Source organism: Symphodus melops (assembly GCF_947650265.1).
Source record: "Symphodus melops genome assembly, chromosome: 21".
NCBI classification, from domain to species: domain Eukaryota; kingdom Metazoa; phylum Chordata; class Actinopteri; order Labriformes; family Labridae; genus Symphodus; species Symphodus melops.
Genome location: NC_136711.1, coordinates 11,684,802 through 11,805,911, shown reverse-complemented (window position 1 = coordinate 11,805,911; position 121,110 = coordinate 11,684,802). Strand labels below are relative to the sequence as shown.

General features: G+C 41.3%; 7 protein-coding genes across 14 annotated transcripts in view; 2 read left to right on the top strand and 5 right to left on the bottom strand.

Moving 5' to 3' along the window:
- atrnl1b (attractin-like 1b) overlaps nt 1-14,714 on the bottom strand; it is a 64,735-nt gene extending 50,021 nt beyond the window's left edge. The window contains 17 exon segments of the mRNA XM_079333902.1: nt 590-781; nt 881-1,094; nt 2,942-3,129; nt 4,161-4,293; nt 4,473-4,591; nt 4,705-4,919; nt 5,039-5,123; nt 5,278-5,432; nt 5,530-5,713; nt 6,329-6,584; nt 6,878-6,965; nt 7,441-7,615; nt 8,319-8,527; nt 8,935-9,063; nt 9,260-9,373; nt 10,473-10,556; nt 13,566-14,714. Of these exon segments, the coding sequence (XP_079190028.1) occupies nt 590-781; nt 881-1,094; nt 2,942-3,129; nt 4,161-4,293; nt 4,473-4,591; nt 4,705-4,919; nt 5,039-5,123; nt 5,278-5,432; nt 5,530-5,713; nt 6,329-6,584; nt 6,878-6,965; nt 7,441-7,615; nt 8,319-8,527; nt 8,935-9,063; nt 9,260-9,373; nt 10,473-10,556; nt 13,566-13,816 (2,791 nt within the window). The 5' untranslated portion in view covers nt 13,817-14,714.
- A 4,824-nt stretch (nt 14,715-19,538) lies between these two features.
- On the top strand, nt 19,539-58,076 carry afap1l2 (actin filament associated protein 1-like 2). 2 transcript variants are annotated; one of them, XM_079333903.1, is made up of 20 exons: nt 19,539-19,740; nt 31,829-31,957; nt 35,660-35,725; nt 37,608-37,699; nt 45,654-45,762; nt 47,286-47,369; nt 47,757-47,968; nt 49,654-49,833; nt 49,930-50,016; nt 51,339-51,423; nt 51,515-51,619; nt 52,024-52,235; nt 53,758-53,903; nt 53,983-54,094; nt 55,232-55,477; nt 55,552-55,861; nt 56,445-56,618; nt 56,714-56,901; nt 57,006-57,215; nt 57,526-58,076. In XM_079333903.1, exons 1-20 carry the CDS (start codon nt 19,725-19,727, stop codon nt 57,550-57,552), a joined length of 2,790 nt encoding a protein of 929 aa, XP_079190029.1. In that variant the 5' UTR covers nt 19,539-19,724; the 3' UTR covers nt 57,553-58,076. The 2 variants fall into 2 exon arrangements, with proteins under 2 accessions (XP_079190029.1, XP_079190030.1); XM_079333904.1 differs by lacking the exon at nt 47,286-47,369 and having other exon boundaries at nt 19,540-19,740.
- On the bottom strand, nt 37,712-40,091 carry LOC306817212 (kelch repeat and BTB domain-containing protein 13). Its single transcript, XM_079333909.1, has one exon. The coding sequence runs from the start codon at nt 39,959-39,961 to the stop codon at nt 38,453-38,455; it is 1,509 nt and encodes a 502-aa protein (XP_079190035.1). The 5' UTR covers nt 39,962-40,091; the 3' UTR covers nt 37,712-38,452.
- Nucleotides 58,077-58,168: 92 nt separating the features above from the next.
- Nucleotides 58,169-70,735, bottom strand: vwa2 (von Willebrand factor A domain containing 2). Of its 5 annotated transcripts, none has more exons than XR_013777990.1 (15): nt 70,516-70,735; nt 67,639-67,700; nt 65,332-65,406; nt 64,630-64,763; nt 64,431-64,540; nt 63,996-64,193; nt 63,766-63,899; nt 62,956-63,085; nt 62,662-62,717; nt 62,449-62,556; nt 61,783-62,361; nt 60,970-61,521; nt 60,711-60,833; nt 59,687-59,889; nt 58,169-58,626 (listed from the first exon to the last, which is right to left on the bottom strand). XR_013777990.1 is itself a non-coding variant. In XM_079333905.1 (14 exons), exons 2-14 carry the CDS (start codon nt 67,688-67,690, stop codon nt 59,759-59,761), a joined length of 2,382 nt encoding a protein of 793 aa, XP_079190031.1. In that variant the 5' UTR covers nt 67,691-67,700; nt 70,516-70,735; the 3' UTR covers nt 59,528-59,758. The 5 variants fall into 5 exon arrangements, 2 of the variants coding, with proteins under 2 accessions (XP_079190031.1, XP_079190032.1); XR_013777991.1 differs by having other exon boundaries at nt 58,169-58,622; XR_013777992.1 differs by lacking the exon at nt 58,169-58,626 and adding an exon at nt 59,154-59,323.
- Nucleotides 70,736-71,022: 287 nt separating this feature from the next.
- On the bottom strand, nt 71,023-82,225 carry tdrd1 (tudor domain containing 1). Of its 2 annotated transcripts, none has more exons than XM_079372782.1 (26): nt 82,094-82,225; nt 81,601-81,805; nt 81,428-81,465; nt 81,274-81,331; nt 80,922-81,036; nt 80,433-80,499; nt 80,216-80,296; nt 79,948-80,127; nt 79,708-79,851; nt 78,784-78,949; nt 78,572-78,655; nt 78,092-78,268; nt 77,889-77,996; nt 77,500-77,670; nt 76,787-77,053; nt 76,571-76,702; nt 76,321-76,428; nt 75,296-75,463; nt 74,853-75,185; nt 74,656-74,772; nt 74,062-74,190; nt 72,666-72,833; nt 72,103-72,525; nt 71,832-71,897; nt 71,647-71,690; nt 71,023-71,511 (listed from the first exon to the last, which is right to left on the bottom strand). In XM_079372782.1, the coding sequence occupies exons 2-26, from the start codon at nt 81,755-81,757 to the stop codon at nt 71,434-71,436; spliced, it is 3,579 nt and encodes a 1,192-aa protein (XP_079228908.1). In that variant the 5' UTR covers nt 81,758-81,805; nt 82,094-82,225; the 3' UTR covers nt 71,023-71,433. The 2 variants fall into 2 exon arrangements, with proteins under 2 accessions (XP_079228908.1, XP_079228907.1); XM_079372781.1 differs by having other exon boundaries at nt 81,601-81,765.
- Nucleotides 82,226-82,653: 428 nt separating this feature from the next.
- On the top strand, nt 82,654-108,208 carry ccdc186 (coiled-coil domain-containing protein 186). 2 transcript variants are annotated; one of them, XM_079372711.1, is made up of 16 exons: nt 82,654-82,752; nt 84,116-85,105; nt 85,435-85,561; nt 86,996-87,124; nt 89,442-89,654; nt 89,881-90,000; nt 90,816-90,920; nt 92,514-92,612; nt 94,065-94,151; nt 94,245-94,387; nt 95,714-95,969; nt 96,471-96,660; nt 97,824-97,904; nt 98,121-98,349; nt 102,902-103,121; nt 105,265-108,208. In XM_079372711.1, exons 1-16 carry the CDS (start codon nt 82,715-82,717, stop codon nt 105,346-105,348), a joined length of 3,111 nt encoding a protein of 1,036 aa, XP_079228837.1. In that variant the 5' UTR covers nt 82,654-82,714; the 3' UTR covers nt 105,349-108,208. The 2 variants fall into 2 exon arrangements, with proteins under 2 accessions (XP_079228837.1, XP_079228836.1); XM_079372710.1 differs by lacking the exons at nt 82,654-82,752; nt 84,116-85,105; nt 85,435-85,561 and having other exon boundaries at nt 86,693-87,124; nt 97,824-97,922.
- Nucleotides 108,209-116,727: 8,519 nt separating this feature from the next.
- adrb1 (adrenoceptor beta 1) lies at nt 116,728-118,622 on the bottom strand. The gene has a single exon (XM_079334260.1). It carries the CDS (start codon nt 118,362-118,364, stop codon nt 117,171-117,173), a length of 1,194 nt encoding a protein of 397 aa, XP_079190386.1. The 5' UTR covers nt 118,365-118,622; the 3' UTR covers nt 116,728-117,170.
- Nucleotides 118,623-121,110: the final 2,488 nt, after the last annotated feature.

Sequence of the window (121,110 nt, the reverse complement as noted above, 5' to 3'; positions counted from 1 at the left end):
GTGTGTGTGTGTGTGTGTGTGTGTGTGTGTGTGTGTGTGTGTGTGTGTGTGTGTGTGTGCGCACGCATCATCACCCTCACTGCTCTGCTTATTCTCACTTATTATCTGCTCGGAGAGGACACGCCTGTGTGATCTTTGAGTGTTTCATGTCTGTTTTAGAGACTACCTTCGGCTTGTTTCGGAGTCATCTCATTAGTTCAACATTTCTTGATTCAAACATATGAAATAAATAAAAATGCTGCGAAAACACAGACACTTATCCCCGATGAGTTTTTTTGTCATTACGGCGTGTTTTGTAGTCTTGTTTGTAAAAGTTCCTTGATCTCCGAGAAGTTTTTGAACCCTCATCAGCAGCCCGGTCAGCAGGGAAATCTAACAGTCGAGTCAACGAGATGTAAGAGTAATTGACTGTTACAGACAACAACACCTTCGTAAGCCAATCGCAGGGAACTAATACTGTTTTGCCCACGACACAAAACAGCTTGCACTTTCTAAGCCTCCCTTACCCTCAGCGATTAGTATTGACTCAATCTGTGAGCACTCAGCTCCAGAATATAAACAAAGCAGCCTTCTTAAGATTAAGTCTTACCCAAACACTCTCCGGTCTGCCACTCCAAGCACTGGCCGTAAGGGAAAGAGATGACGTAGGCGGTGGAGTCGACGCAGCGCTGAGCACTGCCGCACCACATGCACTCCGTGGCCTGGCTGGTGCAGTTGGCACAGTTTGTGTGCAGCGAGCACGGCTTCTTACAGGAGGGACGGCTGCTCTGACTGGGGTTTCCTAAAACATGACGAAAGGAAAAGTTGAGAGCTTTTTTTTTCCCCCCAAAAAAACCAGATACGTTTATAAAGAATATGCACGGGCGTGTGCGTCTCTCACCAGTTGCTTTCTCGCAGATGAGGCCGTGGGCGGTGGCGGTGCATGGATTGGCTCTGAGGCCGGACACCTGAGGCTCCTCCAGGTACGCGCAGAAACCAGAGTCACTCGGCTCACCGGGGAGCCAGCGCAGGCTGCTGTTGGTGAAGGGCGACATGTCCTCCCAACCCCAGTATGACACATTGATTTTCCTCAGACCCACCCAGGGAGACAGCCGCTGCAGAGACAGAGCAAAATAGTTACAGAAGTCTGGAGTCTAAAAAAAAATGCAAATTCTGTTCTTCCTTTCCTGCTCCATGACAGTGTTTGAAATAAATGGCTCCTGTAATTACATCCAGGAACTAAGAACGCCATTAAAATTCTCCCAGAAATAATTTCACAGGTGTGATGAGTTAGTTGCCTTCAGGGACACGCTGCCAAACGGCCTGTCAGGAAACAAAACAAAGCTAGTTTCAGACAGACTGAATTCAAATGGTGCACTGATGAAAACAAGACGCAGAAACCTCTCAGTGCGGCCGTGGCCGGATGAGAAGGGGAGCGTTTTTGCGCAACATCTCATCATTAAAGATGAAGAGGCTTGAATTAGGATGTTGTGAAGAATTTTAGAAAAATTTGGATCGAAGAGTTGGACTTCAAAAAGACTATTTCCCATATTCTGATTGGACGTCTTCAGTTTCAGTTATATTTTGTAAAGTGTAAAATACAACAAACGTTGATTTCTGTTTATTTGTTGATGTCAGAGAGTGTGGGAAAAAAAACAACAACAAAAACTGGACAACACAAAACTTCTTGAAAGTGAAGCCAAAGCAATTAGAGCTCCCTTTACTGACTGGCTGCAGAATAAGAGATAAACCCCGCCTCCTCCATGTAAACTAACCAGACATGTGGTACATTTTTCTCAAACCCTGTTTTTGTTGACTTTTGTTCAAGTCCTCTTTTTTTTTTCTGGGAGTATCTTCTGATCAGTTATATGATGCTATTAAAAGGTGAATGATGCCATGATTGACAGCTCTCTTAACAAATGAAGCTCCTGCTGTCCTTTGAGCGCCTGATAAAGCAGAGCAAAGCCGAGCCAGTGGACCTCACTCACAATTATCTTCTTGAGAATATTCTCAAATTTGTACTGCTAGAAAGTTCCTTGTGAAAAACAAAACAAAAAAACTGAATCATCATCCGAATCATGATTTATGTGAGAACAGTTGGTGAACGAGGCGATGTTTTCCATGTCTGCTTCAAACAAACACGAGAATCTGTTCCTCTCTGTACTGTACCCTGAAGTGAAACGTACGTGTCGGTTAGCGGAAAGGGGTCTGATGTCAAAACGATGATGTTACCACAGCAGTGACTCTAACAGCCACCAGAGTGATACGCAACCTTTCCTCTTCTCGCTTGGGTGCTTTTGTTGCTTCAGCTCTGTACAACAGGAGATGGTAGAGAAGCGTCGTCCATCTTCATATACACTCCAGCAGTGAAGCTATACTTTCCCATTCTTGTTCTGGTTGGACATCTTCTGGTGTTTTCCAGCATGAATTAAGAGTAATTATGAAACTTGCAGCACATCAGAATCAGAGGGAGTCAGCATCTTTAGAATCCCTGAGTGCTTCCGATTGTTCCTCCAGACAGCAAGTCATCCGTTCTAAAACACTAGAATGATCTGTGACTGAGTGAAGGTCTAATAATTTACACAAGGTGAAAAAAATGAAAAATAGGATTATTGTGTGATTCATAAGGTGCAGCATCTCAGGCACTGACGCCTGGCTTTGTTTTTTTCAACTTGGAGCTGCATGGAAGTCGTAAACAACCCGTGGTGTTTGTGGGGCTGCCAGGAGGGAAACAATTAGATGGAAAACCAGTGGGAAGACACAAATTAGACGCGATATAAAGAGGGGCTGCAATCAGACAAAAAAGCGAGCGTAATGCCGTGAGGAAAATCAACTCGTAATTCTGCATCACTGAATTCCTTTTCCTTTCCTGACACCTGTCAATCATACCACCCTCGAATGTTCACACCTTTCTGCAACTTTGTTCAATTCCTTAAAAAAAAATATATATACACATCTCTACCTTGTCATGTTGCTGCAGCTTCTTCAGCTCCTCCAGTACAAAGTCCACTTGTTTGGAGGTGGTGAGTGAGGCGATGTTCCCGTTGAGGTTCTTGCAGTAGTGTTGGGCGTTGTCGTAACTCTCCCGGCTGGAGTTGATCCTCAGGCAGGCCTCTCCCACTTGGCTCCATCCCTCGCTGCACTGCTGGGCTGGAAGAGGTAAAAAAAAAAAAAGTGGGATCTTTAATATTAATATTAATATTCATCTGAAATCTGCCTCGCTGGTCCATGACAGAACGGTTTGCTACTTTGGACTCAAACTCATCAGCTGAGGGGAGTTGGCGGTCAGGGGGCGACAATTGTCTCACGGTTTCCTCCCTCCTTCTCCCTACTTCACACATTTCAAGTATAAACTAAAGCACGGTAAATAAGAGCATTAGTTAAACACAGCTGAAGAGAGGACGACATATTCCATTAAAGACAAGTCAGCCATGACAACAGATTAAAAGAAATCTGATTTTCTCCAAACCACAGGGGACTCTAGATTCAGGACTGTTTAGTGTGTCTTTAAGTGTGTGTGTGTTTGTGTGTGTGTGTGTGTGTGTGTTAGATGTCACACTCTTTTTGAAGACAAATAGCCCGTTATGAACCGCTTCTTCTAAAATACTATAGGTGCTCATTTGTGCATGCAGACACGTGTGTTTCATCATCACGTGTCGTGTGTGTGTGTGTGTGTGTGTGTGTGTGTGTGTGTGTGTGTGTGTGTGTGTGTGTGTGTGTGTGTGTGTGTGTGTGTGTGTGTGTGTGTGTGTGTGTGTGCATCAGGCTGAGGCTTCCTTTCAGGGCTGATAAACACACACAGACACACACACATGATTTGCAGCTCCAACTGCTGCTACTAGCCTTTAGGTGACGGGACTTCGTGAACTGAAAATGATGGATAAAGCGACAGTGCCAATTCTTCACATTCAGCCCAAAGTCAACATATATGAGAGAGCGAGAGAGAGAGAGAGAGAGAGAGAGTGTAAACATGCTGTCACATCTGATGAACAACATCAGGGTGACATCTTGAAAGAACATCTATGTAAATACCAGATGGTGTCTTTAAACTCCGACGTCCGGTACACCATGTGAGTGACTGAGTAGATCTTGAAATAAATCCATCAGGTTTGGTAATCTGACCCTAAAGCCCCAAATAAGACAGCGTGTGTTCATGTGAGGGGATCTGACACCTCTCTCACCAGGTAGAGCGTGACACTCCGACTGATTCTGGTCCCAGTGACAGTTGAGATTTAGCGAGCAGCTCTTGCAGTTTGCCAGCTTGCTGCACACCTGCTCGTTCCTCACCGGGCACTCTGTGAAGTTCTTCACGTTCTGCAAACGAGAGAAAAAAAAAAAAAAAAGAGGAGGAGAGTTGAAACGGGAACAAAAGATGATAAAGCACACGTTCAAGTTTAAATAAAGGAGGATGAATTGAAAAATGGTGAGAATCGCAGATTCAGAGCTCAACAAAAGAATAGAGGTGCTCTGACGCCCCCTGCTGGACGACTCACAGAGGTGCAGTTGCTGGAAGCCGAGATGCACTTTTTGTCGTCGCACCACTGGCACCCTTTGGTGTTGGCTGTACAGCTGGCGCAGTCTGAGAACCGATAGCACCGCTCGTCCACTGTGACTAAAAACAGATTGTGAGAGAGAATTTATTGTGAGCAGAGGGAAATTAGTTTGCAGTTCCGTAAAAAGAAGGAGGAAGTAGAAAGATATGAGAGGTTTAGATGTGTGTCTAACCAGCTTTCGGGGGGCAGAAAGAGGCAGGAGTGAGGCTTTCAGTGGCCATGCTGGGTTCCCAGGGGAGACAGCGGCCACCGCTCCAGATGCAGCGGACCCCTGGACCGGCCTGCACGCAACCCGCCTCTGCCAAGAAGGCCTGGCAGCTGGGAGGTCGGTAAACAAGCACATCGTTGAGCAGCATGCCAGAGAAGCCTCCAAACACGTACATGGACCTGGCAAAAAAAAAAAAAAAGGAGAAGAGAGAATTAAAAATAGAAGAAAATAGACAGAATAAAAAAAAAAAAAAAAAGGAAGATACTGAAGATTTCATTGTCTGTTAGAAAAGACTCACCCATTGCTGACCACAGCAGAGTGACCGAAGCGGTTGACATCCCGGTGCAGGTCTGGTTTAGACAGCAGCGTCCACTCATCACAAGCTGAGGAGACAACATGCGTGTAAAGGTGAGTTTTGTTTGTCTGTGAGTTCAGAAATACCAAAAAAAACAAAAAAAAACCTGTAGCGGTACATGTTGTGTTAACAGGTTGGACTGGAGAGGTCAGCTAACCATTCAAACTGATCATGAGGCCTACCGATGTCATATGCGAGAAAGTCCGCAGAGAAACACTTGGCCCCGTTGCTGAGGGAAGTGTCGTTGTGCGTGTTGCCGCCGAAGAAGAGGAGGGTACCGCTGAGGAGCACGGCCGAGTGAAGGTACCGAGGATAGCCGCTTTCTTTTAGAATGAACCTAAAACGAGTCATGAAGGGCACAAAACCTTTAACACCCAGAGTCATTACACATGGACTAAAGAGACAAAAAAAAAAGTGTGTATGTGTTGGTTTACCATGTCCGGGTGTTAACGTCATAGCGGTAGAGATCATCCACAAGGCCGTATTTGTTGGCGGGCAGCGCCTTGTAGCCTCCGTGAACGTACACGCTTCCACTGGCGACGTCGTAGGTGCTACTGTGACCGTAACCTCCCTGCGGGACGGCTCCTTTGGTCTCAGGCACCAACCACGTGTTGGACTCTGACGAGGACACACACACACACACACACACACACACACACACACACACACACACACACACACACACACACACACACACACACACACACACACACACACACACACACACACACACACACACACACACACACACACACACACACACACACACACACACACACACACACACACACACACACACACACACACACACACACACACACACACACACACACACACACACACACACACACACACACACACACAGGAAGCTTTTAATAGACAAGGAGGAGAAAATGTCCTCAAACTATAAAACAAGCTATTCTAAATTCTGACAAAAAGAATCAGATGACAGTATCTTTTTGTGTGTTGAGGAAGCTGGACATTTCACCCTAAAAATCCTGATCACTGTGTGCACATGACATCTTCAAGGTTGTTGTTTTTTTTTTTTATTACTGCTACATGTTGCGGCTAACAGAAAAAAAAAAAAAAAAAAGACAACTTCTTCCTCGCTTCTTGTCTCCAAACTAATTATGAAAAGGAAAGGCAGGCTCCGTTTAATCCCACACTCTAAAAAGGATCAAATCATCCGAGTGTGAAATGTCACGTCGCGGGCTCTTCAATTTGCCGACTCACTCAGGTTGTACTCCTGAACGTTGCTGACGTAGCTGTAGATGGACGAGTAGCCGAAGATGACCAGCATGACGGCCTCGCCCTCCTCCGGCAGGACGCAGTGAGCCGAGTGACCCTCCACGGCGTAAATCTGAGCCTGAGGGCCCACCACGGGGTTCCTCCGCTGCCACGTCCGACTCAGCATGTTGAACGCCCACAGCTCGTCCGTCACGTTCCCCCAGCCGGCCTCCAGTTTCCCTCCGAACATAAAGATATCATCCTGAGAGGGAGAGGAAGAGATCTGATTTAGAGCGCTGCAGCTGTGTTTAAAGTCGCACGCTGAGAGGCGGGGTGTGTGCCGTAATAACAGTGAAAGGAAAGATTTAAGGGGGTGGAATCTTCATAGTTTAGAGAGCATTAAAAAGAACATTCTTCTGGTCCTTGTTTTTAGCTCTGTGTTTAAAGATACGTTTCAACAGGCAGTGTTATTAAATGACTAAAAATCCTTCCTCTTCCTCCCGTCCTTCTTGTTCCAGTCATGTGACCTGTAACCCGCAGAGGTGGTGTGTTTACCTGGTAGGCAGCGAGTGAGTGGCCGTATCTTGGCACAGGGCCGCTGTTGATGGGAACCGTGTTCCAAATGCCGCTCTCCAGGTTGTAGCTGCAGGGCAGAGCGGTAACACGTCAACCAGTATGAAAATGCAGAAACAGAAAAACACACTTTATCTACCGCCATGAAAAAACTGTGAAGACTTTTCTTCGTTTATTTTTGACCTTACGCCATCAGTTTTTTTTATTTTTTATTACCACCTGATCACCTGATCCAAAAAAAAGGAGCGTTTTGGTCCACTCAGCGATATGCGGCTATTTGAGGGATGCGTTTGATTTCGACATTGACTTTGCTTTTGTTGACAGTTTTCTTGCATCTAAACATCCAATCTGTTTCCTTTTTTTCTGTTTTTACACTTCACCCCGTGTCTGTTATTTTCTTGGCTTTGTGTGTCCTGATTACTGCGTTCAATCAGTGATTACAGACGCTATAGAAGACAAGAGCTTTCACAGCTGTACACCCAGACGAGACAGAAACAGTATTGATAAATGATCACGTTAAAAACATGAACTGATCTGCGACCCACTTGAGAATCATCTGGAAGGAGCTGTAGTTGAAGGTGTATCCGCCCACCACCCACATGACCTTCTCCTGCACCACGGCCTTATGGGAAGCTCTGGCGAGTGATGTCCCGAAGGGTTTGACGCTCGGTAGGACCCAGAAGGACTCGGTCGAAGGAACGGTTAGAGCGCAGTCTGGGCCTAAGAGAGAGGAGGAGGGAAGAACACGTCGGAGGGTTTATAATACTGAAAAATACACCGACAAAAGATCGTTTACTCAAAGTTTTAAAAAAAAAAAACGTTTTGGATTGTCAGAGGAGGTTGGGGTTCGTCTCTTTGGATTTCATGAAAGCAACATCTTCTGAATGGAGCCAAATGTCCGACTCAGTAAAACATTAAAGAAGCTCTGAAGCCTCGACACTCAAAGAGACGTCCAAATGTGAGCCTGTGTTGTACCAGGGTCTCGGTCATGGAGGAGCATGAGCTCACTAATGATTCTGTCAAGACGGATCACGTGCGACGAGTTGGCCTCGCTCCAGCTGGATGCTCATAATTGCGCACTGTCACGGGGTCTCGTAGACGTGCGTCCAGTCAGCATTGTGACAGAACACAACACAGCTGTTCACACTTGTTTGCTAACAGAGTCCTGTTTATTGCTTCCTTCGTAGTGGCCACAGGAGGAGACAAGGAGGGAGTGGCGAAAATTTTACAGCGTGTTGTTAAAAGTTTGTCGTCAGCGTTTTCAATTTCAGGGAATTAACGTCGAACATTTCTTTCTCTGAGTTTCTAATCTATTTGAAGCGGGATCGATGGACGGTATTGGCTGTTTAAAAAAAAAAAAAAGCAGAAAGCAAAGCGTGTTATTCCAGAGAATCCACCTGTTGGGGTTTTGATTCACGCTCACCTTGCCAGCTGTCGTTACAGACGCACAGCTTCTCCCCGGTGAGGTCGCAGTATCCGTGGTCGGGGCTGCCGCAGTTGTTCCTGCAGTACGGGATGTCACAGGCCTCCCCCTTCCAGTACTTGTCACATTCACAGTACACTCTGCTGGCTGCCGAGTTACCGGGCGTGCACTTCCCGTGGCCGGAGCAGTTGTTGGGACATGAGTTGACCCTGGGTATGACATGTTTTTTTTTTTTTTATTAAACCACATTGCACGACCTTTCTTAGAGGGAGACAGGCGAGTGTCGTGTAGAATTTAGCGGAGCTGAGCAGGGGTTAAAAAAAAGATGAAAACACTACTGAGGGAGTCACTGCTAATTCACTTCTTTTAGTTTTTGACCAGCAGTAAAACACTTTGTCCCCGTTTTGTTTCTGTGCTGAGACGTGGGATAAATAAACAGTGAAATAAATTGATCTTTATAAAAAAAAAAAAAAATTATACCCAACAACTAAACCTGAAAACTGGATTTAAAACAGTCGAGGGCCCAAAGGACACAGATTGCATAAATTCTTCGTGCTGACGAGCTCCACATCTCTTAGTCAGGTTGTTAATGTGGATGTTAATGGAGGTGACTTACGAGTAAAATATTTCAAATCCCGTCAGGTTATAGGCAGCGTCGCTAAAAAAGTGTAGTAGTGCGTAGCCTGACGTCGTCTCGACCTCAGGAACCGTCTCGTTCCCTCGCACTTCCAGCACGATGAGACCGCTGCAGGAAAGAAGCAGGAAATGTGTTGGAATCACTTCCTTAAAACTGTTTTTTTTTTTAAAAACACGTCAAGTTTCTGGAACAAATCCACATACACACAAATCCACACGCGTACTTTTTCTGACCTCAGATTTCTGTCACCGCAAACTTTTTTCAATTGCACGTCAAAACATGAGTATATGTGGAGATTCCTCACCTGAAAACAGCAACCAGGGGGGCAAATATTGAATCCCCGTCGTACACGTACATATGGTCCCAACTGCACTCTGTGGCAAAGTGGTTAAATCTTAGCCGAAGAACCGCATTTGGACTGCAGGAGACAAGAACGGAGGTTTAAGATCCATGCGTGAACGGTTGAAGGACTCGCATAGTAATCAGTGCAGAGCTCAGACATGGGGACTTTCTTTATCTGTGCTAATAATCATAAGTACAGGCACTTAGAGAAAAAAAAAAGTATTCAGTGAAATATATTATATCCTCATAATGTTCCATTTGTGTAAGAAAAATCCATGTTCCAGGCTCTGATCCATTAAGAAAGCATCAGAGGAAAGGGAGTGCAACTGCTTTAAGATAGCACTTGTTAAACAGTGTGCGTTTACAATCAGTGTGTGATTTTTAACTGTGCTGTATATATTATTTTCCGAAGTGTTTTATCTTTTATTGTGTTGCATTTTTGGGAACTGGAGGGGGAGAGGTGCTAGATCACTGCCCAGGTGCTCTTGAGCTAGGCACCAAGAAACCTTTATCCCCCCCCACCACTGTGGACAAAGCCTTCCATCTTACCTCAGTGCTGCTTCTGTTCCTGTCCTGTACGTTTGTAACTTGCCTGCTCTGACGAAAACGGCACACCTTGCTTTGTTCAAAAGTTCTAAAGTCTCCCTCGCAGGGAATCTCTGCAGTGTTTCGTCAGCGTGCTGTTAAATCTCCCCGTCTGACACCTACCCTGCAGCGGCGTTTAAAGACGTTCAAAAAGTAACATGGCGTTTTCCCTGATGGTTTGCTCTTGTAGCTCTTGTAAAGAGACTGAAGTCTGTCCATGAGTACTCACAGGACCTTCTAACGTTCTGCTCACTATATTTTCAACGACACTAATCTGTGTTGCTTTCCCTTCATTTCTCTCTCCCTGTCACTCTCTCTTTCTTTCTCCATCCTTGCTTCCACCCAGTGTCTGTGGTTGCCATGACAATAAAAAGCATGATCAGGTAGTGATTCTTCCTCTCTCTGAAAGAAGGCTGGTTCAGATCGTAGACCTGGACCTTCACATGATTCCGTTTGTGCACCAACTAGGGTGCTGATCAGCTTCTTCTTCTTTTTTTTTTTTCTCTGTGCATTGTTTTCATCAGTGTGATTAAATGGAGCCGTGCGCGCTTCGGCTTCAGCAGCGCGTCGTCATTCACAGAAGCACTTACTAGCCCTCGATGAGCCAGGTGCACTTTGTTTTGTACTTGTAGTTGATTGGACCGTCTGTGAGGTATCCCGAGGGCTCCGTCAACCTGAAACAGAAGAGCAGGAAGTTACCATGTGACAAAAATATGCTTTGTCACAAAAGGAAAAGGATCTTTGTCCTTTTTTTAAGGATTAAACACACCAGCTTGATTTCTCTATTTCAACTTTCTTTAAAGCTTCGTCACATTCACTGATTTTTCAGCTTTTTTCTTTCCAGGTTTTCATCACAGCAGAAATGAGTGCTTCGAGGTAACTGATGATGAAATACGGAGAAAAATCATAAAGTTTTTCAAGGCTCTACACTTCTTTTTTTTTTTTTTTTACTTCAAAACCAGGAGAAAAGACATCAAAAGGGAAACACTTTTTTTTTTTTTTAGTACTTACAACAACTTGGTAAGAGTTGACAAATAAAAGGATGTCATTTAAAACATTTTGAAAGGAAGAAGAACATACTGTAGCTTCAAACTAGGATCATGGAAGATTCTTCTTTTCTTTTTCTTTTTTTATGTTTATTGGCAGCACAGAGTTGTGACTTTATTTTCGTTTCCTGGTTCAAAGTCGGCTCTAAATGTAGACCGACGTGTCCCACACAGTTTTCACTTCCCCAGGATGAAGAAAGAAAAAAAAAAAAAGCCAGAGGTCAGAACAAACGTTTCAACCAGCTGATCCTCTGCTGATTCGTCACTCTTTCGAGTCACATCCTGGAAACAATTTTCAACAAGTGTTCCACACAGAAAAAGAGCGTGCGTGTGTGTGTCTAACAATGTTGGTCTTCCATCACTTCTCCCACATCACAAGAAATAAAAGTGGAGCGTTTCCCACCCACCATGCCGTGTGATTACACTAAACAATCATGTCAACATGAGGAGAACAGACAGGAGACAGCGTGTGGACGCTGTGTTTTTGTTTGTTTCTTTAAGGAGGGGTCAGACGCTTCTTCAATGACAGTCTTGTGGGGATCAAAGTTAGGACAAATAATTCATAATGACAAACATCTGGTCAGTTGTTGCTGTCTCTCATATGTGGTTGAAGAGACACTGGAGTCCATTTGTTTCCTCTTTTAGGTCCTTCACATCCAAAAAGAACAGTTTGGATGGAGACCAAAAAAAAACAGAGATTTAATAAAATCTGATAAAGATCCAACGAGAAGCTTGTGAATCATCTCTCCGAGCATCTTTCGGTTCTTTGTTGTAAAAGCAGCTGGTGAAGTTGGGAGTCACGTGTGGCCGCTGGTTCCAAAGCAGCCAGAAGTGAGTTCGTGGATGATGAATTTTTCACGCTGCTCTGACAAAGATTACAACACAGTGGAACAAAAACAACAACAACAACAAAACTGATCCTTTATCTGCTTGGCTGGTTTAGGATTTCACACTCATCATAAGAGAAACCACGGCTTGTTGAATTTATCGCATCTCTTTTCAGGCAAGTTCAACTCTCACATTTTAGCAGTTTGTCCCGAAGTGACGGGAGGTTACTCCCTCCCAACGCGCCTGTTGACAGCAGATACAATAATTACTGCCATCAAAGAGCTGCTGAACCACAGAGAGCCACTCAGGTGAACTGAAAGGCCATTTAGTCGCTCCTGTCCGGATGAAAATTACAGTTATAAGGCAGTTTGACATTTCTCCTTCACTGCTGATTCTTTTTCCATGTCGTGGCGTGTACCTGTGCCCGTCATCACGGCTTATTCTTCCAATGAAGGCACAAAAGATTTTCGCTCTATACCGCTGTGTGAGCTGCAGCAGAAATGCAAAAAAAAGAAAAGAAAAATCAATCAGTTGAACAGGCGTCCTCGCAGCCACCGGAGGCTACTTTCTCTGGCGATATAAGGAAACCTATTTGTCTGACAGTCATTTCCTCGCCCCCTTCTGACACCCATGCAGCTGCAAACACTTTCATCTATTGTTGAGGAGAAACAGAACGAAATCATGTGGAGAGGATCAATACGTGTGATGTTGATTTCTACGTGCTAATATCTCCCGGTGAACACAGCAAAACGAAGCACAACAACAGAAGAGTAATGGGGAAGGTGTCACTCAATCTTATCTAATCTCCCACTTTTGATTGTTAACCTGAACAGCAGCAGGCTACTTGACAGCCATTCCTTCAGTTCATACTTTTAAACAATAAATGATTAAACAAGGAAACAACCGCTCGATTAAATCGATGATCAAATTAATTAGCCGGACAGAGCTGCAATGAGGACGATAGCCTCTGTGCTTTTGGAAGCTGCAGAACCTCTTCACAACATCGCCAACTGATTCTGAAACCACCTTCTGTGCAGCGGTGACTTTAGAAACATGACAAACACTTTTCACATTGTACACTCCAGTACACCACCACCCACTACAACTTCAAGAATAAATATTGAGTAGAAGAAGCTTCTAAAAACTATATATATCATGGTAGAAGTGCTGTATTGGGTTGCACAGGTGGACATGATGTGATAGGTTGATATCGGCCCTGTGTCATAATGAACTCGTACAACAGTCAGAAAACCAGTGTCAACTTTGGGTTTCCTTTAACCGCAGCTGTGTTTGACGCTGGTTTCCTTTACACTCGTTTCCATTCACATATTACGTTTCTAATGAAGCAACTCCTGGTCTCTAGAGATCAACAGGCCTGTTGGCTGCTTTACTTATTGAAAAAACAAAGTGCTCGTAACTGAACATCAACCAAAGCATTTAAAAGAAGGCTTTTTTCTTTCTTTCAAATGGTGTCATTGAATGCAAAGCAATCTCACAAGGATGCGATTGACGCCTGCCAATCATTTCTACAGGCACTATTACAAAGATGGCGACTTTTACTGTTTACTCTTGTATTTGCATTTGAAATACAAGGAAATCGAGTTTGACAGAAATCCACTCTGTAGCATTTTACAGTGTGTACACAGATCCATAAAGGGACACGAAGAGAGTCGTGTTAAGAAAAGGAGATGTGCTCATTTTCAATGTGATAAAAAAATAATCATCGGAGAAGCATTTCAAAACTGAAAAAAAAAAAAAAAAGACAGTGTTTTACAGCTTATAAATAAAAGATGTTTCTTGTCTACTTACTTGAACCTCCCCTGGCAGTGCTGACACTGGTCTCCCACCCATCCTCGGTCACAGATACAGGATCCATTGACACATTTTCCAGAGAGACAATTCTTCTCGCACGGTTTGGCCGGAGAGGCATGAGTGAACAGGACGAAGTGAAACAAAACGTAGACCACCAAATATTTGTTGAGACCCCGCATATTGCTTTGGGTGGCTGGTCTGGGTCCGAAAAGAAACTGTTTTGTCCGGCATATCCCCCCAGGATCCATTTTTTTTTTTTTTTTGCTCCAGGGTCGACCAAGCTGAGAGAAGCACCGGGGCCTTTTAGGTCTGCTTAGGGAGAAAACCTCGGCTACTCAGGCAGTTTATTTTTATTCTTATAACAAAGAAGTCCTGCATATTCGAGCCCACTGCATACTCAAATGAAGGCTTAGCTACTGCCTGCTTACAAAGCTTTGTACAAAATGGCTAAGAAAATACCCAGTTGGCTAGGTGGTGTTAAAAAAGCTGCTTGTTTAACCGCATGCATAGATTTGTAGTGGGAGTGAATTATCTGCCTCTTGTTGGATAAAGAAGCTCAACATTAAAGCTATTTATAGTTGACTCGTTTAATACTGTAACTGTTTACTAGCTCGTGTAGCTTATGTGCAGTTTGGCCCTCTGCTTGGTAATGTAACGTTACTGCATTGATTCAAGACTACTCTCCTCAAAATGCCACTTCAGCAGCCATTTTAACGCGTAAACAAACCTTTAAAACTGAAAAAGGAATGTATCATTGGATGTTGCAATTGTACTTCCACGCAGTGCTACAATGTCGCTGTATGTCGCGCGCGGAGGAACAAAGGCTTTGTGGTGTTTGCAGCCCCGGACCAGCGCGAGAGCTGCCGCAGTCAACATGGATGTGGGGTGATGTGGGAACTGGAAGGGCTATTCTCGCCAACTGGGGGGCTATCTAAGCAGACACTTTGGTTGGTCCTACTGGTTAATTCCCGCAGAAATTCAAACAGCTTCAAACGTAGACTCATCCGGCAGCAGTGTGTAGTGGCGTCTCCTCATATTCCAATGTGAAAGAAAGATCCTCTGTGACTCTCAAAACACAGCAAAATCCAGGGCGATGGATTTGAGAGCGCAGCGACACTCCACAGTTCCTCAGGTTGGACAAAACTAAACACACGCTGCGCATGCGTACTGGAGAAGGTTTCGATTTAAAGGTACAGTGTCACAATAAAAACCCATTAAACTATAATGCGGCACTCAAACTTGGATGTTTAATGAATTTTACCCTGCACATAAATAATTTACGATACGAAACATCATCTTATGTTTTATAGTTTATGTTTTAACTTCTGCGCAAATTAGGATCTTACATTAAATTAAAAGGTTGAATTTAAATATTTACTTAAAAAAACAAGCTATTGACTTCGTCAACTTTTCTCAGAAGTAAACTAAATATTATTAGCACTATGGACAACTTGGTTTTCTTAACACAAGTTTACAATCCTTTTTTATCTAAACATCAACTATTTCCCATATAGGCTACTCCTAGTTTACAGGTGTGAAAACATTTAGAAATGTTATAAAAACAAAAAAAAACAGGCTAAAGATTGGCAATTCTTCCCATCAACTATTAAATTGCACTTATGAGGCTTTTCAGTGTGGTCTTATAGCTGGCTTATGGCTCATGGAAGCTGTTGCTTGGTTGTAGAATTGGTATTCTCTCAAGTTTGGAGGTTTGATCCCCAGCGCGTGCAGTCATGTGTTGAAGTGTCCTTGGGCAAGACAGTGAACCCCAAATTGCTCCTGCAGCTGGATCAGCTGTGTGGGAGTGTGTATGAATGGGATAAGTGAATACTGATGGACACTTTACATAGCAGCCTCTGCCATTAGTGTGCGGATTTGGTGTGAATGGGTAAATGGGATGTGCAGTGGAAAACGCCCTTTAAGTAGTCAGAAGACAAGAAAACCTCTTTACAAGCTCAATTCTAATGAAGAGAAATCTGGACGTGTGTGTCTTTCCATGTAGAGTCATTTAATTGCAGGTGGAGTGCAGCATTTTTTTTTTTTTTTTTATTGTTCTAAAATAATTCGTAATACATTGTGCAAAACGTTTTTAATACAATTCTGGAACAAGGTAAATGCACAATTCTTAATCTGTGTTTTTATTTATCACTTACACTTATTTGTTTGATCCAAATTTAAAAAGCTTAATTTGTGTGGCGCTGTCCTCAGATTTGGATTTACACCAGCAGATGGCGATAACGCACAGCAACATCAAGGGATGGCTCTACAGATGTAGGGCAGTTGGAAGACAGAAAAACAGGAGATTCCGCTTAAAGTTCAGTGACCCAGTAAAATAAAGATGTGACCTTACATGCAAAATGTCAATGACCCTGAGAGTGAAACAGCGAGAATGTAACCATTATTATTGTATTACATTGTAAGTTAGTTTGTCAAACAGTGGCGTATTCCCAACAAAAGGGATGTGACGAGAGTTGCTGGTTCATCCTATAGGCTACAGGCAAAAATAATGAAGAACACAATTAAGATTCAAATGTTTTTATGAATAGCAGTGATATAGCAGTGTATATCAACAGGAAATTATTCTTTATTGAAGTTAATGAAATAGCTGTTATATTTTTCAATCAGCAAAACATATTTAAAGTAAAGTCTTGATACAAGGATTTTGATAAAATAACCAAAAGACAGTTCATGCAAGTCACATACTATTAAAGTAATGTGTATTTTTTATAGTGGTTTTTACTGTCTATATTCCAAATCTATAACTGAATTAGTTTTCATGTTATCTACTAAATTTAGCTTCAACTTTGTGTATATAAATCTATCTTTCTAAATACCTGTTCACTGCAACATAACCCCACACAATGTTCCCTGAAAACTAAACCTCCTTGAGAGATGACATTTAAACTGTCACAAAACGTCTGCCCTCCACATTTTCTGAACACAGCACATGAGTCATGCACTTACACTTTGAAGAACCACTGTTTATTTTCCAAAGAGGTTACCATGAACCTGATCACATATGAACTAAGAACAATATTATCGCACCATGACTTAACACTCGGATTAATCTGTGGGAGAGCCTCTCTGCGTTTAGTCAGGTGCACACACCTCAGGGAAACAAGCACCATCTTTACAAGGTGTAGGGTGTCTGAAGCCAGCGCCCTCTGAATTCTTGGTCTAAATGTTCTTATAACAACACAGAGGTGCAGTGGAGTCGCTGGATACAACTTTCTTTGGAAATTCCCGGACGTAAAAGTAAGAGGGGGCACATGGTTAAGGCTAGATTAGATAGAAATACCTCATACATTGGTGGGGGGGGAGGGGTCTCTTTTCAGAGCTACATTGTGTGTCTGTATGTATGTGTGCAAACATGGCAGAGGCCCCTGAATCATAAAGGGTCCAGTGCTAATTTGGAGCTAAGTTGGTGACCATTGACCGATGATTCACAGCTGAGGAATGCTTTTTGTGCTCCAATCAGAAGAAAAAAAGCAGAAAATCCCAGTCTAGCATTGCACCTTTGACCCAAAAAAATTATTATTGTAAAGTTGAAGTTTCTTTTTGACCCCCTTTGCAATAGGTTGTACACATACACAAACATGTTGAACCTAAATCACATGACTTTGATTCTTGAAGACCTGAAACCACTGTACAGTCAGGGGCTTCCAAAAGTCTGCTGCACAAAAGCAATTCCCCTGCTGGATTAACAGGACACTTTTTGGTTGCGAAAAAAGGAAGAGAGGAGAGAAAAGCCAGACCACCCTGGTTTTCAATTCATGCTGAGCCATCATGCCTGACTAACATTCACACTTTCCCTATTTGTACTTGGCTAAGTGTTGACGTTACCTGCTGTTTCTTAACAGACCTGTTGTGAGGTGAAGTCCAAGGGTGGGAATTGCAGGGTGACTCATAATATGATCTTGTATTGATTTGATTCTACAAGAAAAGACACAACATAATAAAATATAAATATGACATGATATGATATAATACAATAGCCCATGATCATGATAATATCCCGCAATAGCGAATCCAAAAATATAAAACTATCATTACATGATACATCCTAATGCGTATGTGTGGAATGCATAAACTTAAGAATATGCAATCCCCCCCCAATAAAAAGTCTAGGGTTCATGTATTTAATCACATTAACTTCCAATCCCATTACTGTTATTCTTTTTATCACCAAAATGATCATAAAGTAGTCCTGCAGTGAGTCAAATTGTCAAGGAACTCTGTTTACAGTACAGAATGGTACCTAAATGAAAACTTGATATTTGGCACTAGCAATTGGATAGTTGGATAATTGAATTGGATAGTATCGCCTGACCTGAGTCAGAATGGTGATACAGTATTGCAGTATCTACATTTTGTCTAGCCCTAGGCGAATCCTGCAACAAGAGTCAGAAAAAATGATGCAGGGTCAATACTGAATAATAATTGCACAATAAAGTTGTTCTAAAAAGAAGGGTTTTTTTTTTTTTTTCCAAAAACAGCAGAAAATGAAATAGAAAAATGTCTACAGAAGTTCATTATACTGTAGACTCTGAGACACTCACGTAAATCAAGGCTAATTTACAAGTTTATATAGCATGGACTTTCAGATTATGTCAACTGACACTAGTGATATCACATAATTATTCTTTTTGAAAATGAAACCTTCCATATTTGGTTGCTGAATAACCACTTCAGCGAACACACAGTCAGGTTGTGCAAATTTGTTCAAAATTTAAGTCAGGTCAACACAGGACCACATTTTTTTGGTCAAAATTTGAGTCAGATGGCTGTTTATTAAAAAAAAATCAAAAATTTGAGACAAGTACACACTTTTCAAAATTTGATGTGGTTGATTTGCTGAAAATGAAAGTCAGATGGGGAATCACCACTTTTTTTGCTCAAACTTAGAATCAGGTCAATGGTCAACATTTTTCTGCTTTTAATTTGAGGTAGTTAATTATTTTAAAGGTAGCTCATGGTATCAGGAAAGTCTAAAGCCTCTACATATTATATCCCTTTTTTCACCTTTTCAATCAGTCCCCAGTGATCTAAATTAAACATCTCTGCTGTGCTTTGGTCAAAATATAACACAAACCAAGCACCAGAGGACGTTTGTGACCCTGTAGAAACCTGCTTTCTCTGAATGCTCCGTTTTCATGTCCCCTTTAACCAGCATCAATGACGTCACAGGACTGCCACCGTAACCAAACCAACCAAATCAGTTGTCGTGTTTCTCCTTTTAAATCATAGACCCATCACTTAGGCCTTATTATAATAAACACAGTAAGATTAAACTACAACTTTAGCCGTGTAGAGGTTACAAATAAAGCAGACGGTGGGTGGCACATCATATTGTTACTCTCTGGAGTAGCTACTTTAAGTTACTTTGTGTGACATTCCTCTCATTCCTTCCCCCGGTCACGGTTCTCCCACGGTTGTTCAGCCGGAAACTTCACATCACGTCGCGACTGAAAATGCTGTGATAGCTCTGAAAGTTGACCACATCGATATTGATGTCCGAGTGAAGTCCTCTCTGTCGCCATTTCCTGTTTATATCTACTATTCGTGCAGATGTAACTATTTTACGCAGGCTTTTGAACCCACTTTTCGGTAATTGTTCACTAAGTAAGGGACGCCCCAACTATGCCACAACAAATCCCTTTCAGCCTGCACCTTTTCTTCTGGAACATCAGTGTTCCTTTTTGTTTTTCACGGCTGTAGACACAATGAAAAGCATGAACAAAGTAAGAAGCCCCAAATGCACCATTTTTTTGAATAGTGTGTGACGTCCTATTATAAACCATAGTTTCGCTTTTTATTTGGGTTGCTATTAAATGACACCTAGGTCCTTAATTTGAAGGTGTTGCAGAGCTGAAATGTGGATGCTCCGTTCGCAGGAGGAGGAGGAGGAGGAGGCGATGCGGTAAAAGCAGATTTAGATAGAGGAGGAAGAAGAGAGCGCTGTTGTTCCGTCACAAAGTCAGCAACCAGTCGAGCCCAGACAGTCAGTCAGTCAGTGTGTTGTTGGACACCGGAGAGCCGGGCTGCATTCCGCAGAAGTTGGCTTTCCCATCACCATCATTCAGAAACTTGTCTGCAAACTTTTGTGGAGTGTTTGCTTTATATGAGAGGAGGAGGATAAGGAGGTGAAGCTCCAGCATGGAGAAGCACACCGGTAAGAATAGAATATTTAGTTGTTTTCTCGGGGGGGAGTTGAGACCAGCTGATTTGTAAACTGTCTGCATGTCAACATTACTGACAATAGCTCTGGACATTTCTTACAACAGTATTTTACAAGTAGCACTATTTAAAAGTCTAAAAATAACATCTAATGTGATCGTTTATTCTGTAAGCTTCAATCATATGAATCAGGATATAATGTTTTTTTTTTTGTTCATTCAAGTCATTTGTAAGGTTGCCAGATGCTGGAACATGCAAAAACAATGCATTGCTCTTTTTAGTTAAAGGTTTATGATGCTAACATGAATTTCCAATGGCTTCTGTTTTGCCCAATGATTACAGTCATGTTCTTGCTGGTAGTCTGTGTTTACATTTTGACAAAGCTATGAGTAACCTGCATGCAGATCAAACTGATGATTAAAATCCCTCTGGTTAGGTTACAGAGCTAAACAAGATAGTCTCTCTTGTCAAACAATGTAGGAACTACTTTGGTTGTTTATACCTTGAAGGATAAGATTATGTTTGTTTGGCTCATTTCGAAATGCCTCCCCCTCGAAGTGGTCTGAATAAAATAGTTTACTCTGTGGCTACTGATGGATTCCAATAGCAGCAACATTGTTCCCATAGCATTCCTCAAATTCCTGTGGTTATTTGTCCATGAGGGATGAGCAAGGCCATTTAATACTTCCTGATTGACATAAACACAGAGTTTGAGTCCAAAGTGCAGAGATACAGGTAAAGTGATTATCAATGAATGCATCACACTTACTACATTAAGCTTCTGAGGGAGGAAAAGAAGACAGCTGTGGACTTTCACTGACTTAGATCCCCTTATCTAAGTCACTGAACCTGATGGAGAAACTTACTGGACTGAAAACAATTGCAACTAATCCAAAGGGGTGGCCAAAATCTCGCTTCAACATTCCTGTTCTCCAGCTGATCAGACAGCCTATGTACTCCCACACTCTCTCATGGTAAAATCCAGTGTGGCAAAAAGCCAAATGCAGTGCAGAGAGGGTCTCTGTAACTCCTGTGGAGGGGATTATGTTATTGCCTGTGGTGGCTTTGGACAAGTATTTCATTTATCTGTTAATTCATCTGTCCATCACATGAAGAACACTTGAATGTTGATCAGAAAATTTGAGTCTTTTCATGCAGTCAGTCCAGTTTAAGTTGTCAGAAGTAACGTTTGCAGTTCTACCCTCATCTATGATTGTATAATTACAGCATAACTTTGCATTCTGGTTTGTTAGCTTGACCCCATACGCTGTTTAAAAAGATTAGCTAATGGGCCTTGAGAATTGTTTTTACTGACTTCTGTTTGACTAAATTATTTGGTCAACTGAAAAAACAAGACGAGCTCAATCAGAAAAGTTGCAGTGCTGATCAGTTGCATGTCTCAGCACTGTGGATTTTCACCAGATGTAGGGTGGGGATTTATCTAAATTAAATTATTTATGATATTGCACTGTATGTCCACTAGGGGAGCTACATTGCTAGATTGACTCAATCTGGCCAAAAAAACCTGTCAAAATCTAAAGTGAGATAGGTAATAAAGAGAGAGCTGAGGACATGGTAAGCCATTCAGGACAACAAAGTTATACCAGAGTGCAAAGACTGAGATGGCGTGTGAGGCTAAAAAGTGTACTCTGCAGCACCAGGGCACTAGATTAGATACGAACATCCACAAGGCATCCAGTGGAGGAAGTAAAGGGGAGGGAAACATGGGAAAATCCAAGGAGGCCTATGACAAGGCAAGGCTTTGTTTAGTATTCTGGATGTGCTCTTCTGTGTTTCTAAAACCTGACTCATGCAGTTTTCATTACGTGCTCTGGTCTCACACCTTCTGCCAGAAACGGAGATCAAATTAGTGAAAGCAAAGCAGACGGTGATGTGTTCAGGGACGTGCTTGAGAAAAAGTGTTTTGCCTTTATGCATGTTTACATTATAACAGCAAATAAATAAATGAAACGTTCTGATGCAAATAATTATGAATAAGTTTGCTAAATATTTCCATGAAAGGAAATGGACGTTTGTTGATTTTTTTTGTGGGTTCCTCTTGCCAGTATTTATTATCTTCCCTCCCTTGTCAATCAGTGCCCTCCAACTCATGCCTTTGCTTATTTTGCTTTCCATGTTAGTATGGAGCCATCAGTTTCTGAGTAAAGCTCACTGAGCTGCTGATGCCTTACAGTCTTGATATCCATAGGTTTTTCTAGCCTCCAGCATCTCCTGTCTATAACAAAACTCATCTGTTATGATGATGTAGGCAACAAAATGTGCATAGATAGGCTTAATAAGGGATGTGGCTTATTTGACAGGTTTAACATGTTAATTTGCGTCGTGTTCCTCTTCTAAAATATGTTAGCTCAAGAACGAGCTCAACAAGGTAGACGGGCGTGATGCTACAACCAAGATATTTGTTTTTCCGACCTCAACTCTACCGCTTTGCCTGCTTCTAGCCAGAAGTGTGTTGGAGTAAACCTTTTCGATATGGTGACCATCATCGTTGGACTCCATAATGCTTCGTCAGAATCCAATGGGTGATGTAAAATCACTAAGACATCGGCCATGGTGCGAAATTGATGGCGTTGTTATGCTAAATGCTGAAGCCTGTGTGCTTACATCCACACATTGATAATGCTTACATGCTAATGTTAAGAAGCAAAATATTTCATTTAATTTAGCGAGTTTTGGGGTCCATTATCCAGTTCTCAAAATACATTACTGTGTTTACAGTGGTCAGCGTGTAATGTAAGCGTGCAAGCATGCCAGATTGATGATTAGCACAATCATATGATTAGCACAACACAATAAGTTAGAGTGAAAATAAAACATTAACATCCATTTTACATTAAAATGTATTGATAGTGTGTCAATATTGTTTTTTTTCTGCCACGTTACAGCCAACCTCTCCTGCTCCCTGTGACCAGCGGAATATTTTATTTTGACAGAGAGTCAGGAAGTTTTGTTGGTTTGACCTCCCATAAACTCAGAGGAGACAGGCCAACATGTAGGTCGTCATGTCCAGCATGGGGTCTGTCGTTTCACGTTTGTCAGGGGCTTTGCCAACAGGAAGTTAGTGCAGTGATTGGTAAATCAGGAAGCTGGTCTTGGCTATAAAAATGATGAAAAGAAAGACACTCTTCCTGATCTGTTGCAGTTCAGAGCTCCATGTGAGTGTGGCCCATTTTGGCCCTCGGGTTTTGCTCTTGTTCGTTTACATCAAAGTTGGCTTTGTTTATTGGATACAGGAGCTCTGAATTAGCCTGTATTGTGTTTTTTCACTCACCAGGTAATCTTTTCAAGGAAATAGTACTTAAAGAGGCTCTTACCTTCTAGTAATCACACACACATGCAAACTCACTGGCCTTACTCTCCCTGCAGCCCTCCTGGCCATTTATCTGTGGTATAATAACTAAGCAGAGAGGCTTTTATGTGGCTGTCTCTGAGGCGGCATTGCTAGTTAGTTTTTATTTGTCAGCAGCTGCTTATAGTCTGTCGCTTTCTTTATCATCAAGTCGAGACTGTGAAGCCTTGTAAAGCTGTGTAAAACATGGCCTCTAAATTAGGAATAGGATTATCTTACACGTTATTTTTAATTGAAAAATGACTGATGGTTAATGCCCACACATAGTGTATACATCCCACAAACCTTTGAATATGCAGGGGGTTATGTCTTTGATATAACTTGGGTCCTGCAGAGTGAGGCGTAAAGGGAGGGGAAGTTTGAAGGGGATGTGGACAGGGTGCGACATTAAAAGGAAGATTTGGACCCACACTGAGCCCCATGGCCCAGGGCTGAAAGATTTTTTTTCATGTCTGTGTGGGTTTTTGAGAAAACCTATAGAGGAGACAGTGTTAGTATGGGTGTAATTTCAAACCAATTGTGAGTAACACATGATGGCCTAAAAAAAGTAGATAGTTTAATTGTTAGCGAGCATAAATTGAGTTTTTATAGTATTTAATTGCTCTGAATGGAACGCTTATGGATATAAACTTTTGTGAAATTGTATCTTTACACTTTTTTTTTTGACCACAACACAGACATAAATAGCATAAACTACCGCAAAAAGTGAGCTAACATATGATCAGTAGGAGAAGCTTCCAACAGACACAGAACAACATTAGAATTTATTTTGCCATGTTTCTAACTGAAGTAATTTTATTTCAATATTTGCTCTCTATGTATCCCTGCCTAAAATATAGTACTTTATCTTTTTAACTAGCATAAGCTATGTGTGCTGGCTAGTTGCTAGTAGATATTTACCATACTTTCTTTGACTTTTAAAATCTACTTAAGTTACGCTATGTATGTCATTATTTTATCATTTAAAAAAAACTAAAGACTTTAGACTGTCAGTGTTTCCGACTTTTTTCAATATTATATTCAAACTGCACAAACTGTCCCAAGATTTTTATAATTTGCTGCCAACATTGCTAACATAATTGCTAACTACAAAATTGTTAACATTTCCTTTGTCAATAAACAGTGATGGGCCACAGAAGGCCATTGAAAAAAGCAAACATGCAAAACACTAATCAAAGAAAAATGGCAGAGGATGTTTTTATGAAATTTCTGAAATTAACCACAAACACTTTTTTTTATCTGTGTTTTATCATTTTTTCCCCCTCATCTTAATCTTTGCTCCGCGCACACTCCCTCTCACATATACCGAATTCATGTCATCAGTAACCAGAATGAGAACATTTCAGCTCCAGGCTTTATCTGCAGGGATCACTAGAACAGGAACTGCATCCTAATCAAGATAAAGTTGCTCAAGTACAGCAGGGCCCTTTTCTATAAAAATAAAAGTCAAAGATGTGCTTGGATTTTTAGAGTATGTAGTAGCTATAAAAACTGCCTGATTTCTCTGAGGGCCGAGCTGTAAACCTCAATATCACTGATACAGCAAAGATCTAAAGACAAAGGAAAAAAGAACTTTGTGTTAGGAAAAGACAAAACATGAGATGAATACAGAAGACATTCAATGGTTCTGGCAGAAGCAAGATGAAAGAGGAAAAACTAAAACTTGAAAACTAAACTTTTGTGGAGACTTCTTTACAATAGCAGTCTTTATTATTTGTATATCGTTGTCAAGTCAACACCTCAAGTTTAATAGTACAAGAGGATGAACTGCCCTGGTCTATAGGGATATAGGCTAATGCTATGCTAAAGGATAATTTTACAACATTTGCCGTAACTTTTTTGTCTTCATTACTTGCAGTGTCTTTGCCATTCAAAACACCCCTTTGTTTTTTCCCTTATATAACAGTAAGAGCTTTTTATGTGTTCTAATCACTATTATGAAGTTTTTATTTAATATGAGGTCGTTACAAAATATATATCACCAAGGAAATGCTTATTTGTATGTGCAAGAAAGAAAAAAAGAGAGAAAATATGCAGTTGTACAAAGAAACTGTAGATTATTTTGATTGTTTGAATACTGTGTGTAAACAAGAGGACAACCTCCAGCTCCTCCATATATCAATGATTTTTCCACAGTATAAAAACACTTCCTGTTCCGACTATGAGATCCGAGCCATGACCTCCTTTCTGACCACAAAACAAAACTTTATTTTTGAACCACTTTGACAGTTTTAAAATGCTACAGTTATGTTTATATGGACAAAGAAAATGGGCTTTTATTGATTCTTTAATTGCAACTTTTGAGTCTGTTTCGCCTTACCACTGTCTGTGAAGTGTATAGACTTAAGTATGCTTCTGGTTTAAATCCTTCTAGCGTGTCACTTTCTTAAGAAAATAAAACAAAACCTGCAGGATTCTATGCACAAGCACAGAGTCAAGGGACTAGTAAGGTTTAGCTCAGTGTTTTGTGGCAAGAAATCAAATGTGACACTTTCAATGTGTCATGCAATGAGAACATAATTTGACTGTTTCTTCTAGACTAACATTCAGAGAGCATGTATTTATGGACTGTGAATACGACATATATTAAAAAATAATGTTTAGTGCATGTCTTGCTTCTAACTGGGCATGATCTTTTCACTTCTTTTGTGCCTCTATGTCCTCTTTTTTCTAATGTTCTTTCAGTTCTTCTACAGTATAATGAACACAGGCGACCCCATTTCTGAAGTCATCAAGTTGACACCCCCTTTTTCATTCAGGTTTCTATGGAAACAACACCAAAACACAGCTTGGATTAATCCAGCCATGTCCATTCAGTCCCTGCCCCACAGCTGAGCCCATGCAGAAGGAAAATATGCCTTTCTTCCTTTCACCATCAAATACCATTCAACACCAGTTGTTGATGCTTATTAATCCAGTCCTGTTATCAACCAATTATCTCCAACGTTCACAACAACAAGCCTGGGTTGAAATAACCAATCATATGTGGAATTTTCTTTCAATATGTTGAAAGTGGCCCAAAGGTCAGCATTATAGTTGAGTTTCCCTCCAGGCACTTGGTGTGAACAAGTCATGAGATAAGAATGATAAGGAAATAAATCTCTGCTTCTGTGTTTATCCATGTCTGCTGAAGCAGAAGTGACCTGAATCTGTGACAGTGTGTAAATCATGCTATCATCCAGAGATTTAACTCTTGGGTTTAGTCACTGGTTCCAATTCTCTTTCCTCCACTACTTCCCCTTTTAAGTATTGCTGTGGCTCTGTCATGGTTAGTCACAAAATGAAACATGCCAGTGCTGTGTTAGGTACAATTTTGGTCAAACATCAACAAATATTTTAAAGCAAATTATTTAATGCTGAATGTCTTCATTCAATATTGAATATGATTAACTGAAATTAGGTTGATATATGCAAAGCTTAATAACACCCCAGTTTAGATCAATCAAGAAACAAAGCCATCCTTGTTAATGTATTTCCTGTGGATCAAAATCTATGAATGAAAATCTTTGATAACATGTTGCTTAGCTGCAACAGTTGACAGCCTGAAATAACAGAGCATTTCGAAAACCTACATCACAACCTGCAGCCCTCTTGTTCCTAAGGTGGTTGTGAATGGCCTGTCCTAATTCACATCAGATAGTAATTTGTATCTGACAATGCTCTAACCCAGAACTTCCACTAGATATGTGTGCATTATGTACTTCTCTGGTGTTCTAGAACTGGGAGTTTATCTTATAAACTTTATGGCAAAACTGTCCATGGATCAAACCAACCTATTTGACAACACAAGTCCAGTATTGTGTTAAAGCTAACTAAATACATTTTGACTGATTGTTCTGTTGCAGGATGATAAAATACCTCATATGTTGGGATGATTCTTTTTTAAAGTTTGTGAGTATGTGTGACGGCAGACTGACATGTTGTCTCCTCGATAGAGGACTCTGTAGCAGCTGTTCATTAAGCTGCCAAACGATGAAATCATGAAATCATGTCAAGTAAACAGCGAGTTAACCTCTGTCATGAGTGATGGTGATAGCTGTGTTGTAAACAAGTTTTATGAGCATTCAAAATACTTGCTAAGATGAAGACAGAGTTTTGCACATAGTTAAGACTGATTTAGTGTCCCTTTTTTATCAAATCATGTTAACTCCGTTTTTACAGAGGAGTAGAATGTCAGCATTGTTTTTGTTTTGCTAATTTAACCGTTTTCAATTCACTAAGAAATCTGTTTAATACAATATGATTTATCAGATTAAACATAGTTTTTGTACCGTCAGCAAGAATCTTATGTCGTTCACTTTGCCAAGCCTGATTGATTGCTTGATATGCTTTAAGTAATTTTTTTGAATTGATACAGCACATTAAAGTACTTGAGAGAAGCAAAAATATTGCATCAGTGAAAAATTGGACATGTCCGAATTAATATGCTGGGATTGCAGAAGTTGTTTTGAAAGTATGACGAATGGAATGAAATTTAAAGTAAAGGTAGGATGCAACTGAGCCCAGTTTGATTTAAATGTGAATATCTACAGGTAGAATTACACACATACACATAGGTATTAAAGTAAGGGGAAGTAAAATAAAGAGGGTCTGAGTTCATGCTCAACTAAACACTAAGAAGTGGTTTACATTCAGTTTTATAAAACGTACCCATTATTATCATAGTTTAGGTATTCCTTATTAGATGCTTTTACACATGTGTGCATGTGTTTGCACAGATTCAACCAATTAGCAGAAGTATACCATCAACCTTGTTTAACCTGGAAGACACTTCAATTGAATCGAGAGGACATGCCTTTATACTTTTTTTTTTTTTTGGCTTGCGTCAGTTGGTGCTAAGATGTGGTGAGCCGGTCTTAATACAGAACCTCAAGCTAGTTATAATGAAAAAATAATGCATCATCATCAAGATCCTCAATGTCATCAAAGCATTGTTTGAGTCTATCAAATAGAATGGTGGACTAAAGATCCAAAAGAAATTCCATCTTTTCTTTGAACGACTTTAACATTGGCTTTTACAAAGCTGTCCTATTTTGCCTCCCAGCTGACATGATTTATTATCACCCTCAAGGTTTTAATTATGATTTACGCTTCAGTTACATCCAATATATTAAAATCACATCTATTTTTAAAGATGTTAATCCAAAATTTTTCCTTCAGCTGGACCGTGTTCATTTTCCTCCTCAAGGATACACATGAGGGTAACAGCTGTGCTTGAAGCCTGTTAGAAACTGAAAAGAAATCCTCATTTGTTGTCCAGATGCAAAAATGGGCTTATATACGCAGACATTCACAGATTCTGTTGGTTATTTTTGGAGGCTAATAAAACAAATTTGAGGTGAAATTGAAAGAATAAGCCTTTTCTACTGACAAGTGCCGGTTCAGTTGAGGCAAACAGATGTTAGAGTTAAGCACTAACAAAACTCATTTTTTGCGTATAACAATTCAACTAAAATCAGACAAGATGCTTTGGCCCTCCATGTTAAATGCTAGACCTGTAATGGTATTTGTAGTCATGCCGTACCATCACAGTTCAAACGTCATGGTTTAGTGCATGCAGTCATAACAACCGATACATCTGAGGGGAGAAAAAAGGCAGTCCCACATGCACCCACTGCAGTCCACTCCCAAATCCAGGTGGCGGTAACGCTAGGAACTGTTTCCTAACTGCTATAGGAAAAACAAACGCAGAAGAAGAAGCTGACGCGCAACAAAATGATTACAATGCTGATTACAAGATTTGATATCGATCTAGATAACAAAATGAAACAAAATGGATTCTTTTTTATGGCTGAGACCAGAAATAAGAGGGTCTCGGGGCAACTTCTACTGTGTCTTTGCCACAATTAATTGATCATCTGAAATGAAATCTAGTTTAAAATCCTACTATGTGGTGGGTAGAGACCTCTAATTTGAGACTATTTTATACAAAATAGCCACCTGTTTTTCATTCAATACATATTTTAATACCTGAAAAGCTGTGATCTGTATCCCCACATTGGATGCACACCAGCTATCAGAAGAAATTGATGGAAAAAAAAAAAGCTAAAATCATTTTACCATGGGTTTATTGCCTACTACAGTATAGTTTAATCAGCAGGTACACTGTTTACACCAAAGTTGACACAAATCCAAGGTTTGTCACAGCAGCTTTGAGCACAAGCATCCCTCTTTAGTTTCATCATTCTGTCTTCGTCAATCAATCTTTTATAATGCATCCTTCATATCTGACAATGTATCGAACAAAAAAGAAGAAATCCCAGGTGTTGGTGTACCCAATAAAAAACTGATGAGAAGCAGGAAGTACTTCTTTACGCCTCAGGCGTAAAGAAGAGAAGTTAACCTCATGTCGGATATACTGTAAGTGTTTGAAAACCTTACATTTAACAGATTATTCAGACAGCTTTAATGTAATACAACACGTACTATTTTATTATTTGCCTTCCATTTTAGAAAAATACATTTCTTTATTAAAAAACAATTGCTTGCTGTAATTGCTTTGATTCCTTCTGGACAGTGTACTGAAGTGAATTGTTTATGCTGTGGAGGCTGCGGTCACTCGCTGGATGTGCAGTGGGCTTCTGGCCAGCCTGTAGCCCTCAGAGACAGACCTCCCTGTCCTGTCAGCTGACTCCGTTTCCCAGGATCCCCAAATCCAAAAGGCCATCGGTGTCAGTCTCTGCAAACACACAAGGAGGTGGAGCTGGAAAAATGTTTAGATTCATTCTGAATGGCCAAACATCAGCATCTAAACAACCACTAGTGATGGAATTAAAGTAAATATGCGAATATGTGTATTAATTATAGTTACATTTTTGCCCAACAAAGAGCCACTTATAGCTTTTATGGAGCTTTTATCAAGCTGGTTATAATTACTTACATATTCTTGGTGTGTCTGTCCTATCCAGTGATGTTTTCCTCAGTGAAGTTCCTCCTACACAGGGCCTCCCAGCAGAAGTTGACTCAGCTTGACCAGGAGTCATTAAAAACAACTCAGCTTGCTGAAATTTTGGGAAAGCCTCTCGTCATCTCTGAAGGCAAAGCTTGATAGGGTCTCTGAAACTTTATTTTGCAAAAATTCCCCTTTCATGTGTGGGAGTGTAGGAGGGAGCTGAGAGGCCCTTTAGTCATCATTTTTAGCTGGAAAGAGTCACTAAGGCAAACAAACTGAAAGTTTAAAAAGAGTTCAGACTGAGAGGAGCAGTTTACTAGTTTTATGGTATTTGAGCTCGAGTCAAGAGACCAAATGATCTTCAAAGTCATATGAGGATGTCAAGCTAACTAGGCTAATTTTTACCAAATGTTTGTCAACAAACAAAAGTTTAGCTGCGCTTCTTCTGATATATTAAAGTGAAGAATAATGTTTAAAAATAGTAAACATTTGAAGCAAATGTATCCTACGAGTAAAAGGATTACAGCTAGGGTTTAGCTGGCAGTCATTTTGTAGTTCTTTTTGTTCAATTGTGCCATTATATTTATAAAGATGTTTTTTGTTTTTTTTTACCTGTATACAAACAGGTAGAGAGTTAGGCTAGCTGTGTCTGCTATTTCTGTATGCTACATGCTAAAAAAAAACCAACTAGCTGCTCAGAGTAGCTTTAGAAGTACTTGACACACAGGTCATAAAAGTTGTGATCTTTTTGAAACCTAACAAGCAAATAAGTGTTTCTATGTTAAACTATTCTCTATGCCAAACTATGTTTTGGTCCTGACTTAGTTTTATTTTGTTGAAAAAATTAGAAATATTCATATTTTTTACCAAATTACTTATTATTGCAAGAGTTCATGGATTTTAAGATGAATGTAGTCTTAACTGATCTGTATGTATTCATGGTTTTCTTCTGGGTTTAAATTTGTGTCTATTTTTAACAGTAGCTAAGTGGAAAGAAGTGATAAAGCCTCTTTCAAAGACCTATCGAAAACACCCTTCAAAAGCAATGTCTTAAATTCTGTAGGGGATTTCATACATTCCACTTTTTGTAACAGTATGCCCACCGTTTGATATTGGCCACACCTTATTTCTTTAATAAAGTCCTTCTTCATCCCCCTGCTGTCAGGTCTTTTTATGAATTGCTCCCACACTGAGGCCCTCTGTAGCAAGGGCCTATTCAAAAGGCTGAGAGACAGTGAAGAGACACACAAAGAGTTCCCCACACAGAGGAGAGGCCTGTGAGCTCAGCGCTGACCCCTGAAGGATGTGTGTGGGCTGCACCCAGACACAGTGGTCCTGACAAATCCGAACTAAGCTCCTCCCTCCTCTGAACTTGACCTTTCACTTAACCCGTGCAACTCCCAACACAACCTCAGACAGGCCTGGAACTATCAATAGAGACTGAACGAGGAATGACTGAATGACATAAGGTCTAATGGTTTATTGTCTGTTTTAAGCTAAAACCCTCTGAGGCGTCTCTCCCGAGTTGTTGGCATACACCATAAAAGCCAAACAGTGAATATGATAAAGCTAAGAAGCTTGGAGCTGAATTGACTTTTTATCCTCCGTTCTCAGACATAAATTATGGTATGACATACTAAATGTCTCTTGCTCAAAACCTCAAGGGCTTTATATTAATCCTGGCTCTTTTTGCTTGTGTGACAGTTCTGGTCTAAAGCCATTGTTATTTCATTATCTAATCCAAGAAACGTCTAATACCAATAAGTGCAAGACACTTAATGTATACATCTGAGACTAATTTTTTACTGTCTGTGCTTCCAGTGCTGGATCAGCTCCTGATGGAGCTCCACCGCTTCCTGCTCATCCTGGACAAAGAGACGCTGAGCGGGAACGCGACTGTCCAAAAGGGCCTGCTCTCCGACCTCTTCCAGTCCTACAGAGCCGCTAATGGTATGAAAGAAAACCTTAGAATAGAACACATAAAGGAAATATCAAGTTTATGTTGCTCGGGTGGCCAGACAGATATTAAGGGGGCCCACATACTCCTGGACCCTCTGTACTGAATAGACATAAGATTTAAGTTGTAACTTATGTTGGAACTATCTCAGGGCCTGCAACCACTAGATGTTCAATAGTAGAACTCGGTTATATTTGAACAGCATAGCTGGTGCAACGCAGTGCAGGTCAATCCTGTTCTCTTAGTATGAAACATTTCAAGAGAATCCACTTAATCCACCTTATAAACAAGTACTTGGCAGCAGAGGGAATAAAAGACTTCCAACAGGCAGAAAACCTGAAGATAACCAGATTTATTGGTGGACAGTCGTCTGCCTTAACTAGCAAGGACCAGATGTTTATTTGCCCATATCTGCATTAAAGGGTAGATACTGAAGCTCTGTTATTGTTTCAATAAGGGATACCTTCTCCATCCCTTTACATACATACAGAGTGCTGGGTCAGATGGTTAAGTCTAACGAGTGAATGACTGTCTATGATAACATGACTTAGCACCTTTCAAAGTCTCTTAACCAGATTTGCAAATTTGAATATGAAAGTTCAGATAAATACAATTGTAAAACTTGTTACAAATTTAGGAACTGAGTTTATGGGATGCTTTGGAGATTTTTTTTACGACTATTTTGCCAAGCCAGGCCAAAACAAAGACTAGGAGGAAGTGAAAGGTTTCAATGAAATAGCTTTACCAGAAAAATGACAATAGAGGAGAAAATAACAAGCGAGTGTCAGTCAAAGGCAAATAGTTGTTAACATGACTTTTATAGCATGGTTGGTTAAGTCCCAATTTTTTGACAAAAATATTTCACTCCAGGGTTAAAATGTTGTCTGCTCTGTACCATGAGTTCAAATTCCCACTATCTCTCATGAATATATTGAGAGCTCAAGTTGCATAGTATATGAGCTAATTGAAGTTGGCCAATTCTAACAAAAAAAAAGTTGACTCAAAGCATATACGTAGTAATCCTCATTTGTATTTCTCAATACTTTGGTATTTATGATTACATGACAGTTAAATTGCTTGCGGTTTAGCCACGTTGTTTAAACGGGTCAGTCTGGCAGTCAGTCCGCCTTTCTCCAAAGCATTTTATGTAACATGTGGTCGTGTCTTGTGTTTCCCACAATTCACTGTGCATATATTACATCGACCTTTTCACTTCATAGGGGATATCAAGCAAACTACTCTGCTATTATTTTTGCTATTTTAAACTCTTACTGACCACCGTGTAACAATCATTCTTTGCAAGTTGTTTTTAACAAAATCATTTGGGGCCGTTTAGCTGATTTTGGCAGCTGAAGAATGTATTTAATTCTCTTGACTGTATTTTCTACTTCTCTTCACATCATTTAAGCATGATTTCTTTATTCTAAGACAGTTTAAAGTTATTCATTTTACCCTGATAACACTCACCCTTGTATCTTCACAATCATCATACCATATTAATGCAAGTGCCTCTTACTTCATCAAAAATGATGCATTGCTTGTTGACGTATCCTGTCAAACAGCTGATGAAAAGCTTGTTTTGCTTGCTCACTGGCTCTGACGTTCAACATGAAAACATGGCAACTGCTGGTGGACTGCTGTGATTTATGTTGCCTCGACATTTTGCAACTTACTATGTGAAGGAGTGCTACATGGAGCCTCTTCCAAGCCTCAGCCACTAGTTATAAACCTTTTAGCTAACTTTAGAAGTTAACAACATCCAGAAACCCCTCTGGAAAAAGATCAATGCTTTATTTCAATTTTTATAACAATATGATCGCTGTTTCTGATTAATTCAGAGTCAGTTTTTAGTTTTAAACCCACCAAGAGTCTCTCACACACACACACACACACACACACACACACACACACATACACATACACACACACACACACACACACACCAGCAGTCAGGCTTTTCCATGTTCAGCTCCTGGACTTGTCTCTTCGTCCTTCCTCTCCTGGCTCCAAGCTGTATCATTTTTCCGAAGCTGCATTTATCCTCTGGGGAAACTCACTTCCTTCAAGCAGCGGATTATAAATAGCATTTCAACTCAGTTCCCCGAAAAATCTGTTTCCACTGTGCAGGCAAAACATCGTTTTCTTTCTGCTGTTGTTTGGTTTCACCTCATGATATCTATTTCAAAGACTTACCTTCTCTAGAGTATCACCCAGGGTTGGAGATCTGCTTGGTTTCCCTTCCGGTTATAATCGTAGTCAGCGAAAATATTTAATTCAATGAAAATGACCTGCAGCTCTAGAACAAATTCCCATAACAGGTTACAGTAACCATCCGTAGCCTAAAACCGCTGGGTTTATTGTTTCTAAAGACTCTTATTCATTCATATTGTTTATGTGGTGGATGACCATGTCTTCACTGGTTTGTCATCACTCCTCCATGTCAAGGCGTTAAATCAAACACAGTCATTTTCTCACTAAGCTTATTTCAGCAGTGGTGTATGACACGAGGTTTCATCATTCCTGTGTATTACCTAAATGATACCAGAGCTTTCATTTATTCTGAAGCATTTATGACTGCAAAGAGAAGTCAAATTAAGTCTCTATGACCATTCATGTACATTTTCTCACCATATTAAGCGCTTTTATTCCTCATTACTGTGCTTTTATTGTTGTAACAGGAGAGTATATTGCCATGGCCGGCTTCAAAGACAGTGACAAATAATGAAAGGAGACAATGAGTTATTCTCAAAAATAGGTTACATTTTTTCACACATCAAAAAAACAAACCAATTTAACTAACAGTGTGAGATTCGGAAATCTGTTAATCATTTGTGTTAGGGTGTATGCACGAGTGAAAGTATGATAAGTGAGGTGTTGTGTAGAACACCAAAAAAAAAAAGAAAAGGTTGGGGAGCAGCCTCTTTCTCTGTCTTTCTGTCAACCTTTTTTCTAAAACTAAGAATTGTGGCCTTCTCTCATCGATTGGGGACACCAGGCCCAGGTGTTCCCAATCCAGGAAGACTCAGCTACACACACTGGCACCTGAGGCACACAATGAGCCAATCAGCAAAAGCAACCAGCAGGATCGTCACACTATCTATAACAACAACGTTATCCTTTGTCATTTTTCATTTTTTTAAACACGCTTTATGACTTTTTACGTTATTAAATCTACAAGCTAATAGGATAAAACTAAATTCATTGTGTTTTTATTTATAAGATCTTCCAAACTTCAAAGATAGAACTGAAACAGCGAACTATCTGTGTCTGCAACAAGTTGTCTGACTAATGTCTGATGAATGCAAGCAACGGTGAGGGTGGGTGTCGAAAATGAGCCTATCTGCCTGAACAATAGGCCTCTTGTTTGGGTCCCGTCCCTCTTTTACTCCTGGGCTTTTGTAAAACATGATGAAACTAAGGTGGACTTAGTTTTGTAAGTTACTTTGATTGTGTACAGTTTTATCAAATGTATCCGATGTAAAAAGTGATGTACTTAAAATAATGCGAATCTGAATGAATCACTTAGGATTCAAACTTATGCATCTTGTGGTATTTGAATGCCTTCTTCTACTTTCTTTGGTTAAACACAATAATAGTATACGAAGTTGCCACACAGAAATCAACACTGTTAGCACAGTACCAGAAGTAAATATAGAGTATCAGCTCCTCATCACATTTTGTTGTTTCCATGTAAGGTGCTGATGAGGAATATATCTACATGAATAAGGTCGTCGTAAGTGGCAAGGACAAAGACAACAAAGGTGAGTTTCAAAAGGTTCTTGTTTTCCTGACCATATATTTTGTATATTTGTCACAGTTGGGCAACTATTTCATAATTTATTGTATAAAAGATCAGTTTTTCTTTGTGCCACTACAAGTAGCCCTTTATCTAGCACCTAGCTAGCTTAAGCATAAGGATGGTTTATTGTGCCACAAAATATACACTAACTGTCAAGTGAAAAAATTGGATTCTTTTAGTAGTTTGGAGTTGTTGACGTCTGTCAAACAGCAGAGTAATCTCAATTTGACATGATTCAAGTGAATAGCAGACATGAGAATAAGCTGCCACAAGCAGCAGCTGTCCCCCAACCACAAAACTCCCCTCCTCTCATCCCCATTTCCTGTCTGTTTCTTCATAGCTCCTCACCATCTGAAACGGACCTGTTTTGTTTGGACAGTGTTGAAGAATGTGGTTTCAGCGAGCACTAGACTGAACACATATTTTCAGCAGCAACGTTAGCAAAGCCACATGTTTTCTTTTGCAGAGACCGATGAAAAGTGGGGGGTTAGATATGAAAGGTGTCTGAATTATGGGTAATGTGTTAAACGTGAATTTTCTGTCAGTTAAAGTTCAAGAGGTGACATACGTGTCACATTGAAGGATTTTGCATAAAAGAATTGACCATTACTTAAGCTCTAGTTCGCCTATATTGTTGCTTTGTTAAAGGTATGTGGGAATTTTGGAAGACTGACTTCTTTGTTACATTTTGGTTGAGCTCTTTTCCCAACCTCATTATCAAACTAAAAGGCTTTGCCCTAAATCAAAAGTGCACTGCTAAAAATGTCAAGCCATTCCTCCTGAAAGTCATGAGGTCCACATGTCTTCTTTTTCCTTGTGTTATGGAAAAACACACCTGAAGAAGATGTGCCTCAATCAAGTGTAAAATAGGTCAGGATACATTCACAAAGCCATTCGTTATAGTGTAGGCAAAGTAAACTCACTGGATGTGTCAGAAAAGACGAAATCATTCCCTACATTTCTCTACATGGGGACTTCTCTGTTGTGGTCGCTATAGTGCACTCATTCTGCAAAAATAAAGTAAAAAAGGTCAGACATTATTCGCTCTCTCTAAATAAATGTTTTATTTACTTAAAGTCTTTGCAACTCACAGAACTTTAAGTCAATTTCTCAAAGAAGTATTATTCAAGGACTGTTCCGTAGTTCAAATACACAAAGATAAGATCTCAAATAAGGATTATTTATTTATTATGTAAGTCTCTTGAAATTCCCCAGAGACAAAAATGAGACAAATCATGCAAAGACAAGATCTCCCAATCATTGCTTTAATGATTTTCTCAATTCAGTCTTCATGTCTTGTCCCTTTTTCGTTTGCGTTACTTCTCCTAAGGGTCCCTCACGAGCAATAAATCAGACACAAATGAGACAGTCTAAGACAAAGAAGAGATTCTTATTTTCACAAAAGATGTTTAGTTCTGGATTGGTAATCACTGATTTATATTAAGAATTTGTGATCATAAATACCAGTAACTTAGAAAATGATCTAAGAAAACCCAATTCCATAGGTAGATTTTTCTACATCTGGACACCAATAACAATAATAATACATTTTATTTCAAGGTAGCTTTCAAAGCTCTCCATGTCACCTTACAAAGCAGAGATAAAAACAACTGAGTTAGGGTGTGTTCTCAAAACAGAGTTGTTGCCTTCCAAATACCTTCCTTGTTTTGTGTTTTTGGTCTGTAAATATGACATGAGTCTGTGTGTAGGCCAAGCGTAAAGATGCCATCAAGTTTTAAGATATGTTACTTATACCTTATTGCCTTTGTTCATTTTACAACAGCCAATAATAATATAAAGATTAATGTTCATAACCGACTGCCCTCTATGATTTTATGACACAGATGACAGATCAAATGCCCTGGTCAATGGGAAAGCAGCAAAGTACGTCCCTGTCCCACAGAAGAGCCTTCCTCAACTGCCTCCACCAAGAACAGTAAGTGATTACCATCTCAGTTTCATCACTGTGGACTAACATGTGAAATGATTTGGCCTGTTACACAAAGCTATTTGAGCCTCTGGCATTCTCATAGACATCATAATTGACCTCAGTAGGACTTGCTGTACACAACAAAGTACATGAGAAAGTTCACTTCGTTTTATTTATCATGGATTGGTAAGTGCGGCAACAAAATTGCATTGGTTTTGAGTCTGTGGTCGTATAAGCCAAAAACATTTCCCACAATTCTCAGAGTCACAAGCCTGAGGCTGTTTGAAATCAATTCTCCCACAGAAACAGGTATTTAATCACTCAGGGGGGCAACAGAACTTGGGAAGTGAGAATCCAAGAGTGTGTGAAAGAGCTGTGGTGTGTTTTATGTTGGCTGAAAGGCCAGTGGCTCCTGAATTGGCCCAGTGTGACTTCAGGAAAAACGTAGAGAATGAGGGGTTTAGAAGATCCCGTAAGTTCCTTTGAACTTTGCTAACACACACACACACACACATGCACAGTGGCCTCCGCTAATATAAACTACAGTAGCAGCTGTTGCTAATCAGAACAAACGCTTAGTGTCAGCACTTGTGTGTGTGTGTGTGTGTGTGTGTGTGTGTGTGAGAGTGTGAAAGTCAATGGACTGAAATGAAGAACATTTGTGTCACCATGCCAAACTCCAGAATAATTTAGTATCATTTAAGAACTATTTTTGAAACCTGAAAAAAGATGGCAATGTTCACTATTCAAGCAGCAGTTTCACAGTTGCAGTAAAGCTTCCACAAATCCCTCAGATGTGTCTGGCAAAGGCATTACTTCTTCTCTCCCTTCTGCTTCCAGCTGTGGTGTAACTGGTCCCGACTTGGGAAGCCTGAGTAAACACGTCCAAAGTGAACCACTCTTTGGAAATCCCTTCATCTGCCTGCGAGGCTTCCATTCATCTCCAGTGATGGTGTACACCAGAGTTAGCATGTGCTTAACTGTGAACACGGAGTCACCCCTTATCATTGCCGTGAACAGCGCCCCCTTGCTGTTGATATAGTTTCCTTGCATGGCTGTCCACTGACCAGTCGTAATATTGTAGCATTCCATTAAACAGCGCAAGAAGTCATCAGACGGCCCATTGCGCATCACATACAAATTGTCCTTGTGGGATGCCATACAGTGGCCGTAACTTTGAGGTTTGATCATCGTGGTTTCAAGTTTCCACTCGTTTCTCACTGGTATGTATTCATAAATATCTGTGGTGTCTGGTGGTTTCCAGAAGCAAACAAACATCCGCCGTCTTGCAACAGCACAGGCTGCTGAAGCTACTGGTCTTGGTGCATTTTGAATAAAAGTCCACTCTCCCGTCTCAACATTGTACCTCTCTGCTGTGGAAATTGTCCGTTTTTGAAATTCCCCGCCAATGGCGTAGAGTTGTCCTTCGTGCCCCAACAAAGTGAAGTCGTATCTTGGCTGCTGAGGACCTGGAAGTGCTGTCCATACTCCTGAATCGGGGTTGTAGCAGAAGCTGCCATCCACTGTGTCCTTACCATAACCATAAACTCCCCCGACTATATACAATCTATTGTCAAGAACTGCCACGCCAGCCATGGAGGTGCTGCAGAGAGTTGGAAGGTTTGTCAGATGCTTCCATTCTCCTGCTTTTTCATCAAGGTAGCAAACAACTCTGAAGGAGTCATGCAACGATTCCATTGATGGAGAATGTGTGCCTATTGCGATAAAAGAGGAAGGGGATAATGATTGAGAATGTCGAAGAAGTTCTTCGGGGATTGTACTCTCTGCTGCTTCCTTCAAATCTTCAAAAGCGTCACAGAGGAAAAGGGCAGCCTTGTGAAAGAGTGCATGCACCCCGTAGATGTAGGCCGCATGGTAGAGCAAAAGGCAGTTATCAGAGTCGATTATGTCACAAAGATGCAACACCAAGCGTTCCACCTGCAAGAAAGCAGCACACTCAACAGCATCTACCAGCTCATCCGGGTCAGTGAGAGTGGGAATCTCCCCCCTGCAGACAGCAAGGGCGATGAGAAAACCCCTGGCGCAAACTCCCCCCTTCAGGTGAAGCTCGTCCCGGTGGCTTTCAGTCATCCCAGAACTGAAGAGAGCACCAAAGTAGCTACTGTTTCCTGCTAGCAAGGCCCGCTCCACAGTGAACCAGCTCCCCTCTACTTTGACCCTCACCATGGCCACATGGTGCTCCGAATCAGGGGTCGAATTCAAAGCATGAACACCCCGGTTAACTTCCAGGCCTTTAGGCACTTCCATGATCCTTCCTCAAATACTGGGTCTTTTCTCTTCCTCAAACAGGCTCTTAAGAGACAACTCAGCATGTGACTCAAGTGCAGATTAGCCATTTTTCCGGCGGATCTGGACGGTAAATAAAGGTTTGTGTGAGTTCCATTGCGTCCTGTCTGCATGGTCTGAAAATAGAGTTGGACTATAGATAGCAGCTGTGCCACTTGCAAGCGTCAGGCAGGGAAAGGAAAACTGTTGACATGCACACTACGTGGTTATGCGGCTGCACGCAACTGGTGATTATCATAACTGGCGTATAATTGGTCAGCATCTGCATTTGCTGAATTATTCATGACTACGTTGTCTGCAAGCATTATCCCTTTAACCCAATTTTCTCTGACATTACTATTTCTGTTTTATGCCCCTTTTTCTTATGGGTAGTAAGTTTGTACCTCGTAAACCAAAACATTGGACCAAAAATATGCCAGGTTTAAAGGAGGTTAAAGTTTTCCCAAGCAGAAACACAATGATGGAAAAATAAATACAGTTGTTGCAGAATGTGTGTCATGTGAGCTATTAATGTTTCCCACCTTACAATTACGAGCTGTAGTCCATGTTTATCATTGTTTAAAATGTTATTAGAATATTTCTCAGTCTATCCAAGTGTTTTTTAATCATTTTCACAAGTGATATAGAGATGAGATCTCCCAAAGCAAATTATGTTTATCAATACTTTCTCCTCTCCTCTAAGCTCCCAGCAGGCTCTTAGATACACTCCAAGTATGTGTGTGTGTGTGTGTGTGTGTGTGTGTGTGTGTGTGTGTGTGTGTGTGTGTTTTCACTGTGCCGGATTCTTGGCATGGGAACCAGGGATTTTCCATGTTCCTCCGACTGTTCGTTTTTTGGGCTCTTTTTCCCACTCTTTACTAAAAGCCCCTCCACCACACCCTCCTCAGCCTCCCTACACCCCTTAGCTTTGTTATTTATGCTCTGACTCCCCAATCCATTCCTCCTGCCCCTATGTTTCTGTGGGGAGAGGACGTGTGTATGCTGTTCGGTGTGTGGCTGAAGTGACCGCAGGGTATCGAGAGTCTTCCATACGTTGGGACACACTTACAGACCCACACCTGACGGGTTTCTGTCCTGTCCAGCTGGTTTGTGTAAATACTCTACATACTCCTCTAAACCTGGGCTTCGACAACAACAGGCAGAGCTAGTTGTGCTGGAAATAAGTAAAAGTGAAAGACAAGGGAGAAGGAAGATAAAGATAAGGGTGGATGGGTGGGCGGTCAGGGGGCTGTTGCTGCTGCTCCTCTGGAATGCCTGGCTCTTTGTTTTAATTAATAACAGATGCCTGAAACTGCAGTTTGTCTTCACTGCAGAGCCATTTAAACTGGTAATGTTGTATCTGTGTGTGTGTGTGTGTGTGTGTGTGTGTGTGTGTGTGAGAGAGAGAGAGAGAGAAAGAGAGAACTTTACAGTCAGAATCATTATGAAGTTTCTGTCGACTTGCGAGCTTCTTTGCTGGCATGCCAACTTCTGTGGTCGTGTTTTATGTCAAAGCAATTTCTTTAATGGTCATTTAAATAGATCGAGTCTATTGTGTCCGAGTTGAAACCACAAAAAAACACGACACACGGTACTACTTTTGCACAGTGAAGCTATAATCAGTGTTTATGACTTTCATACTTTAGTAAGGACTACATTTTCCCATTAGTCACTATTTGCTGTGGAAAAGTTTCAAGCTGTTTCAATAGTTTATCTTTCTGATTTAATGGTCTGTCACCCAAAATGAATCTATGGATGAAGAAATAAATGACTCTCTAAGTTTTATCATCATGTAACACTTACACTGTGCTGTATCATTTGATCCAAAGGCTTGTTATGAGAAACTGGCCGGATTCCACTCTTCTACTTTGTGGTTCATGGAATCAGTGGTCTTGCCCTGTATCAAGGTCTAGACTTAAAAATGCATTTACACTTTTATTGGGCTCTGTGTTGCTGGCTTTTATTTTGTCTTTTCAGGGTAAAAGGGTTCTTCCATGCGCATTCCAATGTCAAGTGATCGGTGCAAATGATTTTCACTGAAATGTTTTGCTGTTGATACAGACCTTTCTCCTGGCCAGCATTCTAGCTTTGATGGCAGTGAAAGAGTAACTAAAACTATTAAATGATTTCAGTCAAGATAGACTTAATTATGAGTGAAGAATAGTTTATTTTACACTTTAAAAAAAAAAGACATGTGCAATATCTTTGTCGATTAGTTTCCACTGTGATATCTTCACGTACTCTAAGGGGTGGGGAGGCTGTGAATAGTCTATTCACTGGTGGTCGTTGTGGTGGCGGGTAGGCGCGTCTGCTCAGCAACAGCTAAATCGATGCACCTTTAAAAGAAATGCGCAGCATATTGAGAACTGAGGCATTTTCAAAAGCGAATGCAAACATCCCAAATTTAGCACAAAACTGTGGTGGAAGAACAAGGAGGGAGGACCCAAGTGCAGAAAGAAAAAACTGAATTCTTTATTTAAACAAAAGGCGAAACAAAACTTACTAGAAAATAAATCCAAGTCGAGCAAAAACAAAGAAAATCCGAAAACGAGGAGCAGAGAGTATCCAAACAAACCAACAACACAGGAACATAAGACAAACGACAGATGACACTACCAGACTACAAAAGACAATGATCCGACAACATGAGGGAAGGAACACAGAGACTAAATAGACAAGGAGCAATCAGACGCAGGTGAGACTAATAAGACTCACCTGGCTCTAGGCACCTAGGCTCTGGACAATCAGGGTAATTAGACAGGCTGGAAACACAAGGATCAAAGAACACAAGACCAGAACACGAGAGGACAAGTACAAAGTAAAACCCAACACTGACAACACCAAAACCAGATATACAAAATAAAACAGGAAACACCAAAGACTAGACTTAAAAAACAAAACAGGAAATAAACGTTCAGGTAACACAGGAGGAGACTAAAATAAACACAAGACTATGAAACATTAAAGCACACACGGGAAACAATCAGCACAGGAGGGAAACCAGAGAGGCAGGGAACACAGTAACACGGAAAAACACCAGGGAATAAATAAAACCGAACTCAAAACTCTGTAATATAACGCATACAAAACCAAACCATGACACAAAACAAACGTGCTGCAAAAAGCCAAACCAACTGTAGTCAGTGGACTCAGTGAGGTTGCTCTGTTCCAATTACATTTCACTGTGTTTACTGTGAACAGTGTTTTTACACTAACACACCTAAAAAGAATGCAGCACTTATTGATGTTATTAGTAACACCTTTATTTGAAAAGACCTTACCCTGGGAATAATGTCAATCTTTTGAGTTGACATCTGGTGTCCTTTTTAAAAACACATTTCATTTCATTGGATGACTCCGCAGGCAAAAAAAAAAAATGTAACTCATGCTACGCTCTGACATGTATATTTGCTGACACTTGCATTATGAGAAATCCGCAACAGCTCCGTAATGTAGAACTGATGTTACTCCACCTTCTTTAAACCGTGGTGATAACATCTCGGTCTCAGTCTTTTTCTTTGCATGGATCCTTCCCTACACTCTCTGGCATGCAGGCTAATCACAGCAACGAGTCATCGACACTGTGACTGTATGTCGGCGATGACATGACGCCAGTCGTTAACACAACATGCCGCATCTGCTCCGTGTTACTGGAAATGCGTTACAGATCAGCGCTGTGATTTGGTGGGAAAAGAGCGCACAAACAGGGCATTCCCTTGGATGCAACAGCCCACATTTGAAAAGATGATTGTTTACATAAACAGACTAAAATGGAGTTTTTCAATATTTAGCCACAAAACTGAAGACCCACCACAGACTGGTAACTCCCTGAATTCATATATTACAGCTTGTTTTCCATTAAACTTTATTCTTCTATTCTTTTTTTTTACAGCTAGTAAGCATTGCTATAAACTAAACACGATTAAACTCCAAAACTCGGTTTTCAGGGTCATAGTGCATAAAATAATTTGAGCTGTGTCAAACTGTTCAACACAATTAATTTTACAAACTCAAACTTAAAGGATGTTAAACTGACTTTTCCGCAGAGCCAGCCTCCCTAAGGCATGGTTTGCTTGACATATTCAGCTCCTCTGCTTCAGGCTTACATTTAATATGTCTATAATCTCGCAGCGAAAATGAAAGAACGCAGACAGCTTGCTCAGATCAGTGGTGGGAGGAAACATTAGATGTAGTTAGGAAATCACCTTTTTTGTCATTCAGCTCGTGGGGTTTTACAAAGTTCACTCAAGAAAAACTTTTCAAATATATACAGAACAATTTGACTCCTGCATCTTGAATGTGTGTATTGAACCTTTGAGTGACTTATTCTTTCTTTAGGAGGGACATGTGTCCGTCTGGTTCCTTTCCTTTTTGGCTTCAGAAGAATGATCTCAATGTCAAAGTCTGAACACATCATCCTTTTTCTCTTAACCCCAAAAGAAAATATAGATTTTATCTTCCCTGGCAGCGACTGGAATTTAAGATCTGGTGTGCCACCTTAGTTTGTATCAAGACGAAACTTGCATATCTGCCCTCTTGTACTTCCCACAGACAGATACAGTATGTGATAGCTTGAGTCATGAACCCACAGGACGAAAGGACAAAGGATGTTTTTCATTTTTAACAAACGGAAATAAAAAGTGCAAATATTGTTGGACAGATATCCAACCCATATCAGATACTTGGATGTTTAACATTCATATGACAGGACAGGATGTTAAAAAGGGGCATTGGGTGGTCTAGTGGTTAGTTTGCGTGCCCTGTATACAGAGACTGCTGTCCTTGAATCACGTGGCCACACCCGTAGCTTCTTTACTTCATGTCATTCCTCACTCCATCACCCCGATTTCCCCGTCTATCCACTATTGTTTCTCTAACATAAACGCATAAAGATCCCAAAAATAAATGTTTAAAAAAAACCATATAAAGGACACTACGCATTGACAGAAAAGAGTTAGATGCACCAATTGCATGCTGGTGGCATCATCCTGCCTCTTCATAGGTGGTAAATCCTCCTGAACATTTTCTGCTGCTCACACATCAGCTGAACCCGAATGTACAGAAACAACAGTACTACAGTAATCATGCTTAAGAAAAGCAAAGCAAGAAAAAAATGTGATGACAGGAGTCTACAAAATGTTGTATTATGTATCTCATTAAGTAGGATGGAGGCCATCCAAATGAATTGGGACTGATTTAAGCAGCCAAACAGCAGAGAGAGTGCAGTTTCCCAGCAGTATGTTTCAGGCGCAGACAGACTTTACCACACAGGAGACGAGAAGAAAGACAGAAGTGAAGCCAGACTGCTGATTGATTTCAGGAAAGCCACTGGGCCCACACACACACACACACACACACACACACACACACACACCCACACACACATCAAAATACACCCGCCCTCTTTTTTCCATGCTTACACATACACACACTCTTCCCTTAAGGCAAGCATGTAAGTCTTTAGTGCACAAGGTCAGACAAGGATTGGTTACATGAGGAATTCCCTACTTACTCCTGCAGTGACAGCTGGATTATCTGCCTGCAGGGAGAACACATGTTGACAATATGAATGTGTACGAGCTAAAGTGAATGTTTGATGCACTTCTACGGAGTCTTTCTGATTGTAGGACATTTAGCGAGATTACATTTTTCTCATGCTTCTCTTACCTGTCAGGGCGTGATGTGTCGGGAGCCGTTCCCCTTACCTGCAGTTCCTGCTTCATCGACAGACAACACAGAGAGTTACTATGAGGAGCCTCAGCCCTATGAGGAAACTTTGAATGGTAAGAAGGCTGCTTCATTAATAAATGTATTCCTCCACTAATATTCACACCACAGCCCAGCTTAAGGATCATTAAACACACTCAACATGTTAGACCTCACTGAAGGTGGAAATTCTGTACTTTTATTGGATTTAAAGCACATAAATACAATTCCTGTATTCAAAAGTGAAGCCAATGGAAAAGCTGCCTTAAAGATCACATAATATGAACAATACACTTTTTTAACCTGTTTTTAAAATACTAACGTGTTCCTAGCCTGAATTTCCCTCGGGATCAATAAAGTATCTATCTATCTATCTATCTAGCCTGTCTACAAATCCCATTCGTAAATGGGAAAAGTCCATTCTCTCTATCTTCTGCTTGCTCCACTTTTCAGAAAACGTGTGCTCAAACAGGCTATCTGGAGATGTTCCCTTTGTGGGTCTGCCTTCTCACCATAAACAATCAGACGTAATTCAAGGAAGCCTGAGCAACATCCCCTTCCAGAGGGGCATGGTCGAACATTGCTCTCTTTAAAAGCTAAGGAAACAAAAACGTACTGTTCTGAGCATAGGCATTATATAAACTGGTTAAAAAGGAGGTTACTATGCAACCTTTTACCTTTCATTCTTTGAAATGGCCTGACGGGTGATTCAAGTTGGCAAATAAATCAGATAGTAAAGGAGTTTATGAAAAAAAAAATCCTACTTTTCTAAGAAAACAACCCTATTTTGTCCCTGTTTAACATTTCCACTCTTAAATCCCCACTTCCAATTGTTCATTCATACAGTTTGGTAATCATGTTTAAATAACAGTGTCAAACATAACTACGGATATGTCTTTTTTTATTTAATTTTTTCGACTGAAAGGACATCTGCCGTAACATTGTAATAAAGGAAATCCTCAAAACAAAGTTATGGGTGTATTTTCTTTGGAAAACCCGAACCTTTAAACTGGACCTTGCAATAGACCCCTTACTGACCTTTGTATAGAATGCATACTTTTGACAGGAAATACAACCTGTTTATTGAGACCATGCTTCACACGCTGCTAACTGCTAAGACACCATGACCACATCCTGTGAAACGCATTCAGCTCATTTATATGTTGGGCCGTGGTAAGTTATTATAATTGTTCATATAGAGGACAGTGACACATTTCCTCTTTGTCTTCAAACTAATTAAGTTGCCTTATACCACTGCACTGTATAATATCTATTGCTTTTAAATGTATTTTTACGCACATTCACAAAGTGGTTTGAGGTGAAACTGAACTACATGTGTTTCATGTTTTTTTTTTCTGAGCAGAAAGCTGAACAGAGATATCATTTGGAATTGCAGATGAATTGAAAGTTTTCTTTATCTCTTCAGGATTTTTTTCTTGTATTATTCTTCTCTGTAATGTTTTTGAATCTTCCTTTTGCTTCTTCTTCTTCTCCTCCCCCTTGTCTTCTCCTTCATATTCTCTTTTCCTCTTGTTTTATTCTTCTTCGACTTCTTTTTTTTTTTTTCTTCCTGTTTTTGCTTTCTTTTCATGGCGTGTAGATCTGGACTGTTTCGGCCTCATCTCAGGGCCCTGGATGCGAGTGCAGAGCTCTGACAGTGTTGTCTATGCTGTTATCAGTAGGGGTAGATACCTCTCTATTAATGGATGTGTGTTTTTATGATTGGCATGCCCCGGTCTTGTAGTTGTTTGGGTCTTAAGAAGGAATGTGTACTGGCAAATCGGCATGAGCCCTTGTCCACATTGTCGAGCATGACAAGAGTCTTGCATGAACAACTTCATGAGTCATTAATCAGTACTATCTTATCAATTGACTCAATATGCTGTGTCTTTTCATCACACCTCTCATCAATGCTTTAATAACTTAATTTCAGCCAGACAGTTGCAGAAGGTCATCACAATCCTAGAATAATCCCCATTGTTTGGTCCTTCAAACTAATGTTTAACTAAACAATAACACCTTTTATATCATCTTGATTTATTGCATCACATCTTCTCTGTTTGTTTCCTAGACGATGGAGAAGCAGTAAGCAGTTCATATGAGTCTTACGATGAGGAGGAGGTGACCAGAGAGAAGTTGCCGTCAGCACAGCACCAGTGGCCGTCTGCAGAGGCGTCCATTGAGCTGATGAAGGACTCGCGGATCTGTGCTTTCCTGTGGAGGAAGAAGTGGCTGGGCCAGTGGGCCAAACAGCTCTGTGTTATCAAAGATCATCGCCTGCTGGTGGGTAGACAGTGTCAATAAGTTTTGTGTTCAGTTACATAGTTACAGTCATTGGCACAAAGTGTTTTGAGGAAGGGAATTTTGTGCTGATATTTTTTTTCTTGCTGCTTTAGGTTCAAGCCTGTTTTTTGTTTGATATCATGAGATGGATATTAGTTTTCACATCATAGCATTTGATTGATTTAAAACAAACAAACATATATCATGCAATAATCTCAGACCTTAATTAATCAGGATTAACTCGGTACTGCTTACAGACTTTCAAAGGGAGGAAATATTTCTAATGTAGTAAGTGTCCAGTTTTTCTGTTACATGATGTCCTTGTTTTTTCTATTCATATTTAGACTGGACATTTTTTGGTCTTCTAAATCAACAGGCAAAAAATAGCATAGCCTACCAGTCTATTGTGGTTTTCTCCTAATTTGGTTTTATAATGTTAAAAAAAGCATCAGATATAGTATCCATGGGTCAAATCACAAAATAAATCAGTAGCCTGGAATGTGGACACCTTAAAAAAAACCCTCTGATAGATGGCCATTAACTTACTTAACTTAAAGTCAAATGGTTTGAGTGGTCAAATATTAAGTTTATACAGTTTTATCTTAGACTTACAGCTAGTTAATAATTATATATATATATATATATATATATATATATATATATATATATATATATATATATATATATAACAAAAAAACAACAGCCTCTTTTAAGCTGGATTATGAAAACATTTGTCATTGTCCTCCTTTGCTGACACTAAAATGACTATTGGAGGCAGTTTCGTGGCTAAATTTAGCATAGTCTACATTCTGCTGTTTTGTTGTTATAATGAGCTTTGAAGTGGTAAGCGGAGATGCACAGCAGTCTGACTGGATAAAAAAACCTGTTTTTCTGAAGCTATTGTTTAAATAGTTGTATAAGTGTTTTGTTTTTTGTTCTTTCATTTTAAGTGCTAGCAGTCTGACTTGCTCGTCTTTAAGCTAGTTTGGCTTGTCAAATTCACTCATTCAACATTAACAAGGACAAAGAGTGTCATGAAAAAGACTATATTAAACTCAATGTTTTAAAATGTTTTAATCCAGGGTGCCGGTGGCCTAGTGTTTAGTTAGTAGGCTACACAACTGTGGTCCTCGAAGCGGGTGGCCCTGTTCAAATCCGCTCCTTTCCTCTCCCCCTCGACTCTTATCTACTGTGCTTTCTATCCAGTAAAGAAAAAATAATAATTACATGAAAAAAGTTTTAACCCCTAACGGTTAGGCAAATTTGGACCTTTTTTTATTTTAACCGTGATTTGCTGGGTTTACTTCATCATAAGTAAACTTAGATGGTGCCCCACTGGTTTTAAATGGCCCCTTGTTACCACTTAGAATTTACTCTTATTATGTAAGGTTGAGTTAATATTAATAGTCTAAACAGAAAATTGCCCTGAATATCGTAGTAGCAAACCTCACAAGGATCCGGCTGGAATAAATTCATCCAGTGATTTAAAAGTCTAATTTTTGCCTTTTATATAATTTAGGGTTTATCGGCCCTTTTATTATGCAAATGTTTCTTTTAGGATATAACCTCATGATAGACACCTTCCTCAGTGTTTTGCTTAATTTAAAGCTTAATTTATAGTTTATTGTCAACGATCAGCCTTTGCATCATCACAAAGTAAAGTCGGTTACCTCTGCCTCTTCAAGTGCTTTAAGAGCTCCAAGGAACAGACTCCTCTGCTGGATGTGAGTCTGCTGGGGTGCACTGTGGTCTACAAGGAGAAGCAGATGAAGAGAAAAGAGCACAAACTGAAGATCATTCCTGTGGGAGGGGAGGCCATTGTGCTGGGCCTACAAAGCAAGGAGCAGACAGAACTGTGGCTCAGGGTGAGATGGTCCAAAAATGGTTTAGATTCAAATTTTTTTGGTCATTAGCTTTGCAGATTTGATGTTGCCATTAATCGTTCTTCCTTTGTTTCAAAGGTGATTCACGAGATCAGTCCAAAGCCAGCGGAAAACTGTGATTCCCAGCACTCTGTCTCAGACTCCCCAAGGCTCATTTGTACAAAGGTACATTTACATTTTCTTAAGAAAACATAGCGATCTACTGTGTGAGGAGTTTAGCCTGGTTCTCACCAAAAGCGCCTGAACTATTCCCAGACCATTGAGCTTCTTTTAGGTTAATCCTACCTTGTTGCTGGGGTTTCATTGATCTTCAAAGGCCTGATAATAAATGGTTCATTTTGCAGAGAAAAAGAATATTCATTGTGTATGGAACTTTTGAGGGGTAAAGTCGAGTCCCTTGGACTTACTTTAGAACCTGGTCTCTGTGGTAGAAATCATTAAGTTCCTTCAAAAATTCTTTGTCTTTTGGAAAATGTCTTTAGGTGGAAACGCAGCTGAAGGCTCGTCCACACATATACAAAGTGTTTTCGGACTATTCACCTGACACTTGTCATTGAGTTTGTGACTCAGTTCTGGCACAAAGGAGTTGGTAAGGTAAACCATGTTATTGAGACAAAGAAAAGACGGAAACAGAGAGAGAGAAGAGAAAGGACACAAGTAAGAGGGCAAGTGGTGGCAAAAGCTCTGGGGGTGTCAGAGTTGTGGTTTTAGTTATCTGATGCAAGGTCCTTTACCTGCTTTTTGTAAACATAACAATGAGCATGGTCTTGTTACCTGCTCTTTTGTTAATGTTAACAGACAAACAGTAAGGTCCTTTACCTGCTTTTGTAAAGTGTCTCGAGATAACGCCTGTTATGAATTGACGCTATATAAATAAAGATTGATTGATTGATTGATTGATTGATGCCCAAGATGGAGCTCTGATTGATGCTGTAGGTCGGGGAGAGGTCCCCATCTATCGTGGCCACCAAATGTGTTCTGTTTCTCGTCAGGCAACAGAGTTCAGGGCTTGTAATTTTCCACTGTGGTTTTTCATCCGCTTGTTGTCACTGTGCAAAGCTGCCACTTTTGTTTACTTGAGATTAGTGTGATAAAAGACATAACCACACTAGTGCTGGTGTTAATGTCGCAAACTGGACTTTTTACATGCTTACACACAGTTACCCTCCCACTGTGTTGACGAGCAAAGGCGTCTGAATGGACAATTTTGCAAATAAAATGGTCATTGCAGATGAATGGTGAGATTTTTTTTTAGCACGTCAAGGACTTTGTTTTTGACTTGGCATGCTAATCACAGCCGTGCATTTTGCGTTGTCTTGGGCACAAAGATGTTTTTGAAAACCGAGCAGGTGAGGACAGGATTATGTTAAAATGGACGACAAAAACCGCCAGAGCTAAACTATTGGTGTCCAGGGCACAAGAAAGAATGGAGTGTTTTCTATCAACAGAGTTTACTAAAAGACTTAAATGTTGACGTACGTTTTCAGGGGGATCTGAGTGAAAGATACTCAGTGGCTTCAGAGAGTGGCAGCAGCACAGACAGCCACGCTGAGGTTCCCGAAATCAAAGATGGTGAGTCAATCTGTTCTCAGGCGTATTTCTGACAGGAAACATCAACACAACAATCAACATTAAAGATCTTTTTTTCTTTTCCTATGGACAGTGAAGAAAAAATATGGCGCAGGTTTGAAGTTCAGCAACCTCATGAACATTGGCAAGAAAAAACCCTTGTCGTTAGAGAGCCCAGAGAAATGTGTGGACACCTCAGGTGAGCACAGTGCTGTGCCAAAACCCATCGACGCAGTTCAAGTTATTCTTGTCATTTCTGTTCTTGAAAGCTGAATGGTGTTTGTATAATGAGAAGGAGTCTGGTGAGGTAATTACTTCACACTAGACTAAACGTGTTATAAATATTTAACCAGTTTAAGACTTTAGAAATTAAGTCATTAAGAAGCTCTCATTGAGCATTTTACATGCATCTTGTGAGCTCCAACCAATAATACTGAATACATTGAGAGTAAACAATCTCTAAAAGCAGTGATCAGGCATAAAAAAAAAAGTTGTTTTTTTTATCATAGCATAGAATAACATATAATAAATAAAGCTTAGAAGAATTCTTTTTCAAGAAATGTGTACCTCATGTCTAAGTCATCATTCTCTATTCTCCTTCAGGCTACCTCAGCGTGTTGGTGAACAGCCAGTGGCGGACGTGTTGGTGTCTAATCAAGAACGGCCAGCTGTGGTTCTACCAGGACAAGGGCAAGAACAAAGTGAGCCAGCCAGCGGTGACCCTGGGAGGCTGCAGTGTCTTGCCCGACCCGAGCCCCGAGCACTTGTACTCCTTTAGGATCGACATGGACGGCACACAGCTGGCAACACTGGAGGTAGATGAGCCATATATTATAACATCACTGCAAGTGCATTTAAATATATCCTTGTAAGTTTACAGTTTCCTATGGTTTCAAACTTTCATGACTGTAACAAGTATAATGGTTACATATTTTCCTTCTTTTTGACTTGTTGGAATAAGTCTGAGAAGTCCCTAAAACATTTCTGTGAAGTTTCTCACTTAAAATCCACAACTGTCCTATATTTTAGCATGCTTTCAAACTCCTCTGTTTCAGCCCTGCTCAGAACAGGCTGTGTGTTTGACCACGCCCCTCTCTGCATGGGCCTGGGCAATTTAGGCTGTTACACCCTATTAAAAGTGGAGCAGATATTAGTGTTCCAAAAAACCAAAAGATGGTTTTGAAAGGAGGGACATTTACTTTAAATCTCTGATTATACTCGAAAATGGCGTTTTGATGAGGGAAAGAAACAATCTTTTGATACATGCACTGGATTGAAAGACATTCAGTATAGTTGTTTAAATGTTTTTATTCAGTGTGTTTTCAATCCCAAGTTTTAGATTACCAACAAGAAATCTGAAACGGCCGAGTGTTTGGTAGGAAAAAAAGCTACCTCAGCATGTCTCAATAAGAGAAACAGTTTTAGGCTACCTAGACCATAACATGCCCTCATTTGGAAATTATTTTCTGCTGACATCAAACTAAGCCTATGTAATGTATGTGTGCGCACAGGGGTGGTCTGTGTGTTTGTGTGCTTATGAGTGTGTGTGTGTGTGTGATGGGTGGGGATGAACTGGGATTTTGGGGACTGATGCTACACCCTTTATTCATTGGAGATCCAGTACCACCCTGCTTCAGTGTGTTTGGTCAAAGCCAGTGGAATTTCATGTTTAGTCTTCAGGCCTCCGTCTGACACGGACAGTGTATGGTTGTCTAATTTTTTTTTTTTATATTTCATTTTTCGCTGATGGAAACTTTCCTACTGTAGTAATGTTTTAACCTCATTCCTCATAGTCCCCTATAGTTTTGTTTCCTAGATTGCAATAAAACCACCATCTCATTAAGAGTAAGCAACCTTTGTTATCTTGAGATAATGAAGTAAGCAATCTGTCAAAATGGGAAAAATCTGCTTTGTTTTCCTGAGATTATGCAGATATTGAGAAAATCCCCCCAAATAACTTATTACCCTGAGAGAATGGCCTGAATTAAGTGTAAGGGTGCATGTATGTTTAGAGCTTCCTCACAGACCCTTTAATCCTTGTTTTATCTTAAGACATGTTAAATATGGAATAGTTATTCTAAGTACTTAAAGTGGTTTTAATTCATTTGGTGGCAGCCACTGTCTTACTTTATTTTGGAACAGTTCTATTAATCAGAGGTTAGATATTTAATCAACTGCTGGAAAAAAAAACATGCTGTAGCAATCATCTTATAAATATAAAGTGACGGATGGCATGTAGCACAAACCCTCAGCTGCTTTTATGCCCGTGATGTTGCAAGTGCACGGTATGTTCTAAATGCTCGTTCTTCCACTTGTTCCTTTCCCTCCCTCTCTCAGGCAAAGACGTCGGCTGACATGGGACACTGGCTCGGCCTCCTGCTGTCACAGACGGGGACCAAGACCGACCCCGAGGAGCTGACGTACGACTACGTCAACTCTGAGAGGATCTCCAGCATCGTCAGTGCTGCCAAGACGTCCTTATAGTAAGAGCTGAAGCTATTGCCACATGCCTGTTTGTGTGCATAGTGTTGAAGTGAGACCTCTCAATGTGCCTCTCTTTAGCTTGATGCAGAGGAGATATTCAGAGCCAAACACCTACATCGACACCCCGCCCTCCATTTCTCACAACTCTGATGAGCTATATGACGACGTGGCGTCGATAAACGATCCAGAGGTATGGTCCTGATTCATATAGTTTATTAAAATTTGGACATTTTACCTTTATTGTTATTTAAAGCTCCTGCTTGGAACTTTTGGGGGAATTTTGGCGAAGCAGTATGTCTCATCTATAGCCGCTGCTCTGGTTCATGTGTTAGTAATGTTTCATGACACAAATACTTGTCCTGCTTCCTTTTAGAAGCCAAATGTATCAGTCAAAGGGAATCGTTGCTACTGAAAATGTAAAAAAAAAAGCACGCTCTTAATCTCATCATCTGACAACCACCCTACAGCAGTGTTACAGTCAGTAAAAAATAATTGAATAGAATGAATGAATCTTTTATTTTTGTGTCCAGCCTCAAATTCTCACATCCCTGATGGCATTATTCAGACACATTTTAAGAAAACAATCCTAACGCTATCACACCGACACAAAACGAATCAAATACCAAAAATGAGGCAAAGATAAAGTTAAGTGAGATAAAATAACTTAAGTTAATTCATCAACAAAACACAAAACATAAGGGAGCAAGAGAGGCGAGAGCGAAAGGCAAACCGAGAAAGATGATTGATATTGTTCCCGTTTCATTTGGTCAGTTTCAGAACCAGTTAAAAACTCCCTACTGGAACTTAAATAACTGAAAACAATGTATTCAAATTGTTTTGGATGGATCATAGTTGCATTCTATTAAAATGTTGGGTTTTTTTACGACCTGAAAACTCTGTTTAGTCCAACAGAAGACAAGAATGCAGAAAATGTCAAAGGTTAAAAAACTACAAGCAGTGACTTTTTGCATAACAAATTAGAATTTTCTTTATCAATACAAATGATTATTAAATAGCTTAAGCTCCAAAATTACATTTTTGTATCATAGTATGAAAATATTTTCCAAATGATATGAGGTGCTTTCCCTTTGTTGTTTTTCACTAGAAAAACAACAAAGAGGTTTTAATGAATGTTGAACCAAAGTATTGCATAACCTGGGCTGACGGGTACACCACACTGTGTTACTCAGTTGTGTTGGTGTCTTTTCCACATAAAGCACCCTCTCTGAACTTGTTTTTGTTCTTGCAACCAATTCTAGTTTCACTTTCTTTCTCACTTCTTCTGGCCACTCTCCATCTCACAACTTCCTCCTTTATTGTGACACAGGATGCTGAAGAGAGCGGCGTGCCTGACTGCGAGGACAACAACCTTCAGGAACAAAATAAAAGCTGCTCACAGGATAACAAGGAGTCCGAACCGGACGCTGACTCAAGGGTTTACCTGGACCTGGTCCCTGTGCGCTCCTTCCTCCACACGTCCTGTGCAAACAAACCCGCTCCTGCCAAAGAAACGTCTGCACACGCCCAGGTCACAGAAGAAGAACGACAGCAGCAATCATCTCAACATAAAGAGGTAGTAAAAAGAGACTTCAATGGGAAAATTATTTTTCATTGCAGTTCTTTAACACGTTTTATCCTTTATTTCAGGAAACTTCATCAGACAGTACTGAGCCAGAGTCAATGCCCGAGTTAAGTGAAACAAGTTCAGCTACCAGCAAACCAGAACAAGAGCTCCCCCCGACTCCAAATCCCCAACATTCACAATGTCAACCTGTCAGGACCTCGTCCCATAGCCAGGAGACCCCAAAAAAGACCCTGGGGATCACACAGGTCTTCAACACCTCCTCCTCCTCCTCCCCCTCTGGGGTGCCAATCCATAATAAAAGTCCAGGGATTCAGACTGGTACTGTGTTCCCTCAGAGTCCTCAACCACTGCGGCCCAAATCACATACTATAGGTGAGGACAAAAAAAATAACAGCCACATCTGGTAACTGGATTTTCCTTTTTACTGGACAGTTTAAAAAAAAAAAAAAAAAAAAAAGGATTTTACAGACAGAGTTACCGCTTGTATTTTACATTGCTATGGCTCCATCTAGTGGTTATTGCATCCACTGCACTTCTCCAGGCACATAAAAAACTCTTTTTCGTTAATCTCTGGGAGTTTTGGCAACAACATTTTAATGTTCCTGTGAGGAGTTTTTGGTCTGTTATGAAACAGAAATTATCTCTGAAGCTTCTAAATTACCTACAAAAGCAACAAACGAAGGACTGAGAGAAGATGAATCATTTCTTTATATTTGTTTTTAAGGCCCGTTAATGCCAGTATGTTCTTTTCTCAAGTTGTTCACAGCTAAGATTCATGATGAGTTTGGAAATTAAAAGACATCAGGTTTAGATGTTTCATCAGAAAGCACTGCTTATGATTAGCAGAGAGCTAAATGGGCCTGTTTTGCCCACACGGCAAAGTTCCACACAGGTGCTTTGAATAGTAGTATTTTTATTTGTGTCTAAGATTATCCCTTTGGCACTTTATATTCAGGGTGTGCTGGTGCATTCGAAGTCAAACTGGGCAAGAACCGCACTGAGGCCGACATGCGCCGATACATCGATGACCGTGACCGCCTGGAGAAGGAGAGGGAGGAGGTGAAGAGCAGTCTGGCCAACCTGAAGAAGCAAAGGAGGGAAACCAAAGAGGAGCTCACCGCCTGCCAGGGTTTGTTTGCACTTCCTATAGGAAACTCTGATAGACAACGCTGCTTTGATCGCGTGGTTTACGCTGATGATTGACAGCTGTCTGTTCTCCCTCAGATCCCAAGAAGCAGGCCTCATTAGAAGCCTGTCTGAAGCAGAAAGAAGAGGATTGTCGGGAGGCGGAACATCGTCGGGTAGAGGTGGAGCTACGATTGATGGAGGTTAAAGAATGTTTGAAGAAGGTGGAGTCAGGGCAGTTCACCCTGGGAACCACGCTGGACAGCAGCCTCCAGGACACACCCACAGTGAGTGTCACGGCAAATGGATTCATTCGTAATATTTGAAAACTCAGCTGTTCAATCGGTAATCAAAGCTGCTCTCTCTGCCTCTCTACCTTTATCCTTTTTAGCCTAAAGCAGCAGCCCTGCCCGCTTCTCAAACACCATCATCATCATCAGCAGCAGCAGCAGCAGCAGCAGCAGCAGCAGCAGCAGCAGCACATCCCTCCAACAGTAACATCAGCGCAGACCCCACCTCGCCTGTCAACTCTGCATCAGCGCTCAAGAACAGACCTGCCTCCATCATGGCCACCAAAGGCAAAGTCCTGCAGAAAGCAATGGTGAGACTGTAGATTTCTCTCGTTAGCTCTTTGAGTTGATACCAGATGTGACAAAAGAACATGCACTTTAAGCAGGTACAGATACTTGTGTTTTAAAAGACTGAAGAAAGCAGGAATACTGATACAACCTCTAACTGAAGTTACAGATAAAAACCAGGCTTTGAGATCACAGAAAAAATGAATTCATTATAAAGCACATACATAGTATTAGCCAAGTATCGTCCTTTGCTTGGCACCTTAAAGATTGTACAGTAAAGGTTTTTGACTGTCAATTCACCTTAATTTCACTCATCTTTTTCTGTGCAAACAGGAGTGGGAGAAGAAATCTACCGCCTAGAGGAAACCCGAACGCCTATTGACCTCTGAAGTCCACAAGTTTCTCTCTCGGCCTGGTTGTCCTTCCACAACTTGCAGAGTGTAAGGACCAAGTCTGTCCAATTCTCTGACTTTCAGTTCAATCCGACACATTAATCGCCTTCTTGTCCAGACTACAAGCAGCCAATCAGAGTGAAGCACAAGTCTCCTCAAGTCTTACTGGATAATCTTAGTTCAAATGACTTTTTTAACTTGTTTTCTGCATTTGCTTAAGAGAGGATGTTGATGACGTAGCATTTTGGCCAGTTTGACAATTCTTCCTGAAAATGAAGCACAAAACGCCAAGCATGTGATAACCACTGAAGTTTGAGACAGAAAACCAGCCGTTGGCAAAATTGGCCATTTTGTGCACCATAGATTGTAGCTTGGTTTATATATGCTGGTAGCCAAGATGTAAATATATTTACACCATTACTCAGCCTGTCGGCTTGTATTGCTAGCTAAAAATGCATTTTTTATTCAAATAAAAATGTAATGACAACATAACAGGCTTGACGTTTGTTAATGGAAGTCTCCTTCTGCCTTTAACGTGAAACCCTTTCGTCTGACTCGTGCATTCTGAAAGTGTTCAAGAGTAGATGTAACCAAGCAGAGGCCACCGGAGGCCTGCAGCATTAACATTTAACATGGTCATTAAAGTTCAATGAGTCACTACGTGCAAATGAACCGATAAAGAATTCATGAGGTGGAATCATTTGGTTATCGAGTGTTCGTCTGGGTAATCTTTTTGAATTATTAAAATGTTTGAAATTGACTTTTTCCAACTTATTTTAACAAATAATTTCTCACAGATTTTTAAAGCAAGTGGTTAATGAATGAAGATTCTACTCTTGCACTTAAGACACTTTTAAATAAAGCAACTACGAGAAATTATGAAGAAATGTCTGTGTGCCATTATGACTTTGCATGTTAGTGCAGTGGTAAGTGCTGTTGACTCACAATGACGAGGTTTCTGGTTCGAATCCCAGGACAGGAGCCTCTCTGTGTGCATGTTCTCCCTGTGCATGCGTGGGTTCTCTCCAGGTACTGCAGCTTCCTCCCACAGTCCAAAGACATGCAAGTTAGGTTAATTGGTGACTCTACAATTGCACATCGAGATTGTATGTGGTTTGATTTTTTTTTCGCCAGTCTGGACACAAAAAGGACACACGAAATCCGAGTTTTCCAAATCTGATTCAAACCACATCCGCAAGTGGTTTCCAAAGCGATTCAAATCTGATTCCGACAGATCTCACTCAACCTGAACGACTTGGTCGTTTCAATGCGTCTTCTGCTTCACTCGCAATGCGTCGCCATCGACAATAACAGTGAGGTAGAAGTTAACTTTGGTCAGTGGAAGAAAACGGCAAGAATAAAAACAAACAAACAGACCGCTCCACAAGATTGTTTGCATCAGAAATAGACGCACTTCCATTGTGCTGTTGTATTTCCTGGGTGTAACCTGTTACCATAGAAACCAATATGGATCAGACTATACGGACTGGCAGATGAAATCTGGTCACTTGCAATCTGTAATGTGGACAGTCAGTCAGTTAGATCGGATTCTGATTTGGGGAGCAGTCTGAACAAAGCCTACATGTCAGCCATGTGAGTGTGAGTCAGAGAAACAGTGAAAAGCATGCCCCACCTCTCGCCCAATGACAGCTGGCTCCCCAGCCCCCAATGAGAAAAGTGATATAGAAAATAGATGAATGTGTTCTTTTTTCCCCAAAAGTGATAGGTGACAGGCTTAGCTGTAAAAAAAAAAATCTTGGTTTTGCAGTTAAGAAGCACTCGAATCAAACAAGTTGTTTCGTGAAAGTAATGTAAAAAATAGACAAAAAAATGCTAAATAAACATGAAAAAATAGGTATAAAACTTTTTTTTTGTTGCCCAGGTATCAACGAGGAACAGGGTCAGTGGTGATTATACAATAAAAAAAAACATCTTGACATGAATAAACACTAATAATATTATATTAAAGATTACATCTCGGGATAGACACATGCTGACAACATTGCACAACAGAAAGGTCACAAATGATCACTGCAGTAGAAATGCACAGTTTGAAGGCACTTAGTGATGCTCAGTGAAGGTTCAAATATTAAATCAGTAACCTCTTGCTCCAGTGTAAATCTCAACACATCCAATGAAGACTTTAACTGTAGAGTCGTTTTTTTCCCCCCGTATCAGGCAGTGTGTCGCCTGCGGTGCAGTTTGTAGTGATGAAGAAGCGCCTGGTGACTTTTCTTCTGCCGGCTCTTCTTCCTCAAAGCAGCCGGCCTCGGGCGATCTCCTCGGGTAGAAGGCCTGCTGCTTCCTACGGAAAGGACCCACAAACACACTCTCTAGTCTCTGTGTATACAAATGATGCAGATACAATGAAGTTGCTCAAAGGTTTTAAATACACTATTATTCCCTGTTGATGAGAGGACAGTGGATAGAGTAGGAAATCAGGGAGAGGGAGAGGGGGGGGGGGGAGGGGGAGAGAGAGAGAGAGAGAGAGAGAGAGATGACATGCGGGAAAGGAGCCCCAGGTTGGACTTCGCCCTGGTCTGAAACCTCAGCACATGGGGCGCCACTTAACCGCTAGGCCATCTGTGGCCATGGAAACCAATTTTTCTTTCAATTTTTATTGACAAGAGCTGATAACAGTGACAGCAGCAGTCAAATTCCAGCAGTTGACAAGGGTAGTCTCTGTACTGGTTTTTTTATCTTACAAAGTTAAGAACTTCTGCTTGGTCAAACACTCGAGGGCTTCATGAAGATGCCCAAGGTTTGAGATAAACTGTTGAGTCACGTTTAGGACAGAAAAACAATGTGTATTTGAGCAGGATAAAAATCATTGCTCGACCCTTCAGTTCCCCGAGACGGATCTATCCATCTTTCTACCACTTCACTTTAAGTAGCTGCCACTTAAGTCTTCCACTTAAGTCAGGATTGGGTTTGTATTGCCGTTTGTCAAAAGCTGCGTGCGGCTCATGCCGAGGCTCGTAGGACTTTTTAACAAAGTTTTTATTTTTGAATTTAGAGAGGGTAGTTTCCTCTCTAAATTGATATTTAGAGGTTTGCCGAGTACATGATTATGGTTTTCTCAGAAGAAAAGGTGGGGGTGGGGGGTTATTTGGGTTAGTTACTGACTTGTTTCGCAGTGCGGTCCTTCGAATCCTTGGCACTGACAGCGGAAACTTCCCCCAGTTAGGATGCAGATCCCATCATTCATACACGGGTTGGGTTTGCAGAGGTTAACTGGCTTCTTCACCTCTGATTGAAAGACCACGAAACAGCTCATTATTGCATAACAAAGAAGACAAACAGATTCTCCTTTACATTATCCATCTGTATCATTATCTGTAAGGATATAAAAGGACGAGACAGCAGATTTTCCCTACACTCTCACCTGAACACAACATCTGCACCAGCACATCCTCAAAATACTTCAGGTCCTCGTAAGACGGAACAGTGATCATGTGTTCCTCTGAGCCAGAGATCTGCAGCAGCCTCTCTTTCTGCACATCTCCGATACCGATCACAAACAGAGACACTCCGTTGTCTCGGATCTTTTGAGCCGGGACCAGAGCGTCGTCCCCGCCAGACCCGTCCGTCACCACCACCACTGCCTTGTTGACCCCGGGCCGAGAGCCTTTAGCCACCGTGAGGACGTTGGAGTGGATATGAAGCAGCGCTGTGCCCGTCGAGGCCACCCCGCCCATGTAGTTGGCGTCGACCACGGCCTTGAGGACCGCGGAGCCGCTGTCGTGGGTGTCCAGGTTGAAGACGGTGGTGGCTTTCCGACCGTACGTCACGAGCGCCACCTGAGCCACGTCGCGGTTGATGTCGAACTGAACGGTGAGGCTGCGAACAAAGTCCCGGAGGATGAGGAAGTTGTCGTGGCTGACGCCGACGGAAGCGTCCAGAGCAAAGACCAGGTCTACTGCCTGGCCCAGACATCCTGAAGAACAAAAACAAGACAGAGTACTTTAAGTAACCGAAATGTGGTGATACTGCGCCAACATTTGCAATGTTGAACCATCGAATACAAACAATGCTGATTTAAAACTTAAAAGTCTGCAGTTGTTTTATACTGAAGAAAATACACATTAAAGATGTAACAGTGTAAACCTTACTGTGCCCTGTTCTGTGTTTAAAGGATAATCCTGCAGAGCCCCTGTGACAGCTCCCTACTAATAGTTGTGAGGTGTTAAGTCGGTACCTTGTGTGTCCACACTGCAGATCTTCGCCTTCAGTTCTGGGATTTTGCCACCGAACTCAGCGGCCGAGTAGGTGATCGTCCTCTGAGGATTTCCTGTGATGTTATTGAGCTGTCCCTTTAACGAGTCTGGACCCATCCCGATCAGGAAGATCTCTCTGTCTCTGGCATATTTGGAAGGCTCCACCACATCGTCGACGGCGGGAGTGGCGCTGAGCAGCACCACCACGCGGGGCAGGTCGTCTGTGACATCAGCGAACACCGGCGCGCTAACAAAGCCGTGACGAGTGACGTAGCGCAGAGCCTGTCCTGTCAGGGTCTCTCCTCCTATTGGCTGCAGCGCCTCCACAGCCTTCAGCATACCCTTCAGGTCCCCTTTGAACTTTCCTACATGGGCCTCCACTCGGGCCTCTCCGCCGAACACGGCCAGGCCGACTTTACTGGGGCTGTCGGATCCGATCACAGTCTGCAGGAAGCGCTTTAAGAAGGACTTGAGGCGGAGAAAGCCTTCCAAGGTGAGCCTGTTGGAGCCCTCGACCAGGAAAAGCAAGTCAACAGAGCAGTCCAGAGACATGGCGGGAGCTGAGGGGGGTTGCAGGGGATATAGTGAGTTTAAACTGAGATAGCACGCAGTGACTCAGTCAATTAAGTGTTAAAAGAGGAACAAACCGCAGTGTGGGTCTCCGCCATAGCCAGGTGGACACACACAGCGATAATCCTCAGGACCTTCTGATACACAGGTTCCACCATTGAGGCAAGGCTTCGAGTCACACGGATCTACAGAGCAGTGCACAGAGAGAGAATGGCTTGAAATTAGTTGGACAAATGCATGTAAAACGGGCACATGCAGATCACCTAAATGTGAAGAAATAGTGACGTCACCTGGACAGATGGTCCGATGACAAACCGTCAAGTGTCTCTTGTACACCTTGTTGTACCTGCGAGAAAAGACCTGAATGAGTCCATGTTTGAGAAAAGGCGGAGCCTGAGCCACAGTGTCATCAGCCTCTTCCTTTCTTTTCGAAAACAACTTCCTGCAGCCTCGTCAACGCTCCATGAAAGTCACGAGGCTTTATAAGACACTTCAAATGTGAAGTCATAGACTCAAAAAAAAAAAAAAAGGCACCTCTGGTTTCAAAGCATGACAGGGATGGATTCAACAAAACATGCACTCGCCTGTAGTGTGGACAGAGAGACGTGTATGGGGAATAACCCTTGGCTCCTTTCCAACACATGTGATTTCCAAGCAACTCTTTCACCGTCTCCAGTGTCTTCCTCTCACAGGGAAACACCTCCACGTGACATCCTGAGCAAATAAATTACATTTATTTCATATTTAGGTCAGGAAAAGTGGAAGAAAAAAGGCTAAATGGGCTAATGAAGAATTTCCTCATAAAGAAAGTCATAGAAAATTAGATTTTTTTTTTTCAAATGTAATCAGCAGTGTAGCTGGTGCTGTTTTTGGTTAAATAAGTTAAGCTTGATTTTTTATTTAAAATGGTTCATTTAGTCATTTAATAGCCAAGGAGGTTATTTTGTTTATATTTGTCCGGTCAATAAAGTTGTCTTGAATGTCATGTGACTGAATCTACCGGAGAGCTCTGCGACATGCAGCATCACAGACTTTGTCAGAGAAAGAGAAATTGCGGGTATTCCAGAGAATTATAATTTTACTTTATTACTTTCTTTTGGTCAGCAGGCAAACACAGTAAATATTGTTTTATATTTTAAACAATGTTTTATGGAATGTTAAAAGAATATAAGTTTGTTGTTATATGAGCTGATGGCTAAAAACTTGTCTTTTTCATCTTTTGTAGTTTTCACTACTCTGTGTCTCTTGTATCTTCTGTGAAGACTCAACATATTGTGGACATTTGTATGAATCTTGGACCGTTTTTGACCAGCAGTTATAATCAGTAACATCAGCCTAATAATACCGATGTGAGTACGTTGACACCGGTATACAGTAGTTAACATGTGTAGCACCTGAAGGTGTGGCGTTGCACACAGAGAAGGTGGACAGTGTTGTGTAGAGGCCGTTGACAGCGTCATAGAAATGCTCAGCGAAGAAAACGTGGCTCTCTATTGGCTCGCTGGCCATAGCGTGAAGCTCCTCCCACCTTGAAAAAACAAACAAGATAATCAGCTTCTCTACGGAGAAACAATGCTTTGATACTTTGTGGCAGTGCTGATTGTTTTCCAACCATCAGACATACCTGGGGTATCGGAGGCCTACAGCAAACAGGACCACGCCTGTCTCTTTAAGCTGAGCTGCCGCCTGCACGGCGTTACCCTGAGACTTCCCGTCTGATAAGAGGATGGCGATCTGTGCTGCTGAAGAGGAGTTTCGGCCTCCTGGGAAACCTTTCCTCAGAATGTACTTCAGAGCCAGGCTACTCTGGGTGCTGCCTCCTCTGGGTGTTCACAAAAGTGCTTTTTTTGTTACAACAATATGGATAAATATGAGAGTCAATAATGTGCTGCAACATCTCTGCCAAAATAAGAGCACATGTTTTTATATGTTAGACTGAACATATAAATGGGATTGTGTTAATGTTGGCAAAGTTTAATGTCTCCAGTACAGAAGCCCCAAGCATCAAATAAAGCCTCAGCTCAGCTGGAATTAAAACTCGACGAGAGCAGAATCTCACCTGTAAGAAACCTTCTTTATATGCTTCTTCAGCTCTTGATTGGTGGCATGAGAGTCCAGGGCGAACTCCAGCCGAGGAGTTGAACCAAACTGGATCAAACCGACTCGAACCTGAAAAAGCAGTAAGACGTAAACAATGAAGATTGACATAAAAAAAAATATATAAGGCAAACAAAAAAAGAACATCCAGAGTGACCAACCTTGTTCGGTCCGATGTCTAGGGCCTGACAAAGTTTGATTGCGTAATGCTTGGACCTTTCAAAGCTGCCTTTTCCCACGCTGTATGAACCGTCCATGAGGAAGAGGATATCCATGGCTGCTGAGCACTGCATCACTTCACATGGATCCACGTACACACATTTTATATCAAGATTAAGATGTACTGTTGTTCAGAATTATTCTTTGTATTGCATTTCCTGGATCTCTCTTCCTCTTTATGGGTACTTTGGGATCATCCTTGTGTAAGATATAATGGGCGGTTACAGGTAAACAAAAAAAAAACCCAAACAAACCTTGATACAATAATACATTTTAATTAAAGGGTTAGCATGTCAGAACCTAATTTTCTTTTCCACTGTGCACCTCCACCAAACCATCACCAAGCAACAGCTTTCTTTCTTTCCTCTCTTCATGTTTGTACTCGCTGCTGGTGTAAATAATCAGCACTGTTGCTGTCGTGTTAGAATGTGCAGCTGACCGTGAAGAGGTCTATTAGAGACGACGAGAGTGTAACGCCTGTCTGTAGGTCAGTCACATACAAGAGCCCCCCCCCCCCCCCACAAAAAAAAAAATCTTCCACAGTTTTTTTTTTACATTGCTGTAAAGATATAACAGGAGATGAAGATGAACCCCTCTTTTAAGTGTCCCTGACTAAAGACAAACATTTTGGTGAACGCCCTTACTTTCTCCTGCTGAGTTGATCTTTAAGATGTTCTCATGGCTGGTGTGAATCTCCTGCACAGAGATGACCTGCTGGACTGTGAGAGACAAAAAAAAAACACAAACATATAAACACAAACATATTCCTTCTAATTCTCCTGCTTTGTTATTTTATGTATTTATGTTTTTTTTTTTTATTAAACACAGTTGCTCTTTTTAAATTCATTATTTGCACTGCTAACTGAAATGTTCTTTTACTTTTCATTGTTATTATAAATGGCTACCTATCCTTGTTTTTATGTTCAATGTGCCTTTTCATGTTCATTTATTCACCTATTGTAAAGCACTGAAGCTGCATTTCTTGAATACAATGTTCTATACAATAAAGTTTATTATTAGTATTTCTAAATGTGACGCTCCTGCTACAGTTCACTGCCTCCTTGTTGACCCCCTCTCCGAGGATAATGAAGTATTCACAGCTAATGTGAGTGGACAAGTGAAGAAAACCATTCTTTTACTCCATTCAGTGAAAGTACGTCGCTCTATTCAGACACATGAGAGCATGGAGAGGAGCGAGGGACATGTGACTTCCTGTTCAGAAACTTATGTGAACATGGCCGGCTGGCCTTGGTAACCCTGTTAAATCACAGAGGCATTCTTATTCAGCAAAGAGGCTGATTTTATAGGCATACATCTCTCCATAGAACAGATTCTTCTGCCTGAACAGCTCACGTCCTCTCTCTTCAGGAGGACAGGGAGAGGACGTGTTAGTTTTACAAAGTATGACTTCAAGCAGGGCACTAATCCTTAAGAAAAAAGTAGGTCTACCACCTGAAATAGAGGGGCCTCAGTTCCCACCTCTTCCCCTTTTATCAGCCTCTAATACTAACGTCAGTCAGGCCCCATAAGCCCTCCTAACAGTGAAAGTTTTGGTTCTTGGCAAACTGCTTTGTCATGGTCAGTGAGGCCACGTTGCTTTGAACAAAAAGTCTGACTGTTCAGGCAAATTCCTCATACAAGATGACTGTGTATCTATATTGTGTGCAAATTAAAATGTACGAGTTTAAAAATAGGACTCACTTCTACCTTTCTTGGAAATGTAATTAGAGAGGCTGGATTACCTCTGCTACATGTTTTCTGGGTTATCAGAACAGGAGGAAGGGGGGACATCTTGACAAGGTGAAACGGTCTGGTTTGCTCAAGTTCAAAGTCTTAAATTGCCACTAATAAATACTTGAGATGGCCCTAAAGCTGTCATTTTTGAAAACAAGTCAAAGATTATATTGGCCAACAACTCCCGCCTCTGCCCACGGGTAAATTCCTATGTGCTCAACTGCAAGCGATATACGCTGCACTTAAAAACCGATTAAAAAAAAATCTGACTTGCCTGGGAACAAGCACAGTTACGCTCAGTAGCCTACCCTGGAAATCACTATAGAAGATAATGAGAATTCTTCTGTGACATTAAGCAGTAAAGCATCTTGTAAAAAGTCTGTGGTCAACAAAGGGAGCATCAGCATCATACCTCTTCCACAATTTGAACAAACGCCTAAAGTTACTCCAAAAGAAATATAGGCTGCACAAGACATTTTCAAACTTTTGAATGAATAATTATTGCCTGACTAATCTCAACTTTAACCTTTCAGTATAGAACTGCGTTTTCTCATGATGTTTGTGAACATAAAGTAGAGTTTGAAATTAGTTGGGATAAACATCTTGCTTCATTTCCCAAAGCCAAAGTTAGTGTTCCCTGTTTTTAAACACTTGCTAAACCAGCCAGGATAACTGGGTGGCTGCTAGCCAGAATTTGTGGCTTCATAACTAGATGAGAGACGGCACAAATATAAAAAAAAAAAAAAAAAAAAAAAGTGTTGAGGTGTTGGTGGTTTAGTTTAGCTGCTGCCCACATTTTTCAGGCTTTGCTTTAGGCTAAGCTAAATTAGCACAGCTGCCTGCTCAGAATATTTAGCATTACAAAGACATGAGAATTTGAGTCAAGCTTTCAACCAAGTGTTTTTCTCAAAAAGGTAGTTTGTTCCAAGACCTGGGTGTTAAGGGCTGTCAAAGCAGTAACAGGACCTCCTGAACGTCTAAAATCACCAGGTGAAACTGAGTAAATAGTTGTTTGTGGTCACATCCTTCACACAATGTTTTTTGCACATCATTTTGAAATAACAAACATTAGTAGTGTGGTGGGAACATTAAAAACATTCCAAAACAGTAATTTGAATAAGTCCTTGATCCAAAGTATTTGAATAGCGAAAGGGTACAGAAAGTACACTCCTCAGCTGAAACTGAATGCAAAACAGTAATAAAATCAAACGACTGACCTTGAAGAAGCAGCAGCGTTACAAGCAGGGGGGTTTGGGTAAGAGGGTGCATGTCGGTACACCTGGAACGATACATTAATGCACACCCTTAGCATATGAAGGATGAAACCAAAGAGCAGCCAAGAGCTTGAAGAAATTGTGGCACCGTCTAGTCAGATTGAAAAACATGAGAGACAGGAGGGTGAACAGCACCTTTTACCAGAGTTATGACACCTTCAAATACAGCAATAACGGCTACATGATAATTATACTTTGTTTCATTTGTACAGTTTTCACAACCTAGCATTGGTATTTTACAATACATAAGCCTTAACAGTCTTGTTTCAAAGTTGTTTCCCTATAACTGAAATTGGAAAAGTTTAATTCAATCCACAAAATTTGAAGTGTTGTACAGCAGGGAACGCTAAGAGGACACTTCATGTTCAAAAATGGTGGCCACTTGAGTAAATTACCATGTTTAAGAAGCTATGTGCAACTTTCAAATAGAACTCAATGAAGACACACTTGATTGTGAGTACTTCTCTGAGGGTCCAAAGGATGTCCTTCTGTTTCCAGGTTATTAGTCATGAAAGCTGGGGAACTCTAATGAATCAGCTTTTCATTATTTTGACATCTCAAATATCATCTGAGAATCTTGCTGTAAGGACATACAGATTTCCAAATAAAAACACGTTTGGGTCACCCATTCAGCCATATTCAAACACCAGCTATAATGCCATTCAACCACTTCCCTTGTTTTCCCCTTCTCTTCGTATCATGTAACTGTAGGTTAAATAACTTTCTAGCTTACGGGTAAGATCAGCTCATTGTAGCGCCTATTTAATTTGAGTTAAATGGTTTATTCATACAAGAATCTACTTTTGAACTTCCCACCCTCAATGTAATGCCACGATCAGTGAAAATGTCAGCACTGTCAATAGAGAGCATTATAATCCCTCAAAACTACCGGTAATTTTTTTTTTTTAAAGAACATAAAACAATAACCTCACCTGCCTTGTTTTGTCTGTTCATTGTTTGCTTCAAGTTGAGCGGCTGCAGATAAGGTTTGATTAACTCTCTCTGCTGATAAGCTTGGCAACGAGATCCTGTGTGTGTTGGGTCTGTGCTTCAGGTAAAGCGGTATGTATTCCTTAAACAGAGATAGAATTGTGTGCAGGACGGAGCCTCTCTTTAAGAGGAGTCTGTGTGTCTGAGATACAGATCCGCAGAGCTGACATGCAGTGACTCTGTAAGAAGCCGCAGGGCAGATAAACATCACCGGGAGCTATTGATGCTGTGTTTGTGCCTTCACTGGTACGTCGGAGGGACAAGAGATTTCATTACTGCCTGAGAGGGCGGTGAATGTGTATCCTGAACACACCAGTCCTCACGCTTGCAAGCAGGAAGCCATGCATGTCTGCTGTACATGTAAAAACACACACCTGTCTCAAAATTGGCTCCTTCTTCACAAGCATTCTTGAGGATCTGTTCATCCCTCATCTTTCGGTTTTCCTCACTTTCCCTCTGTCAGCAAACACCTCTCTGCTCTGTCTGTTCTCAGCAACATTAAAGGGACCTACTAATGAAAGCCCTTTTGCCTGTCTTTCTTTGAGGACTATACACCCCCCGAAAAAAAAAAAAAAAAAAAAACTATCAAAATAATGGTCATATTCTTAAATAACTAACTTGAGCTGGATTCTCTAAATTAAGGGATGAAATAAAAGTTTTTTAAAAAATTCAACAACATAATGAAGGAAGGAGGCCTTGGAACAGTCTATTTTGACTTTGCAGGCTGGATAATGGCCCCACCTGGAGTCTATAATTAGGAAAGGATTGCTAGTTTTTGCACCAACTTCATACAAAATCCTACAGTCTCCTACTGAGGTGTCAATTTGACAAACTTTCAGAATGAGTCACTTGAAATACTCACTCTACATGCAACAGAAAGAGATGCCCATTTTTCCAACCACATGACTGTCTTTATCAAAGACACGAGTAATTATACCTTATGATGCTTTAGCATTTAACCATGGGTATGCTGCGTTGCACAAACATGTCGGAAACTTAAACTGTAAAATATTAAGGCTAAAAACACTGATTAGTCTCTAATGGAAGTAACATGGGAACAATAACAAGAAAAAGACTTTAAAGACAAAGACATGTGACTGTCATGCGTTTACATGATTTTCTAGCCTGTAATCTTCCATCTGGTCACTCCTTAAAACTGTCAAGGCAGGTTTAACATGGGATCAGAGGTCATGACCCTGACGTGCAACATCATCCCAGGTTTACTCAAAAAGCTCCACATTGACTACAGTATAGATTTAGTTAAGGGCATCGTGTTTAGATGGAGCTTAATGGTCTATTATACTTTTAGCTGCGTTTGTTGGGTCTAATTACCTACAAGGTTACAAGACACGTGTGTTTGACTAGTAAGATATTCGACTGCTAACCATACAAAATAAAAGTAAATATAGAAAAACGGTACTTTTCATTAAAATGGCATGTCCCAAGATATAACCATCGTAGTAGTCTGTACCGTTTTATTTGAACTTTTACATACAGCACGAGACATCGATCACACTCAATATAGCATAGCCTACTTTAACTCGATATACAATCAAAACTAAGATTAGTTTATTTTAATGAGTCGTACATTATATAGATAGAATATATAACTTGTTTTCCTTCTTACACCCTTCATCACTCCAGCGGGTTTGTTGACAAGTTTAATACATTGACTACGCTGTACTCTTGGTTTACTCCAAACATTGTTACAGTTGCACATTGAACAATGATGACACATCTTAAGAGTTCTATTTATCCATCTTAATGACATGCTGAGTAGCGGCGCTGAGTTTCAGCCTCCGCGCTTGAAAAAAAGTTAGTTCCACTTACCATGTGATTTTCCGTGTTAAAAGTCCCCGAATTTAATTTCATAAAGTAACCCTCGCTGCTATACGTCTCCGCACTAAAGCTCGTCTGCCTGGGATTTGTGCTCCGCGCAGGAGAGGAGGGATCCCACCTTCTCGCCATGCCCACCTACGATGTAGCTACCTGCAGCGTTAGGGTGTCATTTGTCCTCCATGTTCGCCCTCCTCTTTCTCCAGAATAGACTTGTGATGGTGGTGGTGGTGGTGGTGGTGGTTGTGGTGGGGGGCTCAGGAGACAGATCCAATTGATAGAATATCATCAATTTGATTGGACAAGAGGCAGTCAATGAGTGCTGATACAGAGTACGACCGCACTAGTATCACTCCGCTTCAGGTGTTGGCCGCTACATTGATGTCATACTCGGGAAAAATAAACTTGAAAAGCATTGTCCAAATTCAGAAAGCTCTCCATAAATCCCCAAAACAAATAGAATAAATCCACATAAATCCATAAATAAATCCACAGCATTAGTTTTCCATTCTTTTGTCACAGAACTTTTATGATAACTGAAACACATGTCAAAATAGATCAGTCAGGCTGGACATCCCACTTGAGCAGATAATTAGGACAGAAAAAAGGAACTACAACAAAATACAGTTGGATAATATAGTTGAAGCGTATTTTTCTGCCAAACTTTAACAAACCTAATAAGTGCATGAATCAGTGAGTCTGAAAACCACATGAACCATTACAAGTGAAAAGGAGACTTGAATTCAACCACAGGTTAAAAAAATAAAAATTAACTGAGTTGAAAGTCAGTAGTAAGGATACCAAATTAAAATTTAAATGGTTAAATTAAAAGCTGATGGAATACAAAAACATAAAATGACAAGCTGGGTGGCTGCTTATTAATTCAACATTGAGTTAACTTTTTAACTGTTTTTAACTTTTTTTAGTCTGTTCCACTACTTGCTTGATGAGAGAAAGCTGCAGCTGCAACACTTCTTCAAGGTGGTCAATCTGTGAAGAAGAATAAGAAGACGAAGAAAGGTATTCACCGTGTTTCTCTCACTAAACATGACATTTAGTCTATAGCTTTACAGAGTTTCTGATTCTATCAAAAGGAGGGAAAAAAAGAGAGGAACCAGCTCTGACCTTATTCTTCAGGCTCAAACAGCAGCAGCCGGAACTCTGAGGATCTGAGATTCAAAAAGAAAACAAAATAAATGTAATAATAAAAAAATAAAAAAACACACCAAAAGACATAGAACAAAACCTAATGTATGAGAAGAGCTATGAAGCCAGTCAGCGGTCACAGATCATGTTGTCAGAGAGCCTACCATTTGTCTTTGGATCCATTTTGCACGGCGGCTCCATTTGATCGATGATCTTCTTCACTGGATCTTCTGAAAAAGAAAACATCATTACTGCTGACTGAATCCAGATCAATGATGTTTGTACCCACATCCGGCTCCAACATGTTCATTAATTTGGCATGTGAACTCGCTGATTTAGCGGCAGAGCAACGTTATCTGTACATGGACTTTAGTAGAATCCAAACACATTGGATGTTTTGTAGAGTGAGGGACATAAACAGAACTTTTGACCAACCATTGACTGACACTGCCTGAGTGTTTTGCTTCTGCTGGTTAATCCTTAGTGCCAGCTCTGGGGTTTTGGTTGTAGCTGTTCTATTTTCCAAACTCTTTAGTGTTTCAGGTACGGACTGAGACTTGGAGCTGTCTGGTAGAGCTGTGGTGCCGCTAGCAGCAGCAGCAGACGTGCAGCTGTCTGTTTGGTTGGGCTTCGTGGCAGCAGCAGTGGACGGGTGAGGATTCATCTTGGCCTGCGCCTGCAGTGCATCCAAGATCATTTCAGTGATGTTGCCCAAGCCTCTCTCAGGCGGCAGAGTGAGGGAGAGCACGTTAGCTGAGCCGTCGAAGGACTGGACGGTGGCAAGGACACCATTCAACAGCAGGCTCTGAAACATTTGAGGCACCGCCTCTGGCCACTCTGCAGGGAAGTGTTCCTTACCTGGAAACAGAAGGAGGGGGGGGAGGGTGTATGAGGAAGCACTGATGGGTTTTATTAAAAAAGATAAATTAATAAAAAAAAAAAAAGCTTTGCTTTAAGTTGAAGAACATTTCAGGGAACAAGAAAGACTGTTTTCTGACCAGTGAGGGTGCAGCGAGTGATCTGAAAGGGGAGCTGCAGCAGCTGCGTAGTGATGGGCAAGATACGGGAGAATGGCACCTTCTCAGTGTTTCCATAATCGGCATAGATGACACTCAGCTCATTCTCACCGACCTCCAGGGCCACTGCACGGTACCAGTTACTGTCAGCTGGTGGGGAAAAAAAAAAAGAGGAGTTGCAGGGACATTACGCTAATGTAATGGTGACCTTGAGAGTGCTAAAATATATGAAATATTCTAAATCGGAATCTATGTTGCGACTCACATCTCAACTTCAATATGAAAATAAATAAAATGTATTATCAGTCAACAGAATTGGGACTGCTGCAGGGCTGCAACATTTATCAACAACAGAAAAGTTTAATCTGTTTTTAGGCTTAAGTGTAAAATATGTTTCGGTTCCTGTCTCTTAAATGTTATGGGAAGGACATAGATCTTTTATTTTTTTTTATTTATAAATCAGTAATGAAAGGCCTCTTTGTTTGGCAGATGACATTTAGACACTGGGAAATTTTATGGGGCTTTTTTAAATGATTAAACTATATAGATGTATCCCTACCCAGAAGTCAAGTGCTTTTTTTTTTTTTTTTTCTCTATTAAAACAGACCCTGTTGTTAGCTTTGGAATGCATGCCGGGCTATAGTCTTGTACCTGCATATACTGTGTGTTTAAAAAGAAGAGCCGCTCCTGTGCTCGGCTGCTCACACGCTGTGTAATTATTTCTACGAGCAGACGCCAAATTACCAGCTTCGTCCTGCCAGGCAACAACTGCAGGTGGGGTCTGAAGCTTAGTCAGAGAACGGACTTCAGAACAGGATACGACAACGAGACATTGTGTGTGTGTGTAATAGTTCATAAAAGATCAGCAGGTCTGTCCTCATAGGACTGTTGTCTGTAATCATTATGCACTGAGGAGGAATGATGCTGCTCAAGTGACGGGGTTTTCCCATGTTCTTCCTCTTAAAACCATGATATGATGTCACTTCTGTTCCAGACATTTTCAAACAGACCTCGCTAAAGACCCTACGGGTGGAAGAGAGAGACGCCTCATACTGGACCAGCTGGGTTAAGAAATGTTGCTATTTTGCTTAAACTGTATTGATTGACAGATGTGAAACATCTGGTGGAGTCAGACACCTACTTGGATTGTGCATCATTCAGAAATGACCCGTCTGCCACCCGGTGGCTTTACGGAGTCATTACAAGCCAACTGAACAAGGCATGTTAGATTCTTCACCTCAGCAGGTTGGATACCTTTACATCAGCTGTCACTGTGACAGGATATATTAACATTAACCTGCCTCTTCAACTGCTGATATTTGAATAACCAATGTCAGTTCTTTGTGATGTGGCATTGAACAGTGAGAGGCTTCCTCACCAGAGAATTGGGCACAGCAGGCGGCTCCAGGAGCTGGTCGGCTCAGGACGGCAGGAGGTGAAGAGGCCTGCTTGCTGTTGCAGTAGACGGCCAGCTCCACCATCACCTCCTGAAGTTTCTGCTGGTCCACTGCAGATCATCACACAGCAGAGGTGGGACAAAGAAAAAGAAAAAAATCAATACAGCAATTGTTGCCCCGACTTGTGTGATCAAATCACATGTTAAACAATGACTGACTCACTGTGTTGCTACTTTATGCTAACTCTTGAACGAGGCTAACGAACAACAAAGTTAATTGGCCAAAGAAGAATGCAACGATCAAAGAAGGAGAGGACAGAGGGACAATAACAGACAGTGGTGAAAACAACGTCAGGAGTTAAACCAGTAGATGATTACATGAATCCTGCACTTTACCTTTTAAGGGGTATTTTAGAATCCTTCAGTTCACCAGATATTGTGACGCATCATTGTCTGATTTGGTCAAAATATATCAAATATCACAGAATCACTGTACTGGTCCTATCTTAACCGTTCGTATCACATCAGCCATTTATCCCTCTTGTGACAAAGGAGACGGACAGAGGGTGCTCTGACCTTGGCTCAGACCGAGCAGGTAGAAGAGGGACGGGTTCACGACGGCGGCGATGAAAGGCTGAAAGGTCTCATTAAGAGGCAGCTCCAGTGTCTTCCAGTCGACGTGGAAAGACGGGGCTGAAAAAGACACACAGCTTTAAAAATCGAGCTCCTAAATTTAACAAACCATTGCATTTCATGTGAAAGCCCCCACTGACCCTCTGACAGTCCGTCGCTTGGCGTCTCTTCGGCTCCTGTCTTGTTGGAGGTTTGTGCTTCTTTTTGGATATTCTTGCTCTCCTCTAGCTGTTCTTGTTGTTTGGCTGCCGGGCCAGGAGCTGCTCGCGTCTCTTTGGGAAGCTCTCCCGGAGCTTTGGCGAGATGCTCAGAAATCAAGGCTGCCGCCACATTCTGCCCTCTGCTCTCCAGCTCCAACCCGTAGCCTTGTTCCGTTAGAGAGAGCACGCGTGCCGAGAGCTGCTCGCCATCCACCAGCGTCTGGAACCAGAGGAGGGCTTCACTGCTCCACTCGGATCCCTGCGGCTCCACACCTGATTCAAGCATTCATTTTAGAAGACGGTTAAAATTTAAAAAAAAAAGTGTTGATAGCAACGGAAAATCCCCAGTGAAGATAAAGACTCAGGAGTTAAATGAAGTCTACCTTGGAGCCAGCAGTGAACTGACTGGAAGGGCAGATTCAGGAGTTTGGCTGTGATGGATCTCAGCTGCTTCTTTTCCACTTTCATGCTATATCCGTAGTCCACAAAGTTAACCGACGCTTGGTTTTCAGACAGCCCGTTTACCATAGCCCGATACCATGCTCCATCACCTGGGGAGCACATTAAGGCTGTCACTTTTTATTTTGTAAATCAAACATAAACACAAACATTTGCGGGGAAATCCTCAAATCTGACAACTTTTACATTTCCACACAAAAGTTCTTCAAACATTTACTGCTCTATCTCTCATGCCGAGGTCAGACTACACAACTTTTTTGGTCCGTTACGATGGTCACTGTGACAGATAAGGATAATATTAATAACTTTATTTATATAGGACCTTTAAAAACAACTGCTTACAAAGTGCTTTACATATAATAACAAGACATCAGCATTTAGAGAGGAACGGAGGTAAACGGATGGACCAAACTAAAAAATTAAAGGCTCAAATAAAAGAACTAAAAATAAGACTGAAGGGGGACGACATCACAGGTAGAATGAGGATAAAAGAAGAGATAAATGAGAGATGACTAATCATCATGATGTGATGACGCTGAGCAAGAGAGGCTGGGCTATGACAACCAGAAAAAAAAAAGTAAACATCCTGGGGTTGCCAGACATTTTCCAACTCTTCTTCTCGTCTCATAGTTCCAGCAACAACTTCATCGTTCGCCATGTTGTTTACGCTCTGCAGATGTTATCTACTGTAAAGCCCTTTGTGCTCTCACTGGTCAAGAGCGCTGATGTGATGGAACACGTCGTAGATTGCAGAAAGGAAAAAAAATGAATAAAACACGCTCGACTTTTCTATTCCAGATGTGGCCTGACTGTCCTTCGAACCCCTGCGTCTGCCGAATCAGGCTAAGATAATACTTAAGAGTCGTAAAACATGAACTAGCCTTTTCTAACTTTCTTGTTTTAACGACAGCTCGGGTGAGCTGAGCACAGTTACAGCAGGATGTCTCACCTGGGAACATGGCGCAGCAGGGCTCTCCCACTTTGGGCTCAAAAGCAGCAGCCTCCGTTTCACAATGCTGCTTCAGCTCGACGCCGAGCTCGATTAACTTCTGATGGTCTGAAAAACAAACGTGAAATAATCAGGTGGCACATCGACGACTTTTGCACACTGGGCTGTACGATCCTTCTGAAATACTCCACATCAACAAAGTGCAAAGTAATATTTATATTCAGCTTCTTTTCCCGGGGTACAAACGTACCTGCAGGATTGTTGACGCGGCAGTAAAACTCTCCAGGGTTCTCCACCACGCTAGCTAGCAGCGCCACTGTATGGCCGTCACGCGGAAGCTCCGTATGAAACCACTTCAGAGGCTCACAGGCTGGAGGAGGCACTGAAGAGAGCATTTTAACGTGAAGGTTTAGAAACAAGCTTGAAATAATCGTTTTTTGAAAAAAAAAAAAAAAAAACTCCTCACCTTTGGGTTCCTCGGCAGAACTTGCAGTCTGGCTGGCCAGCTCCTCACTGCTGGGGAGAACAGGCGCAGGAGCGGGTGCAGCGAAACCAGCAGAGGACAGCAGCTCGGCCACATTAGCCTGAGGATCACTGGCCTCGTCGATCATATGGACTAAAGCTTTGCCCTCGTGCCCTCCTTGGATATCAATACGCAATATTCTGTTTGATATTCTCCGCTGCAACGCCAACATACAGTCCTTTGACCAGCTCTCGCCAACAGGCTGCACCCCTGGAAAAAAAACGACGTGCGACTTCATCAGTTGATTACAAGTTTCAGATTACATCATTGACATAGAAAGCTGTACGACAGGTCTGGCAGGAAGTGGGCCCCATCGGAGAAGGTGGGGAACAAACATGTGGAATCACCTGCATTGCCATGAAAGTGTGCAGCGAGTGTTTATTGTTTATAAATTGCATGGCCTTGCGGAACAGTCCTTACATTTCACTGCAAATCTGTGTCAGCGTGTGACAAATAAAAATCTTGAATTGAAAATTAATCTTTTTTTTTTTGTTCTGCAAAAACTCGGACGTGTGCTTTTGATAGTTCTTGTGATGAAAATTAGAATAACTACAGAATAAAAGGAAAATAATTAAACAACCCTTAATGGTGCCTCATTATAGAGACAGGAAACGTTGCTAGTTCTAGACCTCCAAGATGAGCTTGGCAGAGGATACCTGCTAAGCCACAGGGGATAGCCTGCATGGGCAGGGCCAGTAGTGACGAGCTGATGGGCCGCAGGTCGGCTAAGTCCACCTCCTCAGAGTTTCCGAAATCGAGGTAGCCCACGCAGACGCGCTCCTCTGAAGAATAGGCCAGGACTTTCGCCCTGTACCACTGCTTGTCCTCTGGAGGAAGCACAGGTTATAAAGCTGCTCTAACAAAGACAAAAACTCATCTTATATGACGGTGACTCACTACTCCTTGTTGAATGGAAAAATTTTTGAATTTATAAAGACACCACTGTATAATGTGTGATGCATGTATTTTTTTTTTTTAACTTTAACAGAATATTGACCAAACTATCACATGTGCTTCAGGGTTGTAAATTCTCCATGTGTTGTACCTGAGAACTGGGCACAGCAAACGGTGTCAGGGGCAGGTCTGAAGTTTTGAGAGGCGGAGACCTGAGCGCAGTGTTCCCTCAGCTGTATCTGTAACTGCTGAATCACTCCTGTGAACAACAACAAAAAAACACTCTCCAGTTAAAGATTCTGTGTGCGAGGCCAGAGGTGAAAGGTGAAGGTTCGAGAGCGCAACGCTTCTTACCGGCGTTTTCGACCTTCTGCACAATGATTTCGTTGGGGGACTGGATGTGGGTGACCACCACGGAGAGGGAGTCGCCGACTGCCTGCGTCAGCGGCTCCGGAGGGTCAGCCCAGGAGTTAGTGTCCTTCCCATCGGAGCATTTCTTAAAGTTTTCCAAGGATGCGGTCACCATGGCGTCTGAGAAAGTTTACATTTACTGACATGGAGCAAAAGCATTCTGCGCCACCTGTCGAGGCACGACGAATTTCTCAAAACACGGAGTGCACAACTAAACTCAAAATGTGTTCATATTTACTGAGTTCTGATTTGTTGGTTACTGTTTAAGATGCCTCAAAAACCCTCCTAAATCTGAGTGCATATTAAATGTTGAAGCATCTTGTGTCATAGAAGTGGGATGTCTGATGATTCTCTGTAATTGCATTATCTCTGAGGTGCAGACCAAATAACACAGAATGATTATATAGAGTGCACATGACTTACTTATTTCTTGCTCACTTGGTATTACGTCGTCTGTTGCCTCTACTGCATAACGATGCTCAAGGAGGAATGAGCTCAGCTGCTTTCCTAAAAAAAAAAAGAAAAAAAAAGAAAAAGGTTTCTCAATGGTTTCAGCCTGGAAAAAAAAAAAAAACTCGTAGCTGTGTTTAATGTCCCCATCCCTCCAGAAACTCCCCGTAGCGTCTGACACTGACCCATGGAGAGCAGGATATCCACTTTATGGACGCGACCGTTGTCCGGGGTTTCTACCAGTTTCGCTGTCACAATCTTGCAGGCCAACATCTGTCTCACTGCCATACAGCACTCCCTGGACCAGATGCCATCAGCGGATACCACACTGGCAATACAGCACTCCATAGCCTGGGAATAATGCATGTAATAGGGACAGGATTACTCACAGGATGCTGAAATAAAGTACAGTTCAAAAATTCATCCTTTTTCTCTCCCATTCTATAAAATACATTTTAATTTGCAGTTGTAACTCGGAATGTGTACAGTATGTAGCCCAAACTACAAATGTTGTTCCCCGCTTATCCTCGGCACCTACTTGTTGCTTCCATGAATTCATAATTTAACAAATGCAGGCTCTCGTGCAGGTTAAAGCCCCCTGATACTGACTGTGGCAGGAGCTGCAGGGGATGAGCCTGCTCTCCCTGATCTAATACCTGGATGTAAACCAGCACGATGGATGGATGGCATCAGTGAGGGAGGATATGCCGTGATCATTGTGCGCGTGGCAAAAAAAAAAAAAGAAGGCCTTGTTTCAGTGACAGCTGTTCATTCTAAAAAATGGTATGTGCTCTCCTTTTATTGACTCGTTTGCAGTCGGGCTTCGCGGGAGAGTGTGCCATATTTATAACACGTTATTGAAGAATGTAGTGAACTGCTAAAAATAGCAACGAAAAAGGCAACACGAAATATGTCGTTAGCCTTTGTCAGGCCCGGTGAGATAAATTTTTGCTCAATTTTGACAGTTTTCTGTCTTGATTTTTATCTTTGGATCAACTATTCATATTTCTGTTTAATAAGTTGCGAGGAGCACAGCTAGTTTTAACAGATGGAGAAGTTCAAGGAGGCGAGTAGAACAGCAGGATTGGATGACTTAACTGTGCACTTACGCATGGACAATACGGCTGGATATTATAAGCTAGTAGCTTAATCCTCTCCACTGGAACGTCCTCTTCATTACCAAAGTCAATGTAAAGGATGTTAGCCGTCTTCTGGTCAGCAGCCAAACTCTGAACGAGGCCTCTGTACCAGTTCTGCACGTTGAAAATAGAGCTTCAGATGAGTAGCATTTACAAAGTCTACATCAACTTGGGTTTCTTGGTTGATTCCTTGGCGACATGTCTACTCACCATATCGCTGGAGAACTGCACGGCACAAACCTCTCCGACACAGGGGGCGTAGGTCGTCGCTGAGGGGCAGCTGTACGTTTTCTGAAGCTGCGTGCTAATGTCTTGAAGAGCTTCGAGCAGCTCTGGGCTTTGGGCGAGGAGGAAAAATCGACCAGGGCTGTAGAACTCTACTACCGACACCTAAAACCACACGCACACACACATTTGCAGTAAAGAGACACTTCACTTTTGGGTTATGACCAGCACAGACAAAATGGCGACGTTGTACCTGTATTTCTGTTCCTTTTATGAATGTGCTCATTTGCAAATCCTTCAAATACACCCTCTTGAGAACGGGTGCGTCACCGTGCTTAAGACAAAAAAACCACAGGAGGTAAACAAACGTAACTAAAGGTCAAAGTCTTTTACACTGAAGTATGAAAGACCATGAAGACTGACATCTTAAGTTTTGAAGAGCATTAAAATATTCAGGTCATCCAGTTTACCTCCGAAGGGAGCAGGCCGGCTCCGTCTGCTGTCACGGGTGAAGCTGAGGTTTCCTTTGGCTTCTCTCTTCAGATTAAGAAAAAAACAAAGCGAGTGAATGTATTTACAGACAGTATAATGATCCAAGCCTTGGCAGTTGATTTTTTTAATTTTATTTTCCTTTTAGCATTAACTGCAAGTAACAGGGTAACTCCTGATACAATACATGGCCCACGATAAGGAAAATATCATGATGTGCTGATTCTGCAATAACTGACAGACTGCATGATGGTCCATCACAGTATCTGATTAACTCAATGATATAAACAACCTCTGAAAAAGCTGATGTGCCGTATCAATGTATTTAATTACTGCAATATGGAGGCAGTTTCACCTGTCTTTAACAAAGCGCCACTGTGAGAAGTCATCAAGTGGTTCAGTGTGTCATTTGATACTTGTATATCACTGTCTCTACATTTTGTGCAACCCCCAACATTAAGCCAGCTTACTCTGCAGGTTCTGTATCAGAGAGCTTGCACATGTGTCTGTGTGCTGTCCAGTCTTCGGTTTGGCACACCACAGAGCAGTAATGCATCTTCTTACAGCGCTTGCACCTAAAGTTTCCTGAAAAAGGATTTTTTTTTTTTAACTCATTAGAAACAGCAAAGATCTGCGAAGCAATAGAACATCACTTACCACAGATGAAACATTGGACTAAACAGGGTTTATTCAGACCAGACAAACCCAGAATAAAAGTCGAGGAACTTAGTAGATAATCACAACATAGATCATTCAGGCTCTGGTACTGAAACTTAAAAGAGCCTTCATTTTAAATTGTAACTTTCATGACAACAACATTACCTTGTCGGCCGCAGAAGTTACAGAAGTGTACAGTCAAAGCTGGTGGCATAGATCCTAACTATGAAAAATGACACAAAAAAAATAGCAAAGTAAACTCTGATCTTAAAAGGTCTTGACATGAACATGTTGATCAAATGTATAGATTGGTACACACTGAAGATGTTTCCATGATAACTGATGCAGGTAAAGGAGCTGGAAAAGAAAAAAGGACAATTATGGAGAGTCTTTAGAGATTAATATATTCAAAAACTCGGTTTTAAAGTTGTCTGAATGAATTTTGATAGCAGACTGACTAGTTGTGTGGTTTGAGTGGCTTTTTTTTTTTACCGTCTCCAGTGGCTACTGAGCCCCGGCGAACAAGCGCCTCCTCGGGCATGGTGAAGCTCGGAGAAGGCGCTGCGGTGGAAAGAACCATGGGGCTCGATGACGGTTTCCTCAAGGGCAGGTTAGGTCGAACCGAGTTGGGAGCAAAAGGATGGTGCATGGCGGCAGCTGTCAGCAGTGGTTGACAGTTATTTCTACATAATGTAACCTTGAAAGCGCATTAAATTTCCGTTAACACTTTAAAAGTGCGGCTTTCTTAACTAGGTAATGAAACGCGGAACACCTAGCTAACATCGTGGAAACAAACGGTGAAAGAAAAGTTAGCCCGCTAACGAGTTTCGCTGTTTAAAAGCTTACATGAATGTCTGTATTTGAATGTAACTTACAACAACAGATTAGTATAACGTTACTCTAGGCGATATGATTAAATTCTAAACCACGGACAATTTGATAACTCATTTTTATTTTGTTCTACTTTTCATTGAAAATACTGTACCTGAATGCACGTGTATCTGATGGGTCTGTAATTAAGAAAAAGTGGGACGCATGCGCAGTAGGCTCAATTAATGATTTCAAAATAACGTTTTTTTCAAGTAGGCTACTTGTATCTAAGAAAGAGCTATTAACTCAAAATTAAAAATTAAAAATAACTCAAAAACTAGGCGGTTCAAGTCCCGACCAAAATATGGAAGTTGGTCTTGTAGCTGGAGAGGTGCCAGACCACTTCGAGAACTGCCGAGGTGCCATTGAGCAAGGCACTGAACCCCCACCAGATCAGGGTGCGCTTTTTGTGCCCTCAGATCCTGCTTGTGCATGTGTGATTCAGAGGCCTGTGCGCTGTGAGTGGCATGTCTCGGGGATATGGTCGATATATATATATATATTGAATGTATTGAATTAGCCTTAATGACATGTGAGTGTACATGTTAGTTTTTACGCTCTTGCCGTTTATTCATAATCAAAGTTACACAGGTTTTATTATTAAAAAAAAAAAAAACTGTTCGTACTGCCCACTGCCTACCTGTCGTGTGTTGACGTCTTAACCTACGTCATTTCTCGCGGGCCGTCATTGGTTGATCCAGCCTCATCGTTTCTCCCGCAGTGGCCATATTTGTTGATGTGTCATATCAAAGTGACTTGTTTGGTTATCAGCTGGTAAGGCAGAAAGCTCAAAGTTCAATATAATTCCGACCTTAACTCCACATTGAGCCACATCATGGGCTTTTTGCATTCGGTGGGTGAAAATATTTCAATTTTTATTCGCCATTCATGTCAGGTGCTAGGAAACAGCTTTGCTAACTGAAATGTAAACGGATTGTACTTCTACCTCTCTTATCAATGTTAGCTTAGCTAGCTTAAGCAACCAGTGACTGTACACAACCTGTCAGTTTACATGTTAGCCTTAAAATCTATCGGAACCATCCGACATTGGCTTGCTGTGTTGTAGCATGTGCTGTGTAATGTGTTTGTTCCTAATATCTAGTTGTTGCTACGTGAGCAGCTAACGTGCTAAAGCCGGAATTAGCAGGGCTCACGATAAATAAAGTGTTATAAAACGGCCTGGTGCTCATCTACTCAGTCACCAACAAAGAGTGTGTTTACGTGGCTCTGACTACTGACGGTATTTACTTTCGACAGTGCTATGGCATGACACCTGTCACTTTTAGCTGCCTTGAAACATGACCTATTCAAATGTGTATGTTGCTGTGATACATGAACAACTGGATTATAATAACACAAGGCTTTCAGGTTTTGCAATAATCTTTTAATTTGTAACCTCTGTAAAACGGCAGCATGTTACACTCACGGAGATATTTAAATCGTACAAGTTATTTGTATTTATCTCCTATAAGGTTCAAGCCTTGACTAAATGCATCATAGACAGATACAGAGCAGGTTAATTTGTTTATTCATGTTTCCGATGCTTTGAGTGACGACAGACACTGTGGCTGTATACTTTCCTTTCTGTCTCTGAGGAAACTCCTCCATAAATGGTGTGGATGTAATTCTTAAAAGCAAACATCAGAGTGAACCAATAAAATGAATATTAAAGTTTTTAAGCAAGTGTAGCTCAATTCCTGTGGAGACACGTTTTTTGATCAATTATTGATGCAACTTGAAAGATAAAGAAACTCAGCGATGTTGTCTACAATACCCGCATCATTGTGTGACGTTCTGGGCTGCATTATCTCAAGTGTCGTTTCACACTCAGGTCTTGACTGGACCACACCTCTTGGTTTGTTTTAACAACACAAATGAGTGTAAGAAGGACATGTCAGGTATGTGTTCCTTCGGGTAACAACTAGTTGTAATATCACGCGAGAGCTAACATGAGGAAATTATTGATGGGATTATCAGGGTTTTTCTTGTCGAGACAGAAATCCCTGCAAGAAACCTGCAATGTATTTCTGTTTAAAGAAAACTTGAGTCACGTGATTTAAAAAAATAAACCAAATAGTATTTCTTGTAAACTAAGTATCACTCTTTCTCCGGTGTCTGCACCTCCCCTTGTCTCCAGCAGATTTGAAGGAGACGGGGACCAAGGAAACGCCTGGTCCTGCTTCAGACTCAACATGATGGAAGGATCAGAGGCTGAATCTGTGTCACCGGGGTTGCAACCAGCGGACCAGCTTCACAACAGCACATCTCAGATAGAAGATGAGCAGCGAATCTCTCACGACAGTGCAGAAGGGGCAGAAAAGCTCGGTCAGGCAGAAGAGGAAGCTCAGCTTGACGGCGAATTAATCAGGACTAAGACGGATGTTGACACAGACTCAGAGACGAAGGCGGACGCTGGAATATGCAATCAGGAATGTGTAGATGTGAGCGAGCCGGATGCTAATGCCAGCTGTGAGAGCAGCTCTATTGAAGGTGGGATCCCTATACTTTTAAATGAGGCTGGTGGAGCTTTGGCAGCCCAACTCACCAGTTTGGATAACGTGAAAGAAAGCTCTCCATCAGTCCTTGAAGGGACCATAGAAACCTTATTGACTTTAGATGAAGTGCAGGATTCTTGTGGCATCTCTCCAAACAGCACGGAGCAGCCATTAGTCTCGGCCACCGATTGTTCCACAGAGCCATCACCTGCTGATGAAAGCGGTTCAGCAGAGAGTCCTTCTTCCGTCCAAAGCTCTTCCAAACACTCCCCGATGGACTCCACAGCCACCTCTGGGATCTCTAATGGCCCGTCTAGCCCCAGTTCAGATACTGTCAGCTCCTCTCTTGCTTCGAGCCCGCAAACCAACACCACAGCCCCCTCGCACGCCTTTTCAAGTCCGTACGACACCGATTGCAGCCGAAAGCTTATATCCCAGATCCAGCGCTCGCTGTCGCAGGAGTCGCTGCTGGACGAGCTGGAGTCTGAGCTGTTCTCTTGTCAGCTGCCTGAGGGGGAGAACGGAGGGGAGAGGAAAGGAAGCCCACCTGTCAATGGACTCTCTCAAGAGCAGGAGGTGTTTGAGAAGTGTGTTCAGTACAAGTACGCACAGCAGGAGAAAGCCATTCAAACGTAAGCTGTTGTTTCAGCGCCACACTCGACCAGCTTCGTCACATTTACTTTGCACAGTTGTAAACTTTCAGTACAATGTGTCACCTGAGCAAAAATGTTTAGCTTTGTATTAACTTGATTGTTTTACTTCACCTTAGTTGCTTTTAATCTGCCCTCATTATGCTTGCACCAGAGGACGGGTATTTGTTTTTGCACACATTAAACCTAATGTCGACTAAAACCCCACAGTTATTCCTGGTGTTCTCTGTTGTTTGGCCTTTCTAACAGAACTCTGTGTGATCTGAGCTGCTTTTGTTCTAATGTTTGTGTGTTTGTCTTTGAATGTACAGGTTGCTTGAAGAGAACAAGAGGCACCAGGAGCTGATCCTGGGAATCTGCTCAGAGAAGGACAACATGAGGGACGAGCTGAAAAAGAGGGCAGAGACCGAAAGGCTGCTCACATCCACCATTAAAAAGGCCTGTTTTTATTTTCTATTGCCATATTCCCATTGTTTGTAGTCTGATTTTAAGTATCAGCAAAGCTCGTATAGGCTTCACCAACCGCTCTGTCACCATGAATGTCTCTCCAGGCTAAATATAAACACTGTTTGGAAACAATGGCCGCCTTTTGTCAAATATTCTTCATGAACAATGAAGTGTTTCTCTGGGATACTCAGTCTGACTTCCTGCAAAAGGGCCAGACATTGACTTCTGCTTGTTATGATCCTGTAACGCTTTCATTTAAACATTCAGTTTTAGGGATGGTGAAGGAAAAGCCTATTTAAACAGCAGATGAAAACAAACATTAGCGGTTATCAGACTCTTTGTTGTACGGTCATTTTGACCTCATTTCACTTGATATCACTTCTAGAAACTTCACAGCTGAAATGCATGGATATTATGAATGTGAACAGAAACAGCTGATCATTTAGGGCACCTTGAGTTATGCATTAAAGTAGAAAAACAGGATGTATAAAAACATTTTGAAAGCATTTCATTTTTTAAATTTATATATATATAAAAAAAAATCTTTAGATAATATAATGTGAAAAAGTTGCATATGGAAATTCAAAGACCTATTTCCTCTCATCACAAGGCTGCGCTTCTTTTGGAGGGCAAATCAAAGGACAAATGGTGTCACAGTGGAGCTCCAGTGAAATCTGGATTGTAGCCCTGTGCAGCTGGTAATGAGGGAAGTCAAACAAAGCTGCCGAGTGTGAAGAAGAAAAGGGGCGCAGGGCTCTGATTACTAGCATTCAACATGCATCATTTGCATGAAAGGCTCCTTTTTTTTTATTTACAGGATCTCTGTGTGTTTAAGGGCGTCTTCATGTTTGTGTGACATATCCTTTGATTTACAAAGCTCTGCCATCTCCACAGCTCTTGAACTGATTAGATCTCCTTTATTCATTGTTTAAAGGAGGAACAGTAATAGAGTCACCGGTTTGTTTGTTTAAGCTTTGAGCAAGCAAAACGGTGTCGGAGAGACTTCACACACATCCAATGTACTACTCATCTCCACCATCGTTCTAGGTGTCCTATATTCAATGTCTACTACATGTGTTTAATCTGCAGCGTTTAAACAAAATGCAAAATAAACCATATGATGGAAAAAAAACTGTCAGATTGGCCCTAATCTACTGCAGTCAAAAAGATTAGAGGAAAAATGTCTCTCACATGTCATGAAAGTCACATGTTGCCAAAGGGCTTTCCAATGCATTTCAGTCATAGTTTGCAGAAGAAGTATCAGATTTTATTTTATTTTTTTTGGCCAAACTACATTCCTCCTTTTGTGCCGTCTAGATTTATTTGTCTCCAGTAGCTGTGTCGCAGGTGTGGCCCTGACTAACCGTACAGTACATGTTGCCCAACAAGTTGCTAACCCTGTCTTCATACTCCTCATCTCTACAGTTGGAGGGGCGGGTGGAGGAGCTGCTGAGAGAGCTGAAAGAGTCGCGGGACAGACTGACCCACCAGGATCACCAAGCTAAGGCCGCCCTCCAGCAGATGCAGAAGGAGATGTCCTACCGGGTAGAACAGGTGAAACTGGAAGCTGAATTCTGTTCCAGTCTTTGTTAAGCTGGTCATAGCAGCTTAGTTTCACCCCAGTCTGATCCTAATTTGCATGTCTGGGCCTGTTTAATTTCAGGCGGCTACAGCACCCTTATGTTGCTGAACTGACCGATTAAATCACAGTGGTTTTACTTTCAAAATAAGACATCCAATCCAAGTGCAGTTCTTTTTTTCTTTTTTTTTCCATGATGGGGTAACTGGATTTATGGAAAGAAAAAGGAACATTTTAAAATGACCACAATTATTATTTCACAATTATTTCACGAGCCCCTCTTCTTTGCGTCGGGTATCAGGAAGGTCAGACAGAGCAGGTGAGGAAATATTTGACAGACATTTAAGATAACATAAGATAATCCTTTATTCATGTCACAAGCGGAGAAACGTACAGTGTTACAGCGGAACAGAGAGAGAACACCCGTTCCCCTGCCTTTAACATTTTCATCCACATGGCTCTTGAGTTTGGTTGTTTGTGTGCATATTTTTCCGTCGACTTTGTTCTCATCGACCCCAAACTTTGCTCGGAGACGTGGTGTATCCCAGTTTTTCGGGTCTAGTTTTGCGCTGCAGTGCTGTGAAACGAGACCCGAGTGAGACCGCCACATGAACTGCAGTGAACTCAAGGCTGTTAATGATGACTTTACACACCACAACACAACACAGCACTCTGCTGGGGCTCGGAGTCATACACTATACATCAAACATCAATGAGACAGATTTGAAGATACAGTATGTACTGTGGAACATTGTCTTTTAATTTAAAGAATTTTGACACTTAAGACAGCATTTTCAATATGGCAACCGCCATCAAAGGGCTTCAGAAGTCCCTTTCAGACATGAATTTTTGACATCACCGTGACTACATCCATGTTTCATATGTACATGATGAAGTAGCGCATTTGATACAATTGAAACATCCACACATCAGCTCCTGTTTACATCTTACCAGACGTCACTCCGAATCTGTGAAACAAGATGCTTTCTAATGCCGTCCATATTAATGGTGCCCGAAGACGAACCGACTACATCTCAGTTGATTAGTTAAAAGTAATTAAATGTGAAACAAACAGTTCACAAAGACATAAAAAAAAAAGAACGTAGCATTCTCTTGCTTACGTTTCGATTGCCTTTTGTTGAACGTCTTCTGTTCATTTGTGCCATTTGTCGCGTCGCCACCTCCCTCTCGTCCTCCCTATTCGCTCCTACCTCGTGATTCAAAGGATTCCCTAAGAATGAGAATTAGACAAGTAAAGGTTTCTGAAACTGGCTTTAAAAAAAAACCAAGTACCTCTAATATCGGAAGTTCACACAAAAGCAGCAGCGATACGGGTGGTCAGGGAGTTTGCACATCAAACTCTTGTTATTGCAAATGTAATCAGTTGTTCAGAGAACAGTGGGTGTGTGAGGGAGGGGAAACCCATTTGTCATCCACAAGGTCTGCACACCTGGCTGAAATCCTGTAGGGTACTTCTCTGTTGACACTTTTGTCACACTCCACAACTTTTTAATTTCGTAGTTCAGTGAACAATACGAGGTACATTTGGCACTCAATTGCTCCTTCAAGCTCTTTCCTCTCATATCGGTGCTGCCTCCTGTTACGATGGTGACCCAGTACTGAGCTACTTTTCAGGTTTCAAACATTTGATGTGTTCTTCTTTAAAAAAAAAACCATCCTGCTCTTTTTTTAACTTCCTGATTAAAAGGAATCCACTTTTATTTTTATACACAGCGAGATGCTGTTTCTTCTTCTTCCTCCTCCTCCTCCTCCTCCTGCTCCTGCTGCTGCTCTCCTAAATGTCCACCTGTCAGAGCGAGCAGTGAAGATTTACCACAGTAACGTTAAACTCTTAAGCAAAGGAAGAAATGGCCTTGAGCCACTCGATGGGATGAGGAATGAACACACCAGTGTGAAACCTGAGGAGAAGAAAAACAGGGTCCCGTATAGAAGAGGAATTCATCTCTGCACCAGCTTCTCCTCTGTGAAGTACTGCTGCTTGAATAACTTTTCAGGCAACTTAAACCAGTTTCAGGTTGGGCTCTGGGTCATTGATCAGTCTCCATTACTTTCTGAAACGTTTATTTATCCAAGAAAATCAATTGATCATGAACCAAGTGGATGGGTTTGTGTAGCCTCAGTATATAATCACTCGTACCATCTGATCGGTTGTGATATATTTCTAAGGGAGGATCACCGTCTTCTGATCTTTTAAAGGATCAAACAGAGAAAGCAACTAAAATGACATGACCTCATCAAAGTTTTTTGTTTTTTTGTTTTTTTTTCTTTCAGGTGACCAAGAAGTCGGAAGAGGCGCGCCAAGAGAAGGAGGCCATGGTGATGAAGTACGTCCGGGGGGAGAAGGAGGCCCTCGACCTGAGGCGGGATAAGGAGAGTTTAGAGAAAAGACTCAGGGAAGCCACCAAGGAGGTAGACCGCCAGGCGCTGCGAGGAAACCAGCTGGCTCAGGAGAAAGGTCGGCTGCAGCAGCTGCATGACGCCAAGGTAAATACTTTCCTGTCCGTTTTGAAGTGCCTTTTCTAAAAACATTTTACAGGCTGACGTAAACCGTCAACAAACCATGTAGGACAAACACTCTGGTTGTTGTGTATTTAATGGAGCGTTTCACAGTGTCCTGCATGTGATACACCTATTGATTAAATATAAACTGCTGTGTTTTATTCCCCTTCAGTCAAACATCTTTTTGCTTGTTTGCGTTTGGTGTCCACAGGAAGGCGAGGTTAGCAGGCTGAGCCGGGAAGTGGAGAAGTTGAAGGAGGAGGTCAACTCGCATCTGATCAAGGTCAAATGGGCCCAGAACAAACTGAAGAGCGAGGCAGACGCACACAAGGTGATCAAGCTGAGAGCGGGCAGTCATTTGTGTCGTTGTTAAAAGTGGCTGGCGAGAGGCGTCGCGTCGGGATGAATAAACTCAACCGCAGACGCGTTTACATGAAATGAGAGGCGCTTTGAAAATAGCTGGGTTCACTCATCAATATGTCTGATACGTTTGTGGACATAAAGTGCTTTCATAATGCGGTGAATAAGTTGCCCATCTCAGTCTGAAAGAACAGACTTCCATGTCTGCTTGATTTCCTTTTGTAAGTCTCATCACCTTGTAGTTAGTCAGCGCTCTGCGCCCTCCTCTAAGTACTCCCCCCCCCTTTTAGTCATTTTATCTGCAGAGACTCCACAGACAAACCTGATTAGAAGTGGGGTTTTTTTATTTATTTCCGAGGCCAAATGAAATGGGACGAAAGTGGCGCAGTAATGATCCTGCAAGGAAATCATCATTAACAATGATTCTGTTTTTGGAGAGGGGAAAAAAAAAAAAATCTTCTTACTAAAATATTGCTTTTTATTTTGAACCGCCTCCGAACAAATACACAGCTATAAACAAAAGCAGAGACTGTGTGGGCGCCAGGGGCCGCGGGAGATGAGTCACTAATGTTTCTGTTTGTGTGGTAGACTCGTACGCGTGTAAATCACTCCCCACTGTTGCATATATGCATTTTCCTGAAAACCAAAACAAGAACTTTTTGCAATTTATTGATCTGGCTTCTTGTAGTACCAGTTCCCAAAACATCTTTGTTTTGTTTTGGGTTTTTTTTTCTTCTTCTCACTGTTACTATCATAAAAATATGTATTATACAACTGTGTGTGCAGGAAACTAAAGACAAGCTGAGAGAGACCACGTCCAAGCTCACCCAGGCCAAAGAGGAGACCGAACAGATCCGCAAGAACTGCCAGGACATGATCCGAACATACCAGGTCCGTGAGATTTATCACATGCGTAGATACTGAACCTTTCCCTCACATTCGTGTGCCTGAGCAAACTCTCCTCTCCTGTGTCCGAAAAACTGAGCGATGGACCGGAGATGTTTTGCGTGGACGTGATTCAGATGGACGGCGTGCTTTTTTTTTTCTTTGCTGCGCCAACGTTTAGTACTCGTCAAAATCTTCATTCAGTAGGCCTCATTCACTGACTCGACAGGCTTCTATGTGCCCGCATCCCTCAGGCTCATGACTGACTGATCCATTTGTTTACTCATTTTTAACACCACTCTTTTCACCTCTCATAACAAAATAATGCTTCATGCTTTCAATACAGCCTCTTGTGCCTGAGTGTTTTTGTTTTTCATGCTGAGCTATGTGCACACTTTTACATAACTTGTATTCATTTGAAGTTGATGCATCGAGACTGAAAAGGATCAGATCGGACGAGAAGAGTGTGTTTTAATCAATGAAACGGGGTTGACTACGTCTCTGCAGAATGGCAGTTTTCATACGAACCTTATGATGGTGGTAAAGAGCCGTGTTTGAAAGATGAACCGGGGCGGCTGTATTCATTCATCTGCAGTTTGCTGTCAGAGCAAACTCTCGGGAAATGCAAAGTCCAAACAAAAATGAAGTTTGTGTCCGTGTTTTTTTTTCTTCTGCTCTCTGTTTGTCTGTATGATTTTCATGATTATTTTCCCCCCGCTACTTCTGATCAGATTGATTTCACACTTGGATCTGGAGACACGTTTCCATGCCTGCCCCCTTCAGTATGCGTCTACATTCATCGTCACCATCTTGACTTTTCTCCAGATCTGTTTCCCTGCTTACTCCTCTTACACGTTCTGTGCAATCATGTCCAATTTGGGATCAAATAACGGAATACACTGACTTATTTTTAAAAAAAATGTCACATCTCTTTTAATGCTTTGACTTCAATACATATTTATGCGTCACCTCTTTCGTGCATGCACTCCTCAGAGTTTCGTGAACACTTCTGGACAGTCTGCTCCTAAGTCGCTCTTTTACACATGCACCGCTCGGAGAGAGATTCTCCCTGTCAGGCGAAGAGGATGGGTGGGGGGTCTCATTATTGGGCATCCAAGGTTTCTGTATCTCATCTCCTCCCACTCACACCTGGCCTATATTCCTGACTTTTGCCCGTTGCGTTTTTTCTCACGATCAGCCAACCCCAACCAAAATGTAGGAATTCACTCATTAAGCTCTCCTACACAGAACTCGAGAAAGTCCCATTTTTATCAAAGGGGAGCGTCAATCAGATGCGCGGCTCTTTTGGAGAAGCAACAAGCAGCAATTTAATTAAAAACCAAAATCACCCTCAGAAATCAGTTTGAAAAATGTTCTTTACTTATCTTTTTTTTTTCCCACAACGAGTGTCTGCGTTCTCCCTGCTTTTATATTTCATTTCTCTCTTCATCTCTACTGAGTTTGTTTTTTGTTTGTTTGTTTGTTTTTTGGGTTTGTTTTTTTTACAACCAGCCCATCTGTTACTGCTGATTGAGCTGTCGAATTCTCTCGTCTCGACGCTCGCCTTGTTTTGAAATCTTGTTTTCCTCGACCCTGCAGGAGTCGGAGGAACTCAAGTCCAACGAGCTGGATGCTAAACTGAGGGAGACCAAAGGAGAGCTGGAGAAACACAAGCAGGAGCAGACCGACCAATTAGAGGTGAACAACTGCTCCGCACACACACGTGTACACACACACACACACACACACACACACACACACACACACACACACACACACACACACACACACACACGTACAGTATGTAGTGTCATGAAAAGGCACCGATGATTGTAGAGAAAATGAGAAACTTAATCAGTGACTTGACTTTATTTTTATTTTTGTCCACCGGAGACAAAAACAAAACACCTCTGCCCTGAATTTAATGTTACACAAACACTCAATCCAGCTATTAATCAGCTTTCTTACTCGCTGTCCTCTGCCAGCCCCGCGAGTTAAAATGTTTATTTTCAGCTGTTTTTCGTCACTTTGAGAAGTGTAATAGCCTTAAGTAGGAATGAGTAACACACTGGCACATCGGCTCTCCAGGCAGACAAGCATGCACACAGCGTCAAACATGGACTCAGTCCAAACACAGTGGCCTGTTTTTCTCTGCCTTACTCCAAAGGGAATCACACTTATAAATAAATGGCCTAGAATTAATCAATACTAAAGCTGTGTCTGTCGACAACAACCCAGAATAAAACCCACGCCTCCCCTGTCATCATTTCACAGTATTGTTTGCTTCATTCAGGATGTTCACAAATCATTCAAAGGAAGAAAATGTGACATTTTAGAAGTCATCAAGTTTATTATTTCATGTATTAATTTAGCTGGAATACTACTTATTACTTACCTACCTACTTTTTTTTTTAATTTTTGTTTTCCTTTTGATTATAAAAAGAACATTGACTCTGTGAGATATCTTTGAACATTTCCAGTGCAGAGTGAACCGTGGAATCGACGCGCAGTGTTTTCTGCAAAGTGTTTTTTAAACGATGCTAAAAAACCTCCGGAGTGTTAGGACACACTTCTCTGCTCTACTGAGGAGGTGAAGACTGTGTTCATGTTAGTCCGTGTGTGTGTTGTGCCAAAAATAAGATGCAGCTTATCCACGAAGAACGCAAACACAACAGTTGATTTTCAATTACTTTGTTGGTCGTAAATAAAATGGGGGGGGGGGGGGGCATGGGGGGTTAATTTGTCGGCATCTATTTATGACTGGCATGTCGTCTTGGAAACCGCGGGCTGCTAATAGCTTCTTGGAAATATTGACTAGCGTTAACGGCTTTGTTGAAAAGATGAGACGAAGCATTAATAAGCTTTGCTTTCATGTGCCTAATGATGGCAAAAGCAAAATGAACCTTAATGAATGTGGCTCTTTGATTGCCTCGGAATGCATCTGTGATGAAATGATGCCGACGCCAAGATTTCAAAAAGAAAGCTTTCATTAAGTGGGGGCTGAGGATTACCATGGTGAATGTAACCATCACACTGAAACGCTCATGTGTGCAAAATCAGCAGAGGAGAATCCGTTTTTTTTTTTTAAAATAGGTGTCCTTTTAAAAATTGAGGATAAATGTCTAACACAGAACTTTGTACATCTGGCAGCTACATCGAGTGAAGGCGAAGGAGCTGGATGACCTGAAAAGGAGCTACAAGGAGGGCATGGACGAGCTCATCACTCTACGCACAAAGGTCTGTCACACTGATAAGTCCAAATGAAGTCAGAAAATCTGTGTGTAACACCAGCAGTGCTTAATCAGTTTTTTTTTTTTTTTTCTACTTCAGTTAAAGTGTCTGGAAGACGAGCGTCCTCGCTGGGAGGACGAGCTCAGCAAGTACAGAGAGATCATCAACCGGCAGAAAGCTGAGATCGGCCGGCAGAGAGACAAGCTGGGGGAAATCACCGCGCTGGAGGAGCAGCATGAAAGGTACACACACACACACACACACACACACACACACACACACGCTGCTGCACGACTAGCAAGGGATCACGTAGGAGCGACACGGAAACAAACTCACAGACGCATGGTCGAGAAAAATCAATGAACACACTATAGGCTCAGCATTTCCTCTTCCCCAGCACAAGTCAGGCAATGTTTATTTGTTACCTTCTTTTTTTCTTTTTGTAAACAAGTGACTAGATAATAGAAGAAATACAGAGTTAATGAGCTAACCAGGCAACACCAAAACCAACACCGAGGGAGGACCACGCTTTATCAAATTCAAGCTCATCGTGGTACACAGCTCTGCAACAAAGACACATAAAGTGAAGAGAACTATGGGTAAAAAGAAGAAAAAAAAAAGTCCAGAATTAGAACGACCTTGGGCTGCTTTTAAGCCTAACGAGCAACTTGGACATCTTTGAAGATGTTGTTGCTCACTGTAAATTCAGTACATTTGATGATATTCCGAGTTTAATACTAAAACAAACAATAACACATGCTGGGTTTTTTTTTGTTTTTTGTGGAAGCTCATCGACGCTGAACGTGATTGGCTGCTTTGTTTAAGGAGGAAAGTAATGAGCGGCTTTCTCCAAAGGCGGGGATCCATTTGTTTGTGATGTCATAATGTAGACTTTCAGAATTCAGGGGATCTTGAACTGTAAGATCAAACAGACGGGAAGACATTTGAAGCTCTGGACTTCACGGAGGAAGCAAATATTTCACAAAACGCCGTTTCTAAATGGCCGTATCATCGCATGGAAAGAGTGACTCGTTTTTAAAGCGTTGAGGTCTTTGCAGTTTCCTATCTCAGCTGAAATGTGTCGATTGTGTAGTTCCACCTAACTTCGACTCGTCTCCATTGAAACTTAATTGGTTTTTGATAGAACTGTACAGTCCTTTGTCCCCCTTTTTATTTAATTCCTCAAGCACCTTTCTCGCAGGATTCCGAGGTAGGACAGTGACAGATATAGCACACAGGGCAGAGAGAGTCTCGGCTCCTTCTGTGGGTGTTTGGTACTGCCAGCCATGTGCACACGACTTCATAGGAAGAGAAAGTTTTCCAATTACTGAGACGCTGCTCTTTTTGTGTGCCAGAGTGCCATAAGTAGGTGGTGCAACTAAATTGATTTGAAGAAAAGTTTGTTTTTTTTTGCCTGTAAATGAAGAAACAGTTGTTGGCAAGAAATTTTTTTTTTTTTAAAATAGCGTGGATGCTTGCATTACTGTGGAGACACTTTCTGTGACGGGGGAGATCGTTACCTTCCCTCTCAGTTTGTATCTTCAGCTGTGATTTAACGTGACACACAGGGATCAACAAGAGGTCACGTCTCTCCGCGAGGAGGTGGACGGCCTGACCAACCAGATGGCCGACCTCCAGCGCGACGTGCAGGGCAGCAGGGAGCGCGAGGCCGAGTTACTGGGCTTCACCGAGAAGCTGAGCAGCAAGAACGCCCAGCTGCAGTCAGAGAGCAACGCCCTCCAGACCCAGCTGGACCTCCTGAGTGGCACCTACTCGGAGCTGCAAGCGAGGCTGGAGGAGACAAACCGGCTACTAGACGACAAGGTCAGGAAGCTATTAGCCCCGCTCAGAGTTAAAGAGTGACACGTGACATACCTGGTTTGAATAAAAAAAAATAATGCTGACCTGATTCACAACAGTTGTAACGGCCTCATCGTTGAATGTCTTTATTTTAGTTTTAGTGTATTTAGTTGATGCTGGTACTTTTAAAAATGTTTTTTCCCCTTTTTAAATCCTCAAAATGTGAAACCAGGGTCAGCCTGGTAGTCATGTTGTGAGCTCCATGTACTAAGGCTGTAGGCCCCATCACAGGGATGCTGCATGTCATACCTGCTCTCTCCCAACATATCCTGTCTGTCTTAAACTGTCCTGTCCAATACAAAGTGGAACAAATTGAATCTTCTTGCCTCTGACATACTTGTCTGACCTAGAACATCCAGTGTCCTTGAATTGAGCAGCCGTCGTCTCAATGTCTAATTCCTCCTGTTGTGGCATTTAACGCATTTTTCTCCATTTCCCTCCCTGCCATCTTTTTTAATCCTGCAGACGCGGCACCTGAAACAGGAGGAGGTGCTGAGGCAGCAGGAGGTGCAGGGCCTGCAGGAGGAGCGGACGGCGCTGCAGGCGGAGGTGACCCAGCTGAAAACCAGAGTAGAAGAGCTGAGGGACGAGCTGGTGACTCAGAAAAGGAAACAAGCGGCAAACATCAAGGATCTGACGAAACAGCTAACACAAGGTCAGGAAAACGTCCCCCCCCCTCCTCCCCTCCTCCCCGCAGGGAATTCCAGTAGTTCCTCTACAGCACCCTGCACTCATCCTGAATATTTACTGAACTGACAGGGAGGATGACACCTTAAGCGCAATCATTTTCTTTGATGCTAAACATCTTGATAAACTCACCGTTCTCCCCCAGATTTAATAAACATGTAAAGACAGTAGACTGTCAAACCCTGTACACGAGGAGGGAGGAGAAGACGCGTCTTCGCAGACTTTGAATTTGGGCACATAGATGTTCCTCTTCATGGAAAACACTAAAGAGCATCTAAAACCAGAAAAAGCAGAACATGGAACCTTTTTTAAGAGATTCAAAATGAACTAGACAAAAGTGTGACCTGCTGTAAAACTTACCGTTTCTCTTTTTTTAATACTGGCCAATCATTTGATTTCACTTTACTGTGTTGTGAATTATTAATAGAGACTGACTTGGCTGACCTCACTCAGGGTTTAATGTCAGGTCACACTGAGTTAGAGTCACACTGATATGGAACAGAAAAAAAAAAAACATGACAGTGTGCACTAAAGTGAGCCAGCTCCGCACATGCTCTTCTCTCAGGGAACACACGGTAACCTTAAGGCCTCAAGTTCACCTCTATTATCTGCACGAGCTTTTCTCGTCAAGTTTGACTCAGAGGACATTCAGATCAGTGGAGAGCTTGTGATTATTCATCATCAGTGCTGCCGTTCCGACTACAGAAAAGACATGAATCTGTGTTTAAGCACGGAAGGTTTGCTGAGCACGCACTCTTCTTCAAAAGGATTCTGGGTAACGTTAATTCAGGTGGACTCCTTCACAGAACAAGGCTGTGATGAAAACCCCGTTCAGAAACGTAATGATGCCTTTTCTTGAACTTTCTTTGGATTCTTTCTTCTACATTAGTTTTCCAGCTTGCTGGTTTGTCAAAATCTTTTTTCTTTTTTTTTTTTTTTAAGTTATCCATGAAGAGAAAATACTAAATACTGTATTTCCTCATTAGCCAATCTTAAAGTCTTATTCCAGGCTTCAAGATGCAGATGGTTGTTTTTCAAAGCATGTGTCTCGTACTTTCAGATCAGCTGTATGAAACGCTTGTTGGCGATAGCGTCTTTGTTTAACCTCTCTGTTTTCACCTCTTTTTGCAGCTCGAAGGAAACTGGAGCAGACTGAGAACGGAGTCTGTGACCGGGATGCCAGCAGTATGGGCAGCCGCTCAAGTTCCTCAGGTACTGCTCCGGGATTTGGTTAGTATTTAACACACAAAGAAGAAACACAATAAAAAAAGAGTTTTTTTTCCAATAATCTTCCTATAAAGTTTAGCGGGATAAATGTACCTACTGAAGTAGATTTATCCACTTGGTTTCTCTAGAAAACTTAAGGAAATGCAGATTTTAAAAAAGGCAACAGAAAAAGTCTTTAAAGTTAATATCAATCTCCTACAGGCTCCTTGAACGCTCGACACGGTGGGAGCAGCGGCGTGGAAGAGCGCTCACCAGAGAGCCAGTCGGGTCCTTCGGTCGTGGTTGTGGACAGCTTCCCGGAGGTGGACAAAACGGTGCTCGTGGATCGCATCGTCCGTTTGCAGAAGGCGCTGGCTCGTAAGCAGGAAAAAATCGAGTTCATGGAGGATCACATCAAGCAGCTGGTGGAGGAGATCCGCAAAAAGACGAAGTGAGTGCCGCAAAGGCTGCAACATACAGACACGGAAAGTCCTGCTTGAAGCTGCCGTGCCGTTACTGTTTGCTCTGCTTGAGATAAAAAAAATAAAAGTCACGTAAATATTACTTTACTCGTCCGTAAACGTCTTCTCGTCCTCAGGTCTGTTTCACCTGTTCGTATGAACGCTTAACTCTGAGTTTGTTTTCCTTCCTTCTTTGTGGAGTAGCACACAAAATCCCTCTCAAGATTCCCCGGTCGCCTCCACATCAACTTTTGTTGTTGTTTAGTTTGACAGCCCCCCCCAGGAGACAGAATTAACATGATGTTCAACTCTATAAAAAAAAAAAAATGTCTCTGCCCCTTCAGCATTTTTATTTGCCTCATGTAACAGTTGTTTTAGTGTTGCTCAATGTCATCCTTTCAGGAGACTTGCCTAAAGCTAGATTCAGGATGCTCCACCCCAGCATTGAAACACTCTCTCTACTGTTGCCTCCACGGATACACTAAAAGAGGTGATTTACAAAGTTATAAAATCGACCTTTCAAAAGCCATTCAGCAAAAATAAGACATTAAAACACAAACGAGAACGAACACTCCTCGCTCCCTAGAACACTTTGTACCCTAAATGTTCAAAATTCCTGATGTGAACTCGTCGGTTGTCCAAAGAAATGTAGCAACGCTACAGATGAAGACATTCAAAGCCGCTCCAGTGCAGCACCTCGGGACTAGAAGGTACAACGTAAGAAGTTAATCTTAAAGCAACGTGTGTTTCCTGAGACGCTTTTTCTTCAATTTTAAAGCCCACAGTATTCGCCTCGTGTCTTTCAGTGCTTCAGCTGACCTTGTAAGAAAGGATCTGCTTACACGCAGTTTACGGCTACACCCCACCGCGTCTCGTCTTTAGTTTATAACTCATGCAAACTCTGCGATTCTGATTCATGACGAACTTCAGTCCGAGCTATTTATAGTCCAGCCGATCCGGATGCATTGGTATGGATCCTTTGTAGTGTTCCATCCATATTCATGGAAATCTCCCAAACTACAGAGACGGTGTGAAGGACACCACACCTACCTTAAACGCATCCGAAATCTCCCTACTGAGGCTAGACCTTGAAGTGAATAATCGGCCAACGCCATGATAAAAATGGGGTTGGGTATGAGATTTGAACCTAAAATAATCTCTAAAGACGTAGAAATATTTCTCTCCAGTGGAGAAAATGTGTGAAATCTCTTTTATTGATCTGTATAGATCACGCCATTTAAGCTCAGCATCGACTCGACTCTCGTTTCCAGATACGTCAGACGACTTAATTCTTCTCGGATCATCTCACTTCTTGTTTCCGAAGCCCTACACTCCGATTAAATCCATTAGCCGCAACCTACATTCAAGTGTTAGGATTGAGGACGAATCCCACGGTTGACGGACTAAATTTAGCTGCGTGAAAAAGATCTCTGCTAAGGGGGGGGTGGCGTTTCAATACCCAGAATGTGAATTTGTCCTCTCTGTCCCTTTCCCTCCAGGACAGGCTGGTGATGAGCTCACTGTAAATCTGAAGCGGGAGATAAATGAAAGAGATGCAGATGTGGAACAGAAGCTTAGAAGGTCTCGTGAGAAGGGACAGTTTGAGGAAGGAAAGCAAAACGCTAATGTTCGGTTTATGTTGAACCCATTCCACTCTTTTCTTTTTTTGTGATTAGAAGTCGTTGTCGTTGGGTTTTTTTTGGTTTGCTTTTTATGCATGAAGTTTGGAACCATCTACATCCTCACGTTTATTTACATTTTCCCAAAGTATATAGAGTTCTAAAGTGGGAGGCGCTGTTTCCAGGAAGTAAATCTGCCAGGAGCATTTTGACGAGAAAAATCCAAATAGATCGCTTCAAATTCTGTCGCTTCACACAGGGAGACAACCTGATTGTACAGTCTGCAGTTTCATTGATTTTATACTTGATTCAGGATCAAATTGTCCCCTTCACTCGTGTGATTAAGTGACGCGGAGTCATCCTCACGCCATTGACTGCAGTGCGTACACGGTATAGTGAATGAGCAGAAACACATGGATCCTTTAAAGGCAGACATGTCTGTTCTTCAGTCCCCACGCCTGGCTCATATAACTACATTAAATCTTCATGTTGCCATCATGTGACTTGAATTAAAATGCTGCTGCTGTGAAACACATGAGGACAACTCTGTTTATCAACAGAGCCTCTCTTCCACTCAGCATCTGCTGAAAGTGGTTAATATATATTCTAATGGAAGCCCTTCAAGGTTATCTGGGATGTCTGCGTTGCACTGGCAGATGTTTCTGTAAATACTGGAAAAACTGAAGTAGTGCCTGTGATGCTTCATAAAAGGAGGACATGTTCAGACTTATTCAGCTTTATCAAGAATGTACAGCTGAACATGAAGCACCTAAAACCCCTCAATATAAAAAGGATCTTCTAAGTTTTTTCCCTTTTTGTCTCTGCATGATAAGTATAATATAACAACCCCTGCGTCTGAATTTGTTTAGCACCACATCTATCCACCAGGACGTTATATTATGTTATATTAAATTCAAATCAGAGTGAGGTTTATGGCCAAGCAGTCAGGTTTTTGGTGGTGTAAAATTACACAAAAGTAGAATAAGCCAAATATAAAGGCAGTAAAGAAGCATGAAGCGGATAGAAACAAACCATTAAGAATAATAAGATGCAAAACAATACAACTGAAAGTCACTAGGTGTTATAGGAGTCATTGTCCTGCCTGATTCCGACTTGTTGCTTACATCCCTTCCCCCACCCGCCGGCCCACGCATGCCACTCACTGCCCCATGTGGCCACATCTTTAATTTCTGTCACTTTTTTTTTTTTTTTTTACTAAACACTTGCGTGACGGGACGGGGGTCCAAATATGGACCCTTGCGAGTCTAGTCAGAGGTAAGTGTCATTTTGTGTCGGCGTAAGCTCAGGTGTTCTGTGTGTTAGTCTGTGTGTGCAGATGGGGATTTTTGTTTGCTTACATAGCTGCTATTTCATTTCATTAGATTTTCTTTTTTGCACCGCTGACATATATTTCTCGGCTGGTTTATAGTGCTTACTCTGCACAGTACAGTTTTAGGTTTATGAAGTGCACAGATAGTGTTTTTTTTTCTGTGAGAGATTTATGATACATGCACAAAAAAGCACCTTAATGATGGGAAAAATAGAGAAGATGTAAACACAGAGTCCCAGTGTGAGTGGTTAAAACGCATGCATCACTTCTCCCTCACTCCCTTCTCTTATAGTTGGTACTTTTTAATATCTTGATTCTTGCTTTGGGACACAGGAGTCTGCATGTCCAGTAGTGTGTGCAATAACTCACAACCCTCTATTTATGCATGGTACATATTGTGTCTTTACAGAGAAGTCCCTCGCATGTTTCAACCCTTCAAAATCTCTTTCATGACAATTCAAAGCCTTCTAAGTAGACCCTTTTTTTTTAACTTCTTTTTTAAAACTCAAACGGTTATCCAATTGCCATGATAAATCATCACAGGGCAGTTTCATTCAGCACATTCCATGAATAAAGACAATTAGAATTTGGATCTGTAAGGATAATCATTTCCTTTTTTTTAATTTATTTATTTATTTAATTTTGGGTTGTATATGCTTTTTCTTTTTTTTCCACTTTTAATAGCGAGTTAATGATCCAGTTTATTAGTAGTAGAAGTAGTATGTAGCCTTCATAGTAAGTTGTTGTAGCAACAGTTGAGTTGTACAAACTGCACCATTCTGGGTGTTTTCCTCTACATGTAGGGCATCACTGACTTTGTGGAAAAATGCTGATTTCTCCCTGTGGAAATCTTCCCGCAGAATCTCACTTACGGTCAGGAATGTCCCTTTGCACAGAGCTCATCCTGCAGATACTCACCTTCATCTTCTCCTTTCTTCATAATGTCCCTCTCGGACACGTGCCGAATTTGAACTACACAGAGGCAGCGTGCGAGCTGAGTTTTGTCATGGCGTTCAGGTTTAGCTGGGTGGAGGGGTAGGTGAAAAATATTGATTTTTTTTTTTTGATTTATTTATTTATTTTTGAGCTGTCTCAGGAGGTTTTTTTGACCTTCTCTGTAAGACTGTGCATAGCCCCCTTTTCAAACACGCAGGTAATAATGGAAGGAATGCAGTTAATGACACTCCTATCATTAAACAACACACTGATGTTTGCTGGGCTGGAACGAGTAGCAATGAAAAAAAAAAAAAAAAGAGCGATGTCATATAAAGTGTCACTTTAATTGAACCCTGCAGCCCGTGCTGATTGAATGTATCCCATGCGCACGACTTGCAGAAGCCATTCCACTTGATTAATATTCTTTGAAACATGTTCAGTTTTTTTCCGCTAGAATCCATTTCTCCTGCTCTGTTGGAGCTCTTCACGCTCACACCTATAAATCCCACTTTCTCAGTTTTCTTCGCTCAACACTCTCCAGTTGTTGCCACTACGTTTCCTCCTCCTCCTCCTCCTCCTTCTTCTTCTTCTTCTTTTTCTTCTTCTTCTTCCAGCATGCTGTTTTGACTCATCTCCTCCTCTTCTTCCTCGCCACAGAATAATCCAAAGCTATGTGCTGAGAGAGGAGTCCGGGGCCCTCTCGTCGGAGGCGTCAGACATTAACAAAGCACACCTGAGTAGGCGAGGGGGCATCATGGCGTCGCTCTACACCTCCCACCCGGCCGACAGCGGGCTGACCTTGGATCTGTCACTGGAGATAAACAGGAAGCTGCAGGCGGTGTTGGAGGACACACTGCTGAAGAACATCACTCTGAAGGTAGGGCCTCCCTCAGCGGACATGACGCTGCCTTCAGAGACTGACTGACTTGGGTTACATTGATGATAGATGACAGGTTCCTTCAGAACCTTCTTACGTTTTAGTTCATATTTATTTGCGTCAGTAAAGGGGAAATATGAATCGAGCGTTTCAGTGTCATGCTGCACCTTGGATAAGATTTGACTTTTAAACTTATGGGAGCAGATATCAGTACAGACCTCTGGCTGGTCAGAGTGGCCTGGTGTGAGTGAATGTTGTTCTGTTGATTTAAACTTCTTAAATATGTTACATTGTTACACAATAATCAGACAACACTATTCAATCCATGATTTCTAACTCGTCGGTCTCTCATTATATAACAGTAACCAATCAAACCTGTGGTCTCTCTCTCTCCTCTATATATATATATATATATATATATATATATATCTCCCTCCCCCCACAAAAAGTACAAAGACAAATCTTAAAAAATAAGTAACACAGCCATTCTATGGACTACCTGACTTTTCCTAACCATTTACATGTGTTTTATTGTGGTTGGCTTGTTTTCTGGCTCTAACACTGCCGCACTTTAACCGCTCGCTTGCAGACATCTAAAACATCTCCTTTCACACATTTGAACATTTTATGTTTCATTGGTTTTTTTTCCTCAAAGCATTTTTCTTTAAAAGAAAAGAAAAAAACCCCTCTCACCCTCTGTCTCATTTTTAACTTTTTTTTTAATCAACTTTCTTTAAGAGGTGAAATGTAATCATGTGCTGCCCTAAAAGTCTGCCGGTGTTGGATGAGGAAAATGTCAAAGCTGCCGTTATTATTTGTCCAGTGGGTAATCTGACATTTTAATAGTGTCTCCTAAATCTTTAAAGTCCAGTAGAGCTTGAGTTCCAGAGTCTGAAGTTGACTTGAGCATCATGTGAGGACGCGGTGATGGTCCGCTTTGTGTCTCAAGCGTCACTCTTTAAAGACAGGCGTGTTGGAAACTAGGATCGAAAACACAAGCTGCATTATTGATGTTTTAGCTAAGAAAAGACACGGCGCCCCACTGACATGTTTTTCTCTTTGACGAGTCGGTGACCTAAAACAGTTGACTGAAACCTACTTTCACTCTTATTACTTCAACATGTAACTCTGACACACACGGGCGCTTCTGGAGCCTGAAGGGTAAAGCTAAAATCCATCGGGAGGCCCTCCAACCAACCAACCAACCAACGTTCATCCCCATCATGCCTGGCCCTGTCCTGACAAAGACTCCTCTTCTTCTTGATTTCCTGTTTATTGTTTTCTCTCCATTACATTGATAATTCCTCTTCCTTTTTCTTTTTTTTTTCCTTTGCTGACTTTAATTGAAAGACGTTGGTTTTCACAGCAGTAATGCAGGCAAAGAGCGTGAGTGCTGTCATATGGAAATGGGGGCCCTTAGGGAGGTTTTGGTACTTGTGCAAAATGTCCACATTGTGCACATCTCACATGAGCTCTCAGGGGCCCCAAGCAGTTGCCCGCCTTGCCTGTTGACAAGCTGCACCTCTGCTGACGACGACGCTGTTTAAAATGGGAACATTACCGGCCCTTACTCAAACCATTGAAGAGCATGAGCTCCTCCAAAACAGAGAGACAAAACCACGTCGAGGAGTCTCTAACGTCCTTCTGATTCGGAGACGTGTTTGTATTCGAGTGCACGCGTCAACACGTCGGGCCCCTCCGCGCGTGCCTCCACACGTTCCTCTTCGAAGTCTGTTTTTAATTGGCACATCAGTGCGTTCATAATTATGTTTTCTATTTTCGCGAACAAGCCGCTCGTGATTGTCTTTGTGTCAAACTTTTCTTTAAGACGCACTCCATAAAAAACCGTAATGAGACAATAAATTGGGACGTGGGAGTATTTCTGGCTGTAGCGTTCGATCTGCGGATGAGAAATGATTGGCGTTAAGCAGGAAGGAATGATAGACAAGAGCACAATAAATTGACAATAAAACAAAAGACACTGACGGAGGCAAACGAGGACATCACTTTAACTCTGATGGATGGAGTCTTCATTGTTGTTGTTTTTTCTGTTCGTAATTGCAGCAGCAGTCTCCGCAGAGCAACATTTCTTTGCCCTGGAATGTTGTGTCGGAGTGTCATGTCTTTACCTCTCTCTCGACAGGAGAACCTGCAGACGCTGGGGGCCGAGATCGAGAGGCTCATTAAACAGCAGAGGGGTCCTGAGGATGACGCGAGGAGGAAGTGAGGCGACCCCTCCCCCCCCCCTCACAGGAAAGAGGAAATAAAGTACCAGGAAGTACTCGCACACGAGAAGCCAATTCCCCCGACCTATGAAGGAGCAAGTAGAATGTTGTGAGTGCCAGTAGCTCCTCAAGGCTTCGTATTTGGAGCGCCTCGTGAACATCGTCCTTGTGACAAACATTATCTGAACTTACTTGAACTTTCATCATTCCATCCACATTGAAGCAACTCTGTTTCCTCCTGCTGCAGCGCAAATCTTCCTCTGGCTAACGTCCATGTCTCCTGAGCCTTACCAAGATATGACAAAAACAAAACTCTTTGGGTCAGTTACTTTCGAGCTCTGGAACTTTTCCTGCCTTGTAAATTGACTGAAGATGCCATTATAATGAATGTAGAGCAAATTCTACCTAGAAATAGAAAAAAAGACGTTTGTTACTGAAATTATTCAAAGCTCAAAGAGAAGGTAAGTCATCATCACCCAGCAAGCTCTCTCCCTTCTCCTCCCCATGTCCATCTGTCAAGTGTATTTTTTTTTTTTTTTTTTTCAAAGTCTGCTTCTCTGCAGCGCTCCATATGGGAGAGGAAAAAAAAAAAAAAAAAAGGCAAGTGCAGGGACCTCGGTACCACCTGAGCGTATTTCATCAACTTCTGCTTCACACAGCACTCACTCACTTACTCACAAGCTGCTGAAGCAAAGGCGGCTCACACGAGCAGACCCGTCCGTCTGCGTGTGTGTGTGTGTGACACTGGTGCTACACTGAAGAAGGGGGACTTTCTGTTCTTGCAGTGCAGTCAGACAGTACTGAGTGTGTGTGTGTGTGTGTGTGTGTGTGTGTGTGTTGAAGAAATCCTCCAGTTCAGCTGTGTATTTAAAAAAAAAAAAAAAAAAGCTGTGTCAAATATAACATATGGAAATGTAGAAAGGTGGCCATTTTGAATGTAGTTCCGTTTCAATTGAAGAAAAAGTTTAGCTGAAATTAGATTTCTATTTTTTACTTTGTGTTATGATCCTATTCTTCATGAGGCATTAAGACATTTTCATCCGAGCTCTTCTTTCAAGATTTTTTCGTAATTCTCCTTTTGCGGGCAAAACGTATTAAATCGAAACCTGAGCATCTCAATATTTCCGCTTTAGCTTCGCCAGTAGCAGTGAAGATATATTAGTCCGGACATGCTGACGTGTAGCTTGTAGAATCTTTCAATTAGATCTGTTGGAGGAATGAATGTTTGGGTTTTCATATCACACTCCTCCTTTTCACCTCTGTCAGTAGTGCCACTCCTGCACTTCTCCTGCAGCGTGAAGAGAACGGGAAAAGTTGTAGCTGTAGCTCAGGCAAGCCAATGGAACCTACAGAAATATATCCAGGGACAAAGTGCAATCCTGTTCCTTTATTATTATTATTATTATTTTGGTGTCTATCTTTTTTTGTTCTTAATGTGTTTGTGAGCCAGTATACTGTCTTATGTCTGTTTTTATGCTTGTGCACATGCAGCATGCGACTGGGTGGAGTATGAATATTTAAGTGTCCCAGTTGTGCGTCTGTGTGTGTGTGCGCGCCTGGCTGCATGCGTGCCTTCTATTTCCCATCTCTGGAGCTTTTGAGTTAACACCTTATGTGCATGGTTGAGCTGTCGAGGCTTGTACTCTTTGACCACTTTGACCATGACGACTGTTACATCCGGAGGGGTAAACATGATTTGCATTTAGACCAGAGTTTGCAGCCACGTAAACACACCTGCACACCTGCACACCTGCACAGCTCAGCACACAGCACAGCTGCCTCGTCAACCTGCACACACAAGGAGGGGGGGGGGGGGTGCGGAGCGGACGACCAGTTTGATTCAACAGAACTTTCACTTTTCCTTTTCCCTTGCTCTTGATTTGATCTTGACCTCAGAATCTGCCACAACAGATAAACCTCCACCCCCACCGCCAAATCAGAAACGACCTTTTGTGGGTCATGAATAGTTCTTGGGCCACTCCCCCTCCCGTACACCCTGAGGCGATGAGGAAATGGCCCACCATGTGATGAATAGAGATGAAAGTTTCCTGGATTGAGGTCACACAGTCCATAAGCCTCCCCGCTGCTGCGTTGGGCACTCAGTTTGATGTACCTCCACTTTTATTTTAAACAGACTGATTTCTGTGTGAGACAGAAAACGTGAATATCACATCTTTATCTCCTTAATATTGAAACTTGGGAAGGTTGAGTAAGGATGCGACTTTTCCTTTTACACTTTTCTTTTAAGCCAGCAGCTTACTCTCACAATAAACGGATCTTACTGCTTTCATGGATCTTTAACAATTCTGACAAAAAAAAAAAAAAAAAGTACAGATCGGAGCAGTTCTGTGTTGTTTCACAGGATGTTTCTGTTGCAGCAGTAAGAACCCCACCTATGCAAAACAACCGCATGGGCTTTCTTAATTAAATTCTTGATGATTTTCTGAGGCGTGCTGATGAGCTTCATCTGATGTGGTCTCGTTGAGAAACAATGCTGATTCTGAGATTTCCTACATTTCCCAAGCCTTGAAATGAAGCCATGCTGCAGCATTGTGTGTTTGATTGAATCCCAAGCCGTCTTGATTCACTATATGGAAATGAAGAAATGCTATTCAGTATGTGTGAGTCTCAAAGTGTGGTGACATGTTTTCTTTTCTTTTCTTTTTTTTCCTGTGCAATGATTCCCCCTGCTCTGTTTTGTGGAATATTCCAACTGTGATTATAATATACATTTGTAAATAAGTCAATCTGTAAAATTACAATGAGATGTTTTTAAAAAAAGAATGAATCTGGATTATGTTTGTATATATGGTGTTTCCAGGGAATTAAAGGAGATGAGTAGTGACTTTCTCTTGAATGTTCCACGATGGTGTTGTCTGTATTTTGTTTGTTTTTTTACAGTCACATCTGTTTGCTTGGCTTCTGTCTTTCACTGACAGTGGATTGAAGTATATTTAAGGTGAAAAGGAATTTTCTACACTGAGACGACCTCTCGCACAGTGACTCTGTGGGATGCGTGCTGCAGCTGTAGGTCCTCTCTTGAAAAGCGGTGGTGTCAGCACTGCTAGAGGTCAGCAACATCACTGCGCCACTGTCACTCATAGAAGATGATTTAAGACCCAACGCTATGGGAATACTCAAGGGTGAACTTTCCTCTTTCAATGCAAGTGAAAGCATCATTCTTGTGTAGGTGACCTATTTTTTTTAGGACTTAAGGCATACTGTAAATGTCCTGTTTGAAGTTTATCTTCATCTGGTATCTGGTCAGAAAACAGACTGAGATTATTGCTGATGCCTCTTAGGAGGCAGAGCTACAAAAGCAAAAAAAGATAAGGAAGTAACATATGTTTCTTTAAGGTTACATTAAATGTCTAAACTGACGCAGGGTAGGTGTTAAACACATTAACAGCATGCTGAAGAAAGACTTTGATTACATTTTTGTCCAGTCATCAGGGAACACAACTTAGCTTACATATACTGGAGAAGATCAGCAAAGAGGTAAGATGTAATATTTTGCCTTTTGGTTTCATCTGACAAAACATTTCTCACAGGAGCTTTAAATTTTAGTCATAGTTTGACAAACACCAGGATTGTCATTCTTTGATTTAAAAAAAAAAAAAAAAAAAAAAAGTGAGAAAATGCAGATCATATTTTCTTAAGGAACAAAGTCATTTTGATTTCACAGCCCAAAAACTAAATATTGAGTATCTTAATGAGCTATAAGAGGGGGGAAAAAAAAAAAAGGAATTCAGTTCATGAATGCGTTTACATGTCTTTGAATGTACAGCTGCATATCCTACAAAAAATGTATAACGCATTTAGTGGCTTCACGAGAGTTAGAGAGGGTTTGGGTCTGGGCTTTAAATTTAATAAAGACATGATTAAAGCAGTGCATCAAGAAGGAAAACCTTTTTACCCAGCCTCTACATCCTGCAGCTGATCTTTGTTTGAGGGAGGTCGTCCACATGTTCCCTCAGACCTACATTCCCCAGCAGCAGGGCTTTAATGCACATCACGTGTTGTGGTCATATGCCACTTTTGTGTATGTTGTGCTAGAAACAGCTAATCTTACTTCCAGCTGCTAACCTCTGAACGAATAAATGGTATTTTGCAACAGAGAAGATGAATTTTTGCAATCTCCATTCAAGCAGTCTTCAGTACACAAACAAAACCGCTTAATTTAGAGGTTAACTGGAGGTGCTATTAGCATAGCATCTTTGATGTACACGTATATCTTTAGATTGCATTTTTGCGTTATTCCATTGCCAGAATTCAACTAGGAAAGAAAAATTGAAGATATCTCTGGTTCTGCTTTGTGTTTACGTTTTTCTTTTTCTTTTCTTTTGTTTTATTGAACTACAATGCTAATTCAGGGAAATTTTCTTTTTTATGCTCTGTTTTAAAAGGATCCATTTATCAAATTAATTGATTCCATGCATGTCATTGCATTCAGCAGTCTGAGTCCAAAACCTGCCATAAAAGCAGTTCTGAGCAACATCCCTACTCCTCCTGTTATCTGCACCCATCTAAATCAATCATCATTTATAACACTTAGCTGTTCCTCTATTCCCACGCGTGCAAATGTGCAGGCTTTTTGAAGACACCTACAGACCAACTGATATCTTGTGTCATCAAAAATAACAAAACCACTTAGCGGGAAAACAAGACGTTTGCTCTCCTTTACATTCCTGTCATGCTTGGTTGAAATTTGCCATTTTCTCTGCAGGCTCAGTGGAACACGACAGGTTCAAGTATCCAATTCAGGCCCATGATTACTGCAGCTATTTTTAGCTCTCTGATAATGGATTATCCTATCAGCTTAGATGACCACCCTTGAATTCATAAAGCATTGCCTGCAAGACACAGCAGAAAACATGAATGTGGCTCTCAAGGTGTACAGATAACACAGCTGACCTTGTCAGCCTGTTTTTTCTTATAGACCAGAAGAGAGGTGCAAACAGCTGCAACTGTAGGATAAATACATTTGAATATGAATGAAGCTATGTAATGAGAATAATTATAGTCAGCTTATTTCCTGTGTGCAGAATTTTAGCTATTTTTCTGAATATTTAGTATCCATCTTGAAAATAATGCCTCTTATGTGTGGAGCCGTCCAGAAATGATGACATGACATTATTTTAATCAGACACATCAGTAGGAAATATCACGGCCCTGTGCTGGTACCATAAAAACCCTTTATTTAGATTTTGCTTATAATTCAAGGTGATCTTTGTGATTGGCTTAAGAAACTAACTTCATATTGTTTAATGCATAGACTAGAACTCCTGTGAAAGGAATCAGGACATTGTCTTCTTTATCTTCATACTGAAGGCATACAGAGGAGAGCCTTGGGTCAGTGCTGAGTGCACAGTCAGCCAGAGAGGGCCTTGAGAGTGATGAGGGTTTTTCAACAGGTTAGTGTTTAGGTATTTACATTATGGCCCCTGTGAGGTTTCTGTCGGGTAGATTAATTAGTGTAACCAGTGGCATATAGGCTGTTTGAGTGAAAGGGGGGAAAATAATTAAATAAAATAGAGCAGCGCATGTTGTGATTAATGAAAGGCTAAGATCATTCCAACAGGAGAGACGCAAGTTATCAGAGAATCTCAAAGCCTTGAACCTAATACTTACCCCTTTCCGACAAATTTGTTATTTAAATCTTAATTTTTGAACTGAATATATTAAATGAAACGTCCACAATTAATATCAGAGAATGAATTGTCCTGCTTTTACAACAGAATGAAAGACTTTCCTGCGTTTTTAGCTTAACTCACAAACCTTACATAACAACTAAAGACAAAACATATGGTATAATTAGTCAAAAGCAAGGGCACAATTTCACATGAGTAAGTGTATATTTTCAAGTACGGTACACTTTGAAGCCTGTACGGTTTTATTAACATACGTTCACGGCCACACATATAAATACATATAAACTGACTTCATGCCTTAAAATCTGTCTTGGAATAGCATCACTATCCCACTGAAGTCACAGTGAATCCTTGTTCCCATTGCCTTTTCCGGTTGCTTCTATTGTTGCTGAAAATGTCATGCACAGTTTCAAGTGCACGGCTGAAAGCGCACAAGTGCACACTATAAAGTGCACACTTACAGATTCATACTTTTATATTCACACTCTGTAGTGTCCCTGCAAGTGCTTAATGTAAGGTCATTTTAAAGTGAGGAAACCCAAACATTGGGAATTGTGTAGGTTATTGTAAGCTGAATATTTCTATTCATCACCCCACCGTGCACTCTGGAGCTTAGCGAAGTTATTTTTCAGTCTAGGTTCAGGAACTAAAGGTGGTCAGAATAACATCTGAGGAGACAAGGAAATATTGGGGATCTGATGAATCACTGTGATGTTTTACTTTTGTGACACATTGACCTTTACTGTGAGGGGTAAAACCCCAAATGTCAGTTGGCGGTCTTCCAAAAGGGCAATTTTCCCCTTTTAGACTCCGGTTGGCCTCTCTGAGAGCTTTGAACACTGCTAAAGCTGCATAAAGCCGCTAATCCTGTGTGTGAAGTCCACCTTCGCAATACCAATGTTTTTGTGAAGGACTATTCATTCCATCATGGTCACTGATGTTTCTTTAAAACAAAGAATTTGTTTAAATGTAAGAGGCTTTTAGAAGGATTTGAGAGTGCACAAAGGCTAAACTACAAACATCTGTACTTTAAAATGCTTCCATGTGGAAGAATAGTGGTCAGATGATCTCTTAAAGTTGAGTGAAAGACAGAAATCCTTTGATCAAGAAATGTACAATCATATCCCACCACGTTGACCGTCTACTGAGATAACATTGCCTTACTCTTTTGTCTTTACTTCTTTAAACATCGGTTAAAAAAAGAACTTTTTTACTTTAATGTGGACAATTAGAGGAAGAGATCAGTTTTAGATCGGTCCATTCATCACAAGGAAGCCCATTAGATTGGCCTAGCACAAAGACTGAAAACATGTACACAGCTAGCCTGGCTCTTTATAAAAAAAAAATAAAAAAAAGCATGCTATGCCTGCACCTGTCTGTGAAATAGTTTGGCACAAAACCATACAAAGTTCCTTTTTTTTTATAGTTTTTTTTCTACAGATCCTAAATTACAATCTTGAACAGCCCAATTCTCCTTCTCTGCTTGCAACTTTAGCCGAACCAGATAACTGCAGATGTTAAATTGGTTACCTAAAATCAAGTTTTTAGCCCCATCATGAGTGGGCCACTAGCTTAAACACCATGTGTTAAAACATTTGTAGTGGCTTTAAAGATATTTGTTATCTTCAACATTAAACATTTAAGTTATGATGTACAGATTTCACCACATTTAGAAGTATTCAAGCTAGCTGTATGCCCCATTTCAAGTATGTTGTGCTCAACTGGGCTAACTGAATTATCAAAAAGGAAGCAAAGGCTACTTGATAAACTGATGGGCCTATAGAAGTGGATTCAAAACTTTTAATTTGACTTCCCCAAAAAACTGCATGAGTTATTTTTATGATGATTAGCACACAAACTTCCTGATTGCAAATGCTTTCAATTGCAGCCTTGAGGAGGCTCCTGTGTCTTGTTCATATATTTGTCAATATATCCATTAACATTAGGAACACTTCAACGCTGAACATGACAGACCACAATCTCCCAGTTCTTACATGAGCAACAATCAAAGCAAGCCAAAGCAGAGCAGATGGAGGCCACTGAGTGCCCAGTTGACACGGGAATCCAAGCAAATGGACACATGAAGAGAAGCACCTGCTTCTGGCATGAAACTGCAACACTCACAGTATGAGTTAGAGTGGAAAAAATCACAGGGGAATTTACTCTTTCAGGGTTACATGGCAATTATTAGCAAATCTGGGATTTATCAGTACCATGTGCACGTTTTAGGGTCTCCTCGAGGTTATGCTTATTATTAAGGCACGATGTAAACTCGTAAATAAGATCTCAAATGTTGTTGAGCTGAGTTTTCTACTAAATGTATACTCCACGGCCTGGTGTTAGAAAATAGATCTGATATGTATGTTCGACTGTATCTATAGATACATCTCCAGTAATGTCAACAAACAAAAGATTTACCATGACCTAGTAATGCCAAATGGGATTAAAAAGAACTCTATGGACCCGTTGCATGGACTTAGCATACTAGGCAGGTTGCCATCATTAGCAATCAGCAATAATTATACCAGGTGCTGACATTTCAATTTTTTAAAGAGATTTTTTTTCCTTTCCTCTGTGTTGCTACATCCTCCCTTCAAATCTACCTCCTGTAGAAAATGACAGTATTTGCTTTTTTTTTTTTTTTTACCTCATAATGTTTTTATAATCACATTTCAGCTGGATGTGTGCAGTAATAAGCTTCTTTTTTTATCCTAGTTGTCCTTTATTTGATCCTCAGGCTTACCAAAGGTACGCAATTAGGATAATGTATTTTAAACCGACGTTTAATCAAAGGGGCTTTTGTTCTTTCTTACTCTGTTTGTACCCAAAAAAAAATGTTTAAAGGCGTTTCAACAAATGTTTTTGGAAAAGAGAAGAAGTCTAATGATCTGAGTTTTTTTTTTTTTTTGCATGATTATGGCGGTTTTGTCAGTCATTGCTCGAGTACAGATGGCAGTAGGAGTTGGCTGGCGGAGATGATAATATTCGAAGTCTGGACAGGAGGAGATACATTCCATGTTATAGAACAGAATAGAAAAGAAACGTCTTTGTCCACAAGGAGGAAAATGGTCTTTGTCTTAAGAAGAATTAAACCTCGATGACAAACTAGACAAAATGTAAGTAAATCTGGTGAATAACTGAATAAAAACTTCAACCTGTTTTTGCACAGCAAGATCTGAGAGAACATCAGACTCTCCTTCACTTCATTCTGTGTTTGATGCTTTGTTTCCTTGTTTCATTTGAGCATTTGCATCTGGATTATAAGAATTTCATGGTCAACGATTGTATCTTGAGTTGCATGTTGAATATTATAAAAAGATACATCCAAGCACACCAACTTGTTTATCTTCCATGAATTACACAATGAGATTGATATTTATCAACCAATGGGCAGCAAATTGAACGGGCGTGTCATGACACCTGTCACTCATTTACACTTTGAAGTGAATGAAAGATAAATAGATAGATAGATAGATAGATAGATAGATAGATAGATAGATAGATAGATAGATAGATAGATAGATAGATAGATACTTTATTGATCCCGAGGGAAATTCAAGCGGATGTGACAGTCATAGCCATGTGTTTATTATATTTATGGCTACAGTGCTTAGGCTATAAAAATTAAGCCCATTAAGAAATATTGCATTTTTTTCTTGTCATTATTAGGATCAGTTCCTAATTTATGTCTCATCTTTATTTTATAAGGAGGGGAGGGCTTTACCCTGTAGCCCATTTTTGTCCCTGGTTATACCATTTCCTCTTCTTTGACAAGGTGCGACCAAAATGTCTACTTGTACACGAGCAGACTGAAATAATTATTCAAAAAGTTTCTGATTAGCTTTTCCATTTGTGAGCTCACTGCTGATCCTCTCAAACAAAAACACCCTGCCAAAACAGACAAACTTAATAATGAAAAAGGCCTTTGCCAGCAGGGGGCCATCACTGATTCTTTCTGCACTGCTGTTGTTGTTTTTGTCTGAAAGCTGAGTCTCGTTCACACACATTATTTCAGCTAATCATATCGAGGCAATGTTCATCAGTCCAAACAGCTGTGCTCAGTTTCATTCAGTTTTCTCAGTCTAATTGTCATGCGCAGCTTGGCCCCTCTGGGAGAGCATCATTAGCACAACACATCATGCTAATGCATTTTAAAGACGTGCAGCTTAACTGCTAATTTATATTCCAAAGAAGAAACTCCTGTAGGACCGACTCCATAACAACAGCTGTCATCATATTTACAAAAACATGTTCTGTAGGCTTTTAGCGCGAGGTCAGTGGAAAATGGGAAAATTCTAACTTTCCATAAAGGATTGGACTTTATGATGAGACCAAATGCAGAGCTAAAAGACAAAGAAGCATGTGAGCCAATCAGGATGAAAACAAATTCAACTGGTTTGCCAATAAAGGTTAAAAACTGACAAGCAAGAAGAAGCAGCTTTAACAAATGCTTCTATGACGTGTTACTGGAAGGGCAAGTCTAAAATACAACCCTGATAATGTTAAGGTGATGTCACCGTTTCATTTGTCTTCTGTTGAACGTACACTTTAATAGAATTCTGCTTAAACTTGAGATTGTAGGTGTAGGCGGCAAGGAGTTGCATCATGGGAAATGTATGGATCCATTGGTTATCAAAATAAAAACTAATAGTATAGGATACAGCTTTTCCAGATTTTAAAATATACGTTTCTTATTCTGTCTCAGCAGAGGTAAAAGTGCAAGTTACAGTTGCTGCAGAATCCTTATATAAAGTTGAAAATAGAGAACATAAGAGTCACATTGAATCTACTTCTTGTTGTGATTTATAACCAAGTGAAAAAACAGTACTAATAGGGTGAATTGCACTTTAACACACAAATGTGCAACAAACTAATTCACTGTACAGCCCACATTCATTTAAATATGCAATGGTAATGTAACCTCAACAGTTTTAATGTTAAAATCATGTTTTCCCTGTTGGATTGAGTAAATGTTTTTAAGCTGAAACCAACAATGTTTCAGTATTTTTGTTCTACAATTGCAGATCAAACACCTCTTTCTAAGCACATGCAGCTGAAAATAGATTTAACATGTAAACGCCTACATCATATAACAGACTGTACATGTCTATGAAATCTAAGGTTAGAAAAATCAGCGTTTGTGACTCATCTCTCCACAGGGGCCAATCAGATATTCCAGCTGTTCTCAGTAGTCCCACAATCACACAGGCTTTTAACTTCACAGCAAATGACACAAATCATGTGAAGTGGTTGTTTACCTATGGTTGTATTTTCAACCCACATTATTGGTGAATGAAGTGGGCTTCATAAATATTTCTCTTCAGGGACTTAAGTTGTATATAGATGTAAATGATTGATAATAAATAAATGCCAATAAATCTCAAACAGTCTACAATTGAACTTCCTTTTATTTCACAGAAGTAGACACACCACCTGACAACAGTATGCAAAGCTGAAATGACAGAGAGGCTCAAATTCCTCACTTTTGTATTAAACTCCACTTTTTCTTAATATGTACAAATGGCGTGGGGGAAACAACCCCACGTGCACTTTCTGAACTTTAAAAAGACAGCCTGGAATAAATACATTTCTATTTACATCAATGTTTAATATAAACAAATACCTGCTTTACAAATTGCACTTGTCGATGGCCGTGAGGTAAAACGGTGAAACACATTGTGGAGCAGGACAGGATGAATGCCTCGCGCCTGTCCAAAAATTTGCAATAAATATATCCGTTTGTTACGGTGCTCCTGATAGGTCATTTTTATATCGAAAGAGTGGCCTGGGGTTCATTTTAAGGAAACCTATTTCCCTTGAATATATTATTTACGAAAGTGCAACATAAAACATCTGAGTCAATAAAATAATTAAAGGTTTAAACTACGAGATCGTACGTCCTGGTTTAAGTGCATTCACCCATTTTATTGGATTATTCCACAGAATTGTATATTTGATTTTGCAAATTGGATTGTCTCTTTTACATTCAGAGGCATGCTTAAGTTGTCCTGATTTCTTAGTGACAAATATGGCTTAAAAACGTAAAACTCCGAAATAACGGCTCGTGCGCAAACCTTTCCCAAAGTGACACCTCCAAGAGTCTACACCCGTTTATTTCTGCAACTATCTTCTGTAATCCGCCCTAAAAAAAAAAAAAAAAGTTGTGTATTCCTTCACAGCTGGGATTCAGACTGAGTCTGTTTTACGCCCCCCACCAGGCTGCTGTCACTGTTGTCCAAGACTCCGCAATCAGACCATATCCCCAGAGTCCCGGGATCCAAAGCGGTGACGAACCCGCCGGAGCACCTGGACAGGTCGCAGGAGCTGATGTGCAGCCTGCGGTCGGCCTGCCTCGGGCAGCACAGCAGCCTCTTGAACGCTTTCCTGAAGTCCGGACTCCGGCAATAAATGATAGGGTTAAACGCTGAGTTCACATACCCCAACCAGTTTAGGAACACGAAAAGGTCCTTGTCCACCACCTCTGCGTTAAACACACGCACCACGTTGACAATAAAGAAGGGCAGCCAGCACAGAGTGAACGTCCCCATGATGATGCCAAGCGTTTTGAGCGCTTTCTGCTCCCTGAGCGCAAGGATTTTTGACGGCCTCTTCCTGCACTTGGAGGTCAGTCCCGTTAAAGTGTTGTGAAACCTGCCCTCGCACTTATCGATTTTTCTTAGCTGCTTTTTCGCCTCTCTATACACGCGGGCGTAAACAAAAATCATGACCAGCAGAGGAATGTAAAAGGAAATGATGGATGAGGAGATGGCATAAGCTCTGTTGGTGACGAAGTCGCAACACTCCGGGTTCTCGTAGCAATCTGTGTCCACACTGTCCCGGGACCAGTGCATGAGGATGGGGAGAAAGGACACGAGCGCAGAAATGGCCCACACAATGCACACCACCGCTTTTGCGCGAGCTTTGGTTAACAAGCTTTGGTAGCGGAAAGGCGAGGTGATGGCCACATATCTGTCTATGGCGATGACGCACAGGGTCTCGATGCTGGCTGTGACACAGAGGACATCAACTGAAATCCAGAACTCGCAGAAAAAGGTGCCGTACTGCCACGAGCCGCGCACCTCGAGAGCGGCGCCAAACGGCACAACAAGCAGCCCCATGATGAGGTCCGCGCTCGCCAGAGACACGATGAACACATTGGTGAGCGTCTGCAGCCTCTGCGTCCTGGCTATGGCTACTATCACTAGAATATTCCCAAGAACAATGACCAGGACGATCAAACCCATAATCAGGCTCATCCCAGCCATCCATTGCTCGGACGCAGTCGCATCGGTGCCTGGTGCGTCCGATGCGCCGCTCCAGGAGCCATTCTGGAGGTTCACCTGCGAGGACGCGCCACCGTCCCCCATGACGGGCTGCTGCGCTGAGTGTAGGACCAGGTCGGGTTCATCCAGGCAAGTGCAAGGCAGCCTTTTTTCACAGACTGCAAGAGCCACGGGTCTCTCCCGATAGTTCCAACTCCAACTGGAGCTCCTCTTTCTCTGCTTCAGCCTGCGCGAGCTGCTGCACTGGCCGGGACCTCAAAGCAGGCGATGACATCAGAGCTCCTCAGGACCAATCAACGCCGCTCAGCTAAGTAATAACGATGAAGCCGATGAGGCAAACGGCACCTTGACAATTTTTTCACACTTAAACATGAACACTTTATTAAAGACGAAATACATTTTTCACATGCGTTTTTATGTATTGATTGGCAATTTGGACGCACGACTGTAAAAAAAATTAAATTAAATTAAATATGGTGTTCAAATAAAAGCATACCACATGCTTTCCACTTACTAAATGTTTTACTTTCAAAACTTTTCAAAGAATCTGTCTTGATTAAACACGTTTCTCTTATAACTTGATGTCTGATTTAAAAGAGTTTGATCATATATCTGTAATTTTGAATATTGGACGTATTGTTAGAGGCTTTTTTTATTCGTCGGAGAAAGTTAGTTAAAAAAATAGAATATATAGATCTAGATCATTATAGTGGAAAAGTGGGGGGAAAACATAATGAAATTAGGTTAATTTAATAGATGATTCAATGAAAGTGCTGTTGTTTTTATTGAACTCTTTTTCTTTGTATTTTTCTTTGTATTGTAAATGGTTGATAGTTTGTGGACATTTATCCCTCGGTTAAATTAATGGTTAACCATTCCACAGTGTGTTCAGACTTTACAGATGTAGGGGTCGCCATCTCTCGACACACCTCTGCATGTCATGAAATGGTGAGCAAAATCAATTAACCCTCTGGATGGAGTCGATTTTCAAAATGTTCACTTAATGAAGACCAAAGTGCTATAAAAATGTTATGATATTTAAACATTTGTGTTTCATGGAGTAAGTGCATGTGCAAGCTTGCCAAGATTATGTAATTATAACAATGCACCGATGTAATGTGTTTAACTACCCTCCAGTAATAATCTCTCTGAACAGATCCAGCCTCCTACCTGAATCTGTTTGTGTCTAATGCAAAAAAAAAATCTGCCAGTCTTTGGGAACATTTGAAGCCAAATATGGAAATCCAAAAACCCACCATGAACTACAGGGATTTCCCAGTTTTCATCACTTGCCATCACAAACAACAGTTGTTATTCCACTTGTCCAATTTATATTTTTATCACAAAGAATACATTCTAGAGCCATGAGGTCAGGCCAGACCACAGATCTAAAGCTGGATTACGCAAAACTTCAGAAATCAACTATTGACCCACAGCCAGAATATTCATTATGTGCAATTTTACAGAAACAAAGAGGCCAGGTCCTCTGCAAGTCATAAATCTTTTAAAAATGTTTCCTTTCATTTTCATTTCGAGCAAAAACATCACAACACCTAACATCAAAAAGCAGGTCTGTTCCCATTACGTTGAGTACAGACCTTACATCAATCCACTTGAAAAAGCACTTCAACTCTGGTAATATAAAGCAAAACAAAACAAAAAACAAGGCAGGACGAAACAATGAGCTGAACCAGACTCAGAGGTGTACATCCATCTACTGGGACTTAAAACCACAGCTTTAGACAGAGGACAATAGCTTTCAGTGCTTTAAATCCGTCAACAAACAGAAAAAGTGAACATTTAGGAAGACTGAGAAACAACTGGTGCATGGAGGTGTACACACTGACCTGATTAATTCAATAAGAAATATGTAGAAATGACAGCTGCCTAGCCCTAAATCCATTTAAAAATATATTCTGAGGGCAAGGCAAGACTTTTAAATTCAAACACAAGGAGAGTAATCTTGATTATCAGTTAAGTGGAAGCATTTCCCTTGTTTTGCCTTGTGACATGCAGTGACTCCAGAGATGGATGACACTGCCATATCCCCCCCCCCCCCCCCCCCCCCCCCCCTTATAAACCTTATGACCCCACGAAAAAAAAGAAGAAGCTCATCTCAGTGTCAACAGCAGTGTAACATGGGCTTAGACCTCAGGGAGAGTTGCCTCCATGTCAGGAGGCAGACATAATACTGCCTCTACACCAAGCTTCAGGAGGTTTTTGTGCTAATCTTGAAATACTTGTAGGAACACGATGTTGATTCTGAGCGATCAAACGGAATATAATATCAGGCTTTGTTTCACTCTGAAAGTCATAAATCTCTGTCACAAAGTTGTGTTCCAGGGTTTAATAATACAAAGAAAGTGAGAGTTTATAATTAAAAGAAAATGAATAATGTCATCTGACTGTATGTTATTGATATGTTTTTAAGCCATGCATAAGAGCACTTATCTTGCCATATCCATTCATTAGTTACGGTAGTTAGAACCACTTACTTCAGCTCACAGGGCTGCAGAGAACCATGACCAGTTCTAATTCCAAATAACTAATATTACTTAATACCAAATAGAAATGATCAATATTCCCAAAACAGATTTTTAAACTTTGATATCCTAACTCTTTACCGATGCTCTGCGGTAGTTTTCCCAACCTTCCTTATTTTGAATGCCTAACGTGCAACTTAAAAGAATCTTTGGTGGACAACAATTTAGAAAATCTGATTAAGCAGAGTGCTGACAACAAACACTGCTCCGGGGTCATATGTAAATAAAATGACTATTATGAATGAAACATTATACTTCCTGAAGGAAATGTTTGCTTTTGTAGATCA

Coding starts and splice junctions, on each gene's coding strand:
- afap1l2 (XM_079333903.1), top strand. Junction 49,834..49,929: donor AGACAGAACTGTGGCTCAGG/GTGAGATGGTCC, acceptor TTTGTTTCAAAG/GTGATTCACGAGATCAGTCC. Junction 56,619..56,713: donor GGAGCTCACCGCCTGCCAGG/GTTTGTTTGCAC, acceptor GTTCTCCCTCAG/ATCCCAAGAAGCAGGCCTCA.
- LOC306817212 (XM_079333909.1), bottom strand. CDS start 39,961: ATGGAAGTGCCTAAAGGCCTGGAAGTTAACCGGGGTGTTCATGCTTTG.
- vwa2 (XM_079333905.1), bottom strand. CDS start 67,690: ATGCACCCTCTTACCCAAACCCCCCTGCTTGTAACGCTGCTGCTTCTT. Junction 63,900..63,995: donor GTAGGCCTCCGATACCCCAG/GTATGTCTGATG, acceptor TGTTTTTTCAAG/GTGGGAGGAGCTTCACGCTA. Junction 63,086..63,765: donor GTGCAACGCCACACCTTCAG/GTGCTACACATG, acceptor TTATTTGCTCAG/GATGTCACGTGGAGGTGTTT.
- tdrd1 (XM_079372782.1), bottom strand. CDS start 81,757: ATGCACCATCCTTTTGCTCCCAACTCGGTTCGACCTAACCTGCCCTTG. Junction 78,950..79,707: donor TCCAGCCGTATTGTCCATGC/GTAAGTGCACAG, acceptor CATTATTCCCAG/GCTATGGAGTGCTGTATTGC. Junction 75,464..76,320: donor CTGCTGCGCCATGTTCCCAG/GTGAGACATCCT, acceptor TGTGCTCCCCAG/GTGATGGAGCATGGTATCGG.
- ccdc186 (XM_079372711.1), top strand. CDS start 82,715: ATGTGTCATATCAAAGTGACTTGTTTGGTTATCAGCTG. Junction 94,152..94,244: donor TCATCACTCTACGCACAAAG/GTCTGTCACACT, acceptor TTTCTACTTCAG/TTAAAGTGTCTGGAAGACGA. Junction 95,970..96,470: donor ACCGGCTACTAGACGACAAG/GTCAGGAAGCTA, acceptor TTAATCCTGCAG/ACGCGGCACCTGAAACAGGA.
- adrb1 (XM_079334260.1), bottom strand. CDS start 118,364: ATGGGGGACGGTGGCGCGTCCTCGCAGGTGAACCTCCAGAATGGCTCC.